The sequence below is a fragment of the Schistocerca americana genome, chromosome 11 (assembly GCF_021461395.2).
Source record: "Schistocerca americana isolate TAMUIC-IGC-003095 chromosome 11, iqSchAmer2.1, whole genome shotgun sequence".
In the NCBI taxonomy this organism is placed as follows: Eukaryota; Metazoa; Arthropoda; class Insecta; order Orthoptera; family Acrididae; genus Schistocerca; species Schistocerca americana.
The window spans coordinates 160,735,879-160,880,057 of NC_060129.1; the positions used below are offsets into that span (position 1 = coordinate 160,735,879).

Sequence of the window (144,179 nt, forward strand, 5' to 3'; positions counted from 1 at the left end):
GAGGCCCTAGCCACACGACATTTATATGGAATATTGTTATTCAGTATGTATAGCGAGCAAGCAGTAAAGCAAACGAAAGAAAAATTCGGAGTAGGAATTAAAATCGATGGAGAAGAAATAAAGACATTGAGGTTTGCCGATGACATTGTAGTTCTGTCAGAGACAGCATAGTAACAGGAAGAGCAGCTGAACGGAATGGACAGTGTCTTGAAAGGAGGATGTAAGATGAGCATCAACAAAAGCAAAACGAAGGTAATGGTATGTAGTCGAATTAAATCAGGTGATGCTGAGGGAATTAGATTAGGAAATGAGACACTTAAAGTAGTCCGCCGGCCGGTGTGGCCGTGTGGTTCTAGGCGCTTCAGTGTGGAATGACCACTACGGTCGCAGGTTCCAATCCTCCCTCGAGCATGGATGTGTGTGATGTCCTTATGTTAGTTAGGTTTAAGTACACTCCTGGAAATTCAAAATAAGAACACCGTGAATTCATTGTCCCAGGAAGGGGAAACTTTATTGACACATTCCTGGGGTCAGATACATCACATGATCACACTGACAGAACCACAGGCACATAGACACAGGCAACAGAGCATGCACAATGTCGGCACTAGTACAGTGTATATCCACCTTTCGCAGCAATGCAGGCTGCTATTCTCCCATGGAGACGATCGTAGAGGTGCTGGATGTAGTCCTGTGGAACGGCTTGCCATGCCATTTCCACCTGGTGCCTCAGTTGGACCAGCGTTCGTGCTGGATGTGCAGACCGCGTGAGACGACGCTTCATCCAGTCCCAAACATGCTCAATGGGGGAGAGATCCGGAGATCTTGCTGGCCAGGGTAGTTGACTTACACCTTCTAGAGCACGTTGGGTGGCACGGGATACATGCGGACGTGCATTGTCCTGTTGGAACAGCAAGTTCCCTTGCCGGTCTAGGAATGGTAGAACGATGGGTACGATGACGGTTTGGATGTACCGTGCACTATTCAGTGTCCCCTCGACGATCACCAGTGGTGTACGGCCAGTGTAGGAGATCGCTCCCCACACCATGATGCCGGGTGTTGGCCCTGTGTGCCTCGGTCGTATGCAGTCCTGATTGTGGAGCTCACCTGCACGGCGCCAAACACGCATACGATCATCATTGGCACCAAGGCAGAAGCGACTCTCATCGCTGAAGACGACACGTCTCCATTCGTCCCTCCATTCACGCCTGTCGCGACACCACTGGAGGCGGGCTGCACGATGTTGGGGCGTGAGCGGAAGACGGCCTAACGGTGTGCGGGACCGTAGCCCAGCTTCATGGAGACGGTTGCGAATGGTCCTCGCCGATACCCCAGGAGCAACAGTGTCCCTAATTTGCTGGGAAGTGGCGTTGCGGTCCCCTACGGCACTGCGTAGGATCCTGCGGTCTTGGCGTGTATCCGTGCGTCGCTGCGGTCCGGTCCTAGGTCGACGGGCACGTGCACCTTCCGCCAACCACTGGCGACAACATCGATGTACTGTGGAGACCTCACGCCCCACGTGTTGAGCAATTAGGCGGTACGCCACCCGGCCTCCCGCATGCCCACTATACGCCCTCGCTCAAAGTCCGTCAACTGCACATACGGTTCACGTCCACGCTGTCGCGGCATGCTACAAGTGTTAAAGACTGCGATGGAGCTCCGTATGCCACGGCAAACTGGCTGACACTGACGGCGGCGGTGCACAAATGCTGCGCAGCTAGCGCCATTCGACGGCCAACACCGCGGTTCCTGATGTGTCCGCTGTGCCGTGCGTGTGATCATTGCTTGTACAGCCCTCTCGCAGTGTCCGGAGCAAGTATGGTGGGTCTGACACACCGGTGTCAATGTGTTCTTCTTTCCATTTCCAGGAGTGTAGTTCTACGTTCGACTGATGACATCAGAAGATAAGTCCTATAGTGCTCAGAGCCATTTGAACCATTTAAAGTAGTCCATGAGTTTTTCTATTATGGAGGCAAAATAACTGATGATGGTCCAAGCAAAGAGGATATAAAATCTAGGAAAGCGTTTCTGAAGAAGAGAAATTTGTTAACATCGAGTATAGAATTAAGTGTCGTGAAGTCTTTTCTGCAAGTAGTTGTATGGAGTGTAGCTATGTATGGAAGTAAAACATGGACGAAAAATAGTTTGGACAAGCAGAGAACAGAAGCTTTCAAAATATGGTGCTACAGAAGAATGCTGAAGATTAGATGGATAGATCACGTAACTAATGAGGAGATACTGAATAGAATTGGGGAGAAGAGTAATTTGTTCCATAAGTTGACTAGCAGATGTGATCGGTTGGTAGGCCATGTTCTGAGCCATGAAGGGATCATGAATTTAGTATTTGAAGGCAGCGTGGAGGGTAATAATCGTAGAGGGAGACCATGAGGTAAATACACTAAGCTGATTCAGAAGGATGTGGGTTGCAGTAGGTACTGGGAGATGAAGAAGCTTGTACAGGACAGAGTAGCACGGAGAGCCACATCAACCCAGTCACTGGACTGAAGATCACAACAATAACAACAATACCGAATTTGTTAAACTATCTCAGGAGTGATATTAAATTCTAATTTTCGTTTTGGCTTCACCTTTGTTCAGAGTTTTAAGGTGATGGGGTGGTGGTAAGTTCCTTTGGGATCAAACTGTTGATGTCATCGGTCCCTAATTTTACACACTACTTAACCTAACTTACACTAACTTACGCTATGGACAACACACCCACCCATGCCCGAGGGAGGACTCGAACCTCCGACGGGGGGGGGGGGGGGGGGGGGGGAGCCGCGCGGACCGTGACTAGATGCCTGAGACCGCGCGGTGTAGCAGCCTCTCCAAGGTCCATACCTTATGTCACTTACAGAGTTCCTTGTCATATTGCATACCGTCAACAACTATTTTGTTAATTGCTGTTCTTCCTGGTGTAGCGATTTTAAAGGAAGGCAGTCAGTATACCGAAGCAGAAGTTGCCTTGCCATCTGGGCAAGCGAGAACATGGTTACTGTGCATCGAGTATACTTTTCACCTAAAACAAGTTAGCCATAACAAGCATTGCCTAAACTGGGGTTTAATGTCTTTTGCATCAGGGAGAGAGGGCCGTATCTAATGCAGTGGGCAGGCTGTAGAGCTGAACTTAACAACGACCTGCAATAAATCCCAGTGCCAACGGCCTCGCCGCAGTGGTAACACCGGTTACCGTCAGATCACTGAAGTTGAGCACTGCCCGGCTGGGCTAGCACTTGGATAGGTGACCATACGATCGGCTGATTGATGTTGCCAAGGGGGCTGCACTCAGGCCTTGTGAGGCAAAGTGAGGAGCTACTTGACTGAGAAGTAGCGGCTCCAGTCTCGTAAACTGACATACGGTCGGGAGAGCTGTGTGCTGACCACATGCCCCTCTATGTCCGTATTCAGTGAGGCATGTAGGCTTACGGTGACACGGCGGCCGGTCGTTACAGTTGGACCTTCATGGCCTGTTCGGACGGAGTACAGTTTTAGTTTATAAGAATCCCTATTGTGTGTCGAGGGAACATAGATGTGTGGAGAATACATACATACTTCATTAAATATTTTGTCGTCTTTTGACACAGCAGGATCAGGAAGAAAAGCTATTAACAAAATATTACTAGTTGTCTTCACTTTTCTGAGCGCCTGCAGCTTTGTGGAAATGTGTGTGAAATCTTATGGGACTTAACTGCTAAAGTCATCAGTCCCTAAGCTTGCACACTATGTAACCTATATTATCCTAAGGACAAAGACACACACACCCACACACACACACACACACACATCCATGCTCGAGGGAGGACTCGAACCTCAACTGGTACCAGCCGCACAGTCCATGACTGCAGCGCCTGAGACCGCTCGGCTAATCCCGCGCGGTGCCTGCAGCTTTGCTGTATAGTTAAATAATGAGGGCACACTGTCGGGTAAAATGTTATGGAGGTATGGTAGTCCTCAATGAGGATCTCTGGGCGGGGGAAACTCGGGAGGATGTCATCAACAGAAAAAAAAAACGAAACTGGCGTTCTAGAGGTCACAGAGGGGATTATGTTAGCCGTTTAAGTTGGTTAGAGAATTTAAAAAGAAAATGAACAGGTTCAGTTTATATGCAGTGGGAGTAGTGAAGTGTGGTAGGACGAAGGATAGGACTTCTGGGGAAGTCAATATAGGTTTACCAATACAAAGTCAAATGGGGTAATGTAGATGCAGGTCTAACAATGAAGAAGAAAACAGAAACGTGGCTAACGCACTGTAAACTGCGCAGAGAATGCATTATCATGGCGAAGATAAACAGGAAGCTAAAACCAACCAGAGCAGTACAAGTTTTATACGTCAACCAACTTCGCAAATTATACATAAAATGAAACAATTTAATATGAACAATAGAAATTATTCGTAAGTTAACGGAGAGCAAAATTTAATATTGGTAGAGGACTGGTATTCGAGTGTAGGAAAAGGAAGAGAAAAAAAATTCACAATGTGATCAAAAGTACCCGGACACCAGCAAAAACATACGTTTTGGTATTAGGTGCATTGTGCTGCAACGTACTACCAGGTCCTCCATACCAGCAACCACAGTAGTCATTAACCATCGTGAGAGAGCAGAATGGGGCGCTCTGCCGAACTCACAGACTACGAATGTGGTCAGGTGATTGGGGTGTCACTTGTGTCATACGTCTGTACGCTAGATTTCCCCATACCTAAACATCCCTAGGTCCACTGTTATGGATTTGATAGTGAAGTGGAAACGAAGAGGGAGACGTACAGCGGAAGAGCGTACAGGCCGACCTTTTGACTGACAGAGAGCGCCAACAGTTGAAGAGGGTCGTAATGGGTAATAGTCAGACATTCATCCAGACAGGAATTCCAAACTGCATCAAGATCGACTGAAAGTACTACGACAGGTATGTGAGAGGTGACTGAAACTTGGATTTTGTGGTCGAGCGGCTGGTCATAAGCCACACATCACGCCGGTAAATACCAAACGACGATTCGCTTCCTGTAAGGAGCGTAAACACTCGACGATTGAACAATGGAAAAACGCTGTGTGGAGTGACGAATCACAGTACACAGTTTGGCAATCCGATGGAAGGGTGTGGTATATCGAATGCGAAGTGAACGTCTTTTTCCAGCGTGTGTCGTGCCAACAGTAAAATTCAGAGGGCCAACAGTAAAACTTCTACACGTGTTAGTTGTAAATAAGCTGGAAAACAGTAACACTAGACAGAGCGGTGGACGAGTATACTCCCATATCTTGTTAAGCTGGTTTCTCAGACCCCAGCTTCCATACCTCAAATTGTTCAGTGGAGCAATCTCTATGTCCTGTCGAATTTTTGTTCGGCCTTACGGAAACACCCTGTATGTAATGTTAACAGTATCGGTCCTTTGACACGTCCTTCTGATGCGAATGAAATCACCTTTCCACTTGACGATGTAGTTCCTTTAAGAGCAGCGTGCTGAATTCTGGCTGCAGGGAAGGCTTGAGCCTGGTCCCCTGACCGGCGACGTCTTGTTTCCTCAGCAAACGGAGAGCCTGCACTGTCCCAAGTGACTTCCTGAAGTCAGTAAACTAGGAGGAATCAAGCTGGCCGCCGATGTCTACAGCGCTGTGACACTCAAGGAGAGTACGTGATACGCGAGCCTGTAACGTGTTCCATAACTCAACAGCTGCTTGACGTCAGCAACGATGGCCTCTAATTTAATTCTTGGAAAATGTCATGACTTGTGCTTTTTCACTTACTTCGTTGCTCCACTTGTTCTTGTTTTAAAGCTGTTCTTTTGGTTTTTTCCATTCGAATTTTCATTAGAACGGCAACAAGAAATGAACTCTCCTTTACTTCGTGTTATCTGGTCGCAAAACGGCACGCTCTCGTGAAGGCGAGCCCCGAGTTATCGCTGGCGACCCCTACGCTGTTGACCCGCGACGAGTCCAGGGAGCGCCTGAGTGTTTTCCTGGTGGACAGTCACTCATCAGTGCAGCTGGCCAGTGATTTCAAGCAAGCTGCGAAACCACAACTAAATAATTCGACTGTCATTCTACGACGAAAGGAGTTCCACCAAACCTTCAAAAATAATTGTATCTTAATGTCTGATGATGTGTTCATTGCACTGGTATGATTTCACGTTGTTACATTTCATCTCTCTCATTCTATTAAGTCCATTCATTTCAGATAATTTATTTTACTCAAATATGATCTATTATATTTATTTTTCTCATATTAATTGAAAATATATATGGGTTTTGGGAAGATCAGCTATTAACATTAACATATCTACAGCATTTATTGCAAAATTACAAAAAGTCTTAATTGCATCATATATCCTCTAGGAGCTGCATATTTTCATGGAGGGCCCCAGCGAACACGCAGAAGTGCCACAACTCGACGTGTCATGGACTCCACTATTGTCTGAAGTAGTGCTAGAGGGAACTGACCCCATGAATCCGGCAGAGCTGTCCATAAATCCGTAAGGGTACGAACGGGTGGAAAGTTTTTCTGAACAGCACACTGCAAGGCATCCCACATATGCTCAGTAATGTTCATGTCTTGGTAGTTTAGTGGCCAGCGGAAGTGTTTAAACTCAGAAGAGTGTTCCTGCAGCCACTCTGTAGCAATTCTGGACGTGTGGTGGTGTCGCATTGTCCTGCTAGAAATGCCCAAGTGCGTCAGAATGCACAATGGACAGAAATGAATGCAGGTGATCATTCAAGATGCTTACATACGTGTCACTTGTCAGAGTCGTATCTATACATATCAGGAGTCCCATATCACTCCAACAGCACACGCCCCACACCATTATAGAACAGTGAACAGACCTCCGCTGACATGCAGGCCGCATGGATTCATGAGGCGGCGTCTAGACGCTAGATACAATTTCAAACGTGACTCTTCCGACCAGTCAACATGTTTCCAGTCATCAACAGTCAATATCAGTGTTGACAGGCCCAGGCGAAATATCCTCAGACCACTGGAAGAATGTGAGAGTTCCTATTTCACATAATGCAGATGCTCACAAGTGAAATTTCTACAGACTCACTAATTTAGTGAGGTACAGTCGCCATATGTTCAGACGAACTATTTACGGAAGAATGGAAAAAGTGACAAAAAACCCATGTCGGGGGAGATAAGCATATGCTCCAAGGAAATGCAGGTATACACCAGGCTGCACTTACCCTGCAACTTTCTCTAGAACAGAAAGGCAAACATTTTTTATAGCGTTTGTAGATTTAGGGAAATTTTTTGACAATGTTGATTGAAATACCTCTTCGAGTTCTCAAAGACACTGAGATGAAATACACACTCTGTGATCCAACATATCCGGACGTCCCCAAAAACGTGCGTTTTTCATATTAAGTGCATTGTGCTGTCACCTACTGCCAGGTACTCCATACCTTCGACCTCAATAGTCATTAGACATCGTGAGAGAGCAGACTGGGGAGCTCCGTGGAACTTACGAACTTCGAATGTGGTCAGGTGATTGCGTGTCACTTGTGTCACACGTCTGTACTCGAGATTTCCACGCACCTAAACATCCCTAGGTCCACTGTTTCCCATGTGATACTGTAGCGGAAACGTGAAGGGACTCGTAGAGCACAAAAGCGTACAAGCCGACCTCGTCTGTTGAGTTACAAAGACTGATGACAGTTTAAGAGGGTCGTAATGTGTAATAGGCAGACATCTATCCAGACCATCACACAGGGATTCCAAACTGCATCAGGATCCACTTCAAGTACTATGACAGTTAGCCGGGAGGTGAGAAAACTTGGATTTCAGGGTCGAGCGGCTGCTCGTAAGACACACATCACGCCAGTAAATGACTAACGACGCCTAGCTTGGTTTAAGGAGCGTAAACATTGAATAGTGGGAAAACGCTGTGTGGAGTGACGAATCACCGTACACAATGTGAAGATCCGATGGCAGGGTGTGGGAATGGCGAATGCCCAGTGAACGACATCTGCCAGCATGTGTAGTGTGGTGGTGTTGCGGAGTGATGGTGTTTTTCTTGGAGGGGGCTTGCACCCCTAGTTGTTTTGCGTGGCACTATCACAGCACAGGACTAAATTGATGTTTTAAGCACCGTCTTGCTTCCCACTGTTGAAGACCAATTCGGGATGTTGATTGCATCCTTGAACAAGATCGAGTAGCCGTTCATAATTGACGGCCTGTGGCGGATTGGTTACACGACAAGAACCGGGATGAACTGGCTTGCACATAGCCCTGTCCTGAATCCTGTAGAACACCGTCGAGATGTTTTGGAACGCCGACTTCGTACGAGGCCTCAGCGATCGACATCGACCCCTCTCCTCGGTGCAGCACTCTGTGAAGGATGAACTGCTGTTCCCCAAGAAACCTTCTAGCACCTAACTGAAGGTATGCCCGCGAAAGTGTAAGCTGTCATCAAGGCTAAGGGGGGGCCAACACCAAAAGGAATTCCAGCATTACCGATGGAGGGCGCCGCGAACTTGTAAGTCATTATGAACCGGGTGTCTGGATAGTTTTGATCAGATACTGTACGTAGTGAAAGGTTATTCACATTAAGTACAGAAACAAGAAGGTGGTTATAAGTGTCGAGAATGGAGAGAGACAGGATTGAAAAGAATCGCCGCTTCTATTGAGTGTGTACGTGGAGCAAGCTTTGAAGTAAAATCAGGAGATATTTTGGAAGGTAATTAAAGTTCAGGGTAAAAAATTAAAAACATTTAAGTATGGTTACGACATCCTAATGTTATAAGGCTTGCGAAGGACTTGGAAGAGCACTTGGAATAAATGGATAGCGACTTGATGATATATTATAAGATGAACATCGAGATTAGTAATCAACGACAATAAAGTGTGGCAGAATTACATGAGGCAGTGCCATGGTAATTCGATTAGGAAATGAGACACTAAAAGTAGTAGATGTCTTATACTGTTTGGACAGCAAAATAACTGATGAAGACTGTAGTGCAGAGGATATTCAGTGTAGAGTGACAATAGCAAGGATAGCTATACTGAAGAAGAAGTGTTGGTTTAGGTGTAATATCAGTTTAAGTGTTAGGGAGTATGACATGTAGATATTTGTTTGGCAGTAAATCGTGGATGATTAGCAGATCAGACAAGAAGTGAATATAAGGTTTTACAGCATGGTTCTATTTTAAAAAATGTTGAAGTACGATGGACTGAATAACATATGAAGAAGATAGAAGAGACAGACAAAAATTTGTACCAAGGCTGGGATTTGAAATGAGGATCCTGCGCACATCGGAGAAGCAGTAACCACTGCGCCACGCTGGCACAATGGCTTTGCACAACTCCACAGACTATCCTAGAGCACCTCCCTCCCCAAACCAAATCCATATTCACACCTGAGGCCGTTTGGTAGGAATGGGAACTTTGATTGAACATTGAGGCATGCAAGGGTAGTGCACACTGTTCTGCAAACCCACTGTAGCAGGGTGCCGTACTAACCAGCACATCTGCCTAGTGTGCAGGCCAGGCAGGTTCAGATCACGGCCTTGGTATGAATTTTCATTTCTCGCTCCAGTCTACACACACACACAGACACACACACACACACACACACACAACACACACACACACACACACACACATATATATATATATATATATATATATATATATATATATATATATATATATATATTACACAGATGTTTCAGACTTGAAGAGATCTCTGGAACCATATACTTTCATTTGATTAGGTGACGAAGTACTTAACGGAATTGAGGGAAAGGAAATTTATGACGCAACTTGAGTAAAGGAAGAAGCTAGTTGATAGGAGACGTGTTGATACAATAATGAATTGTCGATTTCATTGTGGAAAGATACGTGGTCAATGGTGGTAAGAGTTGTGGAAGGAGACAGAGGCTTCAATAAGGTAAGTACGTTGAAATGGATATAGATTGCTGTAGTTATATAGAAATTAAAAGACTGACGACCTCATCAGAAACAATCAAGGGAAGTATGAGGTAGGACTACAACTTGAATAAAGGTGGCTGATTTGAGTGTATACCAAAGCGGACTGCCCAACGTGTCTTAACGTTCACCTCCATGTAATGCGACGTGGGGACAGTGATCGTAAGAAGCAAGACGAGTGTCACACCTCGTTAATGACAGCAGGCATCAAACCTATTATTAATTGCTGCTGTCACTGTGTGTCTGGCCACTTCGACAAGTTTGCGAGTGAACTTTGCGAATAGAACCGTATACAATGGCCATTTGGCGCTAGTAGACAGCAGCACACGAGACTGCAGGTCTTCAGCTGTGCCAGACAGCACAGGAACAGGGCAGTGGCCGGCTGGAGGTGTGCCGTTTGACCCGACGTATCACAGGTCTGCTCCCTCGTCAGATGACGCGAGGCCCTGAGTGCACCGAAGAAGCAACGAGGCGTTCTGCCCGGTACGTGTGGAGGCTGCAGTTCACGCTGGAAGCGGCTCAGTCAGCTTTTGCGGTGTTTCGTGTACCGTCACTCAGGCCCGTTCATTCAGGTTACCGTGAACGTGGACCACCGTGTGTACTTTGGTACAACCTCGGTGTCCAGGTGTTGCCGTTACTGAGCCGTGATTTCCCGCCTGCGATGGTCTTGGCAGGATAGTTTCCCTGTCGAAGTAACGCACTTTGCGGCGTCCAGGTTGGCCAGCGCCCTCTAATTAGGACGGCCGCGGCTCTGGAGGAGAGGCGGCAGCGACAGGGGGAAGGAGGCAGCGCGCGGGGCGCCGCGAGCAGCCGGCCGGCGCTCCGTGTACTGCGGGGACGCACCGTGCTGACACTCCGGCGCCTGGGTCTGGCGGCGAGCGCAACTGGAATGCAGAAGCAGTCACCGGCCAACACAGGCTCTGTTTGAGAGCTGGGTCTGTCTGGAATCCTGAGCAGAGCGCGGGAATTTACCCTGGCGTGCAAGTTAACGGCGATCTCCTGGACTAACTTTAAATGGTGAGCCATTTGTTGTAGAACTTTAGAATGTCGTTGCTCCGTGTAGCCTCTTTGATTTTCACTAGTCATTCCTTAAATCACTTGGACGTGGGTTCGGGATATTAGTCCATCTAACTGCCCTGGTTCCGTTGCCTTACGAGTGTGGCCGATAATTGACGATTCCTTCTTTTATTACGGTTGCTAATTCGTTAAGTGGTCAGTTTTACGAATCAAAGTTTATTGTCAGTATAAAACTTCAGCCACCAATTTAAGTCGGAATCGCCAACTTCCTTGTCGCTTTCAACTATAACAATTACAACTTTGCACCGTCAAACGACGCTTTGGTATTTAAGGTTGTATGCGGATTGTCGGATCATTATCATCTTGAACTGGTTGTGGTTTGTAAATTTATCAAGTGAAATTTGACGTCAGTCGAGATTGTGTAATCAACTATTGCTTTAACAGTAACTGCAATTGACACACTACAACGTTTAACATCTCCTCCTGCGTTTGGAGCTATCCAGTGCTCGGCTGTTAGTTTTAGTATTTTTGTGAACAGTGTATTAATACTGGGCCTGTGTGTTCTAGAAGCCGTTTTTGGCGTGCGCAGGTCCTCCTGCGTGTCGTTCTCACTTGAGCTCTCGAGCATGGAATTCACACGCGCGGCCATCGAGAATGTGCTGATTGATGTGTAAATCTTTCAGGCTATCATAACATCATATTCCAGAACGTTTCCCATAATAGTTAAATCACGTATTTATGAGACCTTGCTGTTTGAGTATTGTTCTTGAGTCCAAATACCTTTTACAAATTGTAATTTTTCATATTCACAGGTCACTAGTGAACTCAGATCTGTAGTTATGATACGGTTATATTTGTGTAAAGTAATTTTTTATGAATTTAAAGTTATGGCCATGTGGTTGTTTCTCTTTAAAATTATGTTCTGAATTATTCTCATTGTTTTATACAATTGAATAAACGCTGTAGATCATCCCAATTTGCAAATCCTAATTAAACACTGTGTTGTTAACAGTGCTCTGTTTTAATTATCGTTTTGAAAATAAATTCTTGTGTCCACAAATGAGATCAGCATTCCACTCCAGAAGCCCATGTGCCCTGCGTAGTGTTGTACCACCTTACCACTTACTTCTGCACTTCCTGCTGACCGTGCTGTAGACACTCCCGTTTGGATAGATGCGAACAGCCACATTCACAGGACTGAATGGACACGTCCCCCTCTTGACAAACGCTCAGGAACGCGATCACATCTTAATAGCCCCACTAAATAAATGGATCTTAGTCCCATAAAAATGCGAGTCTGTGAGTTCCTGGGACAGCGTGTGATCGCAGCCCATCACCGACAACTAGCTCTAGAGATGTAGTCATCATTTAGTGTATATCATACGAAATCCGTGAAATTCATTAGTCGCCGAATGGAGGCCACTGTCAAGGGCACACGCAATGTTGACGGTATTTGCATCCTCAGGGCGTGCCTCTCAGGGAATGGGCTGGAATGGGCTCTGATGTGAGCAGGTACCTGGCTAACACGGAGTCGTTTTGGAAGATGCCGCGAGGTCAGAATGAGCAGCAGAGCGGTTGCCATAGTTATCACGTGCCCTTGAGGTCAGTGCTGCGAGGCGTTGCGCAACAACGCTTCCAATGTCGGATGTCAGGAAAGTTTGACGACGCTTGAGGGGGAGGGGGGGGTGAGAGGGGGAGGGGTTGTGGAGCAGAGGGCAGACTGCGGATACAGTAGGTGGGAGGTGTCAGCCGAGTCCAGCAGTGGCCAAGATAAGGATAAAAGGCTGTCTTCGCGACAGCCCACTACACTGGCTGCAGTGGCACAGAGCAGAACTCACACATCTGGTAAGTCTCTACGTGTTTCTTCCAGCACTGCGGCGGAGTGCTCAGCGTATCACTTTCCTCAACTTGACGGTCTCCTGCTCTCAATGCTACCCCCCTCAAAAACGGTACCTACGACCTATAGCGCAATAGCTCTTGATATGCATTCCGTCATAGGTTCACGTCATCTACGCATTTCAGCAGCTACTGATTCTTACGGCGTAGTCTACGTAATGGCGTCACTAGCCGCACTAATTATTGGTATATGTTGTATGCCGTCGAAACAGATTCATGAAAGCATTGTACTTTCGATACAAACTTGTCAGATCGGACAATGGAAGTAGTAGAGATCTGCTGGAATACGGCTGTACAGGCCTAATTTACAGGGTGATTCACGAAGATATGAAAATACTTTAATATGTTACGCTACGTTTAAAACTAAAGAAAAAAGTTCATAGGTCCGCTAATGTTTAGTTACGGAGCTACGGGTAGTAAAAGATTTTGCCTGAAATTTAGCAACTTCGCTAATATGAAGCCATCGCAAATCTATAGATGGTTAAAGTAAAGCATGATTTAAATTTATTTTGTTGTTATTGGTCTGGCGAATCTAGCAAAACATGTCCCATATGCACAGTAGTTTTCCAGAACATCCAGAGAAGCAAAGGCATAATTTCGTAAAATTTTGAATTTATTAACTACCTGGTCTAATTTGTTCTTTAAATTCCAGACAACTGCACAAAGTTTTCAACGGAAGTGTAGAGAATTTAATTTTGGAAAATTTATGGTAAAAGCGTTATCTGAAACCGTATGAATGTGTCACATAATCTGGTGTTATGTATACCACAGCACACGTGAATTCGTTTTAAACCGAAAAAAAACAAAGCTCACTGTTAAGAAACTTGTACAAAGTACATACAATTTCGCAATACAATCACAATCACAGTAAATGTTCAAAAACGTCTCCACCTAGTTCAGTGCATTTAGCTGCACGTGTACAGATTTTGTTGCTCGTTTCAGTTTCACAGGGTTGTTCTTAATTTCTTCTATTGCATTCATAATGTGACCGAGTCGTGCCTCACGTGTATTGATTTTGTCATTATAATCATTATCTTTCACCCATCCCCATACACAAAATCCGTTGGTGTTATATCGGGAAATCTGGGTGGCCACAGACGTGTAGCACCACCACCAATCCATCTCTGGGAAAAATGTTCATTTAATTGTGCAGTAACTCCGTTGGCGAAATGTGGAGGCATGCCGTCATGTTGAAAATACATTTGAATTTGCGTAGCAAGCAGAGTATCTTCGAGTAAGTGGGGCATTTCTTCTTGAAGGAATTGTAAGTACGACCCGCCAGTTAGACGTCCTGGGAAAATGAATGGTCCAATAAAGTATTTATACCATCTCGAGTAAACTGTGCCTCATCAGAAAATAAAACGTATTTGTGTAACTGTCAATTAGTTTTTAACCAGTTGCACAACTCCAAGCGGAGGGCTGGATCTCCCGGATAACTGATGCACTTTTTGTTTATGGCAGAGACACACATTATTTTACTTCATTGTACACCATATCTTACATTGTGAAATGCCTAATAGTTGAGAGATACGCCGTGTACTGTACACAGGCTAAGTTGAACAGCATCCATAATATCCTCATAATCGTCTTCACGTATCGAGCTCTCGTACTGATTATGAAAGCTAGGTAGAGAACATGTCTCCCGTAACATCGAAATCCACTAATGATTCGTCCATTTGGAAGCCATCGAGTTGAATAACGTGCGCCATATTCGTTAATTTCAGCTGTATCATTGCCATAACATTTTCCATAAATAAACACCATAGTGGCGTATTCCTACGTCGTAAATTTGAAAGGCATTCCTATTTCATAAATAATCTACAAACTACAACAGTTACTATGTGGTTTTACTTAAATACACTGTTCTCATTGTGTTCTTTCACTGAACAGTACAGAAAACTAAGTCGTTTCAAGGTTAGGGAACGTCTGCAACAACTCACTAAAGGTAGCCAACAATGACACACACGTTTCTACATTCTTAATGAAAAATAAACAAATTTACTTGTGTTACAACCTTTCCTTCTCTGGACGATACACTGCAGGTACACGTCTGGGACATGTTTTATTATATTCAGCACACCAGTAATAACAAAATAAGTCGAAATCGTGTTTTACTTTAACCTCTTAAAGTTGTGCGATATCTTCATAATATCGAAGTTGCTAAATTTCTGGTAAAACCTTTTATTACCCGTAACTCCGTAACTGAACAATTGCGGACCTATGTTTATAAGACCTTTTTTTCTATATTGTTACATATAGAACGACATATTAAAATATTTACATATCTTCGTGAATCACCCTGTATGGAAGATGTATTTGTGATGTGGCCCAGCTTGAGACACTCAGTATTGATAACTGACCCAACATGCAAATTCTTGAGTTTTGTTTTCGAACGTCGGACGTCATTAAAGCTTGACAACGGTGCGGGAGGAGGCTTCATATCAAAGGCCCCGGGTATGTGCCACCAGTTTCTGACGTTGGACCTCTTCTCGCCAGGTTACCTGCTGCATCTGACGAAGGTTTTGCCCCCCGTAGATGCCTAATGGACTCGGGAGAGCGCACCAGACTTCTCTGCAAAGACGTTATGCACTTCAGTGAATGTGACACTCGCAATATTGAAGACATTCTGCTGTACAAAACGTAAAATGTGATTAAAAGTGTCTGGACACCTGGCTGAAAATAACATACAAGTTCGTGGCCTCTCCATCTGTAATGCTGGAATTCAATATGGTGCTGGCCCACCCTTAGCCTTGATGACAGCTAACCCTCCCGCAGACATACGTTGAATCAGGTGCTGGAAGGTTTCTTGGGAATGGCAGACAATTCTTCATGGAGTGATGCACTGAGGAGAGGTATCGATGTCGGTAGGTGAGGCCTGCCACGGCGTTCCAAAACATAGCTAAGGTGTTCTATAGGATTCAGGTCAGGAATCTGTGTAGGCCAGTTCGTTACAGGGATGTTATTGTCGTTTAATCTCTCCGCCACTGGCAGTGCATTATGAACAGGGGCTCGATCTTGCTGAAAGATGCAGTCGCCATTACCGAATTGCTCTTCAACAGCGAGAAGCAATGAGATGCTTAAAATATAAATATGGGCCTGTGCTGTGGTAGTGCCACGCAAAACAACAAGGGGTGCAGCCCCTCTATGAAAAACAAGACCACACCATAACACCACCGCCTCAGAATTTTACTGTCGGCACTACACACGCCGGCAGATGACGTTCACTAGGAATTTGCCACACCCAGACCCTGACATCTGATCTCCACATTATCTACTTTGAGTCGTCACTCCACACAACGTTTTTCCACTGTTCAATCTTCCAACGTTTACACACCTTACACCAAGCGAGGCGTCGTTAGACATTTACCGGTGTGATGTGTGGCTTATGAGCAGCCGCTCGACCACGAAACCCAAGTTTTCTCACCGCCCACCTAAGTCATAGTACTTGCAGTGGATCGTACTGCAGTTTGAAATTCCTGTATCAAGATCTGGGAAGATTTCTGTTTATTATACATTACGACCCTCTTCAACTCTACGCGCTCTCTGTCAGTCAACAGAAGAAATCGGCCTGTACGCTTTTGTGCTGTATCACATTGGAAACAGTGGACCTAGCGATATTTAGGATTGTGGACATCTTGCGTGCAGGCATATGACACATGTGACACCCAATGACCGGGCCACATTCGAAGTCTATGAGTTTCGCAGAGCGCCCATTCTGCTATCTCACGGTGACTAATGACTACAGAGGTCGGTCATATGGAGTTCCTGGCAGTAGGTAGCAGAACAATTTACATAATATGAAAAACATATGTTTATGGGGGTGTCCCGATACCTTTGTTCACGTAGTGTATGTCTATGATCTCCCATTAAATCACTGGACCCATTTCACCGAAACATGGCAAACAAACAAACTACATGACTGTACGAGCATCATCACTGCTTGTCTTGTAGCCTTCCAGCTCGACAGGAGTGGGAATAGAGACAATATCGTATTTTGTCAGCCCATGCCATATTGGCTGAGCCGTATAATAGGCAAGTTGTGTTTAAGTAGTAGTGGATGGCCTTAGGAACCTGCTTTACTGTGAAGCCTACTAACCGAGAGTACGAAATGGTTTGACAGTGGGTAGGCTGTACTGAACGATAGTGTGTTGGGTTCAAGTAGAACCGACCTGCTTTATCGATCTTCTTTGCATGACAACTTATTTGACAGGAGCAGTGATTGGTTTCAAGCCCCTGATGTGTAAGCTGCACTTCACAATACGTATGTGGTGGGAATATTATCAGCCTGCTTTGTCGACATGTTTAGTGGGGGCTACATTTGTGAGTGGGCATGGCTGAGGAATGTTGAAATAGATAGAGGAGGTGATAGACTGAGGTAGGGACCAGGAAATGATGGACAGGGTAAGTGGAGGCAGGGGGAGATGATAGGAGGTGATGGACCGAGAGAGGAGGGGCAATAGAAAACATAAAGGGAGATGGGTGTGGGAGGAAATGAACACTGATAGGCTGGGAGTAGAAGATGAATGAGGAGAGGGGACTACAGTAGATAGGTGGGAGAGATGGGCAGGAGGAGAGGAACAAAGATGGGGAAGAAGAGATGGTTATAAATGGCTCTAAGCAGTATGGGACTTAACATCTGAGGTCATCAGTCCCTTAGACATAGAACTACTTAAACCAAACTAACCTAAGGACATCATACACATCCATGACCAAGGCAGAATACGAACCTGCGACCGAAGCAGCCCTGTAGTTCCAGAATGGAGTGCCTAGAACTGCTCGGCCACAATGGTCAGCGAAGAAGAGATGGGTTTGGAGAAGAGGGAGATGAGGACAGAAAGGTAGAGAGGTGTAGGTGATGATGGAAAGAGAAATGGTGGCAGAAGGAGATGGATAAGAGAAAGAGGCCAGGAGGATATGGACAGGGAAGGATGGAAGATGCGAAGGGAGAGGGTGCAAGAGGAAATGGATATAGAGTGGGGGCAGATTTAAATGGAATAACAGACTGGGGGCAGGAAGAGATGGAGAGGGAGGGTGAGGAGAGGCTGTTGACAAAGTGGGGTGGAGGATATGTACAGTGAGAAAAGGGGAAGGAGAAAATGGAGAGAAGGGGTGGAGAATATGGACAGTGTGAGAGAGGGGAGGAGGAGATGTAGAGAGAGAAAATGGAGGAGATAATCAGAGATAGAGGGAGAATGAGATGGGGGGATGCAGGAGCCAAATGAATAGTGTAGATGAGTAGTGGTAAGATGGAAAATGATGAGAGCATAGGATTAGATGGACAGACAGAGGGGTGAAGTGGAGATGGGTGAAGACAGCGAGTAGGCAGAGATGTATACAATATATGAGCCATACAGGTTCGCAAGTGAAACTGTGGGGACAGTGACATACAACTGGTCATCTAAACTGTACACATATATTACAGACATTATAGTCAGTACGATTTAGGAGCATACGGGCTGTTCCAACTTTATAAAGTACCTTGAATTATTGGCACATGGACAGCACTGACTCGGAAAATATCTTTCTTATGGAACGCTAGTGGATTTTTGTTCACACAAAGTAATTACTGCTATCGACAGAGGACCTGCAGTTGATTTCATAATTCTAGGCCTACCGATAACTATTGAAACAGTTGCTTACAACCAGCTTCTAATAAAATTACAGTCCTATCTGCGACTGAATTCGTGATTTCACGCTATAAAGCTCTCATTATTCATCTCTTGATGCTCCATCTCTCTTTCCATTCCTCTTTATCCCAATCCATCACCATCTGCCCTTGTCTCTAGCATCCCCTTTTCCATGTATTTCAACTTCCCCCAGCCATGCTCACCCAGACATGTAGCCCCTATTAAACGTGACGACAAAACAAGCCGATAATACTCCCACAACACACCTATAATACTGGGTGGCTTGAAACCAATTAATTCTCTTGACATATATGTGGTTGTGCTCTGTATGGCGTCTGCAGGGTGAACCATCTAAAGCTTGGACTGCAAATATTATGGAAATGGAAAGTGCTATTGACGTGCAGTTTTCACAGAATGAATTCGAAGCCAGGGTCTCGTACTGCTATCCAATAAACAGATTGTAATAATACTTAGAAAGTGTATTTTCTGTACCTGCGAGTTTCCTAATGAAAAAATCTTATTGCCAGTAACAAACTAAAAATAGGGTAAACTAGAATTTCGGTACTGTTTGCTGCAGAAGTCTAGTGCAAGCCAGTTATGAAATACCACATTGTGAGAAGTTTCCACACTGACACTTCTTTGTGCCATTCGACCTGCGTAGTTGTTAGATCGATGTTGTTATGTTCGTTTACAGTGAGCTTGTGTGTTCCCAGAGAGCAGTGCTATCAGTTTTCTATGTGACAGTCTAAGCAGTAGCTCATGTGTATACAACGGGATTTATCAGTGCAGGAAAAGCTGACATGCTCATGGTGCATGGAGAGTGTAGGAAGAATGCAGTTTGTTCTTCTACAGTGCTTGCGGCAGGATCCCAATCTCGACCATCTTCTCAATCAGTTGTGTGAAAGTGATAGTGTAAGAACTAGGGAACGTAACAGAATGAAGCAAGTGATGACAGAAGAGCGGGAAATTAACGTTCTTCCTGTTGTTGCAGTTGATCAACACATTACCTCTTGTGCAATCGCATGTGTAAGTGACATGGGTCAGGCAAGTGTCCTACACATTCCCCATCAGCCTAAATTCCATCCCCATTACATCTACCGCAATGAAGAGCTCCATGGAATCAATTATAAGAATCGTGTTAACTTCTGTACATGGGAATTGCGACTAGTACTCCATATGTATTACGTACCTTGTTTAGTGGTGAAGCGAGGTAAACCACCAAAACGTGCGCTATTGGTGTGTTGACAATCCCCATTGGCTTCCTCAGGTGGAACATCAGCGCCCATGGAGTGTAAACAGTGCTGTGGGATAGTAAACCGTCAGATCATAGGCATGAGTTTCATAGATAGAACACTGAATGCGTACAACTATCACAGCCTCCTAACAAACCATCTCCCACAGATACTAGAAGGCTTTCCTCTGCACACAGAGAGGAACCTGTGTTACCAATATGACCGCTGTCCAGTACATAGTGCGTGGAGTATTACAGCATGTCTTCACAAATTGTTTCCAAAACGTTAGATTGGATGCAGAGGACCAGTACGTTAGGTGCCCCATATTCCAGATTTGATGCCTGTTGACTTTTTCTGTGGGGAAAGCTGAAAGACGCTGTCTGCAAGGACATACCAACTACACCCAATGATACATAACGACGCATAACTGCAGCCTGCTCGGAGATGTTCGACGAAACGCTAGCATGTGTGCAGCAGTCGCTCCATACCAGATAGGAAACGTGTTCTGCCACTGCTGGTGGTCATTTTGAACACAACCTGTGATGGACAGTTACCTCGTTACGGCCCAGAATGCACATAACTAGTGCATGCATTTGTGTTGTTCTTTGGTGTGTACTACTACAGGTATTGTACAAGTGACAGTGTGGCAACTTTCCAAAGTATTTATATTGTAAGCAGCTTGCACTAGAATCCTGCAACAAATCAACTAACATAATTTACGCTATTTTTAGTTTCTTAATGTCAATAAGAATTGTTCCATTCAAAAAGTGTACTTTTGCACAAAAAATACACTTTATAAATATTATTACAAACTGTTTATTGGCCAACAATAAACAGCCCCTGACTATCTGCACGTTCTGTGATAACTGCGCATCAACAGCACTTTCCATCTCCGCAATATTTTCGGTGCTAATTTTATTTTAGTCGCCCTGTTTGTATACTTTAAATTTTCTTTTACACACATATCTGCAGCCAAGCTGCTATCCTGGAAACTAGCATGAGTTTTTGCAGCGCCTATGTGACCAATCGGTACATCCGAACATTATGAAGCACCGAGAAGAAAACGATTTATTGACACATAATCAGCACGGACTCTGAAAATATCATTATTTTAAAACACAACTAACTCTTTTTACTCACGAAGTAATAAGTGCTATCGACAGGGGATTCCTATTTTTAGATATCCAGAAGGCTTTCGACACCGTTCCTCACAAGCTTCTTCCAACCAAACTGCGTGCCTATGGAATATCGCCTGAGTTGTGCAACTGGATTCGTGATTTCCTGTCAGAAGGGTCACAGTTCGTAGTAACAGACGGAAAGACATAGAGTAACAGAAGTAATATCCGGCGTCCAACAAGGAAGTTTTATAGGCTCTCTAATGTTCCTGATCTATATTAACGACATAGGGAAAAAACTGAGTAGCCGTCTTAGGATCTTTGCAGATGATGCTGTCATTCATCGTCTTGTAATGTCATCGGATGACCAAACCGAATTGTAAAATGATTTAGATAAGATATCTGTGTGGTGTTGAAAATGGGAATCGACACTGAATAAAAAAAACTGTGAAGTTATTCTCATGAGTACTAAAAGAAATCCGCTAAATTTCGATTACGCGATGACTCACACAAATCTGAAGGCTGCAAATTCAAGTAAATACTTAGGGATTACAGTTACAAATAACCTAAATTGGAACGAGCACATAGATAAGGTTGTGGGTAGAGCAAACCAGAGACTGCGATTCGTTGGCAGAACACTTAGAAGGCGCAACAGGTGTACTAAAGAGACTGCTTACACCACGCTTGTCCGCCCTATTCTGGAGTATTGCTGCGCGGTGTGGGATCCCCATCAGGTGGTACTGACAGATGACACCTGATAATTTCAAACAAGGGCTGCTCGTTTTATATTATCGCGAAATAGGGGAGATAGTGCCACAGAAATGATATGTGAATTGGAGTGGGAATCATTAAAACAAAAGTGTTTTTCGTCGCAATGGGATCTTCTTATGAAATTTCAATCATCAGCTTTTTCCTCCGATTACGAAAACATCCAGTTGGCTCCCACCTACATAGGGAGAAATGATCATCACTATAAAACAAGAGAAATTAGGGCTCACACAGAAAAATTTAAGTACTGGTTTTTCCTGCGCACCATTCGAGAGTGGAACGGTAGAGAGACATCTTGAAGGTGATTCATTGAACCCTCTGCCAGGCACTTTATTGTGAGTAGCTGAGTAATCACGTAGATGTAGATGTAGATGTAGAACCCTGCATAGCATATGGGGCTCTATCTAGAAAAATCCGTTGACAGGGTACGATTTCATTCCTCTGCTGAATGTACCCCACAGCCATTTGGGAAGCTTGAGAAAGGGGTCACATGTTGCCACTGGGCGCGTCCTGTGGAGCAGAGGACACTGAAGTGTCGCCCTCTTGTGACGCAGTCGCCATGCAGAGCAGACGCTCCTGTATTTTCAGCCTTCTGTTGTAGCTGACCGCACTTTGCGGACTGTTCCCTTCTCTGCTCTCTGGTACCAGAAACCAGCTTTCTCTAAACGTGCGCTACCTTCTTCTCTCTTTCCTGCACCAGTACTTCACTAACAGACTGATGAACGACCCTCAAGTCCAGCCTGGACAAGACCTCGTGTACCCCGTAATTTTCAAAATGTACCAGAATGTTGGTTTCTCTGCCAGTGCTCTTCCCTCGCATTCTTGACACAGTGCACTTCCACAAGTGGTGCGATTTGTACAATTATTGTGAACTGGTTTTGACTTTACCACTATACAGGAAACTGGTAACATTCTGTGTAATGATGTGTAAATGCTTTGTTGTACATAAAGACAGTGAGTGAGTAATGTATGAGGGAGTGCCTGATTTTCTCTTAATATATGCGAGATGACTCATGTAAGATTTTGACCTTGAAAATACACAATGCGATCAAAAGTATTCAGACACCTGGCTGAAAATAACTTACAAGTTCGTGGCCTCTCCATCACTAATGCTGGAATATAATATGGTGTTGGCTCACCCTTTGCCTTGATGACAGCTTCCATACTCGCAGGCATACGTTCAATCAGGTGGTGGAAGGTTTCCTGGGGAGTGGCAGCACATTCTTCATGGAGTGCTGCACTGAAGAGATATATCGATGTTCTTCGGTGATACCTGGCATGATGTCGGTGTTCCAAAGCATCCCAAAGGTGTTTCATAGGACTCATATCAGGACTCTGTGCAGTACAGTCCGTTACAGGGATATTATTGTCTTCTACAGACGCCTTAGACTCTGCATTATGAACAGGTGCTCGATCGTTTTAAAAGATGCAATAGCCATCCCGAATTGCTCTACAACAGTGAGAAGCAATAAGATGCTTAAAATATCAGTGTAGGCCTGTGCTGTGATAGTACCACGCAAAAAAACAAGGGGTGCAAGCTCCCTCCATGGAAAACACGACCACACCATAACACCACCGCCTCCGAATTTTACTGTTTGCAGTACACGCGCTGGCAGATAACGTTCACTGGACATTCTCGATAACCACACCTGCCACCGGCTGGCCACATTGTGTACCGTGATTCGTCACTCCACGCAACGTTTTTCCACTGTTCAGTCGTCCAATGTTTACGCTCCTTACAGCAAGCGCGGCTTTGTTTGGCATTTACCTGCGTGATGTGTGGCTTACGAGCAGCCGATCGACTGTGAAATCCAAGTTTTCTCACCTCCCGCCTAACTGTCATAGTAGTTACAGTGGATCCTGATGCAGTTCGGAATTCCTGTGTGTTCGTCTGGATAGATGTCTGCTTGTTACACATTACGACCTTCTCCAACTGTCGGCAGTCTCTGTCAGTCAACAGACGAGGTCGGCCTGTACGCTTTTGTGCTGTATTTGGTGCTTCACGTTTCCATCTCACCATTACATGTCAAATAGTGGACCTAGGGATGTGTAGGAGTGTGGAAATCTCGCATACACACGTATTATAAAAGTGACGTCTAATCGCCAGACGATGTTCAAAGTCCGTGAGTTTTTGTGAATTTTTTGATCAATTTCAGCCAAAAATAACAGAGTTGCTCTGTGATATCCGCTGAAGATTGTGAGTATAGTTCTCCAATTACGTGCAGTGTAGCCATTCCGATTTTCATCTGAAATCAGAAAGGATTTGAATTTACATTACTAACTTATTTTCTAAGAATATAAGCCTCAATGCAGGTGAAAATAATGAAAATTAAAAACTGTGCAGGCGTTGGAACAATTTACTGCGATTTTCACGTTTTTTTCTCCATTTAGGCGAAGAAAAATACCCGTGCAATCGTGACATCTCCTCATAAGTTGGTTCATATAATTAGTAATTTTATACACAATCATATTATCACATATAATAATGATCGATTCAATACTTTTTGAGTTAGACTGGACGCAAATGTCAAAATAGTCATTTGGAGATGAACGCGTTTGAGAAATCAATTCTTGGAAACTGGAAATTCAAGGAAGTCAACAATAATGTAAAACGCTTACCAATTGATCTGCGATTCCAGCACCATATAGTAACCATTCTTCTTCCTCACAGGCTTCATTTTGCGCCTGCAGCAGTGCTTTCCTAGCTTTCCGACTTTCCTTCGATTCAATGAACTAGGTCGATTCTGCCGGCATACGCGCTGGTTACCCATTTGTTCGGCATAACTGAAGCTTTACGTGTCTCCTAAAATTCCTGCCTCGTTCATGGCCATCAGAAGGGATGAATTTCCTTCATTGAATAAGCCAGCTGCTAAATACGGCGCCAAATCAACCACTTTTAGTCCGGAGTGCAAGTGTTTGGGAGCTAATCACCAAATAGTGGAATTAAAAGTTTCATTAGCATTTTGTGTGTGGCCACCTACACATTTCTCCAGTAATTCATCCCCTGATAAATCTTATATGGGAAGAATTTCCTTCTGTACGAATGCGAATTTCGCTTTGAAATTTTGACAGAGTACTCTTGGATAGTTAGCTTAACGATTTCTCGAACCTCCTAGTGTGGTTTCCGCATTAACCATCGTAATCCAAATTAGGTTATTATATTAATTTAGATTTTCTATCCAGTTTGTTGAAAGTAAATGAATTGTGGAGATATATTTACTCATAAATTTACAGATTCTCCAGCAGCATTGTCCTTACATCATGTTCTGCAGAAGCGTTAGTTGGTTCATCTGCATTTTTGTCGCAGTTCTCACTGCTGCCGACTATAGCGACTCTCATCCCAGTACAGGTAAAGATTTTACTTGTATAAATTGACGTAAGTCTGTATATGATAATGAATAACCAGTTTTAGTAGGTAATGAAAAACATATTCAATATTTTCATTAAGTATTTTATATATTTGTTTTTCAGGATTAGATCCCGAAGTCACAGTCTACCACTTTGGAACTGACAATATGAGTAAGTGTCATAATTTTCCATTATTTCCAGAAACTTTTCATGGTTCAAGAAAATCATGCAGTGCAAACTTATCTCATTGGTAGGCGTATTTGATGATTTAATAACTGATTTGGGTCATTTGATTATTATGCATAAAATCTCTAAGTTCACTGAGTTTCTATATTATTACTTTTGTTTTTATAGTCGGTATGAGTTGGAATACAGTTTACATATGTGTTACATACGTGTTGGTAGACCTTGAGAGTGGTAATCATGGCCTTTTTCTAAATTATTTTCATAAAGGTTTAGTGCTCCCGTCTAGATCAATATAACACATGAATAGACGAAGCTAAACAGAATCTATTTCACATAAGTAGTCGTGATATACAGGTATTTGACATGTCTTCCAGGATTACAGTAGTACATTGTACACCGCCTTCCATAAATTTATATTGACTACAGAAAAACCTTCTCACGTTCACAATATTTATATAACCAATCAGAAACAGGAATCTGATAATGGTAATCATCTCAGGAGGTATCCATCAGAAATTGTAATGCTTGTGCTGACTACGTTATATCCCTGTTTCTTATCTGTTTAAATTCATTGAGATATGGGTTCAAAATTATGGTACGTTTGCTTACAACGTGTCCTTTCATAAGTGGCAGAGTTTTTAAATTAATAGTGGATGTCATTATTGTGGTTCAGCTGAAGATTTGCTTTCATGTAAAACATAGTTCCATAGAACCTTCACATGGACACAAACAGTAAATTTTGAAGGAGTGTTAAGTATTCCCATCTATATAGATAACTTGTAGCACTTACTCCTTCAGTTTATTTTGAACAACATACTAGTTTCTCTTTTCTTGGAAATAATGGTTATTTTAGGAAGACAGGTATGACCTTAAGAGCCAGTTACATGGCACATACTGCAACTATACCAGTAGCATTATGATTCTCTTGTTAGTAACATTAGTAAATCAATAACAAACCATGTTCCTCTTCACAGTGTGAGATATGTCATGTTCCCTATTATGATTGCTATCTGAGTGAATGTCCATCAAATTATTGCTATTTGCTTTCTGTAACAATACGTTACAGAAAGTAACTACAAGTTGGTCTACATTTTCGAAGCAGTATGTAGTTCAAAAATGGTTCAAATGGCTCTGAGCACTAAGGGACTTAACATCTGTGGTCATCAGTCCCCTAGAACTTAGAACTACTTAAACCTGACTAGCCTAAGGACATCACACCCATCCATGCCCGAGGCAGGATTCGAACCTGCGACCGTAGCAGTGGTGCGGTTCCGGACTGAGCGCCTAGAACCGCGAGACCACCGCGGCCGGCAGTGTGTAGTTGATACGTACACTGTTTCAAGGAACCACATGGTAAACAAAATGTCATTCTAGAATGGGACGTAATTGATGTCTGTAGATCATAAATTTTAAGTAACCACGTTGGTGTCGTCTGTAAGCATTAATTTAATTTCACACATAATTAACGCCTGCTGTGTGCAGATTGTTACCAGAAACTTGAAGCGTAAGGGGACGCTAGGCTATACAAAAATGTAACTCCTTGTTCTGATGTCACAGAAACTTCCTGTGATGAGACAAGTTTTTAGCCGGTTAACTGATGAGTTACTGATTTTATAATTGCTAATAGCAGGCTGAACAGCACAAAGGCTTTAGTCAAATCACGCAAGCTATTTACAGAAGAACAATTTCTGTGTCAACGCTCTAAGGTATACAGAAATACAAAGATAGGAATATTCCTCTGAAAGCCAAATTATTTTTATTCCTAATTGCAAAGAATTCAATACATTTGATTGTATGAATTAATTATTTTAATAATTTGAGGTTCTCCACATTTGTAACATCCAATTAGAGTTCCCTGGAATTTTGTGTAGGGCACCTTTTTCTAAAGAGTTCATATGATGGTGTATTTCGTTTTGATAAGACAAATACTGTGGTGAAGTGTTGCATTAAAACATGAATGATATCTATGTATTCCATCTAGTTCCCCAGAGTAGGTTTTCAGCTGTTTACATGATGTACTGCCACATCATGTGATGTATATTTCTGGAAGGCAGGATGGTTTGGTTGAGTTACCCAGTGGTTACAGACAGGTGACTCATAACTTTCATGTAAAATATTGGGAGTTAGTTGTTGTAGGATATACACTGCAAGTCTAATGTCAGTGACATCTGAGCATCTCATGTACCTGTTCAGTTTGTGTCATTTACCTTCTGCCTAGTCTGATGCACTGTCGCAACTTCCACCCTGTGCCAACCTCTTACCTTCAGAGTAGAACTGGTTATCTCACGTTCCATGTTGAAAATTCGTACCAGGACGTAAAATCTTAGAAATATTTTCCTTATGTTTGGTTGTAGTAGACACCTTCGACGGAGGAAAGCCATCTTTCCCTCTGCATGTCTGCCTCTGAAATCCGCCTTACTTTGTCCTTCATCTGTAATTTTGCTTTCAAGGAAGCAAAATTCCTTCATCTATTTTGTGATCCCAGACTTTGACGTTAAATTTAACGCTAATCTCGTTTCTGGTATTCCTCATTACGTTAATCGTTCATTTGTTCACACTAAGTATATATTTGCATTCATTTGACTCCCCATTCCACACAACAGACCTAATAATTCTTCCTGATCTTCACTGACAGTAATGTTTTCAGCGAATTTTCCCCATGGCACTTATAACCATGACTGTTAATCCATCTCCTACGTTTGTCTTTTATTTAATTACGGTTTCCTAAATGTACAGATTAGACAGTGGCGGAGAAACACCGTTCCATTAAGTTACACCCTCATTAAGCACATCTCTTTTCTCATAGTCTTCCGTTCTTATAGCTTCTTTTGTGTTCCTATATATATCATTGTATACCCAAATTTCCCGGTATTTCTAGTCATTTCACGCTGTAGAACGCTTTTCCTAGGTAGAAGAATTCTATACAAGTATCTAGATTCTTATTAACTCTTGAATACATTACGAAGTGCAATGCAGCACATGTGTTTTGGGTTCTGTCGTGTTTCCTATGCACTTACGCTACATCTGTTCTCCAGAACAGAGCTTTCTTTGTGGACCAAAGTCTCCTCCAGCCACTCACCCTCCCACGGATGCAAGACTCTTAAGCTCAACATCGAGGTGATAGCATGCAGGAGGATGGCACCCTGTAATACTTGAGAATCGAGACAATTCTCTTGGCGGCCAGATCTGTCCTTTCATTCCTCACAATTCCGATGTGTTTTTGTACCCAGCAAAAAGACACCTAAATCCCCAGTCGTTGTAGATGGAGCAGAGACTAGCTTCCCTGCTGAGTACAAACGTCTCACAGGGTGAAGGGAACGTAGAAAATCGGATGAGACAAGAAATTTATCACTGGAAGAACGTCTCACCCACTCCAATGACCGCAAGATCGCATAAAATTCTGCATAAAAGACAGTAAACGCTTAAGGCAGTCTGATCTTGAGGACAAGATCTGTCAAAAAAACATAGCAACCAACAGGATCCCCCTGTAGCGATAAGTGCATAAAAACAGCTATATTGTTGTGGTGCCCAGGTAAAATGTCAGAAAATATGTCACTAAAAGCGGAAGCAGGAGTGTAATCTCTCTTGTAGCGCCCCAAATCTAAAATCACTCTGGGTCTCTCCAGTAACCATGGCAGCAGGCAGTTAAAACCCTGGATTTGGGGCAGTACTGGCTCCTCACTGAGGGACTCCAGCACATGGTGCACGTGGATCGCAAATGGCATTGTGGCTCTTCAACGGTAGGAAATAAGTGGGATGAGCAACGTTATAGAGTGTGGGTGAAGTTGGAGCTGTGAGGAACTTGCATGCCTGATGCAGTAGGTGGAACTGCTGGTGACACCCCCCCCCCCCCCCCAGCTTCTGCACATAGGCTGGGTATGGGACTTGTCCTATAGCGACCTGTGGCCAACTGCAGACCCTCAAGGTGGACAGTGTCAATTCAAATCAAAAGGCCTCGTCAATGCATAAACTATGCACCCATAGTCCAGTCATGAATGCATGAAAGCCGTATAAAACTTCAATGCTCAGATACACATTGCTGCGGCTCAATGCAAGTTCTTTAGCTGTCAGAATCTACATTCCTAAATCAATATCTAGGGTCCGGGGCCTCTCCCAGGAAAGCTGGTCCCCATGTGCCACAATGCATCCCTTGTGCATCAGCTCTCATCTGTGACTAGATTTTAGCTCACTTTCCTGATGAAAACCTCCAATAGAATCTTCTGAACCTCAAAGATCCATTGCTCATCTCATGACTTCCTATCATTCGAGCTTCTGAGCAGGCTGCCACAGCAGCAGCTTTTATCGAAGACCCAATTCTGGTATTTGCCACATAACCCAAATTGGAAGAACATTGGTTGTAGCACAAGTCAGAGACAGTCCTCAATGCCATTTCCACAAGGTGAATTGTGTTACTAGGTGTTAGTGTGCCCACAAAGCTGAAATTTGCCACACCTCCACTTCTATGTCTGTGGACTGGTGACTGGGCGACACCAAGGAATATTCTTCCCAACCATATTTTACAGAAGCGGCGCTGGTACCTATCTATACTCTTGCAGTCCACTCAGTTGCTGTCTATACAAGTCAAGTTGTAAAGCAAGCCAGTCACCTTCCAGACTAACACTGGGCCATCAGCTACAGTAATCGACTGGGCTACACAAGCCATTAAGTCTCCTCCAGGCACCCCTGCACAACAGAGTTATGTAGTTTTAGTAAAAACACCATTTCTGTTACAGGACATACCTGTTAGAGGACTTTTCCATAGCAAACGCTACTGTGGCGTTACAGTAACTCCAGCTTGGATTCTGATGGTTGTGGCCCCTCAGGTCTCTAACCTGTCCAGCATAGACTTATTCCATGCCTTGGGGCTTGAGTTCTGCGCCAATTCTCATGCAGTCCAAGCACTGGGCCTCTCCCTACACCACCTACATCTTGGTTAAATTAGGACCAGTGTTCTGCCAGTGAGCAACCTGGGGATCCAGTCGCATATATCCCTTACACCTACTGCAGCTCCAAACTCCAAAATTATTTAAGGTCCGTAGCGTCGAGTTTGCATACCAGGATAAGCCTCAACAGGACTTGCAACATCTTCAGGATGCGGGCGTCTTCATCCCAGTAACACACAGCCAAAGGGCCCTTCCTATTTGACTGTGGAGAAACCATCAGGCGCTGGCTGCATTGGTGGTGACTTCCAGGACACTGTGAATGCCCAATCTGTAGTCGTCAGATATACCACTCCCATGCTTCAGGACACTGTTTACATCTCGCTGGGTCTATGGTATTTGCCAAAAATGATCTTCATTATGCTTATTTGCCCAAAATGATCTTCATGATGCGTATCTACACCTCACACTGCGTAACGGCTCCCAGGAGACTGAAATCATAAACATCATAGCCACTCCTTTTGGATTGCTCCAATATACATAGCTTCCGTTTGGCATCGACAAAGTTACATCAATTTCTTGGAGGTACTATGTTGTTGGTGTGGTCTTCAGTCCTGAGACTGGTTTGATGCAGCTCTCCATGCTACTCTACCCTGTGCAAGCTTCTTCATCTCCCAGTACTTACTGCAACCTCCATCCTTCTGAATCTGCTTAGTGTATTCATCTGTTGGTCTCCCTCTACGATTTTTACCCTACACACTGCCCTCCAATGCTAAATTTATGATCCCCTGATGTCACAGAACTAGTCCTATCAACCGGTCCTTTCTTCTTGTCAAGTTGTGCCACAAACTTCTCTTCTCCCCAATTCTATTCTATACTTCCTCATTAGTTATGTGATCTACCAATCTTCAGCATTCTTCTGTAGCATTACATTTCGAAAACTTCTGTTCTCTTCTTGTCCAAACTATTTATCGTTCATGTTTCAATTCCATACATGGCTACACTCCATACAAATACTTTCAGAAACGACTTCCTGACGCTTATATCAATACTCGATGTTAACAAATTTCTCTTCTTCACAAACGCTTTCCTAGCCATTGCCAGTCTACATTTCATATCCTCCCTACTGAGACCATCATCAGTTATTTTGCTCACCAAATAGCAAAATCCTTTACTACTTTAAGTGTATCATTGCCTAATCTAATTTCCTCAGCATCACCCGACTTAATTCGACTACATTCCACTATACTCGTTTTGCTTTTGTTGTTTTTCATCTTATATCCTCCTTTCAAGACACTATCCATTCTGTTCAACTGCTCTTCCAAATCCTTTGCTGTCTCTGACAGAATTAGAATGTCATCGGTGAACCTCAAAGTTTCTATTTCTTCTCCATGTATTTTAATACCTACTTCGAATTTTTCTTTTGTTTCCTTTACTGCTTGCTCAATATACAGATTGAATAACATCGGGGAGAGGCTACAACCCTGTCTCACTCCCTTCCCACCAACTGATTCCCTTTCGTGCCCCTCAACTCTTATAACTGCCTTCCGGTTTCTGTACAAATTGTAAATAGCCTTTCACTCCCTGTATTTTACCCCTGCCACCTTTAGTATTTGATAGAGAGTATTCCAGTTAACATTGTCAAAAGGTTTCTCTAAGTCCACAAATTCTAGAAAAGTAGGTTTGCTTTTCTTCTAAGATAAGTCATGAGGTCAGTATTGCTTCATGTGTTCCAACATTTCTATGGAATCCAAACTCATCTTCCCCGAGGTCGGCTTCTACCAGTATTTCCATTCGCCTGTAAAGAATTCGTGTTAGTATTTTGCAGCTGTGACTTATTAAACTGATAGTTCGGTAATTTTCACATCTGTCAACAAGTGCATTCTTTGGGATTGGAATTACTATGTTCTTCTTTAAGTATGAGGGCATTTCGCCTGTCTCATACATCTTGCTCACCAGATGGTAGAGTTTTGTAAGGACTGGCTCTCCCAAGGCCGTCGGTAGTTCTAATGGAATGTTGGCTACTCCTGGGGCCTTGTTTCGACTCAGATCTTTCAGTGCTCTGTCAAACTCTTCACACAGTATCGTACCTCTCATTTCATCTTCATCTACATCCTCTTCCATTTCCATAATATTGTCCTCAAGTACATCGCCCTTGTATAGACCCTCTATATAGTCCTGCCACCTTTCTGCTTTCCCTTCTTTGCCTAGAACTGGATTTCCATCTGAGCTCTTGATATTCATACAAGTGGCTCTCTTTTCTCCAAAGGTCTCTTTAATTTTCCCGTAGGCAGTATCTATCTTAACCCTAGTGAGATAAGCCGCTACATCCTTACATTTGTCCTATAGCCATCCCTGCTTAGCAATTTTGCACTTCCTGTCGATCTCATTTTTGAGACCTTTGTATTCCTTTTTGCCTGCTTCATTTACTGCATTTTTATATTTTCTCCTTTCATCAATTAAATTCAATACGTCTTCTGTTACCCAAGGATTTCTACTAGCCCTCGTCTTTTTACCTACTTGATTCTCTGCTGGCTTCACTACTTCGTCCCTCAGAGCTACCCATTCTTCTTCTAATGTATTTCTTTCCCCCATTCCCGTCAATCCTTCCCTTATGCCGTCCCTGAAGCTCTGGAAAACCTCTGGTTTAGTCGGTTTATCCAGGTCCCATCTCCTTAAATTCCCACCTTTTTGCAGTTTCTTCAGTTTCAATCTACAGTTTATAACCTATGGATTGCGGTCAGAGTCCTTATCCGCTCCTGGAAATGTCTTACAATTTAAAACCTGGTTCCTAAATCTCTGTCTTGCCATTTTATAACCTATCTTATACCTCCTAGTATCTTCTGGATGATTCCATGTATATAACCTTCTTTTATGATTCTTGAACCAAGTGTTAGCTATGATTAAGTTATGGTCTGTGCAAAATTCTACCAGACAGCTTCCTCTTTCTTTTCTAATCCCCAATCCATATTCACCTACTATGTTTCCTTCTCTCCCTTTTCCTATTCTCGAATTCCAGTCACCCATGACTATTAAATATTCGTCTCCCTCCACTACCTGAATAATTTCTTTTATCCCATCAAACAGTTCATCTATCTCTCCATCATCTGCAGAGCTAGTGGGCATATAAACTTGTATTACTGTGGTAGTCATGGGCTGCATGTCTATCTTGGCCACAATAAGGCTTTCACTACGCTGTTTGTTGTAGCTTACGTGCACTCCTATTTCTTTATTCATTATTAAACCTACTCATGCATTACCCCTCTTTGATTTTGTATTTATAACCCTGTATTTACTTGACCGAAAGTCTTGATCCTCCTGCCACCGAACTTCACTAATTCCCACTATATCTAACTTTAACCTATCCATTTCCCTGTTTAAATTCTCTAATCTACCTGCCCATTTAAGGGATCTGACATTCCGCACTCCGATCTGTAGAACGCCAATTTTCTTTCTTCTGATACCGACATCCTGTTGAGTAATCCCTGATCGGAGATCCGAATGGGGGACTATTTTACCACTGGAATATTTTACCCAAGAGGACGCCATCATCGTTAACCATACAGTAAAGCTGCATGCCCTCGGGCAAAATTACGGCTGTAGTTTCCCTTGCTTTCAGCTGTCCACGGTAACAGCACAGCAAGGCCGTTTTGGTTAGTGTTACAAGGCCAGATCAGTCAGTCATCCAGATTATGGCCTCTGCAAGTACTGAAAAGGCAGCTGCCCCTCTTCAGGAACCACACATTTGTCTGGCCTCTCAACAGATACCCATCCATTGTGTTTGCACCTACGATATGGCCATCTGTATTGCTGAGTCATGCAAGCCTCCCCACCAACAGCAAGGTCCATGGTTCACGGGGGGGGGGGGGGGGGGGGCGATGAGCTACACTTAAAGACGTCTCAGGGACCATGAGCTACCTTGACAATTTTCTGGTTGTAGGAAACTATACAGCTGATGTTGTTCTTCTCCCCATTCACAGAAGCTTACCTTTGTTGTAAACTTGGCATATGTTGAAACTTCCTGGCAGATCAAAACTGTGTGCCCGACCGAGACTCGAACTCGGGACCTTTGCCTTTCGCGGGCAAGTGCTCTACCAACTGAGCTACCGAAGCACGACTCACGCCCGGTACTCACAGCTTTACTTCTGCCAGTACCTCGTCTCCTACCTTCCAAACTTTACAGAAGCTCTCCTGCGAACCTTGCAGAACTAGCACTCCTGAAAGAAAGGATATTGCGGAGACATGGCTTAGCCACAGCCTGGGGGATATTTCCAGAATGAGATTTTCACTCTGCAGCGGAGTGTGCGCTGATATGAAACTTCCTGGCAGATCAAAACTGTGTGCCCGACCGAGACTCGAACTCGGGACCTTTGCCTTTCGCGGGCAAGTGCTCTACCAACTGAGCTACCGAAGCACGACTCACGCCCAGTACTCACAGCTTTACTTCTGCCAGTACCTCGTCTCCTACCTTCCAAACTTTACAGAAGCTCTCCTGCGAACCTTGCAGAACTAGCACTCCTGAAAGAAAGGATATTGCGGAGACATGGCTTAGCCACAGCCTGGGGGATATTTCCAGAATGAGATTTTCACTCTGCAGCGGAGTGTGCGCTGATATGAAACTTCCTGGCAGATCAAAACTGTGTGCCCGACCGAGACTCGAACTCGGGATCTTTGCCTTTCGTGGGCAAGTGCTCTACCAACTGAGCTACCGAAGCACGACTCACGCCCGGTACTCACAGCTTTACTTCTGCCAGTACCTCGTCTCCTACCTTCCAAACTTTACAGAAGCTCTCCTGCGAACCTTGCAGAACTAGCACTCCTGAAAGAAAGGATATTGCGGAGACATGGCTTAGCCACAGCCTGGGGGATATTTCCAGAATGAGATTTTCACTCTGCAGCGGAGTGTGCGCTGATATGAAACTTCCTGGCAGATCAAAACTGTGTGCCCGACCGAGACTCGAACTCGGGATCTTTGCCTTTCGTGGGCAAGTGCTCTACCAACTGAGCTACCGAAGCACGACTCACAGCTGTGAGTACCGGGCGTGAGTCGTGCTTCGGTAGCTCAGTTGGTAGAGCACTTGCCCGTGAAAGGCAAAGGTCCCGAGTTCGAGTCTCGGTCAGGCACACAGTTTTGATCTGCCAGGAAGTTTCATATCAGCACACACTCCGCTACAGAGTGAAAATCTCATTTTGGCATATGTTATTTTTTCATCCACCAGATCGAATATTTAGGACACATCTTCAGGACATCAGGCGTATGGCTCACACTACATTGTGTGCCTACCATCCAAAAATTACTAGCCTCGATAGATGCATTCCAGCCGAAGTCAGCCAAACTGTTATAGACCATTCATGCCCCATGCTTCAGCGATGCTGGCACCACTCGCTCTGTAACAGAGTTCCCTGGAAGTGGCCATCCTAATGTAATAAGGTGTTCCAAAACCTGAAGAAGGCCCTCTTCGACCTACCTGTCTCATGGCATACAATCCAACGAAACCATTGGTATTAGTGGCCGATACTGACTGGCAGACTTTTGTCCCATATTGAGAATGGCGTGGAGCGACCCACTGCATTTGTATCCAAGATACTTACAGCAGGATAGTGGAACTACATAGAAAAGGAGGCTTTGGTCATCATCTTTGGCAGCAAACGCTTCCCTGCCTGCATCTATAGCCACCGTTTCACACTCATGACATATCATAAGCCTCTAATGCGTCTCTTCAAGTATTCAGCAACTTGCTACTGTGGGCCCCGTTTCTCTCAGGATATGCCTATTGTATCCAATATCACCCTAATGCCGCCCATGCCAATGCCGATATCCTATCGCGATTTCATGTTAGTCACAACCCAGAATTTCATGAGGATCCAGAAGTCTGTTTTCATGAGGACAGTGAGACTGCCATCATCAAAGACCCATCTTCCAAGTGATGCACGCTTTGTGGGATATCACACAGTGACAGGCCATGTCCTCCAGGAGGATTTGCATTATACAACAGAAAGACAGCCTGCAGACAAAGTAATGTCTCATGTACCCAGACCTCCAAGCCTTCTGAAGCATGCAGCAAAAAAATGGTTCAAATGGCTCTGAGCACTATGGGACTTAACATCTTAGGTCATCAGTCCCCTAGAACTTAGAGCTACTTAAACCTAACTAACCTAAAGACATCACACACATCCATGCCCGAGGCAGGAGTCGAACCTGCGACCGTAGCAGTCCCACAGTTCCGGACTGCAGCGCCTAGAACCGCACGGCCACCGCGGCCGGCACGCAGCAAAAGTCTTTATCCTTGCATCACATTGCGCTGATAAAGGTCGCGATGGGCCATGCTCAGGTCCTCATTCCCAGAACCCTATGGCATTGGGAAGTCATTTTGACTCTCCTAGCAATACATCCACTGGAAGGGTATGGAGACATTTAATGCGAGAATGGTGAAAGGGTGCCTCACATGTCAAAACAAGCAAGCTGTGCCCTCCTGTCAGTATTTTCCATGGCCTCCTATGGTGACTCATTGGTCCTGTCTTCATTTGGACTTTGCTGGCCCATTGCTTGGATCTGTGTGGCGTCTGATTTTGATTGTGAGCAGTGGGTTCTGCTTTGTGTTTTTCATGCCATTCACAACCTCAGCGAAGACGATCCAGATTGTTGCATGGTTGTTCGCCCTTAAAGGCGTCACACAAGCCTTTGTCACTGACAATGGCCCCAATTATCATCAACAGAATTCTGATTCTTGCTATTCAATTTAATTTCATCAGTCCACATGGTCATCCTCACAAATCACCATTTTCCCTAGAATCAGAACAGCCACATACCTTCTTGTATCAATGGATTGTGTAGGTTTTCTTTGCAGGATCCAGTGCAGCTGTGGACACCCTCCATTTATTCTCCATTTGATTTGGCAGGCAATGTTTGAATTCCAGTTGCTGCAAAGAGGCTGTTGCTGCTGGCATATGTATGATGTATGGGCCCATCATGGATACAAACCACTAATGGGTGCACTCCAGATGCCTGTAATGCGACTCTCTTTGCGCCATCTACCATTTCCCCCAACCCAAGACCTCCTGTGGCCAGCCACAATTCGTCACGTTCTCATCCCATATGAATAGAAGTGGATCCAGTCCCCCCCCCCCCCCCCCCCCCAGAATGGTGAATGCTCCAACACGGTCGAGGCCTCCAGGGACTGCTGTGGCCTAGATGCACTTTTGGGGGAGAATGGCGGGCAGTGGCAATATGAATTATGGTTGTACCATGTATGCCACAGAATGTAACACTCATGCAGTCCATAACAGCCACGCAAGATTTTCAGAAGGCGCACCAAGAACTACAGACCAATAGATATCTCGAAAGGCAAAAGTAAGAGGTCGCTGGCCTTATCGCAAACCGTGCCCGTATATGGTCACGAGTTAGAGTGGGACAGCACGGTTCTTCCTGAAGAATAACTATTTAAGGAAACCCAGGGATCACTGTGGACGGTTCCCATCGACGAGAGTTGGCCGATTCATGCTACTGTCTCTACGCTATCGATGACGACAACTTAGCGGCGAGAAGTAGGCTTCTGATTTGGAAAAGAGCTCTCACTGATTGTTGGTCATTTCAATGTTGAGTTCCGGCTCCAGGGATCTAGGTGGAGCCAAATCCACTGAATTGTATTTTGTTCGGAAACGCAGAGGAGGTATAGTCTGATTGTAATTATAAATTGTGACAGTTAATTTTCCTTTCGAACAGACAATAATGGAACTAAGAAATTTTTTTGCTTCAACTGGGATACTCAATAACGAAAAACAGATGGATTTTGCAGAAATTATGAGCTCCACAGTGAGAATAAACAGCTAAATGGTAGTTCTGTTGTATGAATGCATAAGGCCCACAGGAATTCCCCCACATAGATGCAGCACAGTCACAGGCCTGTCCTCAGAAACGTGCTTTATAATTGCACGGAAGTTACCCATGTACTTGTCATCTTGTTTATCAACTTCAGTAGGATCTAAGTCATTAAGGGGCCTTAATGCAATCTCCTGACATCCACAGATAATCACCACATCGATGAAAGGGTCTAGCCCTTTTCTGTTTCCTTCCCACCTGCTCCACCAAGCCTTAGTCCTGGCGATGTTTCATATCTTTTGCCTTGTTCATCATCATGTGAACAAAATTTTGACAATGGATTAGAGTAGCTATATAGTAAGTACTGCACGCCTGGATGTTGAAATATTGAAGATCATGCTTCCACACCAGAAACCTGGAGTTTTCCAGGGCTGTAACATTTTGATTACTACCTTTACCAGACTCGCCATAGCGAAAAACAAACAGTACTTACAGAAGACACCGTCCTCTTTGGCAGAGTATACTAAATAAAGTTGAATGTACGATACTGGCAAATTTGCAAAGTGAGGGGAAATATATAAATTGCATTAGGCACAGAAAAGTTTTGGAATTGTTGTAGCTTCATGTGGTAATCAATTTTTTTTTTATACTTAGCGAACAAATACTTATCTCATAGTTACAGCCCGATCGTGTATTGTCTCCACGCAGCCAAACATAACCATTTCCAGCCAATGATCGTCTCAGTTGGACCAGAGGACCCAGTCCACTCCATGTAATCACAGTCCACACCAGTATGAAGCTAGCACCAGCTTACGCTGTGTCTTGTTGACAACTTGCGCCATGACTTCGTCGGGGTCTGCACCATCCTCGAACTCTACAATCAGATCTTACCAACTTTAATCGGGACTCATCCAATCAGACCACCGTCTTCCAGTCGTCTAGGGTCCAACCAATGGGATCACGAGCACAGGAGAAGGGCTACAGGGGAAGTCCCGCCGTTATGCAAATGCACTCACGTTGTCCACCTGCTGTCATAGCCCATTTACGTAATTTCGCTGCACTGTCCTAACGGATACGTTTATCGTACGTATCACATTGATTTTTGCGGTTGTTTCGCGTAGTGTTCCTCGCCTCTCAGCACTGACAAACGCCGCTGCTCTCGGCCTCTAAATGAACGCCGTCGACCACTGCCTTGTTTGTGGTCAGCGGTACTCTTGACGCTGTGGATCTCCAAATGTTGAATTGTCTAACGATTTCCGAAATGGAATGTCCCATTTGTCTACCTCCTCCTTCTAATCAGCGTTCAAAGTTTATTAATACCCGTAGTGCGGCTATAATCAAGCTGGAAACCTTTTCATGTGAATCACCTGAATACAATCGACAGCTCGGCCAATAAACTGCCGCTTCATACCTTTTGTAGGCTGGACTACCGCCATATGTGAAAGTGCATACCGCTATCCCATGATTTTGCCACCTGCGTGTGGCTGTAGCAGCTGGCATCTCTCGTAGTTTGATTCTCGAACTTCAACCGTGGACTTCCTCTGGTATTTTTCTGATGATATATATATATATGTCCATTTCACCTAAACAGATAATCAACAAATCCCTTCTAGCCAGCATTATTTTATTGATTTCGTTGTTTGTTATCTTATTAGTCCCTCTGACTTTTCACGGTGTGCCTTTAACAACACATTTCAAAAGTATTCCGTTTTTCAGTTCCTTACATCACAGAGTCCAGATCACACATTTACAAGATGCAACACAACAAACGCGCTTTTGGAAGCATTTTACTGGCGTGTTAGCAGTCAGTTTTAGAGGCTAACATCTTTTTTCTATGTTTTGTTCGGATTCTTACTTTTTCCTCTCTTTTTACTCCTCCAGCGATTTTATTTCCTAAATCAGCAACAAAGTGTCGGAGTACGTGGCCATCCACGACAGGTACATGGACGCTGATTTGTCGCCGTTTTGTCACAAACCATTAGTAATACAGTTTCGTCATGACTTTGTCCACTTCATTGAAGGTGGAATCTAAGATGTGCTGGATCAAATGGTGTCGTTAAGGATATGTGGGTATTCACGTGACTTATTATTTTGACACAGGAAGAATGTCGTATTGTTGTACAGACTTGTGAAGAACAATATTTCTACTAGGAGTACTATGTGGGTCATTTTTGACCCACAATGGATTTTCGAGGCCGTTACCCGCCTCTCTAATCATCGCACGACGAAACGCTCCCGTGACTTTTCATCATTTATGGGGTTGTACAACTTACCAAAATTTCATCCCCCCTAGCTCACACACCTGGAAGTATGAAAAATTTATCTGTTATACCAGTAGTACGATGTGGGTCATTTTTGACCCATACCTATTTAACGCACAGTTTGATATGAGGTAACACCGGTTTGCTGTCACTAAATATGATCTGGGCACGCCTCGACGTTATTCACGAGCTGTTAGAGTATATTATACTTCGGGCCAAAAAGAACATTAAATACGAAGTATTCGGTTCTAGAATGATACATTATGTCAGCGAGGCTTTCCGTTTTCTATGGACTGGCGACATGCAGAACTACGCGGAGTAACATTGCAAAACTACAGAATAACATATGACATATTATACTTCATTACTTTCATCGTGGCAGCGACAGTATAACAGAGGTAGTGGCGGAGGACATACGTTGCCATATGTAATTTTATTTATGTTCGAAACAGGCTTATGTGTTTTGAAACTATTTTATTTGTCTTGACAGAGCTGCTGGTCTAAGACATTATTCATTTATTTGTGTGTATGAGTTTTGAAGACGGCTATATTATTATACCAGAAACCTTGGTCTAGATTTAAAATAAACAAAATTTAGAGCAACTGTGGGCTGTTTTTCATTCGAGACAACATATTATACAGTGCAGAATCCCACCGCCCCCCCCCCCCTACACTACTGTCTGGAGCACTGCTAACAGTTCTCTTACACTACAGCAGATGTCAGTCGCGTCGCCCTTATGGAACGTCACGACTGACAGCTTCTTCACCTAAATTAAACAGGCAGATGAGCGCTGAAGTGGAGACGACACACTGTATGCAACACACTCACAAGTCAGGCGACCATCTCCTCACAGATTACGATGGGAAAACGTAAAATATATCCGTATCCTGAGTAACATGCATGCTGGATGTCAGAAGACTGAGAATACTGAGAAGTAACTTCCAGAAACAGTGAAGTTTTATAATGACACTAAGGATGGAGTAGATGTTTTTGACCAAATCGCTAGATACTACAGTCTCAGAGTTGTTACCCAACGATGCCCTGTAAGTAAGTGTCTTTTCTTTGACCTCGCCATGATTAACGCTCGCACAATTTTTAAGTTACGTACCTCTACGATTAGATTACATCATGGTCAGACAGAGATTCCGAAATCAGATACTGGATTGTAAGGCGTACCCAGGAGCAGATATAGGCTGAAATTCAAGACTTTAGTCAGGAAGAATCAATACGCAAAGACGTGGGATACGGAAGTACTAAGGAATGACGAGATACGTTTGAAGTTCTCTAACGATATAGATACAGCAATAAGGAATAGCGCAGTAGGCAGTACAGTTGAAGAGGAATGGACATCTCTAAAAAGGGCCATCATAGAAGTGGGGAAGGAAAACATAGGTACAAAGAAGGTACCTGCGAGGAAACCATGGGTAACAGAAGATATACTTCAGTTGATTGATGAAAGGAAAATCAGGAATACAGAAATACAAGTAGCTGCGGAATGAAATAAATAGGAAGTGCAGGGAAGCTAAGACGAAATGGCTGCAGGAAAAATGTGAAGACATCGAAAAAGATATGATTGCCGGAAGGACAGACTCAGCACACAGGAAAGTCAAAACAACCTTTGGTGACATTAAAAGCAACGGTGGTAACATTAAGAGTGCAACGGGAATTCCACTGTTAAATGCAGAGGAGAGAGCAGATAGGTGGAAAGAATACATAGAGAGCCTCTATGAGGGTGAAGATTTGTCTGATGTGATAGAAGAAGAAACAGGAGTCGATTTAGAAGAGATAGGGGATCCAGTATTAGAATCGGAATTTAAAAGAGCTTCGGAGGACTTACAGTCAAATAAGACAGAAGGGATAGATAACATCCCATCAGAATTTCTAAAATCATTGGGGGAAGTGGCAACAAAACGACTATTCACGTTGGTGTTTAGAATATATGAGTCTGGTGATATACCATCTGACTTTCGGAAAAGCATCATCCACACAATTCCGAAGACGGCAAGAGCTGACAAGTGCGAGAATTATCGCACAATCAGCTTAACAGCTCATGCATCGAAGCTGATTACAAGAATAATATACAGAAGAATGGAAAAGAAAATGGAGAACGCGCTAGGTGACGATCAGTTTGGCTTTAGGAAAAGTAAAGGGACGAGAGAGGCAATTCTGACGTTACGGCTAATAATGGAAACAAGGCTAAAGAAAAATCAAGACACTGTCATAGGATTTGTCGACCTGGAAAAAGCGTTCGACAATATAAAATGGTGCAAGCTGTTAGAGATTCTGAAAAAAGTAGGGGTAAGCTATAGGGAGAGACGGGTCATATACAATATGTACAACAACCAAGAGGGAATAATAAGAGTGGACGATCAAGAACGAAGTGCTCGTATTAAGAAGGGTGTAAGAAAAGGCTGTAGCCTTTCGCCCCTACTCTTCAATCTGGTCATCGAGGAAGCAATGATGGAGATAAAAGAAAGGTTCAGGAGTGGAATTAAAATACAAGGTGAAACGATATCAATGATACTATTCGCTGATGACATTGCTGTCCTGAGTGAAAGTGAAGAAGTATTAAATGATCTGCTGAACGGAATGAACAGTCTAATGAGTACACAGTATGGTTTGAGAGTAAATCGGAGAAAGACGAAGGTAATGAGAAGTAGTAGAAATGAGAAAAGCGAGAAACTTAACATCAGAACTGATGGTCACGAAGTCAACGAAGTTCAGGAATTCTGCTACCTAGGCAGTAAAATAACCAATGACGGACAGAGCAAGGAGAACATCAAAAGCAGACTCGCTATGGCAAAAAAGGCATTTCTGGCCAAGAGAATTCTACTAATATCCAATACCGTCTTTAATTTGTGGAAGAAATGTCTGAGGATGTACGTCTGCAGTACAGCATTGTATGGTAGTGAAACATGGACTGTGGGAAAACCGGAACAGAATAGAATCGAAGCATTTGAGATGTGGTGCTATAGACGAATGTTGAAAATTAGGTGGACTGATAAGGTAAGGAATGAGGAGGTTCTACGCAGAATCGGAGAGGAAAGGAATATGTGGAAAACACTGATAAGGAGAAGGGACAGGATGATAGGACATCTGCTAAGACATGAGGGAATGACTTCCATGGTACTAGAGGGAGCTGTAGAGGGCAAAAACTGTAGAGGAAGACAGAGATTGGAATACGTCAAGCAAATAATTGAGGACGTAGGTTGCAAGTGCTTCTCTGAGATGAAGAGTTTAGCACAGGAAAGGTATTCGTGGCGGGCCGCATCAAACCAGTTAGTAGACTAATGACCAAAAAAAAAAAACCTCTAATAAGATTTCACGGCGGGACCTTATCCTCAGAGTAGCAGATGACCTCGCTGCCTCTTACACACTTCAGACAAAACTCAGTCTCCCCGTACAGGCACTCCATACTGGCATTGGCCAATAAGGAGTTCGAAGTTCTTCTCAAATTCAGGTTTCCTGCAGATAACAAAACTACAAAGGGAAATAAAACGTCAAGTGCAACAAGTATGTGTGCAAAAGATGCCGAACAAAAACTGTTGTCCCAGAGTAGGCAATTCTGTCACGTCCTTTTTCTTAAATATACTTAAATATTTGTAATTATAGTCTGAAGTAATTTGTTCTTATGTTTTTTTCCTTCATTGCAATAACTACAAAAAATGCAGAGCATTTTAGTCATCTACTGCTTTTTAGAATGTTTCACTAATATTTGGTGCTTATCTTATTCTTCTATAAAAGGAAAAATACTATTAATACTCACATAAACAATATGTTTTGATTCAGTTTCAATCTTTTTATAAAGAAAAACATTACAACATTGCTTTACCAAATTTACGAAATATTGTGGAATTTCTTCTGTAACATTTAAAATAAAATAAAAATGTTTACTTAGAGAAAATTCATATTTGACCGTGTACTATTCATTTTAGAGACGTATTGTCAACATGAAGACACTCATAATACCACCCAGATACGAACAAAATGGTGGTTTTCTACTGCGGGTAAAAATGACCCACATGGTATTACCAGGGGTATGGCGAAGTCTAGTTCATTTAGTGTTAGGAAGTGATGGTTGACGCAGATCCACTTGTGGCTCAAGCATGTTCTCACATGGAGGGTGCTGTGCAAGGGGAAGGGTCTACTCAGTGACGCTGTGTTTCAGAATCGCCCACAGCAGGACAGGTCCAGGAGGGGAAAGAGGCTGCAGCTGTGGACCTGGGCGCCCTGCTGGACGCTGGAGACAGCGCCATGGTGACTCTGGTGGCGGGCGACACCCGTCTGGCAGCGCACAGGGCCGTCCTGGCCGCCAGGAGTCCCGTGTTCGCCGCTGTTTTCAGCCACGGCACGCTGGAGGCCACAGTCCCAGACGTGGGGGGCCAGTTGCTGCGCCATATCGTGGCCTACATGTATACCCTGCAGGCCCCGCAGCTGGCCAGAATGGCCCCCCAGCTGCTGGTCGTGGCTGATAAGTACGGCTTGTCAGGCCTGAAGGCACAGTGCGAGCAGCAGTTGGCCTCACAGCTGTCTGTTGAGACTGCGGTGGCCACAGCTGTGCTCGCTATTCGGAACTCCTGTAGCAGCCTTAAGAAGGCCGCCGCCGCCTTCATAAAGACTCATATTTTACACGTGATGGCCACGAAGGGCTGGACAGATGCGCTACATTGTCAGCCTGAAGATCTGATTGAAGTGCTCAAGCTGCTGTCTGAGCCAGCAGCAGAAACCGGGTAAGCACAAGACAAGCTACATGCCTACGTTGTCCAGTCCTGTGTAGTTCTGTGTGTGTGCGTGTATTTCCAGCCCCTGAGTATCTTTACGTGTATGTGTGCTGCAAAATACACCATCACTGACAGACATTTTCTGATATCTCGCGATGCTTTCATTGATTTCTCATGTTAGATTAATGTTGTTGTTGTGGTCTTCAGTCCACAGACTGGTTCGAAGGAGCTCTCTATGCTACTCTATCGTGTGCAAGTTATTTCATCTCCCAGTACCTACTGCAACCAACATCTTACTGAACCAGCTTAATATATTCATGTCTGGGTCTCCCTCTACAGTTTTAACCCCCCCCCCCCCCCCCCACGCTGCCCTGCAATACTGAATCAGTGATCCCTTGATGCCTCAGAATATGTCCAACCAACGGATCCCTTCCTTTAGTCAAGTGCTACAAATTCCTCTTCCCCCCAATTCTATTCAATACATCCTCATTAGTTATGTGATCTACCAATCTAATCTCCAGCATTTTTCTGTAGCACCACATTTCGAAAGCTTCTATTCTTTTCTTGTCTAAACTATTTATCATCCATCTTTCACTTCCATACATGGCTACACTCCATACAAATACTTTCAGAAAAGGGTTCCTGACGCTTGAACCTATACTCGATGTTAACAAATATCTCTTCTTCAGAAACGCTATCCTTGCCACTGCTGGTCTACATTTTATATCCCCTCTACTTCGACTATCTTCAGTTACTTTGCTCCCCAAATAGCAAAACTCATCAACTACTTTAAGTTTGTCATTTCCTAATCTAATTCCCTCAGCATCACCTGATTTAATTCAACTAAATTCCATTATCCGCCTTTTGCTTTTGTTGATGTCCATCTTATATCCTCCTTTCAAGACACTGTCCATTTCTTTCAACTGCTCTTCCAGGTCATTTGCTGTCTGTGACAGAATTGCAGTGTTGTCGCCAAACCTCAGAGTCTTTATTTCATCTCCATGGATTTTAATTCCTACTCCTAATTTTTCTTTTTTTCCCTTTACTGCTTGCTCAATATATAGATTGAATAACATCAGGGATAGGCTACAGCTCTGTCTCAGTCCCTTCCCAAACACTGCTTCCCTGTCATGCCTGTCAATTGTTATAGCTGCCATCTAGTTTCTGTGCTAATTGTAAATAGCCTTTCGCTCCCTGTATTTGACCCCTGCCACCCTCAAAATTTGAAAAAGAGTATTCCTCTCAACATTCTCAAAAGCTTTCTCTATGTCCCCAAATCTTACAAACGTAGGTTTACCTACCGTTAATCTATCTTATAAGTCGTAGGGTCAGTATTGCCTCACGTCTTGCAACATTTCTATTGAATCCAAACTGGTCTTCCCGTGCTCGCTTTCTACCATTTCCATTCGTCTGTAAAGAATTCGTGTTTAATATTATGCAGCCTTGACTTGTTAAACTGTAATATTCACACCTGCTTGATTTAGAGAAGTACTAGATCCAACTGGGTTTATTAACGGATAGGTTAGGTTAAAAAAGTCATCTTAGAACTAAATTATTCGTTGATTTATAAGTGGTTTTAACATTATTTGCGGTCATTACTTGTACTGAACTGCATATGTGGAACAGCCTTATAGGTTCTGGTGTAAAGTATCTGAATAAGTGGTAAATTTGCCATTTCAGTGGTGGACACAGTGATGTGCTGCTCACAGCAGATGTACCGTGGACAACAAGATGTGTAGTACGAGCAGCCAGGGCAGCGAGCCTACAGGCTTTATTCTGTGTGCTGTGCAATTCACTATAAATCTCTTTACTCACTATTACATATATTGTTCTCTGCTGTCTCTGCTGGTGTTCACAATGAGATACTTACAAGTGACATATGCTGCATAAAGGAAAGATGACGTTGATCAACAAGCGTGTAGTCCGACATTAACACCAGGAACTCTGCAGCGCAGTTCAAAGAGATCAGAAAAGAATTTAAAACTTTCCATCTCTGATGTTGTCATGACATAAATATTAAACCTTGGAAAAAATAGGTGCTGTACAGAAAACGGTCAGACTGATCGCTATTTCCACATTACTACTGCAGTTTGATTTCTATGTTTCTCCTTCACTTTCTATGTTCATTTCTGAAATATACCTACGGTTACAGAACAAACTTTGTTTATTCTCCCCAAGTAGTACAGTGTTATAAGATACACGTCTTAAGATGTGTGCTAGGTTCCAAGAAGAAGGGTGCGGGGCTGAATAGAATCATGAGGAAGACTTCCGTTGCAGGAGGTGACACAAGTACGTCTGCAGGAAGCTGTAGGTACTTACTCCTCAAACAGCCTGCGGCCACTTCAGGAGACAACAGACCAGTCTCTACAACTCAGAAAGATCCACAAAATGCGCAGATCCACACAACGCTTCCCATTTCCTTTCGCATTTTGTTCAGTTGTTCCAAAGGATATATGCTGTAATTTGGACATTCCCATTCTCTAGCACATTAGGAGAGGTGGTTTTATTAGTCAAAACGCTGTATGTGCTTCTTGGTGGAACATCTGTCAGTTGTCTAGCAACCTGCCGGCCTTGCTTGTACTTCTCCATGCTGTTTCTAAAGGCTGCCCAAAGAACTTCACAGTGTTAGGACCTTCCCTAGCCCATACATTGCAGTTACAGATACATCTCCCACAATATGAGTATTCATAAGACCTTTTGTCTCATTATCATTTTTATATGCTATATCACTTAACAAATGCACCATTAAATCCTAACGCCCAATAGTTTTCAATTATATATATATATATATATATATATATATATATATATATATATATATATATATATGTGTGATATATATGTGTGTGTGTGTGTGTGTGTGTGTGTGTGTGTGTGTGTGTGTGTGTGTGAGTGTGTGTGTGTTCAGAAATTTCCGTTAGAGACTTATATGATTTGTAGAGGGGAGTGAGAACTGGAATCCATGTCCAGAAACATACCGTTTCCCTCCTATGACGGTCTCAGTTCAGATGTTTAACTCATCCAGTTCTGCTTGAGCAGCTGAGTTGGGCGTGATGCAGTACAGTTATTAGATAAAAATTCGAAAGAAACACAGCGAAAGATCCCTTTATCAGCTAAGCCTCTTGTTTGTATTATCACTTAAATATTGTGTGTTCACATTACCCCAAAACAAAAAATCTACCTAGCATACTGTACATGCAGAAGGTAATGTTTAAGTTTTAATGAAAACAAATGTGCGGAACTGATAAATGGATGCTTCGTTATGTTTACTTTCGGACTGTTACCTAATAACTGTACTACATCATGCCTAATTCACTTCCTGAAGCAGAATTGCATGATTTAAACATGTGAACTCAAACTGTCGTAGAATGCATACAGTACGTTTCCAGACGGGGTTCCTGTACAAAATATTACGTGCTCTCTCCCCTTTAAAAGTCCTAGTAGTTTGTAAAGAGAATTTCCAAACACGCTATGTATGCTTCCATCACTGATAGAGTTTCCACTTATCAATCTGTATCTTCTCCTCACTTGTAGCAACCACAGTTTACTTTAGTCACATGTAATGACTAATAATGATTTAATGCGTCTTTACACAACTTTACATTGTCTCCTGTGTTATGTAACCCATGTCTCCTTAATTTAAATCCAACTCTTTCCTTCGTTCTACAGCAAATCTCCTTATCACAGTCTCATAGAACTGTATATGTAGAATATAAGAATTAAACAGAATTTCTATTTTCATTCGAATAACAACTTACGATTACATATCTTGCATAAGTGTATGTATAGAGTACTTTGCCTTTTTTTATCTTAATGCTCAATGTTCGCTAGTTTATTGAGAATGCTCGTTGGCCAATGTGAAACAAATATATTTACTTGCCTATTTTGGTGACAGTTAAACGTATTAAGGGAGTAGCTGCTCAGTATCACACATTCTGTAACCCTTGCTTCTCTAAATTTCTTTTGGTGCACAGTTCAGAATCTACTCTTCTGTAGTTTACCAACTGTGCATCCTACAGCCAAGTCGCTAACAGCTACCGATACTATCTGATGATAATGGTACAAGTTGAACATGTAAAGATTATTTCCATTTTTATTTCTGTGGGAATGTTGTTTTTATGTATTTAAACTACGCTGATGACTAGTTGTCATATCAGTTCTACCTAAATGTTGACCTTAGCTTGTATCTTTTATTTGTACTTTAATTTATTCAGCCTGTTGTTTGCTAAGCGATGCTACTAGTGTGGGGGCTAAACCGATTAGCACAGGGGTAAGTGTCTCAGAGGACCCACTACTGATGTTGAAAGTGTGTGTTCTATTAGTTGTGTCTGGACAAATTCTCAGCAGCATTGTCTGCAGTAGGCTGCCCTCTGTCCTCTGCGTGCACTGCGTGACCACACCCTGTGTCTCTGCACAGCACTCCAGCCGCTGGAGACAGCGAGGTCACCCCCACCAGTGAGCTGCACATGGGCCACAAAAACTGCAGCAGGGCTCCTGTTCCAGATGCAAAGCACACAGCTACCTGCCCCACTCCCACATTTGATGATGCTTCCGTCTCTTTCCTGAGGTGAGTACTGTCGCTATACATGCACGATTTCCACATTCACTATACCACTTATGAGGGCGTTAGCCAAGTGATCTTATCCAAACACAGAATTTCACTTTATTGTATTTTTCGATAAAATACACTCCTGGAAATGGAAAAAAGAACACATTGACACCGGTGTGTCAGACCCACCATACTTGCTCCGGACACTGCGAGAGGGCTGTACAAGCAATGATCACACGCACGGCACAGCGGACACACCAGGAACCGCGGTGTTGGCCGTCGAATGGCGCTAGCTGTGCAGCATTTGTGCACCGCCGCCGTCAGTGTCAGCCAGTTTGCCGTGGCATACGGAGCTCCATCGCAGTCTTTAACACTGGTAGCATGCCGCAACAGCGTGGACGTGAACCGTATGTGCAGTTGACGGACTTTGAGCGAGGGCGTATAGTGGGCATGCGGGAGGCCGGGTGGACGTACCGCCGAATTGCTCAACACGTGGGGCGTGAGGTCTCCACAGTACATCGATGTTGTCGCCAGTGGTCGGCGGAAGGTGCACGTGCCCGTCGACCTGGGACCGGACCGCAGCGACGCACGGATGCACGCCAAGATCGTAGGATCCTACGCAGTGCCGTAGGGGACCGCACCGCCACTTCCCAGCAAATTAGGGACGCTGTTGCTCCTGGGGTATCGGCGAGGACCATTCGCAACCGTCTCCATGAAGCTGGGCTACGGTCCCGCACACCGTTAGGCCGTCTTCCGCTCACGCCCCAACATCGTGCAGCCCGCCTCCAGTGGTGTCGCGACAGGCGTGAATGGAGGGACGAATGGAGACGTGTCGTCTTCAGCGATGAGAGTCGCTTCTGCCTTGGTGCCAATGATGGTCGTATGCGTGTTTGGCGCCGTGCAGGTGAGCGCCACAATCAGGACTGCATACGACCGAGGCACGCAGGGCCAACACCCGGCATCATGGTGTGGGGAGCGATCTCCTACACTGGCCGTACACCACTGGTGATCGTCGAGGGGACACTGAATAGTGCACGGTACATCCAAACCGTCATCGAACCCATCGTTCTACCATTCCTAGACCGGCAAGGGAACTTGCTGTTCCAACAGGACAATGCACGTCCGCATGTATCCCGTGTCACCCAACGTGCTCTAGAGGGTGTAAGTCAACTACCCTGGCCAGCAAGATCTCCGGATCTGTCCCCCATTGAGCATGTTTGGGACTGGATGAAGCGTCGTCTCATGCGGTCTGCACGTCCAGCACGAACGCTGGTCCAACTGAGGCGCCAGGTGGAAATGGCATGGCAAGCCGTTCCACAGGACTACATACAGCATCTCTACGATCGTCTCCATGGGAGAATAGCAGCCTGTATTGCTGCGAAAGGTGGATATAGACTGTACTAGTGCCGACATTGTGCATGCTCTGTTGCCTGTGTCTATGTGCCTGTGGTTCTGTCAGTGTGATCATGTGATGTATCTGACCCCAGGAATGTGTCAATAAAGTTTCCCCTTCCTGGGACAATGAATTCACGGTGTTCTTATTTCAATTTCCAGGAGTGTATAAGTTATAATTGTCAAGGATCGGAATTTTATTTGTTAATTTTTGATGTTTGTGTAAGCATGTATCATAGTGTTTCTCGAGATATTTTTGTGGGAACAGAGTGTGAATTACAACCTGTTCAGACCACAATTGGTCCACTCATGCAGTTATTTGACAAAGGTACCATAAACAACTTTTACTCTCCAAATGTAGTGAATGAATAGGTGTGTCGGGTGAAAGCTATCATTTCAGTGGTGGTTTCCCATCTCCTAAAGTAAATTTGTATCAAATTGGTGTTACAGCTACATCTTTGCATTGTAACTAAAATATTACTTTAATGTGAATAAATAATTATGTACAAGTTCGTTATGGTCGTCAAAAGGAAATGATGATGGGTCATTATGAAGGAAAAGATGTAAAAATAATATCCATCAGGAGAATAAGGTTATGGAATGTTGTAGAGTGAAGTTTAATTTTTATGTGATTTCCTGCACTTTTTCTTCAAATTAGTTTTTGACGTTTCAGTATTTAGTAACAGCTGAAAACTTGCGCCATACTGGGTGTACAATACTTGTTTAACATTTGCAACAAGCAGCCTTAACTAGTAGGCCATCCTATCAAACGACCTCACTTATTTCCATGTTCATTTTGCAGACACTCTAATTACGTTTCACGGGATGAGCCGGAATAGCACCATTGAATGAATGGCGTCTGTAAGAGACGGAGGTTCAGTCTGCCACGAGAGCTGAATATGAGGTCGTCTAGCAGTAGTTGTTGGAAATCATTTGTTGGAACATCAGCCTCAACGAAACTGGGAGTCACACGTGCAGTCGTGTGGCGAGGCAGCCTAGTAGTAAAGGCGACTGCTTGTGATGAGCGAGAAATACGTATTCGACATCCAGTATGGGACAAATTTTCGGTGGTCACTACATAATGGTCAAGATGGCTGCTCATGTTAATCCGGCAATCCAGCTGCGCGTGTGGTCAGGTCGAGTCGTGTGTAGTGGCGTACGACGTCTTCTGTAAACAAATCCCTGCAATTGACAGTGTGTCACAGGTGTTGTGGGTACAGATCTTGACTCAGCATGGGGAAATTTCTGCGTAAATGGATCCTGATATCGACTTATATTAATGCAAATCGATTGTCGATGGTAGCAGATAATGGTAGATGACTTTACGAAAAACTGTGAGTGCACATTGCATTACATTTGTTACATATTTAAAGACCTGCTACCTGACATTTTAAAAAGCATGTCGTGCATTATGCAATTTTACATATAATACTGCATTGTTCTACATCACTAGTAAAATTAGTTTTGAACTATAAAAGGAGGGTAATAACAATGAATTACAAAGTAAATTAAATTAGTTGTAGGAAATAGAGTATTAATAAATGATATTAATTAGAACAGAAAATAGAAACATGGGAAAGGAATGATCTCCAAATATTATTTTACTGTTAAAACAAAATATAACATATAAATTATGATTTGTGTGGTTGCCATTCCATGTGGGAGGGCCTTGGCAGAAACCTTACTAAATGAAATACATCACGAGTGACTGCGAGTGTATTTGTTTATACTGTCTATGGAGCAGCGACACTAATTAGATCTTGTCTAGGGCATACTATTGCACTATTTGTGTTGCCATGGCTAGATGTAGTTACCCATATACATGTCGTATGTGTGCTGTTATCTTGTATGTCTCTGAGCATGATGTTTTTATCTTTAAGCAATGTCATAGGCTGGAGTGGAACCACAGTACCTAAAGATTCGCCTCACCATATAGCATATTCCTTAGATGTAATGAGTGTCTCAGTTCTTCAATTAGTCGTTTTCCTTCCCATTTTTAACTGTTGCATTGAAAATGCATATCAGGTAAATGAAAAAATCACATGCGATGCCTCCTTTCTTATAGTTATCTTTCTTTGTCTGTTTCAGGTACTGAACATCTTATGAGTCTTTGTCTGATGTTGTTGCTGTGCTTGTGTCATTTTCTGTTCCCGCATTTACGTCAATGTCTGTGGTGTGTCTGAGTTTGTGTCCTCCCAAGGATCGTGTTGTTGTGGTTGTTATGTGCTTGTCTGAGATCTGCCTTATGAGTTTCCTCGTCTGTAGATTTCGTGCAGTGTTCTTGAAACATTAACAGTTGCGTTGCTTAGAGCACACTATTTGTCTGGGTCTCGTAGCATTTCTTTGATGTCGTTATGCTCTGTTACAGATCTTACATGTGTGAGGGTGTTGAATGTAATGTCACATGTTCAGGAGACCCATATTCCCCACATGTGCGTGTAGTACTTTAGCTAAGGCCCACTCCGTTCAAGCCCAGTCGCAATGTGAACAACGGCACGGCTTGGATCCGTATGCTTCTGATGAAGCTGTACCTGTAAATTGTGGAAGAAGGAGAAAACACGATGGCCTTTGTCGGTCATCTCCCAGTCCATTTTTCAGGTCTCAAGGTGGCTGTTATTTAATTGACTCGTGTCTGCAAAGTTTTCCCCTGTTATTACTGGAATCTTGTAGTGTGTACCCCTCATGACCCAGCACACCGCCGCTCTGTGGTGGATAATGACGTCAATGCGGCAAGACCCCAGATCCACACACAAGGCTTCTACTGACGTGGTGCCAAAAGCACGCAGCATTCTGAGTAGCATGCTCCTCTGTCCTAGCCTCACTGTGCTTCCATAGGCCACTGGACACAGGCAGTGTGTTTATGCACCTGCTGCGAAGCATAGTAAGGCTCCCAAGAGAGCTGTATTACATGTTTGTAGTGAATGCACAGGACCATATAGTGATTTCATTGCTAATGCACTTACTGTTAAAGTCAAATACTATGTATTTTGCATGTGAACAATGCGTATACATGCCCTCAATTAGCAACAATGACAGTATTCAACATGCTTTCTTAATATAATTAAGGCGTAATAAAATAAGCTATTGTGTGACATACGAATTTCTTTATTATTCAAGGGGATATATGGGAGCGAAAGAAGAATTGTAAAGTTTATAGTTTGGTACAAAGTCCATACGTGAATTTAAGGAAACACAACGCCTGCTCCACAGAGATTCCAGTACTTCGTGCTTTGGTGAACCAGGACAGTAAGCCATGGGCATGCATAAACTGTAGATTCAATTTACATTTAGAAGCCTCGTACGCCATAGGTGGACAATACAATTCACACACAATGATACATAATCATGGAAGACAGGACACTTATTCTGAAGTTATATCACGAACTGGTAACTGACAAGCATTTGCCAAATGTCGTGCATAAAAGTAATGCAGGTGATGTAACACAAGAAGAGGTGCATGCTAACAGCCAACGAGAAGAAAGTATACAAAAAAATTATTAAAGAGACAGACCACAGCGGGAATCTGTAGAAATGCCAGGTACCTCTCTGCTTGAGGTGACAAGCAAACATGCATACCGCAAAACATACAACATCGTTATGCACAGTGTACATACTGTTGAGGAAAAAGTTTAAAATATATTGTATGTAGTATATTCAAAATTAGTGAATCTCAGTAAAGTACGTGACAGAAAAGGAATTATACCAATTTATAGAGTTACGAAAACCTGAGGGACGCAATCCTAATAAAATATCAAAAAGCGATGAGGGAACTACTGGAGAAGGAAATAAATGTTAGAACAGAACACAAACAAACTACGACAGTATTTAAAAGACTGGTCGAGAATTGTGTTAGTAAGGATAACAAGAAGAGAGCAGAACGTGTATCGAGAAAGACTTTTGTTATGCATGGTTCCAATAAGCACATCGATGTACAGGTAGAAGAAAGTTAAGACCTTCCTCGCTGACGGCTGTGCGAAGGCGTAAAACAACTTACATAAAAGATCACAAGTTATGAAAGACTAAGTGCCTACGAATGATAGCCTCAGAAACGGAGAGGCTTCGAACGTGCCAATGTCGTCGGCATCTAGAGAAAGTGGCTGGAGACCAGTAAAACCACGAGCAGACAGTGATGTGTTGAGCGCCCACATCCCATCTCAGAACACTGAGGTCAGAGTTTTGTACAGCAGGGCAGGTGGTGGTCTGGCGGCACAGTAGAATTCTGGTGCCAGCACAAGTGGTTCACAGCAAAAACCTGGCACACGTTGTTGAATGTGAATATGCATACTGCATGATCTGATACAAGTTTGCATGTGGACAGATTAAATCATCATTGTTGGATCTTGCCCACTCGTCTTGTATAGGGTGCCTAATGGATGCTGCATTCTCAGAATTCTACACAATAACTTAAGCTTAAAACGTTAGTAGCTTTATTTCTATAAAGCAGATTGACAATACTTAACTTTAATGTAAAAAGGTGTCACAAGCGATGGGCGACATGCAATATAAAGTAGTCTAGTGCAATATGCAATGTTCAAGCAAGTCTGTCTCTCAGTTTGTGGATCACAACTACCAGTTCTCGTAGCACTCTCTGCTAGTCCATGCTAATGCTGTCCACTAATGTCTGGCCGCAGCTGGCAGGAGCGGCGCCTATATTCATTTCCCGCAGGTGTCAATCCAGTCATGGTGCGGTCCTAATCAGTGCACCATTGGCCCATGTCGTTTCACTGCCTTCTCTGGTCTTGCGTTCTTCGTCTTGGTTAAAGGAGTCTTGTATTGAGTGCGACCATGGTGGCGGATGAATGAGTGTAGGCGCAACGATGGGCCGAAAGCTGTGGCTGCAGAGGACATCAAGCTTCCAGCCGTACCCCGCCATCCGGCCTGTGCTCTGGCAAAAATGGCCCCCTGGATACCACCAGAAGGGTATGCGTCCACCTCCTGGTGTAGAACATGTAGAAGGCGGCGACTGTTGTGTTGTGGGCGGATCCAGCTCTATAGGTAGGACGAGAGGGGACGGAGGAGGCGAAGGCTCCACCTCAATGGGGTCGTCCTGCAGTGTCTTGATGTGCTGTGGCCACTTTGCTCTCTGGACCCGTGAATCAGGGGGAAGAGACACTCAAAAATCGTTGTGTACAGGACAGTGGCGAAGTTGATTTTGATGGCGGCACTGCAAAGCATCTGGAACTTAAAAAAGATACATGCAAGCGCCAAGTCGATGGACCATCCCATCCTTGTCGCCCACTGTTTGGTCTTGCCCACTCGCCTCGTATAGGTTGCTGCCTTCTCGGAATTCTATATAACAATTCAAGTTAATAACTTTAATAGTTTCACTTCGTTAAAGCAGATTGACAATGCACAATTTTAATGTACAAAGGTGTCGCAAACGATGAGGGACACGCAATATAAATCAGAGTCTTGTGTAACATGCAGTGTTCAGGCAAGTCTGTCACAAAGTTTGTGGATCACAACTATCAGTTCTCGTAGCACTCTCTGCTATGCCATGCTAATTCTGTCCACAAATGTCCAGGCGAGGCTGTCAGGAGCGGCGCTTATATACACTTCTTGCAGGTATGGTGCGGCCCTAATCAGTGCACCATTGGCCCATGTCGTTTCACTGCCTTCTCTGGTCTTGAGTTCTTTTTCTTCGTTCTGGCGCTCGTGGTTATGCCAGAACCGTCACTACCACTGTAGTGGCAGCAGGCTCATCGAGACTGGACAGTGGATCACTGGAAACGTATGTTCTAGTAGGATGAATCATGTTCTTTTGGTTACATTATGCTGATGGCCATGTCCAGACATGCCATCGTCCAGGTGGACAGTTACCCAAAAGATGCACAGGTCCATATATGCTGCACAGTGAGAGCCGGAGTATGTGGTGGGTGCTATCACCTGGGCTTACATGACATCTGTCACCGATGCCACCATGACAGCTGAGGATTACCTGTACACTAATGCGGATAACCTGTACATTTTCATACTTTATGTCTTCCTCAACGACTATGACCCTGTCACGAAGACAGGATTGTGGTACAGTGACTGGAGGAGAATGATACTGAACTCCTCTTGTCTCGTCCACATAATTTGCAGCGTGTGAACCTGATGGAACACATTTAGCTAGCTCTCAGACGTCACCTCCACGAATACAAAGCAGTAGTCCATAATTTTCGAGAGCACAGTGTTGTGTAAATGTAGAGATAACACACACATAAATTTAATCAGAATTATGCACAGAAAGGCTAAATAAGGGTGACAGTTACACTGAATCTGATTCTTTGGCATTACACATTGCACACTACAAGCAAAGCAAAGTAGGTGCCAACAGAACAGTTAGTGGCCGAGGACGGAACGCAACAGCAGGCATAGTAAGGAATTACACAACATGTCCCCACTGTCCTCTTTCATCCCCCTCACCATAGAGGATTTCTCTGCATCTACTATCCAGCATGGTAGCCATCCATCTTGGGCAGCTGTCAGGTACCCTCTTGGTCCTAGCCCCCTAACAACACAGGGATCGCACTGCTGATGTCTGAGCTGCAAACTCCCCACATTTGCCAAGCACTACATGCCCATCTTCTTGGGGAATCAGGACTCCTGGTCACAGCCATCATGCCAGGTGGCCTTTGCTGTGGCTGGGCGGCGCCTGTGGAGAGACCCTCTGATCAGAGTGCGTGGCATCAGGGCGCACGACCTACAATAAAGTGCACCAAGTCATCTCTTGTTGGTGACTGGCGCCAGCAATCTCTAAGAAGGGCAGGGTAAACTACAATGTTGACAGATATGATCCTGAATTGTTCTCCTCCGTAGTTACACCATGAGAGGAAGAAAGGAGTATGGAAAAGAGAGAACATCGTTCGCCAAGTTATTTAGTCTGCAGCAGAATAGATGGGCACTGCTTTCTGGCTATAAAGCCTCTATTTTCTTTATCAAGAACCTGGAGGACGAGTTTGACGAAGTGGCTGTATTATCGAAAATGAGAAATGCGGCAGTCCTAAATTAGACAGTATCCTGAGCCCAGCCCTGGGCGTTGCTCGCCTGTGACCTGCTCAGTCATATTCCTCTTCCTGTCATCCCCCATCAACATGGTCCCCCACAACATGGTCGAGGGGATTATTTTCCACCAGGACCTTCTCTTGCAATCTGACGACAAGCACCACACCAATTTAGAACAGTGGGGTGTTCATGTCATTCGGCATATCTATACGGGACTGAAAAACAATATGGTTGCTACTGGTGCCTACATCTTGCCCTTTGAAGTTGGTTCATTTCCCAAAAAATCAAGGTGATGGTATATCGATGTGATGTAAAACCATACGTCCTACCCCCTATATGGTGCTTGAACTGCTGGTAATTTGGGAATATGTTTTCCCACAGCAATTCCAGCACCACATGTTGAGACTTGCAAACCGTTACAACATTCTCCTTTCAAGGCAACAATTTCTACCCATAATGAAATGGCAAACTTTTGCATGGTAAGAAAACACACTCATAACCAACTAACTGTATAAAACACGTAAGCACGTTGAGTAAAAGCCTTAAAAGGTACTGAATAGAAAAAACACACAACAGTTCTTGCTGGCTATAAACAATATAAAATAATCCACTACGGCATACATTAACAACCTTGCTTGATTATAGCCATATATACATAAACACAAATTTACGTAAGTTAGAGCTTCCAGATGAGCAGGAATTCCTTATGCAATTGACTCGTTCTTACTACGAGGAAAAAGGAATTTCTTCTTCTTTCTTGGAGTACCTTTTACATGTGAGTCTAGTAATACCAGTTATGGTAGGCGAGAGAATGGATCACTCTTAGTGCCTTGCATTTTAAACAGTACAACCATTGGTGCCTTAGACTTTCACAGACATAGCAGAGGCTAACAGTCGAATAAACCCGTAGGTGGCCGGCCGCGGTGGCCGAGCGGTTCTAGCCGCTTCAGTCCAGAACCGCGCGACTGCTACAGTCGCAGGTTTGAATCCTGCCTCGAGCATGGATGTGTGATGTCCTTAGGTTAGTTAGGTTTAAGTAGTTATATGTTCTAGGGGCCTGATGACCTGATGTTAAGTCTCATAGTGCTCAGAGCCATTTGAACCAAACCCGAAGGTAAGCTGGGAGAGGAAAGAAGCAATCCGAACCACAGATTTACTCTGACTCGCCCCCCTTTGGTCCTCAAAAGGGGACAAACGGACCACCCTTTCTAATATTACCACCTTCCCGCAGGTGGGCAGACGAGAATGAATGGCGGGAAACCCCCAAAATATACGGTTGATATAATTAACATGAATAAGTACATTGAATTCAATTAAACTTCAGAAAATCTGTAACAATCAATACTCAACTTCTGGTGCGTTACGACTCCCAGGCTGAACCAACGCAACACCTCTGCCGAGCCGCCCGCTGCCAGGCATTTCAACGGACGCAGGAAGGCGCGCCGATTTTCAGAACCTCCTCGCCGGTCGACAGCATACGGCCGAACTGCAAATTAGGCCCCTCGCAGACCCACGCTCAGGAAGACTCCTTTCGCGACGAGCAGTTAATGCCGCATACCATGGAGCCGCTGTTCGCGTCGCTTACGCTGATGCCGCGGTCTGCGCGCTGTACCTCTGGCACCAGCAGAGAAGTCGCTTCTTCATGCCGCAACTGCAAACTCTCCACAAGAGCCCACACAGCCAAATCATAAACCCACGCGAACAGCCCACTTTTCCCCTTTCCCTCTAGAGGGAGACACCGAAGCCTTCAATTGCGACAACAGCACCACCGTCAGAGAAAGGAGGCCGACTGCTTCACGCTACGTGCTGTGGCGCGCTTTTCAAAGCTAACTTTACTATGGCTCACCAGTGGTCCCAACACCACCAGTCCCTAGCAGTTCCAGGTCTGAGGACGAGGTGGAGATCGTAGAATCCCTCAAGGTCCTAGATCTTGCTGACGCTTCAGACGCAACAGTCCTGGATACCAGCACTCGTGGTGACACTGAGGCATAAACTTTCTCCTTGATCCCTTCATGCATTCCCAAATGACTGACTACCTATTGCTCCAGTGGAACTGCGGCGGTTTTTTCTCCCACCTCGCTGAATTATGACAACTTTTGAGCATTACATTTGCGTTTTGCATTGCTTTTCAGGAAACGTGGTTTCCTGTGATGTCGACCCCAGCCCTTTCTGCCTGACATGGGTACTACAAAAAATGTACTGACTGTGACAGACTGCAAGGTGGAGTCTGCATCTATCTATGTCTGTAGCGAACCTATGCTCTTTGAAACACTTTTGGGAGCTGTGAGGACAATGCAGGAAATTACCATCAGCAGTATATACGTCCCTCCAGACGATGAAGTTTTGCACCATGTATTAGCTGCCCTAATTTCTCAAGTCCCACCCCCACCCCCACTTTTCCTACTTCTGGGTGATTTTAATGCCCCTAACTTTGTTTGGGGTGGAACCAAGATTGCTGCTGTGGTAAGGTTTTCAATGATCTACTAACTCACCTCAGTTTTTGCCTCCTCATTACAGGTGCCCCCATTCACTTTAGTGTGGCATATGACACATACTGAGCCGTTGATCCCTTGGTTTGCAGTCCTGGTCTGCTCCTTTATATCCACTGGAGATCTCACGACGAATTGTGTGGTAGTGACCACTTTCCACTCTTTCTGTCCCTACCCCAGCATCGCCTGGACACTTGCCCATATGGGCTCTTACCAAGGCTGAATGGGATGCTTTCAAGTGCACTACAACTGTAGAATCTCCTTTTTATAGGACCACCATTACTACCATTGTTGCCCAAGCTGAATCTTGAATCTCTAGTTCCTCAGGTTGCCCCAGTGGAAATCAGTGCCTTGGTGGTCACTCAAAATCGCTGTGGCCATTAGAGACTGTAGGTGGGCCCTTCAACATCATAAGCACCATGGATTTCTAGAGCACGTCATTGCCTTCAAACAGCATCGTGTCCAGGTATGTCAGCTCATTGCATGATGGTAGTATTGGGGACGATACAACTCCACCATTGGCACAAGAACCTCTCCTTCCCAGGTCTGGACCAAGTTCAGATGCCTTTACGGATATGAGACTCATGCAGGTATACATGGAATTTCGAGATGGAGCTGTATATGCCGATCCACACATAATTGGAGAATGTCTCGTGGATCATTATCTTCGCACCTCAGCATCTGAGAATTAAACAGTGATGAAACGACAATTCCTATCTCTCGCTCCACACCAATCCGAGACATATGGTGCTCCCTTCAGTGAGTGGGAATTGCTCAGTGCCCTTGCCAATTCTCCTGACTCAACCCCTGGGGCAGACCACATCAATTCCCAAAAGCTTAAACGTCTGTCAGTGGATTATCAGTGCCACATCCTTGTCATCATCAACTGAATCTTGAGCGATGGCGACTCCCCATCGCAGTACCAGGAGAGTATGATCATCCCAGTGCTAAAGCCTGGTAAGAACTTGCTAGATTTGGACTATTATCGTCCTATCAGCCTCACCAACGTTCTGGGCAAGCTGCTTGAATGTATGGTGAGCTGGCCGTTGTGTTGGCTCCTCAAGTCTCAGGGCGGTTTTTGGCGAGTTCGCTCTACCACTGACAACTTACTCTACCCGGAGACTGCGATCTGAATGGTCTTTTCCCGGCGTCAGCACCTCATTTCCACCTTTTTTGGTCTGACGAAAGCCTACAATATCACTTGGCGACACCACATCTTCTTTACTCTGCATGAGTGGTGTCTTTGGGGCCCGCTCCCGATTTTTATACGGAACTTTTTGTCGCTACGCATTTCAGAGCTCGAGCTGGTGCCTCACACTGTTCGCCTCACATCCAAGGGAATGGGGTCTCTCACGGCTCTGTCCTGAGCGTTCCAATCTTTTTAATCATCGTTAATGGTCCTCAATATCTCCTTACCTATATTCTGATGATTTTTGTATTTCCCTTTGCTCCTCTTCTGTTGGTGTGGCTGAACGTCGACTGCTGGAAGTTATACAAAAGGTGCAGCAGTGGGTCCTCACTCACAGGTTTCAGTGTTCAGCTGCCAAGACTTGTCATGCCCTTCTGTTTTTGTTGTACTGCCATCTCCATCTGTAACTTTACCTTGATGACCAACTACTTAATGTAGTGGAGACATTCTGCTTTTTGGGACTGGTCTTTGATACTTGCTTAACTTGGCTTCCCCATCTTCGTCAGCTTAAGGAAATGTGCTGGCAGCATGTTAATGTTATTCAGTGCCTGCACCACAACGAATGGGGTGCTAATCGCCCTACACTGCTGCAGCTGTGCAAAGCACTTTGCAGCCCCTTCTTTCCTATAGATGCCTGGTGTGTGGTTCTGCTTTGCCATCAGCATTCCAGCTGCTGGACTCTATACACCACTGTGCGACAGGAGCTTCCCAAACCAGCGTCCTTGTAAAGGCTGGTGTTTCTCCATTGCGAATTAGGTGACAGCAGTTGCTTGCAAATTATACTTCCCATATTCATTATTCGCCTTACCATTCAAATTATGATCTCCTTTCCCTAATATGGCTAACCATCCCTGACAAGCCGGCCGCGGTGGTCTAGCGGTTCTGGCGCTGTAGTCCGGAACCGCGGGACTGCTACGGTCGCAGGTTCGAATCCTGCCTCGGGCATGGGTGTGTGTGATGTCCTTAGGTTAGTTAGGTTTAAGTAGTTCTACGTTCTAAGGGACTTATGACCTAAGATGTTGAGTCCCATAGTGCTCAGAGCCATTTGAACCATCCCTGACAACAGCAGCGCACATTGTGGATGCCAATTGCAATTTGTGTTTGCTTCTTACTGATCTCGACACTTTCCTTCTATCACTTTTCTATGTACAAAATTGTTAAGGCTTTCGTGGCCACTTGTTGACAAACTGCCTATTGGCTTCTGTCTCGGGTTCTTCGGCCGACGTTCATCTAATGATTTTTCTGGAGTTTCGCCAGCACGAGTGGCTGGCATTGTCAAAGCTTCACCCTCCATTGCCGGTGGTGAACTGGAGGCGAGCTCGCGGCCGCAGACTATATGTAAACACGGCGTAAAGACGATTTTCAAACCGACAAGGAAGATCAAAGAGTGTCTTAGATCGGCGAAGGAGAAAAGAGACCCACTTGCAATGTCGGGAATATACCGTATTCCATGCACATGCGGAAAAGTTTATGTCGGAATGACTGGACGATCAATTAACACCAGGATCAAAGAGCATAAGCGACATTGCAGGTTGGGGCAGGTGGAGAAATCGGCTGTGGCAGAGCATGCACTGAATGAGACCGACCACGCAATAAAATTCTCCGACACGCAAGTTCTGGCTGTAGAGAAGCACTATCACACGCACTTGTTCAGAGTAGCTGTAGAAATACAAAAACACGCTAATAGTTTCAACAAGAAAGAGGAAAGCCTTAAGGTAAACGGATCCTGGCTGCCCATACTGCAGCGAACGACCGTCGCAGGTAGCAAGAGGAGAACCGCACCGGAAATGACCGCGGAGAAGCCCTCGGACGTTGGCGCGCCAGGTACATATAGTCTGCGGCCAGAGCTCGGCCCCAGTTCACCACCGGCAATGGAGGGTGAAGCTTTGACAATGCCAGCCACTCGTGCTGGCGAAACGTCAGAAAAATCATTAGATGAACGTCGGCCGAAGAACCCGAGACAGAAGCCAATAGGCAGTTTGTCAACAAGTGACCACCAAAGCCTTAACAATTTTGTATTATGCATCTACGGGGAGGAGATTTGCAGATTGTACCGACGCCTTGAGTACGACGGAAGAAGAAAGCGCGACTGATGTCCTCTCTCGCCTTTCTGTCACGGTGCCGAGATGAATGTGCTACACCGAAGTTCTTGAGATGCAAGCGCCTATTCACCACCGCCCAAGCACATCGTATCTACGACAGAATGGAACGAGCTCTTCTTCGTGAGCGAATACATACAACACGGAGAGACTTGGCAAGAACGGATCGGGAACTTCTGAGCATTTTCTATCAACTAAGTAGCAGAATGCATCGAGACGACTGGGACAAGATCGACAGCATCACTCACAGGAGCATGCAGAACGAACTCGAGCGCTGCACTGAGCGGCAAAAGAAAAAGTTTGAAAGATGCCGGAAGAAGACCGACAAGGCGATTCCTGACATGTCACACACAGTGGTCAACCTCACTGAACGACAATTGACCGAAGAGGAAGTGTCTGTTCTTCAAAAAGGAGGGAATTTCGCTATCATCCCGAGAACTATACCTATGGAGGACATCATTGCCTACACCGAAGCAGCCATTCGGACCCTTCCTTGTGAAAGGGCAGAGGAAATACGCACTGTAACAGCCAGGATACTGCGCCGAGCAAAACCACCAGCTTGCAACATGAAGAAAGAAGAGGTACAAGCCATTAAGAATCTCAACGCCGACAAGAGTGTATTGGTACTGCTTGCCGATAAGGGGAATGCGACCGTCGTAATGAAGACCGAAAATTATGAGCAAAAGATCCGAGACCTATTAGATCCGACGACGTACCGAAAACTAAGCGCAGATCCAACGCAGCGTATCACTCGGAATACGAATCGATTAATCAAGGCGTCTTCTCTGCCGGCGGACATACAGAGAAACCTGCGCAACACAGAAGCCCTACCGCCTCGGCTGTATGGATTACCCAAGATCCATAAGAACAACGTTCCACTGAGACCGATCGTTAGCGCTCCTGGCTCACCAACGTATAAACTGGCGAAACACTTGGCCTCTCTGCTCCAGCCACACGTGGGGAAGACCGACACATACATTAAGGACTCAGGACATTTCATTGAGAAGCTGAAGGAACTGAAACTTGCACCAAACGACATAATGGTCAGCTTCGATGTTGTTTCGTTATTTACGAAAGTACTACTCAGTGACGCTCTGGAGCACATCGGTTCCATGTTCCCGCAAGACATCAAAAAGCTCTTCCATGCATGTCTCACCACGAGCGATTTCACGTGGAATGGCGATTTCTACGAACAGCTGGAAGGTGTCGCCATGGGTAGTCCTCTCAGTCCAGTGGTGGCCAACTTCTTCATGGAACAATTCGAAGCACAGGCACTGGACTCGGCGACTTGCAAACCTAAGGTGTGGTACAGGTACGTCGATGATACTTTCGTGGTGTGGAAACCACTCGGTGAATTCCTAAGACACTTGAACAGCCTCCGTGCCAACATAACATTTACCATGGAAGTAGAAAAGGACAAGAAACTGCCATTTCTAGATGTGCTGGTCACAAGGGACGGCGAAAACCTGGGACACAGCGTGTATCGGAAACCGACACACACGGACCGATACCTGCTCAATCTGTCAAACCACCACCCCAGCCAGAGAAGAGGCATGATTAGTACGCTCGTAACGAGAACAGGACGAATATGTGAACCTCAACACCTCAAACGAGAAATGCAACACCTGGAAACTGCTCTGCGGAGCAATGGGTACTCCACAAATTACATTAGCAGTGTAACAGAGCCAAACACTCGGCGAAGTAAGGAACCAGAAAAAGAAATGTCGGGCACGGCCTTTCTGCCATACATTCCCAGAGTGACGGACAGAATCGGCCGTATATTGCGCAAACACGGCGTAAAGACGATTTTCAAACCGACAAGGAAGATCAAAGAGTGTCTTAGATCGGCGAAGGAGAAAAGAGACCCACTTGCAATGTCGGGAATATACCGTATACCATGCACATGCGGAAAAGTTTATGTCGGAATGACTGGACGATCAATTAACACCAGGATCAAAGAGCATAAGCGACATTGCAGGTTGGGGCAGGTGGAGAAATCGACCATGGCAGAGCATGCACTGAATGAGACCGACCACGTAATAAAATTCGCCGGCACGCAAGTTCTGGCTGTAGAGAAGCACTATCACACGCGCTTGTTTAGAGAAGCTGTAGAAATACAAAAACACGCTGATAGTTTCAACAAGAAAGAGGAAAGCCTTAAGGTAAACGGATCCTGGCTGCCCGTACTGCAGCGAACGACCGTCACAGGTAGCAAGAGGAGAACCGCACCGGAAATGACGGCGGAGAAGCCCTGGGACGTTGGCGCACCATGTACATATAGTCTGCGGCCGCGAGCTCGGCTCCAGTTCACCACCGGCAATGGAGGGTGAAGCTTTGACAATGCCAGCCACTCGTGCTGGCGGAACGTCAGAAAAATCACTTTTCTATGTGTTCACTTTGTGGTCCATACCACAGCCACTGGTTCGTCTGGACCTATCGCAAAGCCCAAAAGGCTCAGTTCTACCTGTGGCCTCCACTGGCAGTTTTTCTCTATTGTTGGTGAGTTTCAGGACTCAGAAACAGTCTACACAGATGGCTCAATGGCTCTTGTTGGCTTCACTTACGCTCACGTTGGAGATGCTGAACAGAGCTCCTAGCTGGATTGCGTCAGTGTTTTCACTGCACAGTTGGTAGCTATCTCGCGCACTCTTCAGCATATCCATTCCTGCACAGGTGAGTCCTTCGTCATCTCTAGTGACTCTTTAAGTAGCGTACAAGCTCTCTATCAGTGGTTCCCTCACCACCCTTTGCTGTTAACTATCCAGCAGTCTATTTGTGCCCTCGGCGACAGCGGACATTCGGTGACCTACATTAGGACCCCAGGACATGCTGGGATCCTGGGCAATGAACTTGCTGGCAGGCTGACCAAACATGCTACCAGTAAACCAACTCTGGAAATCTTCGCACTGGAGACTGATCTCCAGTTGGTCTTATGCTGTAAAGTTTTCAGGATCTGGGATGCTTAATGACACACGGTCAGTACACCAAATAAACTATGTGTTGTCAAGGAGAATACAAATCTGTGATAATTATCCATGCAAGCCACTCGCAGGGAGTCTGTTGTCCTTTGCTAACCCCACATCAGCCGCACCTGGCTGACACACACACACCTCCTCCGTCGCTAGGACGTACCTCAGTGTTGCTGTAGGTCCCACTTGACTGTCGTCCTCATCTTACTGGACTGCTCTAGTTTAGTTGCTCTGCAGTGGACTTTTAACCTACCCATCACACTGTTAACGGTGTTGGGAGTCAATGTCTTAACAGTTGACATCGTTTTACGTTTTATTTGTGAGGGGAATTTTTATCACACAATCTAATGGTGAGCATCTGGCTTTTTCTATCTTTATTTTAACTCTTCCTCACTCTTTCTTTGCTGTTTTTTAGCCTTGGTGTTCGTATTTTCCCTGTCCAAGTTCGTCTAGCCATGTCTTTAAGGCTGGAGGTTTTAGTGTGTTGCCGAGTGGCTCGCTCATCCTTTATTCCTGTTGTGATCACCCAGTCCTGGCCATCTGCTGCATTGTTCTGATACCATCCACTGTTTTTTCTTTTAGTTTACGTTTTCCACTTTTGTTAGCCTTTTTTGTTTTCTTCTTCAGTGTGGTTTCCAGTCAGTCTTTCGCCTTGTACTTTCCCGAAATCGTTTTGGTAATGTTTTTAACCTGAGAGCTGTTTGAATGTTGGGTAATGGACAGATGACAGCGTAATTTGATCCCTTTACTCACCACACCAACCAACCAATTAAAACTGCTTCTCATAAAGAATCGAGCTCAATGCAGTTTTCGTAGTACTATAGCTAGGAACATGTCAGATCTATTGCCAGAATGTACAGATATATTTTATATCAGACCTCAGCTTGTAAATCACATCCAGCGAGAATGATAGTTGGGTTTGACAATGCATATGACTGAGTGAAAAACAATTTTTAATATGACTGTGAGCAAAATGCGATTTAACGGATGAGTGACTAACATGATATACAGTGTTATAATTAACGAGGCATCCACAGTCATCGTTAGTCAGCATCTTATGACAACACTATACCCAGATTAGTATGGGATGGCTGCTGCCAGCAACATCACATGCTTCTGATTTTAAATCACATCTCGTAATATGACAAGGACTTCAGGTTTCCAAGATGAAGAAGATATGTAAGGAAAATGCTCATAAATCAGTTTGCAGTTCAACAGGAACTAAAATTTGCAGAAAACTGCACACGTTTGAACAGCGAGACCAGTAATTGACTACGAAACAGTTCCAGCTCATAAAACTAGCCTAAATATCATATCCATAAATGCTTGCGGATCTTATGTATTTTCCCACAATTTACAATATGGTTTGAGTTAGTTAGGAACATAACCGTATGTCAGTGCTTCAAAGGCTAGACGGCTGTGACACAAAAATTACTTATAAGATACAAGTGGTAACTTTCATGAAGACTTATACCATTGGTAAAAGCATTTAGCAGTAGTATTTCCACTGTTCACAACATTTCCAAACAGAACACAGGCAGTGGTGTATTCCTTCATGTGTAATGACAGCACCTTCAAGACCATCTTTAGTGTCACAATGCTACAGGACTTGCAGATGTTGGATCTCAAGCCACGGAACTGAACGTCACGAAAGACAAGAAATTACTGCTATGTCCAAATGCATTCTCATTCCATATGAAGCATCTAGCAGATACACTTCGATCAATGTAGATCTAATAAATCACAAGCTAGATTCTGTTTCCGAGTATTAGTTGGACACAGTTTTTTTTCAGGGAATAATCTAAATAATCCCTTGCTGACCACAAAACTCAGAACCAGCAGGTAGGAGGTAATTTGTGATAATGTTCCCATCACAGATAAATTATACAGTTTCCTATCCCTCCAAGTTTACTTTGCCTGCAATTCTGAATAGTAGACAAACGATGAATGGAGCTGCATGGTGGAAAAAACATGTTCACCAACAGAGCAACTTACAAACACACGGAATTCAAGTGCATTCCTAAACCGAAATATACTGATCACCAATGCACTAAATCACTATTTTAAAGAAAAGAAATCCTATTAACTGTCTCTCAAAGTGAAAGATTAAAAAATCTGTTAAAGTCCTTGTTCATGCTAAGCAGGAAATCTAACTTGCGGTTGTGATGTGAAACAAAATTTAAACTGTCACTAATGTTCATTACATTACTTTGCAAATTCAACTTTTCTGAGTGGTTTTCCAGGGTATCATTTCACTTCAGTGCATGTTCCTTGTTTTCAGTGTGATTGGCTTCTTCTTTCTTAGTGCATTAGATTAATTTCACTTCAATTATTGTTTATGGCACATACTGTCTCTCAAATGGTTCAAATGGCTCTGAGCACTATGGGACTTAACTTCTAAGGTCATCAGTTCCCTAGAACTTAGAACTACTTAGACCGATCTAACCTAAGGACATCACACATATCCATGCCCATGGCAGGATTCGAACCTGCGAACGTAGCGGTCGCGCGGTTCCAGTCTGTAGCGCCTAGAACCGCTCGGCCACCCTGGCCGGGGGCCTCTCAAAACATCTTATTATAAGTGAATTATATTTTTATAGTAGGTTTGTGTTCCTGCTACTTTCATGAGGTGAAACATTATTTTTCATCACTAGAGAGGAAAAATTGTGCGCCAAAATTATAAATGAAAAACACTGTTTTGAGAATCATTCAGCTAAAAGTCCGTTAAGTATAACAAATATTTTATAAAGTCATTCTTACATTTCAGAGTGAATCATAAGTTACCCCATTTCCTGTTAGTATTTTACGTACAGTAATCCATATGCAGAGAGCGAACTTTTAATTTATGGGAGCACAATCAGTCCCATGGTTTGAGATCCTACATCTGCATGTACTGTAGCATTGTGACACTAAAGGCAGTCTTGAAGATGCTGTCATTACATAGAAAGTGACACACCACTGGCTGTGTTCTGTTAGGAAATTTATGGGAGCACAGTCAGTCCCATGGTTTGAGATCCTACATCTGCATGTACTGTAGCACTGTGACACTAAAGGCAGTCTTGAAGATGCTGTCATTACATAGAAAGTGACACACCACTGGCTGTGTTCTGTTAGGAAATTTTTTGGGCAGTGGAAGGACTGCTGCTAAATACTGAAAGAATTGGGAGTGACTCATTATTACTAACAAAGTTTATATGTATGTAATATTTGTCAAAAATATGGGAGAAAATGCTAGGAAAGCTTATGGCGTGTAGTTTTCATTTTCATGCATGCAATTTTGGGCATGGTTTGCAGGTCTCCACCAAATCCATTGTACATCAGTGCTAGAAACACCACTCAATAAATTGCCTGCTACACCACACCCCATCAGAGATCACTCGTGTACAGAAGGTGGCTATCATCGGTTCACAGTTGAGGCACGCCCATGCTGGGTGGTACCAATACCAGCCCCAATAACCACACATATGAACGGCAAAGACTCATCGCTCTGTAGAAATTGTGTGTGGCTGCTTCAGCAACAGATTTAGAGTACAGAGTAGCGGATCATTTTTTAACAGCGATAAACTTTGTGGCCCAGAAGCCCACATACGACTGATCTAACAGAATATAGACTTGCAGCATCTTGTCCACCCAGAAAATCTGTTGGGTTGGAGGAGAGGGGATCATGCACTGGGTGTACTCATGAGCCAACGAGCTGTAATTAAAGTGGGGATTCCACAAAATATACAGTCGTAATGAGAAACCGTAGTAGATCAAGTGTCTTAAATTGTCACTGATTCTGGTCAGGTTATAAATGATTACCATTAAAGTACCAGTAATGATAGTTTAACGCCTGTTTGTGAAGCAGCTTCCATAGCTCCGTATTAAATTGCCCAAACAGCTCAGAGACTGGCTCTCATCTGTAGGAGTTTTTTGAATCTGGAGATGTGACTTTGACTCTGTCAGTGATCTGTGCATTTAAAAACTAAGTAGCACTACTTCAAACATTCAGTGTCACACCGTGGGTACACCTTCACCAGACTACACACACACACACGCACAAAACACACACGCACAAAACACACATACACTCAAACATATGTGCCAGGCAAACATAAATACACTGCCTTCACCGGGACCACACCAAGTGAAACACTGTGGGAGTCAAAAGGGCTTCAGAGCTGTTGGTTCCTGTACAGTCATTCAGGATTCACGTTTGTTTCTCTCTATATAGAAAAGAACCATTATTATCTCATGCAGTTATCATAACTATAAAATGAGTTTTGAGTATGTCAGCTGTATGATTTTCAATAGAATCAGCAACATTTGCAAATCTGTCTGCCCAAAATATTTCTAGAAAAAGGAATTATATATTTTATCGATCAGCGGATATTGGATTCATTAATTTAATACGTCATTTACCATTACTTCTTAATTGACTTTAGTTTCAGAAAATGTTACTAAATTCTTCTCCTGAACACATGTCGCACAGTGTGTTGTATCAGCATGTAGGTATTTTCGTTTAGAACCATCCTAGCGAGATTGTCGCATGTAAATTACATACTGCAGCACTTTCCACGAAACAAGATTTACTTTCCAACGTTGTCATATCGAGACAAGTACATTAAACTTTAATTTACTCTCATGATCTCGCTGTCGCCTTAAGGCGCATCACGGCCAGAGGAATATAAGACGAAAGTTTCTCTTTCTCTCTCTATCTCTCTCTCTCTCTCTCTCTCTCTCTCTCTCTCTCTCTCTCTCTCTTTGTCTCCCTCCCTCCCTCTCTCTCTCTCTCTCTCTCTCTCTCTCTCTCTTTCTCTATGTGTATGTTTCTGTGCGCGTGTGTGTGTGTGTGTGTGTGTGTGTGTGTGTGTGTGTGTGTGTGTGTGTTTGTTTGTTTGTTTGTTTGTGTTAGTTCTTGTGTGTATGTTCATCTGTCAATGAGTGTGATTGTGTGTAGGGGTAGAGGAGTCCAGTTTGGTATCATTGCTGTACCCTAAACGTCACTACTAAATGGTTTCCTGGTTAACAGTAGCTTTCTCTGTTTGACGAGTTTGTGTCAAGAAACTTGTTGATAATTGGGTTTACTTTTGCTCCTGTAATAACAGAAACTTATCTTTAAATAGCAGGAGACGTCATTAGCATTATTTGTCACATTTGCAAGTGTCAGAGAGGACTGCTGCACACAGAGATGTAGTAATGGCTGAACGAAGTGGAAGGAAACAACTTCTATAACGACAGAATTCTAAGGTCAAAAAACTAACGATCACGAATTAAAGTGACCAAATGTGATAACTTTGTATCTTGAGAGTTGGAGTGTAGGAATTTTTTGTGGAGAGTGCATGAAGAATTTGAGAGAATGACGTAACTGTGCATCTGTACGTTAATATAAAACAACTTTCTCAGTGTTCTGTATCACAGATGGGAGATTTATCAGTTGTCAGAGAGATGAGTTTTAGAATTGGTTACAGTTGTACCACTCCGATACGCTTCTTCATCGGAAGTGTGTGTCTGAAGGAAAGTATGAGAGTTTCTGTGTTTTGTGTAGGGCCCTCTCTGCAGCGGAGAAAGGCAGGAGGCTGATCAAGGCAGCTAACGATGGGACAGTGCAAGAGCTGCAAATGCTGCTGGCAGCTGGGGCTGATGTGGGTGCGACGGATGGGAACAAGAACACTGCGCTGCACTGGGCAGCCTGGGAGGGTCACGTGGAAGCGGCGAGCTGTCTGGTGGGGGCTGGCGCGGAGGTGGGGGCCGGGAACTGGGTCCAGAACACGCCGCTGCACTGGGCTGCATGGGGCGGCCGGCCGGCCGTGGTGCGGCTGCTGGCGGCGTTCTCTGCAGACCCCAATGCCAGGAACGTGGACGGGGACACGCCGCTGCACTTCGCGGCTGAGCATGGCCGCACGGAGGAGGCGACTGCACTACTCGATGCAGGGGCTGACAGCGGGGCCAGGAATCACAAGGGGAAAACCCCAGTGGACCGCGCCAGGCAGTTCAACCACCAACACTGGATAGACAGGATAACACGAGACTGGCACTACAATACACGCCTCTGAAGTAAATAGAACACTGCTCTAGTAAAATCACCACAGTAGCGACAATCTGAGATTCATATACACTAATGTGTGTAGCAAGAAGCGAGTTTCCTTCCATGAAAACTCAACAATAATTGAAACGTATATCATTAATAATAAACATGTTTTTAACTAAATTCATTATTGTAAAGTAATTGGTAAAAATATGCTATTACACATAACACCACAGCCAGTGTGGTAGTAAGGCGCTGTACTGTTGCGGTAAGTTGCTGGACTACAGTAACAATAAATCTTCAATTTAATCAACAACAATTTATTTATTCAGCCAACTGCACAGTTTGCAAACACTGCCAGTGAGTGTCCGTCAAGTATGACTTTAAGTAAACAGTTATGATGAAAGTCCAAAGACAGTCATCTGAACAGAAAAAGAGCACGTTGTATTGAGCAGGAACATCAGTCATCCCCAAGGAAACCATAGAGGCTTAGTTTGTGTCTCAGAATACTGTGATACAGTATCACATTAGCTGTGGAAAAAATAACAATGATTACTAAAACAAACCATTCCTCTTACAATACCATAAAGATATTACAGCACTTCTTAAAAACATCAAGAATTTTCTTACTTGCCAAGGACAAGCATTTACAAGAGAAACACACTCACTAATTATGTCCATGTCTTGCGGAGATGCAAATGTGTTCACAATGCAACAATTTCCAAAATTTATGATAAGGCATACACCCACAGAAATTTTCATTGAAGGAGTCCACATACATGAAAATAAATCATCTTTGGTAAAACAATTACTGACTGGTTCTTCCGTGTAGTATGCTGCACAAAGTGGAAACCGTAAGATAACGACAACTTAAAGAAATAAAAGGTAAAATATTATTAATCTGGCCTTAAGAGTCAATGTAACAATCTATCAAACAATGCTCAGAGCTGTATCTCATCTAGAGTAATTTAAGATTATGTTTACATGTTATTCTAAGCCAATTACATACATGAAAAACAGTTTTGCATCACCCCAGTTCCCAGAACTCCTGAAAATAGATGTTGACTTTGGCTACTGTATCACGGAAACAGTCCATTTTACTGTTCAGAGTTGTCTATACCCACCCAAAGATGTAAATAACCATGTATGAGCAGCGCCTATTAGACGGAGGGAGTCCGACAGCTGATCAGTTCCAGTCATTCCACCAGGAAGGAGGTGCATGGCTAGTGTTGTCTGTAGTTCAACCCTGCCTAGACGGTCAGTACTACGGTCTGATTGCGTTCGCATTGTTTGTGTCAGGAAGGGCTCTCAAGAAGGGAAGTGTCCTGGCGTCTCAGAGTGAATCAAAGTGATGTTGTTCAGACATGGAGGAGATAAAGAGTGAGAGGAACTGTCGATGACATCCCTCGCTCAGGCTGCCCAAGGGCCAGTAATGCAGTGGATGATCGCTTCCCACGGATTATGGCTCGGAGTAACCCTGACAGCAACGCCATCATGTTGCATAATGTTTTTTGTGCAGCCACAGGACATCGTGTTACAACATAAACTGTGTGGAATAGGCTGCATGATGCACAACCTCACTCCAGATGTCGATGGTGAGATCCATCTTTGCAACCACAACACCATGCAGTGTGGTACAGGTGGGCCCAACAATATGTGAATGCATCCCTCAGGACTGGCATCAAGTTCTCTTCACCGATAACAGTCGTATATGCCTTCAGTCAGACAACTGTCAGAGATGTGTTTGGAGGTGACCCAGTCAGGATGAACGCATTAGATACACTGCCCAGCGAGTGCAGCAAGATGGAAGTTCCCTGCTCTTTTGGGGTGGCATTATGTGGGGCCGACATACGCCACTGGTGGTCATGGAAGGGGCCATTATGGCAGCACGATACGTGAATTCCATCCTCCGAACAATAGTGCAACTATATTGGCAGCGTATTAGCGAGGCATTCGTCTTCATGGACCATATTTTGCGCTCCCATCGTGCACATCTTGTAACGATTTCCTTCAGCATAACGACATCGCTTGACTAGAGTGGCCAGCATGTTCTCCAGATATGAACCCAATCGCTCATGCCTGGGATAGGTAGTGCGGTTTATGGACGACGTGACCCTTGAACCACTCTGAGGCATCTACGCCGAATCGCCATTGAGGAGTGGGACAATCTGGAGCAACAGTGCCTTGATGAACTTGTGGGTAGTGTGCCACGACGAATACAGGCACGCATCAATGCAAGAGGACGTGCTACTGGGGATGAGAGGTACCGGTGTGTACAGCAATCTGGATCACCATCTCTGAACGTCTCGTTCTATGGTGGTTCAACATGCAGTGTGTAGTTTTTATGGGCAATAAAAAGGGAGGAAATGATGTTTATGTTGAGCTCTATTCCAGATTCTGTACATATTGCGAAACTCTCCGAACCGAGTTGATGCAAAACTTTTCTTGATGTGTGCATTTTAGCTGGTCAAGAGGCATCAGATAAGGCGCTCTTGCTTAACTTCTCTCTGTAAATAAATGAATGTATGAAAAGGAACTTCATATATGTCGGTCAAATGTGACCATACATATAATTTGGCATAAACTTCTACCTATTGTGTGAAACTAGTAGATAAAAAGAAGACGAAAATGAACTTAAGTAACCAATTGCTCTAACTGGAACGACTTAGCAGAAGTCTTGTTGGGCAGAGTAGTGCCCAACAGCCAACAGCGTTCCACAGGTTACAAACAGAGTAAAGTTAACACTACGCTGGATACCTGTAGGAGGCTCACGAGGAAGAGTAAATAAGCTTACCTTGCAATTAATACACACTGGCCTACGGTTACTATTAAAGGAAACGTAATATATCCAAATACCTCAATAAACGATACGAACGAAGAATGAGTGACGATGGATAAACAGTGTTACGTGGATTAGTACAATTTTGAACTTAGCCAGACTCCCCTTTAAGACAAGTAATGACCTTGGTCACAAAACCTGGCTTAGGCCTGTACTATTCGTATTTTTATTTAATAATGGACATTTATACTAGATCTTAAGTCACTGGCAAGAATAGTAGGAATTAGTACACAACAACAAAAATAAATAACAAGCAGCCAAATCAGTATTTTTCTCAGAAGAGTCCATCAGTTGAGTCACACTAAAACAGAGCATAGGTCTGTAAGAGAAGCGCGGAATACTAACACAAATCAATCACAACTAACGAAATCTGCAGTTAACACCGAAGATCAGTTACTCTCACAGCCCATGAATTGACCACACAGAAATGTATCTGAAGTTCCACCACTGCACGCAATATATAACTGCCCAACTCCGTACAAATTGACCAGGTAAAGGTGCCAGCAAAATCATAGAGGAGAACATTAACTGAACAAAGATAGAGGTGGAACCAGAATGCGATGGATTACTGCGATGTGAAACCAGTACTTGGTGAGACATATCAAGTGTCACAGTTAATTACAAGAATCGCAGTATCGGGCAGTCCAAACCATTTTCCTTCCGCCTAAGGCCTGAGTTATTAATCACGCAGCTCCATTGGTCATCTACAATCCAAGACTCTGCAAAGTCCAACAACCGCAAACACAGCAATAATAGGTCCCTGTCAGCGCCTATGACTCTGACCACGAAATTCTCCATCGGCCATGTAAAATTGTCCTTCATGTGCCCAAAATACCCTGTGCTCGGGCATCTACAGCTGACCAGCGGAGCTAGGAACTCTTAGCTTCGCTGGAACCAAAGAGTGCGCGTGAGCTACTGATACACACTGGTACCAAGGAAACAGAACACGTGTGTGGCAGATCCATATTACTGGCATATGAACTCTAGGGTTAGAATGCATTTTCACTTCAAATCTAAGACTGCTTCTGTGTGTGTAGACGATGCATTAATTGGCGACCTCTGTTATAATATGACATTAATAGCAATATTCACAACACTTAGTTCTGATCCCAGACTAAATTTACTCATGTGTCAGCAGTAGAGATGGTTTGAAAGCTAGTGTGTTCGTAGCATGGCGTTAGTACCAATATTTGCACCATATCGTTTGCGCATGATATGACACAATATAATAGGATTACGTTTATTTACAATGAATTGTAGAAAACCGTTAGTAACACATGTCCCAACAGAGCTGTAAAACTGTAGTTCCACAACACATTACGATGTGTGGGGTAAAATAGACCTTCACGGTGACATTGCAGGGTGCTGCAGCATATTTTCCCTTTTTCAATTTTTGCCTTCCATCCGTCGTCTGTGCATCTCCCTGCACCAGGCGTCTCAGCGGCAGAGCGCCTGCAGGTGCCGAAACTCTGGCAGGGCGGGTGCCCTAGTCAGCAGTGTGATGAATTGCAGAAAATGTACGGCTTGTTCAATATGCAGATTGAATAACATTTGGGATAGGCTACAACCCTGTCTCACTCCCTTCTCAACCACTGCGAGGGCTTTGTGTGTATCTTGGCTACAATAATGAATTCAATATGCTTTTCGTAGTTGCTTACCCGCACTCCTTTTTTTTAAATCATCGTTAATCCTATTCCTGCATTACCTCTATAACCCTGTATTCACCTTACCAGAAGTTTTGTTTCTCCTGCCAAAGAACGTCGCTAATTCCCACTATATCCAGCTTTAACCTGTCCATTTCCCTTTCTAAATTTTCTAATCTACCAGCCCGATTAATGGATCTGACATTCCACGCACCGATCTGCAGAACGCCAGTTTTCTGTCTCCTGATAAATATGTCCTCCTAAGTAGTTCCTGTCTAGAGATCCGAACGGGGGACTTTTTTACCTACAGAATATTTTACCCAAGAGGGCGCCATAATCATTTAACCATACAGTAAAGCGGTGCCCTCGGAAAAATTACGGCTGTAGTTTCCCCTTGCTTCCAGCCGTTCGCAGTGCCAGAGCAACAAGGCCGTTGTGGTTAATGTTACAAGGCCAGGTCAGTCAATCATCCAGACTGTTGCCCGTGCAACTACTGAAAAAGCTGCTGCCCGTCTTCAGGAACCACACGATTGTCTGGCCTCTCAACAGATACCCCTCCATCGTGGTGGCAACTACGGTACTGCTATCTGTATCGCTGAGGCAAGCAAACCTCCGCGCCAACGGCAAGGTCTATGGTCCATGGATGGGAAATGGAATATATTACACATCGAAAATGAAATTGATAGCATCTTCATTGCATCATGCACTCATTTCATCATCCAAATAAAGTTGTCAAAAGGGTAGACGTTCCCATGCAGACAAAAGTGAAACTGCGACCTATGAACACAAGACAGTCAAACAAATTTCACAAAGATAGACATGAAATGGAACCCACCCTAGGCAGAATGGTGCAACTGAGGTGGTAATTCAAATAACACAAGTACAGGGAATAATTTACTACTTTTTCTATAATTCAAGTAAATAATTGTGATTAAGTTAGTGATCGTCAGCTGAGTTGCTGATATCCATATTGATGGAAGCTAAACAGCTTCTTTGACTCTCCGTGAATGATAAAGCATAATATGTCTATCAAACGTTTGTAAAAGTTAAGCTATCAGTACCTATAGATAATGAGGAATTCATACTTCAGCTGCACAGCTATTGACCTTCACTTGGGGAGTATCAACAACATATACATCTACACGGATTCTCTGCAAATGACATTTAAGTGCCTGGCAGAGGGTTCATCGAGCCACCTTCACAATTCTCTATTATTCCAATCTCGTATAACGTGTAACGAACGAGCAACTGTATCTCTCTGTACGAGCTCTAAGTACCCTTATTTTTTCGTGATCATCGTTTCTCCCTATGTAGGTCTGTATCAACAAAATAATTTCGCATTCGGAGGAAAAGTTGGTGATTGAAATTTCGTTAGAATATTCCGTCGCATAGAAAAATGCCCTTGTTTCAATGATGTCCAGCCCAAATCCTGCATCATTTCAGTGACACTCTCTCCCATATCTCGAGATAATATAAAACGTGCTGTCCTTCTTTCAATTGTTTCGATGTACTCCATCAATCCTATCTGGTAAGGATCCAACACCGTGCAGCAGTGTTCTAAAAGGGGACGGACAAGCGTAGTGTAGGCCGTCTCCTTAGTAGGTCTGTTACATTTTCTAAGTGTCCTGCCAATAAAACGCAGTCTTCAGTTAGCCTTCCCCACAATATTTTCTGTATGTTCCTTCCAATTTCAGTTTTTCGTAATTGTAATTCCTAGATATTTAGCTGAATTTACGGCCTTTAGATTTCACTGATTTATCGTGTAACCAAAGTTTAACGGATTTCTTTTAGCACTCATGTGGATAACTTCCCACTTTTCTTTATTTAGGGTCAACTGCCAATTTTCGAAGCATTCAGATATTTCTTCTAAAGTGTTTTGCGATTTGTGTTGATCTTCTGATGACTTTATTAGTCGATAAACGACATCGTCGTCTGCAAACAATCTAGTATGCCTGCTCAGATTATTTCCCAAATGTCTATATAGATAAGGAACAGCAAAGGGTCTATAACACTACCTTGGGGAACGCCAGATATCACTTCTGTTTTACTCGATGACTTTCCGTCAGTTACTACGAACGGTGACCTCTTTGACAAAAAATCACAAATCCAGTCACATAACTGAGACGATATTCCCTAAGCACGCAATTTCACTACGAGCCGCTTGTGTGGTACAGTGTCAAAAGCCTTCCGGAAATCCAGAAATAGGGAATCAATCTCAAATCCCTTGTGAATAGCACTCACCTCTTCATGCCAATAAAGAGCTAGTTGTGTTTCACAAGAACGATGTTTTGTAAATCATTGTTGACTGTGTGTCAATAGACTCTTTGCTTCGAGGTAATTCATAATGTTCGAATACAATACATGTTCCAAAATCCTGCTGCATATTCAATCCTCAGTGCGATTTCATTTAAAACCTACACATGAGTTGTTTTAGCGTAGACGAGTTAGAATTTTTTTTTTTTTTTTTGGCCGCCAGCATAGCCGAATAGTTATCGTCATTGCCTTCAGTGTGGGAGGACGGGAGTTCGAATTCTGGAACCACCTCATCTTTTCTATGCGGCCAGGAAGTCTGGAGAAGGTTCCACCCAGCCCTGTGGGGCCAGTGGAGTAGCTGCTCGAATGAAGAACTGGTGATACCATCAGGATACATCTGTGGCAGTAGCAGGTGGAATTATTGGCTGTATGGCGATGACAAGGACCACGGTCATAGACAGCTCATCAGTCTGATTTGTAGGCATAAGTTGCCCAGACTGAACAGACCTAAGGCTTAACCTCTTAATGGTTTACGTTCTACATCCAATATTTTGTATCTACAGTGTACAGGTCACTAGGACAGAATGTACACTTTTACACGATTTAACACTATGAGGTAACAAAAGTCTTGAGATACCTGCTAATACCGTGTCAAACCACCATTTGCTCGCCGGCGCGTAGCAACTCGACGTCGCATTGACTCAACAAGTCGCTGGAAGGCCCCTGCCGAAATACTGAACCATGCTCCCTCTACAGCTGTCACTAACTTGTAAGGAGTGGGTCAGAACTCTCCACTACAAGAAACAATATATCCAACTCAACGCTATTCTTCCCATTGTGTAAGCACTCAGATATCGGTAGTAACAATATGAGGACGAAAGATGGGAGCGCATTGTTGTGGGACGAGGTGCGTCTGCAGGAGTGGAAGCAGTGGTGTCGGTCGAGAGCTCGGAGACAGAAGGCGTGTCACGGTGCCCTCACGGCTGTGACGGCGGATCTCACCAAACTCGAGGCCTGATGTCATTTATACAGCCAGGAGAGATTTAGATGGCTTAACTATGCTTGGAGATGGAATTCCAAGTAAAATTCGCAAGCCTAGCGCAAAAGCAATTACAAGGTTAGACTCGTGATTGTTAGTCCGAGTTTGCAATAATCCCATGTTTCGCTTGTCAGTGAAAGAAGGCTCCTTATCTTCCAAATAATAAAAAATATTCTCCACATATAAATAATATGCTGTGGTTACTAAATGTTAACGCAATTATGAAACTGAAATAATTAGTTAATCTGGCACTCAGCCATTATTGACACATACGTCATTTGTCATTGTCACTATTAATACTTGTTCATGATGATTCTGAAGTTTACAATAGAGTTAATTGATAAAATCTGTTCTCACAAGTTATTTAGTAGTCAACAGGGCCCGAGCAAACTACTTTTTATTAAATTTACTCTTAGTAACAATAAGCTTTAGCCGCTGCTGCTGCATACTGCTGAGAATTGCTGTAAACGACATGGAAAAAGACAGTCATCTAAAGAGGTGAGTGCAGAACTTAGGGCCAAAACAGAGACACTGACTCACCACAACATGTCATGTACTCTAATCCAGTGAGTTCCGTTGCACAAGTCAGATTCTGTATTACCTGTAAATTCTGGTTCAAAAACGCAGTCAGATAATTTGGGTACTGTTTCAGGTTCATTTGTTCCTGTAGTTTTTCATATTAAAATACGCATACAGATAGCTTATCCAAATGTTAGTTTTAAGGTTTTATGTAACGATCTGCTGAGGGCTGATATGACAGTGAATATGACACTCATACAACACGCACACAGCGTAATGAAGGTTAGATTCCGCTTACTGATAGCCCACGTTGCTTACCGAGTCCAGTTTCACAGATGAACATAGGCAATTTTGGCTATAGCCACGTTACATATATTAGTTGAATATACGTTACAAACTTCAGAAATGTTGCCATTGGAAGATTTTATGACAAAGTGACGTCTCGATTATGTTCCATATTTTTTTCCATTCATGTCGGCCGATCTGGGAGGGCAGTTAATCGCGCGAACTGTGCAGAAAATTCTTAAAACCAGTCGTGAACTTTTGTGGCCCGGTGACATGGGACACCGTCATCCATAAAAATTCCGTTGTTGTTAGGCAACATGAAGTTCGTGAATGGCTGCAAATGGTCTCCAAACAGCACAACATAGCAGTTTCCAGGCAACGATCGGCTCAGTTGGACGAGAGGAGCCAATACGCTCTATGCAAACACAGCCCACAACATTGTGGAGCCGTCCCCGACTTGGACAGCGGCTTGCTGTCAACCTGGGCCCATAATTACGTAGGGTTCGCTCTTAGCAACTGAAATCTGGACTCATGTGATCAATTCGCGGATTTCCAGAAGTCTAATGTCAATATTCCAACAGAGGTGGTGCAGGCGATATCGAGTTGTTTACAGAGGTACCTGCGTCGGTCGTCTACTGGTACAGCCCATTAACGCTAAATTCTGCTCCCCTGTCCTAACAGATACGTTCATCGTACGTCTCACAATGACTTCTGCAGTCGTTTAACGCAGGTTAGCTTGGCTGATAATACTGACAACTCTAGGCTGCTGCTGACAAACGCTGTTGTTCTCGGTCGTTAAGTGAAGGCCGCGACCACTGCGTTGTCCGCGGTGAGAGATAATGCCTAAAATTTGGTATTCTCGGCCCAGTCTTGACGATTTGGATTTCGCCATATTGAATCACCTAACGATTTCCGAAATATAATGTCCCATGACTCTAGCTGCAACTACTATTCCGCATTCAAAGTCTGTTAATTAACGCCGTGGGGCCAATCACGACAAGAACCTTTCCACATGAATCACCTGAGTATAAAAGACAGCTCTGACAATGCGCTGTCCTGTCATACACTGTGTGATCATATGTGTCCGGACACCCCCAAAACCAATCGTTTTTCATATTAGGCGCATTGTGCTGCCACCTACTGCCAGGTACTCCATATCAGCGACCTCAGTAGCAACCAGACATCGTGAGAGAGCAGAATGGGGCGCCCCGCGAAACTCACAGACTTCGAACGTGGTCAGGTGATTGGCTGTCACTTGTGTCATACGTCTGTAAGCGGGAGTTCCACACTCCCAATTATCCCTAGGTCCACTTTTTCCGATGTGATAGTCCGATGGCAGGGTGTGGGTATGGCGGATGCCCCAGTGAACATCTGCATAATCTGTAGTGCCAACAGTAAAATTTGGAGGTGGTGCTGATATGGTGTGGTCGTGTATTTCATGGATGGCGTTTGCACACCTTCTTATTTTGCGTGGCACTACCATAGCACTTTTCCAGATTGGTGTTTTAAGTACCTTCTTGTTTCCCACTGTTAAAGAGAAATTCGGGGATGGCGATTGCACCTTTCAACACGATTGAGCACCTGTTCCTAACGCACGGCCTGTGTCGGAGTGATTACACCACGAAACATCCCCGTAATTGAGTGGCCTGCACAGAGTCCTGACCTGAACCCTATAGAACACCATTGGGATGGTTTGGAAAGCCGACTTCGTGCCAGGCCTCACCCACCGACCTCTGCCCAGTGCAGCACTCCATGAAGAATAGGCTACCATTCCCGAAGTAACCTTCCAGCACCTGATTGAACAGTGGAAGGTGTCATCAAGGCTAAGGTTGGGGCAATACCATATTGAATTCCAGCATTACCGATGGAAGGATCCACTAACTTTTAAGTCATTTTCAGCTAGGTGTCCGGATACTTTTGATCACATAGTGTACTTTGTGTACGCGATACTACCGCCACCTAATATATGCATATCGCTATCCCATGACACTTGTCGCCTCAGTGTATTCTCATTGAATGATTATCAACGAAGTAAGACCTCATACATGGCAACCAGAACGGATTTCCATCACGCATTTCTCCCAGAATACCCCGACAGCAATGGATTAACGGCCGCACGATGTCGTACAATGGGAAGCATATACTGCCATGTAGTTCAACATTTTTTAGAGTGCGGATATTGCTGGAGAAATGTTGATAATCCCAAAAGCACAATGTATAGTAAAACACCATACAAGTACTGATTCAATTTATAGCCTTTTGTACCTGCTGCATTGAGTATGTCATTCAAGGACAATATGTAATTATATTTCTAAAAGCGATGCTACAGGAGATCGTTTTATTCGTCACAATATGCCTGCTATGATAAATAGCTATCGTCAGATTATCTGCAAATACTTGGTACATAGTTTTGGTACAATGCTCCTAGAATTGGCTGTCACTTGTGTCATATGTCTGTAAGCGGGAGTTCCACACACCCAATTATCCCTAGGTCCACTTTTTCCGATGTGATAGTCCGATGGCAGGGTGTGGGTATGGCGGATGCCCCAGTGAACATCTGCATCATCTGTAGTGCCAACAGTAAAATTTGGAGGTGGTGCTGATATGGTGTGGTCGTGTATTTCATGGATGGCATTTGACAGTGTTGACTGGAATACTCTCTTTCAAATTCTAAAGGTGGCAGGGGTAAAATACAGGGAGCGAAAGGCTATTTACAATTTGTACAGAAACCAGATGGCAGTTATAAGAGTCGAGGGACATGAAAGGGAAGCAGTGGTTGGGAAAGGAGTGAGACAGGGTTGTAGCCTCTCCCCGATGTTGTTCAACCTGTATATTGAGCAAGCAGTAAAGGAAACAAAAGAAAAATTAGGAGTAGGTATTAAAATTCATGGAGAAGAAATAAAAACTTTGAGGTTCGCCGATGACATTGTAATTCTGTCAGAGACAGCAAAGGACTTGGAAGAGCAGTTGAATGGAATGGACAGTGTCTTGAAAGGAGGATATAAGATGAACATCAACAAAAGCAAAACAAGGATAATGGAATGTAGTCGAATTAAGTCAGGTGATGCTGAGAGAATTAGATTAGGAAATGAGGCACTTAAAGTAGTAAAGGAGTTTTGCTATTTGGGGAGCAAAATAACTGCTGATGGTCGAAGTAGAGAGGATATAAAATGTAGGCTGGCAATGGCAAGGAAAGCGTTTCTGAAGAAGAGAAATTTGTTAACATCCAGTATTGATTTAAGTGTCAGGAAGTCATTTCTGAAAGTATTCGTATGGAGTGTAGCCATGTATGGAAGTGAAACATGGACGATAAATAGTTTGGACAAGAAGAGAATAGAAGCTTTCGAAATGTGGTGCTACAGAAGAATGCTGAAGATTAGATGGGTAGATCACATAACTAATGAGGAAGTATTGAATAGGATTGGGGAGAAGAGAAGTTTGTGGCACCACTTGACCAGAAGAAGGGATCGGTTGGTAGGACATGTTCTGAGGCATCAAGGGATCACCAATTTAGTATTGGAGGGCAGCGTGGAGGGTAAAAATCGTAGAGGGAGACCAAGAGATGAATACACTAAGCAGATTCAGAAGGATGTAGGTTGCAGTAGGTACTGGGAGATGAAAAAGCTTGCACAGGATAGAGTAGCATGGAGAGCTGCATCAAACCAGTCTCAGGACTGAAGACCACAACAACAACAACAGCTCCTAGAATTACAGGTAAATATTAACTAGAATACATTATTATAATTATTTTTGCATACGTCAGAGAGGTTTGACAACCATAAATTATCGTATTTCTATCACTGTCTCTTGGTTTTAATTATATTCCATTAGTGCTCTTGGAGTAATACCGGTCGGTTGTACTAGATGTGAATTATTATCTGACGCAATTTTCCAATTGTCTTCCACTTCTGAGTAACAATTATCTGACAGCATATTTAGCAGACGTATCAGCGTTATTGTATGGTTACTATCAGTTTATCATGCTGTAACTGCAGTAGCCTTTACTACCGGTATCATGAGTGGACAGCAAAAAGAAAATAGTCCCACTATCGTATTCCAGAGATCTCTGCACTGATAAAGAAAGCAGCCACATGAAGTGTAGCACAATTTACCTTCAATACCGGTTTTTATATTTATCCAAATTGGGTTTACGGAAAATTTGTGTTGTGAGGTTCTCAACGGCATAGCTATGAGCGCCCAATCTTTTCGCTGTTTGGTCGCGCTATTTCCCGGATGATGATGAAATGATGAGGACAACACAAACAACCAGTACCGGGCCTAAGAAAATCCCCGACCTGGCTGGGAATCGAACCCAAGACTCCGTGATCCAAGGACAGCAACGTTAACACCAAGAACTGCGGATTTTTTTACAAATAGTGCCATCGAACTTCCCTAAAACTCGTTTCCTGCCTACCGACACGTCTGCCTGATAATGACTCCAACCAGTGGTTCACTGCCCTAGGATACGAGTAAGTTGCAGTTCAAATAGTTTAAATGGCTCTAAGCACTATGGGACTTAACATCTGAGGTCATCAGTCCCCTAGACTTAGAACTACTTGAATCTAACTAACCTAAGGACGTCACACATATCCATGCCTGAGGCAGGATTCGAACCTGCGACCATAGCAGCAGTGCCTAGAACCGCTTGGCCACATCGGCGGGCTAGGTTGCAATAGTCTGTTGTATGCGAATTATTATTGATATGCACAACACTTTGAAGGAACCTTCCAAACAAACGTAATCGACCCACGCCGCATGGTGTGTATACAATGACGAAGTTGATAACATATAGTGTGACATTAATTTGCAGCCCAAAGTAGTGTCACAGTTTTGATGACTAAAAATTTGAAAGGTGGGAAGTGAAAATACATCCAAAATTCCAAGGAAGTGGCTGTACCAGTTATTTGTACAAAACATTGTGACACACAAGGCAGAAGAATGGACACTGACAATGTGAATAAAAGAAAGGGTCCACTCAGTACAAATGATATGTTTGATGAGGTGTTGTTGTAGACAGAAAAAGAGAACAGACCATGTGATGAGGATATCAGACAAGTTATGGAAAGAGATTCAGTATGTATACTGATGCACCCATACTCTTGGGATAGCATCTATGATTAGTAATCAAACTGTCGTCGGTCCCTGGTTAGAAACACGCCATCATTCTAGTTTTGATTAATGATCAGCATTGGCGGCCAAAGACTTCTGGCATAAGAAGTCAACCTCATTCTGCCAACGGCCTTGTCAAAGAGGGCGCAGGAGTGGACAGAGGTTCATGGTACTCTCTTGTCCTTGATGTGGGAAACTGCCCCTAAAGGCGGAACAATCAGCAATGATCAACGGCATGAGGATGCAGAAGGTATAGAACTTGTGAACTGTAATTGATAAAGTGTCGTGATGATCTCTCCATTGGCAAAATAATTCATAATAGTCCCCCATTTGGATCTCTAGGACGGGGGTGTGGGGAATATACTGAATAAGTGACTGTTATGGGGCCCTCTGTAGTGGAGGGTTGCTGCCGAATATGCTGAATAGGTGGTGCCAGAATAGTCCATGGTAAAGAGGGTTGTTGGCCAGGGCCATCGTCAGAGGGGTCGGGCCACGTTCTTTAACGTGGGAATCACTAGTAACCGAGAGCCTTTTGGCCACGATGTTACCCTGTCAACTGCATGGCAACTACCCTTAGAACTGTCATGTTTCTACCAAATCCCTAGCTCACATGAGTTAGGTCGTAACGGGCGAGACTGGCAGATCGTCAGTGCAGTAGAGGATCGCGTCGGCGACCTCGGCGGTAACTCGTCACGCGCTGCAAGAGGAGTCTTGCTAACACGAGTAGCGTGGTGGTAAAATACCATGCGAACAAGCGGTAAACGCTGGGATAGCCGTCTGAGGTGTCAGTTCACGTGGTGGCGTGAACTAGTATCCGAACCCTGTGTGGTAACGGCGATGTCCCTTGGCAGACCACACGGGGTTTACTCACAAAACTGCCGGAAGCTACCCAATCCCGTGCCTCAAAAGGTAGAACCCACGGGCAACGGGCGCTCTCTGGTATGTAGGAGTGGTGTGGTAGAGTTTCGCGATCGCGAAGCGACCTCGGACAGTAACTCGTCAATGTGACAAGAGAAATCTTGTTGAAACGAGTACCCTTTAAAGGGTAGCTGCTGGGGTAGTCGTCTGAGGTGTCGGTTCACGCGTGAACTAGTATCCGAGTTCTCCTACGGGAGATACGATGAGCCCCTTGGCAGACCGCACGGCAGTTACCCGTAAAACTGCTTGTTTTCTACCTCATCCCTGGGTATCGCGTTTATCCAGGGCAACGGGCGACTCAGGCAGTATGAGATGTGCGGTAGAGGACCCGAACTAAAATGTCCTCGGCGGTTACTCGTCTAACGTGGCGGGACTAATACGCCAACACGAGTAGTAAGTAAGTAGTAAGTAAGGGAGGGGAGGCGGACTGCCAAGGGGGAGGTGACTATGAGGGAAATACTGAATAAGCAAGTAAACGATAACGTTCCACGAGGCTGGGAAAGGAATGTCAGGAGCTTTATTGTGGTAGAATGCTAGAAAATCAGAAAAGGGAAATATAAAGTCTCAATCTAGATATAGATGGTATCAGTGAAGTTAAATGGAAAGAAGACCAGGATTTCTGGTCAGATGGGTATAGAGCAATATCACCAGCAGCAAATGATATAACGGGAGTAGGATCTGTTATGAGTAGGAAGGTATGGGAAAGAGTGTGTTACAATCAACATATCAGTGATAGGGCTGTTCTTATCAGAATCGATAGCGAACGAATATTGACAACGATAGTTGAGGTATACATGCCGACATCGCAAGTTGAAGATGAAGATAGAGTAAGATATGAAGATTCTGAAAGTGTAATGCAGTATATACACGGAGATGAAAATATAATAGTCATTGGGGACTGGAATTCAGTTGTAGGGGAAGGAGTAGAAGAAAAGGTTAAAGGAGAATAGGGACTTGGGACAAATAATGAGGGGGTGGGAAGACAAACTGACTTCTGTATTAAATTTCAGCTAGTAATAGCGAATACTATGTCCAATAACCACAGGAGGAGGCAGTGTACTTGGAAAAGAATGTGTGATACAGGAATATTTCAGCTAGATTGCATCATAGACAGAGACTCCGAAGTCAGATACTGGATTGTAAGGCGTACCCAGGCCCAGATATAGACTAGATCACAGTATACTAGTGATTAAGAGGAAGCTGAAGTTCAAGAGATTAGTAAGGAAGAACCAATACACCAAGAAGTGGGATACGGAAGTACTAAGGGATGACGAAACACTCTTGAAGTTCTTTAAGACTACAGACACAGCAATAAGGAATAGCTCAGTAGGCAGTACAGTTGAACACGGATGCACGTCTCTAAAACGGATAAGCACAGAAGTTGGAATGAAAAATGTAGATTCAAAGAAGGTAAGTGCGAAGAAACCATGGGTAACAGAAAAAATACTTCATGAAAGAAGGAAGTACAAAAATGTTCAGAAAAATTCAAGAATACAGAAATACAAGTTGCTGAGGAATGAAATAAACAGAAAGTCCAGGAAAGTTAAGACGAAATGGATGCATGAAAAATGCGAAGAAATCGAAAAAGAAATGGTTGTTGGAAGGACTAACTCAGAATGTAGGAACATCAAAACAACTTTCGGTGACCTTAAAAGCAAGGGTGATAGCATAAAGAGTGCAATGAGAATTATTATTATTTTGAGCTTTTCCTCATTACAGAGGCTTATCTCCAACATAATAATTTATTTGGAAATTACAATACAAACAATAAACGTTCTTAAACTATAATCTCAAAATATTTCTCCAGGTGTTTCGATCTTGTGTGTCCTCTTCCTCTGCGCCCATTCTCCTCATTGTGTGCTGTACATTTTGGAGCCAGGTTGTCATAGGTCGTCCTCTTCTTCTTCTCCCCTCCGGTTCCCACTCCAGTATCAATTTTGGTATTCTGGTTTTCTCCATTCGTCGTATATGCCCGTACCACTGTAATTTCTTCCTATCCATTACATCATATATTCTTTCTTTTATTTCCATTCTCCTTATTACTTCGGTGTTCTTTATCTTTTCTTTCCTGGAGATTCTTGCCGATCTTCTCCAAAAGTCCATCTCTAGAGCTTGTAATTTTTTAATGTGCTTCATGTTAATTGTCCAGGTCTCCGTTCCATACAGAACCACACTCTCTAACATGGATTTGTATATTAGTTTTTTAGTTCTGCTCATTACATTCCTGCTCCATAAGACTGAGTTAAGCATCCCAATGACCCTCCGTCCGCTACTAATTCTTTTATTGATTTCTGACTCTGATTTTCCCTCGATTTCTAAAATGGATCCTAAATAACAGAAAGTGTTTATCTTTTTGATTTTCTTTCCTTCAATGTATAGCTCATCTGAATCATTAGTCAAGTATTCTGTTTTTTCGTAATTAATCTTCAAACCCCAAGTTTTGTATGCTACTGCTAGTTGATTGCACATATAGTTAGCATCCTCCCCATCTTGTGCTACGACTACTTGATCATCAGCAAATAATAAATGATGTAGGTAAACTCCATCTCTTATTTCTAATCCCATACTATTACATTTACGAGACCATGTTCTAAGGTTAATATCTATATAGATTTTAAATAATGATGGTGACATGGGACAGCCTTGTAAAAGGCCTTTGCTTGTTCTAAATTTCTGTGAAAGTTTATTACCAACTTTCACTTGGCAAATGTTATCTTTATACATCTGTTGTATTATTTTAATCAAGGGAGGGTTTATGTTTGCCATATGTAGTGCTCTCCAAAGTAATTTTCTTGGAACAGTATCATATGCTTTTTCTAGATCTATGAAAATTAATCCTATATTTTTTGATTTTTCCCTATGTTTCTCCAAAATCTGTCGTAATGTGAAAATATGGTCTACACATGATCTCCCAGCCGTGAATCCACATTGTTCTTCTTGGGTTCTAAAATTTTTTTCCAGTTTGTTTTTAATTACTTTCGCAAAAATTCTCATTAATGTGTTTGTAACACAAATTCCTCGATAGTTTGAACAAATTTTGCGATCCCCTTTCTTAAATATTGTATTAATGTAACCTAGCTTTATCTCGTTAGGTATTGAATCTCCATGTATCATTTTGTTGAAGAGCTGTGTTATCAGTTTCACAATTTTGTCACCACCATATTTCAGACACTCCAGATTGATATTGCCTGGTCCTGGTGATTTACCATTCTTTCCTGTTCTCAACGCCTGAAGTACTTCACTTTCTAAAATCTGGATCTCATCATCTTCATGTCCTTTATCTTCCCCTGTTCCTTCTCCTAGATATTCTTCTCTGTCCTCATTTAATAATTTTTGGAAATACTCTTCCCATTCCTTTTGTGTTATCAGTTGGAGATTAGTTTTGCTTTTTGTATCCTGTCGAAGCCCTTTCAATACTGACCACGCTTCTTTTGCTCTCCCAAATCCTAATTTGCTATTCTCCTTGGCACATGTTCTTTCCCATGCTTCATTTTTTGCCATCCTTATTTTTTTCATCACTTCATTCTTCTTTTCCTTGTATATTGATCTTGTTTCTTCTGATTTATCATTCAACCACTGAAGGAACGCATTTCGTTTTTCTCTAACTAGGACCTCTAGTTCCTCTGACCACCACTCTGCTGCACGGTTGTGGTTGCTATCTTTTTTACCCAACACCTCCGTTGCTATGATTTTCACATTAGCTTTTATATAGTCATATATTTCCTCTGTACTTCCTTCAAATGATTCAACCAGTTTCCTTTCCATCCTGGCCTCAAAGAGTGTTCTGATACTTTCGTCTTGTAGGCTGTCAATATTAAAAGGTAAATTTTCATCTTTCTCAATGTGGTTTGTTTTATTTATGTTACTTGTGTCACTCCTTGCATTCTTCCATGGCCAGAAAGACTTCATTTTAACTAGATAGTGGTCTGATCCACACTGGGCTCCCCTATAAGATCTGACATCTACTGCTTTGAAACTACTTGTTTGCCTAATGATAATATAATCTATTATAGAACGAAGGTCTTTGGTGTTCTGTTGCCAAGTATATTTATGAATGTCCTTATGTTTGAAAAATGTGTTGGTAATTTTTAGATCAAATTGTTCACAAATTGCAATCAATCGTTCCCCATTGTCATTATATTCGTCCTCTCCATGTTTTCCTACTATTCTACAAGATTCTCTAATTCCTACCCTTCCATTCAGATCTTCCATGATAATCAGTTCCTTTCTTCTTGGGATTTTTTCAATAGTCTCCCTGAGGGTGTCCCAAAATGTATCTTTCTCCTTATCTTTTGTGTCGTTCGTGGGTGCATATACGCCAATAATCATAACTTCCCTAGCAAATAATGTCATTTCAACAGTTATAATACATTGATTGATGAATGTCCAATTTGTGATTCTTTCTTTCCATGATTTCTTTATCATAATGGAGACTCCTGCTTTGGCTCTTACTGCTTTTGATACCCCACTCCAGATATGTAAATAATTATCCAGTTCTTCTTCTCCTTGGCCTTCCTTCTTTGTTTCAGAGAGTACGACAACATCCATGCTGAACATGTCAAGTTCTGCAAGTAGTAAATTTATTTTAGTGGAAACATTTGCACATTCCAGCATCCAAACATAATTTTCCGTTTCTCATCGCCAGTTCGTCGTCCAAAGTTCCAATTTTTCCGAGGCATATTATTAGGTTTTTTAGCATTTTTATGTTTTTATGTGAGTGAGGAGCTGGCCCACTGCACAACCCCCAACCCGGAGGACCAGGTAATTTTTACTCAAGGTTTTCTTCCTTTAGCCTTTGATAAGCCAATATCATACTACAAGGCAGCAGTTGCTAGTTTTGGTCCACCCCGGGTATTTTATTTCCCCGGTACCCACCATATCTGGTGAGCATTCCCCTATCCGCCACCTGGGGAGGCGCCCGATGGGAGACCAGCAAACTCCACACGGGGCAATGAGAATCCCCTATCTCTTCTAAATCGACTCCTGATTCTTCTTCTATCACATCAGACGAATCTTTCCCCTCTGCATTTAACAGTGTAATGAGAATTCCACTGTTAAATGCAGAGGGGAAAGATTCGTCTGATGTGATAGAAGAAGAATCAGGAGTCGATTTAGAAGAGATAGGGGATCCAGTACCAGAAAAAGAATTTAAGAGAGCTAAGGTAGAAAGGGTAGATAACATTCCATAAGAATTTCTAAAATCACCATCAACAAAACGACTCTTGACGTTGGTGTGCAGAATGTATGAGTGTGGGGACATGCCATCTGGCTTTCGGAAAAACATCATACACATCATTTCGAAGACAGCAAGAGCTGACAAGTGTGAGAATTATCGTACGATCAGCCTAACAGCTCATGCATCCAAGTTGCTAACAAGGATAGTACATAGAAGAATGGAAAAGAAAATTGAGCATGTGCTAAATGACGATCTATTTGGCCTTGTAAAAGGTAAAGGTAAATGACAGGTAATTCTGACATTGCGATTGGTTCTGGAAGGAAGATTAAAGGAATATCAAGACACATTCATGGGATTTGTCGACCTATAAAAAGCGTTCGACAATGTAAAATGGTGCAAGATGTGGGAAATTCTGAGAAAAATTGGGGTAAGGTATAGGGAGAGACGGGTAATATACAATATATAAAAGAGCCAAGAGGGAAAAATTAGAGTGGACGAACAAGAACGAAGCGTTCTAACCGAAACGGATGTAAGACAGGGATGTAGACTTGCCCCACGACTGTTCAATCTGTACATCGAAGAAGCAATGATGAAAATAAAAGAAGGGTTGAGGAGTGGTATTAAAATACGGTGTGAAAGGGTATCGACGACATGAATCGCTGACGACACTGCTACCCTCAGTGAAATTGAAGAAGAATTACAAGGTATGCTGAATGCAATGAACAATCTGATGAGTACAGAATATAGACTGAGAGTAAATCGAAGAAAGACGAAAGTAATGACAAACAGCAGAAAAGGGAACAGCGTGAAACTTAACATCAGGAGTGATGAAGCTGATGAAGTTAAGGAAATCTGTTAGCTAGGCAGCAAAATAACCAATGATGGCTCTAGCAAGGAGGACATCAAAAGCAGACCAGCACTGGCAAAAGGGGCATTCCTGGCTAAGAGAAGTCTACTGGTATCAAGCATATGCCTTCATTTGAGGAAGAAATTTTTGAGAATGTATGTCTGAAGCACAGCACTGTATGGTACTGAAAGATTGACTTTGGGAAAACCGGAACAGAAGAGAATCGAAGCATTTCAGATGTGGTGCTACAGACGAATGTTGAAAATTAGGTAGACTGATAGGGTAAGAAAAGAGGAGGTTCTGCGCAAAATCGGAGAGGAAAGGAATAGGTAGAAAACACTGACAAAAAGAGAGGACGGGATTATAGGACATCCGTTAAGACATGAAGGAATGACTTCCATGGTACTGTGAAGAGCAAAAACTGTAGAGGAAGCCAGAGACTGGAATACGCCCAGACGTAGGTTGCAAGTGCTACTCTGAGATAAAACGGTTGCAGAGGAGAGGAATTCGTGGCGGCCGCATCAAAGCAGTCAGAAGACTGATGCCCCCCCCCCTATAAAAAGTTTCCTGATTATATGAAAGAAACAACTGAAGCAATAGGACCACTTTAGACATGTGGATGGTAACCTGTGGCATGGTGGCTGTATTAAGCTTCCCGTAACTGTGCTTATTTAGGCCTGTGCGTTTCACAAATACAGTCTCTCGTCTAGGGCGACGAACATTAATTCGGTCAAGAAAAGATGTAGAAAAATCAACTGAAGCATTCGTGTCACAAAACTGTATAATATTGAGTGTTGATCTGCTGTAGGTTTGTTTCACATGTCGGATTTAGATTCACTAAGTAACTGAAGTAAGCACTTTGGAAAACATATGTTTCATGTGTTGGCATAAAGTCACAAAAACTGTCACCAAGCTTGTAACACGCAATGCACAGTACTTGCTACAAATGTCAACTTTAGTTTAAAGCAATCAGTCCTTACGCTCTAACCCACCATTCAACTGAAGACTATCTTCATAGTGCCCTACATGGCGATTGGAAAGGCTAGATAATGGACGAGAATAAGAAGGAGAATACCGTTCAGTAATAATGGTCATGCAGCAGGATGACTTTCCGTATCATCTAATAGTGTCAGTTACAGTGCAGAGGCTATAGTTTTTATTTACAAAATTCAATTTTCATAACAATTTTCTGTGCTTGAGTCTCTTTATTTGGCAGGAATAGCTCATCATACTCTGCATTTTATTCAGTTTTGGAAGGTGCAAGTGTAGTAAAACACTTCGAGAATGTAATTAAATACGCAAATAGATCGGATATTCCTATCGGGTGCGCAGTACCACCACAAACCTCACCATAAATCACCACATGTAGCTAGACTGCTATAGATCGCAATCCCAATCTAGCAATAAATATAGTCAGTCCAGCCATATGTGACAAAACAACAGTTTCTTTTGACGACGCATTAAACGAGGGTCATTCAATAATTATAGAGACAAATTGGTCTGGAGAAAATAACGTTTATTTTTTCGCAACAATACTTTTTCTACTTTTCAAACATAATTCCCTTGAAAATCTAAGCACATGTGCCATTGGGCTACAAGCTTTTTCATGCCGGCTCCCAAGAACTATTTACCTACATGTTTCAACCAATCTCCCAAAAACTTTTTCATGTCCTCGTTGTCCTCGAACATCTTCCCATGTAATGCCTGATTCAGTGCACCCAACAAATGGAAATCACTAATCACTAGGTCCTAAATCAGAACTGTAAGGGGGGTGAGGCTGTACTTCCCAGCCTATTTTGTCGATGGTTTCATGTGTTAGTTGAGCAATATGAGGACGTGCGTTGTCTTACTGGAGAATCACACCTCTCCTTTGAGATCCACGACCTCTCTCTCTCATGGCTGGCTTCACCTCATTTAAAAGCAAATCCGAGTAGTATTAGCTGTTGATTGTACGCTAATCGTTGAGATAATCACAAAAAACTGGACCTTCAGCATCCCAAAACTCCGTCAACACGACTTTTCCTGCTGATGCTTTGGTTTTTAATTTTTTCTTGACAGGTGAGTTGATGTTCTTCCAATCGGTGCTTTGTCTTTTTGATTCTGGCTCACAACAGTGAACCCAAGTTTCATCACAAGTTAAAACTTTGTTGAGGAAGTGCTCACCTTCTCTTTCATAACGTTCCTTTAGCTCTGTCCACACTCTCAACCTTGTTTTCTTGTGTAGCCGCGTCAACTCCTCTGGGGCCCATCTTGCACATGTTTTACGGTACTTCAGCTTGTTACCGATAATGTTATGAACTGTACCAGTAGTAACTGGAACCTTATCGACTATAGTTTCCACAGTCACACGGCGGTCGGCACGAGTAATGTCTTCGATTCGACTTTCAAGTGAGGGAGTTGAAACAGTGTTCGTCAGTCACTGAGTAGTGACCATTTTTTAACTTCTCTGTCTGAGAAAGTATCAAGGGCGGGTATTAATTTCGAATATGGTCCTTGTATCATTTTCTAGACTTACTCCAGATGCAACCAAAAAGTTATAGAGAAAACCTAAGTTCACTAGTACATAAGTTTCCAAGTCATACTCTCATTGCTGAAGTAGATGTTAATTGTGCAACAGTCAATTGGCAAAATGACAGTTCTGTAAGAGGTGGGCGAGACAAGACGTTTGGTGAAACATTTCTAAATGTTACCGTATTCAGCAGCCACTGATGAAGTGAAAGCACTTCTCAACCATCGGTATTACGGCAAGAGGTACAAATCTGACTTTGGAGATGAATATGAATGAGCGACTGCAACATGATGCATTTGTTGAACGTTGTGCTGCACAGTTGTTTTATATTTGGAATGGGAGAATAACAACCGATAAATCATCACACTGTACCACATTGCCAACAAACATCCACAAAGTCAGAGCAATCACATACAAAATGATCCTCCAATTTCTCGAAATATCCCACAGAATTTTAAAAAGATCGTTAGACATTTTGTACGCAAATACTCCTTTAGAGGTATTTCTTCCTATTGAATTAGTTCGATCAACCATTTCAAATTAGTTACATAATTAATTTTTATGTAAAGGGGCCAAGAAACAAGAGCACTAATAAATGCCTACAAACTAATAATTTGAAAGCAAAATTTAATAATTTCATTGCCTACAAAACTGAATAAAATGATGATGCATGTGGCCAGGCCAGGAGACCCACTTGTGCAGAGTACAGCGACTTGTTGCAAGGTATTTCAGCTGAAGCCACTTTGGCGACTGCGTGTCAATGTGGATGAAATGATGGTGAAGTCAACACAACAACCAATCTCTGAGTGGAGAAAATATCAGCTACGCTGCACTGACCACATTTTTTACCACATTCCTCACATTCCTTACTACACCTAGGCCTACAAAGGAAAAGAAGCCAATGGTATCGCCACTGTTACCTTAAACTTAATAAGAAGCATCCCCCCCCCCCCCCCCCCAAAACCAAATAATATCCACCACTTCATGTGTAGGCCCCAATCAGTAAGACACCATTAACATCTACCACCTCTTTTTTTTAGTCATCTCTGTCGCACCAACACATCCTCACAAAGACATCACCTTGAACATCACTGGGAGATGTATTTATAGGTCACTGATGCTTATCTCTTCACAAGTGTGTATAAATAACTGCTGTGGGAATCTCTGTACAATGGAGGAAAGAAAGGTATGTCAGATGCTTGTAGTATGGGTGATCCAGCTACAAGGGTTGTTGCAGGAAGTGCTCTGAAGAAATTTCGATTTATATCGTTGGTACTTACGGTTGTTCAAAACTTCACACTGTTGGTCGTTAAGGTATTTCCAGATACTGAGAGATCATTTTTCACCACCACCTGACAGGTAGTGGACAGTGTGTCCACGAATCCAAATTACTGAGTAGATCTTAGTCCACAAATAATAGTCCGTGCCAGGGATGAGAATCATTTGTGCTGTAATGATGTCAGGATTCATGCATGAGATGATATCAACATCTGGTGGACCAAAGGCTAAACATCACTCGCCTCGCTTAGATGGCCATCGTTGTACTCCACATGTGGTACATAATGGCGATGCTACCAGATGTATCTGGTAGAGACGTGTCTTTCATACTTGCTTTCCACTGACAGTCATGTATCAGGTGGACTGAACATCTGACATGAGCATAGGGGTCTGCACTTCCCTCCACACTGAATTCCACCAGAAGAGGTCATATGTTTTCTCAGGTATATTTGGTGAAAGGTGCGATTGCAGCAACGCATACACTACACTAGGCTGTGGAGGGGGAAGCAGGATCTGGATGTAGCTGTATTCAAGAAAGAAATAGCATAAGTAGGAAAAAGGTGCTGCGACATCTGTCAGTGGCTCTGTAGCAATGAGAGAGATTGGGGTAAGGGTCCTCTCAATAGGCTGGTGAGGCAAGTCAGAATACGTAGCCGCATCTTGACATGCAAGATTGTTCTTTGATCTAGGAGCTGACAGATATTGAGGCCTCCTTTGCCCTTCACAAGTATGAGGAACTCATAGCTGACCTTAAACAACATGCCTCGACTCACCATTGATGGCAGAATTGGAAAGTCTGGGCCATGTGCAGGATTTGTAATGTGACATAAATGTTTGCATAGCACGTCCTTTGCAGCAAGCCCACAGTTCAGAGTTGATGGTCAAAGAGCTCTGGCCGGATCTAACATAATACATGCCTACTGTTAAGGTCCATAGATCAATACCTAGATATGTTGTCATGCCACAGACCTGCACGGGTGTGACACAATCAGTAGGCAGCCCATGTACTATAGGTAGTGCACGAGATTTGGTGAATGTAATGACGCTACTGAAGGAGTATGATACCTCCCCACCCACCCCATTGCTGCTTCAACAACGTTGCTGTTGCGTAGGTGGACGACCAGGCCACCCCCCTAGGCCATGGAACGAGAAGTGTCGGTGCCAAGAGTCAATGAAGTGTCGGCAGACGCAGCAAAGTAACAGATCTATGGTGCCAACGTACAGGACTGGGGAAACAGGGCATCCATTCCATACCAGTCCTTGGACCAGGATAGATGGTATAATACGACCGACGACCATAGTACATAATCCAAGATGTCGTATCCCAGAGCTGTCTGGGAATTCCATGTTCTGGATCTTCACTGCCAGATAAGAGTGATTAACCCCATCAAAGTCCTCGCTGGAGTAAAATGAGGCCGAGAGTACCATCACGCACCATGTCTGCATAAATGCAGTCCTGTCACAGTATCGACTTAAAGAAGTCCAGAAGTTGTAATTACCTCATGATGATGCCTAGTTGTGGTGTACCACTAAGCAGGTAACACTTTTCAAATTGGCTGCCAAAAGCCAGTGAAGAGTTCATGGAAGACAGAGCCAATAGTCACTGACGCTAGATCCTCTGTTTGGTTTATCAACAGAATCAAGCAACCCTAAAAGGAAGCCAGGAGGATGCAGGATGTCCACTAGGCTCCCATTAGCTGTTGACATACAAGAAAATGTAGTTGAGACACATTCAAGTTCCAGTGGCCTCGCCAATGCCATACCATCTGGCACTGAAAGGTGAAAGTACCTATACAGGCTGCATGATAGGAAAAGCCAATGAGCCATGTTTAAGTGACTTCTTTGCCCCAAACATTGGAGCATGTGAGATAGTTACGATCTATGTGGCTGGAGGAGTGGCTGATATGGTGTGTGAAACCCTCCCTATCGACATGTACATTTTCACACACATCAGTGAATTGTGGGGTGATTCCGATGGTGGAGAGGGCTACACATAGAGTGTAGTGTGGCAGTTGGCCCTTAGCTACCTGGATGTAGTTAAAATCACCACCGAAAATGAAATCCTGACACCCATCAAGAGTGGCATGAAGGCATCCTGAAATAAGGAGACCATTCTCCATGATGGCCTAATCCGGAGGGTGTGTAGATGTTTATGGATTTGGTGCTATGAAGAGTGTACGCAATGATGCTCCTGCCAAGGAGAATAGTGATGTCTTTGGCACTTAAGCCATCAATAGAAGAACCCCATGCCACTGCCAGTGCCAGATGTGTGGGTGATGTGTGTGTCGTATTCGAAACGCTCTATAAAATCCCTGACATATACCTCCTGAGGGATGGCTATGTCTATATCTGCTGTGTTCAGTGTATTATGTAACCTCGTCAGTTTATGCTCCACATGGATGTTATTGACGTTGAGCATGGCCTGTCGGTACTGCTGAGTTCCCATGTCTACCTGGAATGTGATAATGCACTCTGTCAGTAGCTGTCTTGGGTGTACCAGCTGTGGCATCCACAGTGTGGTCAGTAACTCTGTCGTTGCTCTGCCCAGTACCTCCTTCAGGACATTATCTTTTGTGGTACAAGGTGGTAGTATGGTGTCATCCTATACCTTATATGCCCAGAAGCTCATTAGTACAGATATTCTGTCGTTTGGTGGGTCGTCTACTGCACACACAAGTGGAGTTGGTGTCACAAGAGGGAAGTCATGTGGGATGAGCCACTGTGTTACTATTACATGAAGCATTTGTGGGCCAAGGTGACAGGAATTTGTGTCATCGAACATTTTATTGCCATCATACAGCCATTTGTTGAAGGTAATCATCTAAGTGTCACGTTTCCACTTCTGGCGCTTCCATGGCAACCTTTGTTTCGAACATGCAGCTCAGATTTAAAATGGTAGCAATTGTTTGTTGACTCATTGCCCAATGGAAGGAAGGCAGAAGTCGCTACAACACTAGGTGCTCTTTCTGTATTGTTGCCATCAGTACTAGGCAGGAGAGTTCTCCCCTCATTGAAAACTCAGGTAACAGTGATGTTACAAGTGCCGGATCAGTCACTGTGATGGCAGTCTTTGTTTGTAGTGGATCACGTAAGTTGTGCTGAAGATCGTGTGGTGACCACGGCATAGGTCACGGGATGGACAGTGGACGTCGCAATGGGGGCAGAGTCGTTGAGTGGTGTCTCTCTAAGCTGGCGTCAGAGACAGTTATGGCGGAATGTCCTTCCTAGTTACAGCCTATCATATGTGATGATGACCCTCCGTCGTCCTATAACCAGGTATAATGGCACATGTTTCACTAATTCAGTTTTCAGTTAATGGACACTACAGAGAGAAGTATAGGTATCAAAGGTTTTCCATTTGTCGACCTGGTGATTGAGTACATTGGCATATGACTTGGAAACCAACATGATGATGTCTGGTGGGACCTCAAATGGAAGGTCAAAGACACTGATCGAATGGAGGCCTCTACATGTCCGTCAGGTTGAGGTGTTGCACGTGCTGATTCTCAATATCGGTACACAATTATGATACCTACAACGTTTCCGATAATGGGAAAGTGAATGCCAGTCACGTCCCGTGGGTCCAGGCAAACATCATCCCGAGCAAAGTTCTCGATTCAAAAGGTCGTAATTATGCATATTCAACTTGAAATGTTATTTTGATCGCTACCCAGTGTTATGTGTGCGCCATGGCTCGCCCATAAGAGGGACGCAGTACTCGAAACCGCGGCAAGAGGTAAACAAGGAAATGGCGCGTGTGCACTCCAGAACAGGCGGGGCGCGAGCAGACGTCCGCATCACACGGCTGCGCGAGCCGAACTCAGCGATAGAGGCGGGGTACCAAACTGAATGACCTTCAGAAACAAACCAGAGTGCACATTTCTACGACTTTTTTACATGCAATCTTTTTCACACACATGGCTGAGCGTTTTTAGTTTTAACCTAGGCCTTTACTTGGGAACCCGGGATGTGGGAGGCATTAAAGATGGAAGTATTCTCCTTGCCACCAAGAGTGAGTATCTGCTTTCTAATTTTCTTATCTAACAAGCCCTAGAAATAGAAAAAACTAGCTCTTATTGAATATATAAGTCTTAACACAGGAAAGAAATGTTTACATACAGGTACTGTAGACTGAGGTGAACTAAGTGAACTAAGGGAACAGTTTCTCTCTTCTATCCTACACAGTTGGCACAGTTCGGAAATGGAGCCTGAACTTAAGTAACAGAACTTCTGACCGTGTCCTCCTCTAGCATTTCGTTTTCCTCAACAGTATTTGTCGATACCAGTATTATTTTCCGAATTTAGGACAGATCAGTATTATCTCAGTTGGTTTTCTGAAAACTTTCAGATAATTTTATATACAGTATGTTATATTTCGAGCTAAAATTTACGAAAAGTAACTATTTTCATACGATATTTTAGTTTCGATGTTATAACCGATACGTACTACTTCTGGATATATAGTTAAAATAATTTTTTTGCAAACACTTCAAATTGATAATTATTGGCACACTTAAAATTTCTATACTTAATTACATAGCCCTGTACTTTTTACTGTATTTGTTTCTCGATTCATTTATGAAATAATAATACAAATTAATAATGTAAATAAAACTACAAGGGATTCATTTGTTAAGAAAAGTAGTAAAACATTTGAAATATTGTTATTTCCTCAGGGTAAGAGAGTCGTAAGCATGCCTATGACGTGATGGGAGGTATTTTTGTGCGAACAATTTAATTTCGGCTTTGTTAAGGTGAAAACTCAAAATACTGTATGATATACTTAAATGTGAGAAAATACATCTACATACAAAAATTTTTCCAACAACAATATTCAAATTTATTTGGTTTAAACCAACCGAGAGGATCTGATCTGACATTTACATCTTAAAGAATCAGACCCCAAGACAAGAAGAACTGGAGCCAACTCAACATGGCACGCTAAGCATACTAGAAAGATTATTGTAAACTACGCACGTCTCAACTCCTGATAAAAAACTTTGCTTAATGTGGATAATAAATGGAAAGGGAAAGGAGGGGTGAGATTGCAAACTGACGGAATGGTTTCAGTCTTCCAGTCAGATGCCGTCCGCACAGTCCACCATTAGGATGTCAGGACTAAGGACACCTAGGTCCTGGGAGTCGGCTGCGCTCAGTATCGAGGGAGGGGAAATTCGTTCTCACGGATTCTAATTTCCAATATGCAGGGGAAGGCAGAAGAAATGAACTACATGTTAGTAAGAGAAAGGACACTTCTAACAGATCCTTTCTCAGAATAGTTCATTTTAACTAGTTCTTTCATGAACTACGGATCCCTAAACATACCTATTCATCGATGTCAGTGCCGTCAACTTCTGCGTTTAAAACAAAGTATCAGGCGAAGCGACTGTATTTCTATGTATTGATACTGCAATGAATCAGAATTAAGTTCTTAAAAATTCAATCAAGTTCCTGAATTTATTGATTTGCCAGGCCTTTCGCTGCACGGTTTAAATATGAAAATTTTCTTGGCTGTCATTCCTCTTCGAAACATAAAGAAACTACGATTTTGCTGCGGCACCACGTTTTCTGCAAAAAACGATGATAATATCATTGAAGCCACTATGTTAAATGGGAGCATGGCAGGAAAAGATATACTGCTACGACGCATCCCAATGGTCCCAGCAGATATGCCGTTCAAGCTGAAAGGTTTGCTGTTCCCGATGCGTCTCACATTTTCAGAGACCACCAACAAAGCACAGCGATGTTCGCTACAAGTCTGAGTACTAAATTTTGGCGAATCCATGCTTCTCAAATGCTGCAGGTGGCCTTATGAGACGTTGGAATGTGTTCTGATTTATTCGTGTGTGCACCAGACAGAAAAGGAGAAAAAATTCAGTGACCAAAATATTTGACTGCACAGAATTTAAACAGAAATACTTCCTCTGTTTTGAGCGGCATGAATCACTTGCCCAGTACTCGGTATAACTCGAAAATCCAGTCTTAAGTAATTAACGTGGCTGAAATAAAAGTACTGCGTTGGTCTGTGTATATCAAACGATAAATATGAAAAGAAGACGATTGTCTGTGATCAGTACTTTTAAAGGAGTACGTGTGTGTTCACAGGAAGACATATGAGAAGAACATTTAATGACCAAGCCTGGTAAGTTATGTCTGGATATAAATACGAAGCTACATAACCACCGGAACGTTTTTCGCGTTGTTACAAGTGTGTGAAAGGAAAAGCCAACGGGCAATACGCAAAGAACGTACTGGAGTACCAAAGAAATTGATATAGTCCTGCGTAATCTAATACAGAGACATATAAACTGGCAGAACACGACGATGTGGTCGGCAACGCCTACAAAGGCAACAAGTGTCTGGCACACTTGATAAATCGGTTACTACTGCTACAATGGCAGGTTATCAAGAGGTAAATCAGTCTGAACGTGGTGTTATTGTCGGCTCAGGAGCGACAGGACACAACATCTCCGAAGTAGCGATGAAGTGGGGACTTTCCCGTACAACCATTTCGTTGAAAGTGACAGAAGTGCAACGCTTCCGCAAATTGCTATATATTTTAATGCTGGGCCATCAACAAGAATCAGGATGCAAACCATTGAAGGAAACATCATCGATATCGGCTTTCGGAGCCGAAGGCCCACTCGTGTACCCTTGATGGCTGCATGACCCAAATCTTCATGCCTCGCCTGGACCTGTCAACACTGACGTTGGACTGTTGATGACTGGAAACATATTGCCGGGCCGGGTGAGTCGTTTCAAATTGTATCGAGTGGATGGAGGAGTACGAGTATGGAAACAACCTCATCAATCTGTGGATACTGCATGTCGGCAGGAGACTGGTCAACCTGGTGAAGGCTCTGTAATGGTGTGGGGCGTATGCTGTTGGAGTGATATGGGTCCCCTGATACGTCCAGATACGATTCCGACAGATGACGTAAACATAAGCATCCTGCCTGATCACCTGCATCCATTCGTGTCCACTGTGCATTCCGACGGACTTGGGCAATTCCAGCAGGGCAATGCACCACGCCACACGTCCAGAATTGCTACAGAGTGGCTCCAGGAGCAGTCTTCAGAATTTAAACACTTCCACTGGTCACCAGACTCAACAGACATGAACATTACTGAGCATATCTGGGATGCCTTGTAATGTGCTTTTCAAAAGAGATCTCGAACCCCTTCGTACTCTTACGGGCTTATGGACAGCCCTGCAGGATTCATGGTGTCAGTACCCTCCAGCACTACTTCACACATTAGTTGAGGCCGTGCCACGTCGTCTTGTCTTGCGGCACTCCTGCATGATCGGGAGGGGGGGGGGGCGCTATACGAAATTCCTTTGGTTCTTCAGTATATATAACATGCAAATGCTTAGTGTGTGTAGTTAGTTATACGTCCAAATCATATAACTTCCTACAGCCGGCCGGAGTGGCCGTGAAGTTCTAGGCTCTATAGTCTGGAACCGAGCGATCGCTACGGTCGCAGGTTCGAATCCTGCCTCGGGCATGGATGTGTGTGATGTCCTTAGGTTAGTTAGGTTTAATTAGTTCTAAGTTCTAGGCGACCTATGACGTCAGAAGTTAAATCGCATAGTGCTCAGAGCCATTTAACTGCCTACATATAGACAGACACACATGGTGCAAGGTGTATAAGTACAGATAGTTCTATCGGTGAGTGAGAACAGTCTACTAAACAATACTATATCAGTACTTACACCATTTGCAGACTTATAATTATAGCTGTTACAGAGCGTATGTTTTTATACCTGTTAGCATATGCAAGTACGGATGGCACAAGCAAGTCATTAAAAATGTACCTTCCTGTGGTCAGTAGGTCAGGTGCTGAAGTGTGGATGCATAGAGGCGAAAAGAAAGTTTGTAGCGACAGTGGTAGTCCACTTTGAGGTATAACTACGATGGTGCAGTACGTAAAATATATAAAAATCTAGACATGGTTCCTAAATACTTAAATGCCTATACAAGTAAAGTTAATCTTATTAATCTTTAAATTCTGTGTCATAAATCTTTAACATTGTGTCAGAAAAATCTGGTAACAAACAGAGTTAATATGTATACAGCAGAGACATCCGTCGTTATTCAGGAATGAGACCAGATATTATAGATAAATCCTAGAGAATTAATAAAATGCATATAACAGTATAGTGTTCACTGACGAATGAAAGGCGTAGACTGATGCAATCGCCTGATCTGTGCTGACCCCCTCCCCCCCCCCCCCCCCCCCCCCAGGTGCAGAAACCCCAAAGGAGGAACGTAAGAGAAGAATAGAGAGTGCATTTGGAGCATCGAGGAACACGATCTGTAGTCTCCAGACAGACTTGCATAGAGAGCAAAACAACTCTCCAACCTTTATTCAACGGCTCAGCTCCAGAAACCGGTGTTCCTCCAGCAGCAGTGCGTGTCTACGGCCAATCACGCACTGAAGACAGTTGACAGTGATCAAGGACAGCGACAGCTCATACATAAAGCACGCCAGTGGCGAGACGCAATCAATACCTTCACTGCACGATAACAACGGGGAAGTCATTGATGATAGTGCCACTAAAGCAGAGTTATTAAACACGGTTTTCTGAAACTTCACCAAAGAAGACGAAGTAAATATTCCTGAATTCCAATAAATAACAACTGCCAAGATGATAAACATAGAAGTAGACATCCAGGTTGTAGCAAAGCAGCTTAAATTAATTAATAAATGCAAGGCTTCCGGTCCAGATTGTATAGCTGTCAGGTTCCCATCAGATTATGCTCATGCTATTCCTCCATATTTAGGAAATATATACAGCCTCTCTTTCGCAGGGAGTTCCGTACCGAAAAGCTGGAAAATTGCTCAGGTCACACCAATACCCCAAAACGGAAGTAGGAGTAATCCGCTGAATTACAGGCCCATATCACTAACGTGGATTTCCAGTAGGGTTTTGGAACATATATGTGTTCGAACATTATGAATTACCTCAAAGAAAAGGATTTATTGACACATAATCACCTTGGATTCTGACAATATTGTTCTTATGAAACACAAATAGCTCTTTATACTCATGAAGTAATGAGTAATGGGGGCAAGTGACAGGGGATGTCAAATTGATTCTATACTTTTAGATTTCCAGAAGACTTTCGGTAGCATTCCTCGTAAGTGTCTTCTAACCAAACTACATGCTTATGGAATATCTCCTGAGTTGTGCTACTGGTTTCTTGATTTCCTGTCAGAAAGGTAACAGTTCGTAGTAATAGACTGAAAGTCATCGAGTAAAACAGAAGTTATACCTGGCGTTCCCCAAGGAAGTGTCATAGGCCCTCTATTGTTTCTGATCTATATTAACGATTTAGGAGACAGTCCGAGTAGCCGTCTTTAGATTATTTGCAGATGATACTGTCATTTACCGTCTTGTAAAGTTATCAGATGACTAAAGCGAATTGCAAAATGATTTAGATAAGATAGCTGTATGGTATGAAAAGTGACAATTGACCCTGAATAAAGAAGAGTGAAGTTATTTGCGTGAGTGCTAAAAGAAATCCGCTAAATTTCGATTACGCGATAAGTGACACAAAACTCAAGTAAGTAAATTCAACTAAATACTTGGTGATTAAAATTACAAATAACCTGAATTGGAACGATGATATAGATAATGTTGTGAGTAGAGCAAACCAAAGACTGCCATTCATTGGCAGAACACTTAGAAGTTGCAACAGGTCTACTAAAGAGACTGCTTACACCACGATTTTCCCCCCTGTTCTGGAGTATTGCTGTGTTGTGTGGGTTGGACATCAGGTGGAACTGACGGATAACATCGAAAAAGTTCATAGAAGGTCAGCTTGGTTTGTATTATCGAGAAATAGGGGAGATAGTGTCACAGACATGATACGTGAATTGGAGTGGCAATCATTAAATCAAAGGCGTTGTTTGTAGCGACGGGATCTTCTCATGAAATTTCAGTCACCAGTTTTCTCCCCCGATTGCTAAAACATTCTGTTGGCGCCCACCTACATAGGGAGAAATTAACATCAAGATAAAATAAGATAAATCATGGCTTGCACATAGAAATTTAAGTGCTCGTTTTTCCCCCGCGCCTTTCGAGAGTGGAACGGGAGAGAGACAGCTTGAAGGTGGTTCATTGAATCCTCTGCCAGGCAGTTTGTTGTGAGTAGCATAGTAATCACGCAAATTTTGATGTAGACATGGACCTTGCAGCAGCAAGAATTAACGACCAGCCCCATGCATCCTTCCATCGCCCATTTGTTCTAGGTTCCAGGCATCGCCATTGCAAGCCAGGTGGCTCCCTCCAAAAGGACCCACAGGTAGTGACACGATCTGCCTCCCTCACCCCTTGCGTTTCTTACGAACTACACCCTGGCTGTCAATTCTGTGAGCCTGTTTCAAAGGTATCTGTATGCGATAGCTCTGTAGTTAACAAAGGAACACTATCCATGGAAGTAAGACAGACAATGGTTGCGTCAAGGCTGCTCCTGCGACCACTGGGTAGTTGTGATAACCTGTTTTTCCAGCAGACTTATGCTCTCCTGTCCTGCACTCACAACCCTACGTTCGTTTTTCATTTATAGTTGTGTCTTGCCTTCCAAAGTTGAAGAAAGTGTATTTCCCTAAGGTGAGTGATGTAAGAGCAAGACACTGGCGTATGTTTATGATTATATGGTTTATTAACGAAAGGCAAAACCTACGTTACTAGCATTTGTAGACTTAGAGAAAGCTCTTGACTATGTTGGCTGGCATACTCTCCTTCAAATTCTGAACCTGGCAGCGGTCAAATACAGGGAGCGAAAGGCTATTTACAATTTGTACAGAAACCCGATGCCAGTTATAGGACTCCACGGCATAAAAGGGAAACAGTGGTGACGAGGGGAGCGAGACAGGGTTGTAGCCTATCCCCGATGTCATTCAATCTATATATTAAGCAAGCAGTAAAGAAAACAAAAGAAAAATTCGGAGTAGGAATGAAAATCCATGGAGAAGAAATAAAAACTTTGAGGTTTACCGATCACATTCTAATTCTCTCAGAGACAGCAAAGGACCTGAAAGAGCAGTTGAATGGAATTGACAGTGTCTTGAAGGAGGATATAAGATGAACCTCAAGAAAATCAAACCGAGGATGATGGAATGTAGTCGAATAAATCGAGTGATGCTGAGGGAATTAGATTAGGGAATGAGACACTTAAAGTAGTAAATTAGTTTGCAACCTGGGGAGCAAAATAACTGATGATGGTCGAGAGGATATAAAATGTACACTGGCGGTGGAGAGGAAAGCGTTTCTGAAGAAGAGAAATTTGTTAACATCGAGTACAGATTTGAGTGTCAGGGAGTCGTTTCTGAAAGTATTTGTATGGAGTGTAGCCATGTATGGAGGTGAAACATGGTAATAAATATTTTAGACAAGAAGAGAATAGAAGGTGTCGAAATGTGCTGCTACAGAAGAATGCTGAAGATAAGATAGATAGATCACGTGACTAATGAGGAGGTACTGAATAAAATTGTTGAGAAGAGAAATTTGTGACACAACTTGACTAGAATAAGGGATCGGTTGGTAGGACATGTTCTCAGTCATCAAGGCATCACTAATATAGTAGTTTGCGGTAGGTAGTTGGAGATGAAGAAACTTGCTCAGGATAGAGTATTATGGAGAGCTGCATCAAAGCAGTCTCCGGACTGGAGACCACAACAACAGCAGCAACATGTTTATGATGGAAATCAGGAATTTACGTTATTCATACCGGATGACAATTTTTGATCTACATCAAAAGAAGCCGGCCGCGGTGGTCTCGCGGTTCTAGGCGCTCACTCCGGAACCGCGCAACTGCTACGGTCGCATGTTCGAATCCTGCATCGGACATGGATGTGTGTGATTTCCTTAGGTTAGTTAGGTTTAAGTAGTTCTAAGCTCTAGGGGACTGATGACCACAGATGTTAAGTCCCATAGTGCTCAGAGCCATTTGAACCATGAAAAGAAATCGTCATAGCTTCTGAATGGTTTGCGTTATGACGTTCAAACTGTACGGTTAGCCGCGGGGCATGATTGTAATTGGTACGTGTATGCGCGCTCTCCTTTTTGTTGTCGTCTATTTGCGCGAGAAAACGTCACGGTACAGCGTACCTGAACATAGAGCGCTTGTGAAGGCCTGCTGTGCTAGCAATAACAGCCCAACTGCGGCTCAGAGGAAGTGTTTCGACCGAGTTCAGGCTAAAGACAACCGGTCCAAGTGTGCTAACGATCGAGAATATGATTCGCAAGTTTGAGAGACGGGTAGCGTTCGTGCTGACTGAGTTCGCAATGTCGGTCGTCGAAAAAGGATGAAAACGCCTGAAGACACCAAGAAGACGCTTGCATTGTTTCAAACTAGCCCCAGGAAATCGGTGAAACGAGCTGCATAACAGCTTTGAATCTACTGGGACACACTGAAAGAAATTGTTGTTGAAGACCCGCATTTCTTCCCATATAAAATTCAGACCTATCAGCCATTTTTAACTCCCAGGGCCATTGAACAGCCGTTATTTTTCGCCAACACTATTGTCTACAGAATTGAACAGTGCTTTGATGTGAATACAGTTTGGTTTAGCGGCTAAGCCCACTTCCAGTTGGGTGGATTCGTCAATAAGCGTAATTGGCGCATCTGGGGGACTGAGAGTCTACATTTGGCGGTCGAAAAGTCTCTTCACTCTCAACAGGAGACTGTGTGGTTTGCAATTTCCATTCACCGAATAATCGGTGGATATTCCTTTGGTGACTACGGAATGGTACGTGAAGGTGTTGAAAAATGATTTCATCCCCATTATCGAAAGTGCCAGTGATTACGACGAGATGTGATTTGTGCAAGAATGGGCTCGACCCATATCGAAGCAGTAGAGCGTTTGATGTCCTCGAGAAGCACTTTGGAGACTGCATTCTGGCTCTGGGGCACTCAGATTCAACTGGCATGGGCCTCGATTGGATTCACTTTCAGAAAAAACAGCTGTGCCATGCTTACTTGTACATGTAAAACCACTCTCACTTTCTACCTATTCGTTGAATAGATTAAGAATAATTGTTTATAGCACACTTCCTTGCTGGACTCATTTCTGAACATGTGTAGAACCTGTGTAGTGCGCACACCAATAAAAGTCCTTTCTTTTCGTATACAGCTTCCACAGAACATATCAGTGTCTGCGCATATTCCTACATTCTTCTATAACTCAAAGTTTATTTAGCCATTTTACATTATGAAACGTTTTCTGTATACCTAAATAAGCTGTGTATTTACATTTCAAAATTAAGTTTAAAGATATTATTCCTTCTTCGATACTTCGGGTTTTTCTAAATCCAAACTGACTCTGATAATCTTATGTCAACTGTTCGAAGATTCGAAGACAATGGACGCTTTTATTTTATGAGGCACTTACAACTAAGCTAAGACTTCGGCAATTTTAGTATTTTAAGACATTCCTCCTTTTAGGATTAATTTTATGTTTCTCTAGAATCTAAGGATAGTTTTCCCTCTTCATATATCTTGCACTTAGGAGTATATAACACACTTCTGATTTCGATTCCTCCGGGTTCGAGAAATTCAGCAGGAATGTTGTGTTTCCCTTGTGCTTTCTTGTTTCTCAGGATTCTCAGAGCTAGTTGATACAAAACTGCAATAAATAATAATCATTTAACATGTCATTTAAAGGATCAACCTGATCGTCTAATGTAGTAACTGGAACTATGACTATCTTCAGCACTAATTATACCGTGTAATAAAGAACTTATATCAAGAAAGATTAGTTATCAATACCACCTGGAACAATGTGGTAGCATGACATCAGTTATGAAATGATGGCAAATATGTTAGTTGAAAAGGTGGCATATTCTCCATAACTGGCCCTGACATATCGCCCTGCAGTAATAGCTTCCAACCATAGTACCAGAGCTAGGACTTGCAAACACATACACACACACCAAATCATCATCTTTACCGATTAACTGAACTTTACAAAGAAGAATATTTTCTTTGGTAATTTTTGTTTCCCAAATGATGAAACATAAATTATACTCAGATTTTGTAGACGCTTTATTAAACCTCAGACTAATGAGTCAATGACACAATTTGTACTTCTTATTTGTAATAACCATTTTTCATAGACTGATGTAGCCTTTCTCATTGCATTTACTGCTCCTCAAAAACAAAAGTTAACTAACGGTCTGCTCTGACGGTATACACTTGTTAGAAAACATGTTTCCTCTACACCACTTCTCTCTCTCATGACAGTTGCTTCACCCTCTCGCTCCAGCCTTACTTAAAATGGATGAAGCTAAAATCCGCGCACTGTACTTACTGCTTCTAAAGCACATGACTGCGGGAAACCTTACTTCTTAACTGTTAGAAATCGAACGATTTCAACTTGCCAATGCTTTTTGGATGAAGTGAGAAATGAAGGAATTTCTGGTCTATCGCAAGAACCTTTATGAGATATTTAAGCATACATGATTTATATGTCTCGATTTATCTATCATAGGTGCATGGTAAAAAGTACGAACTATTCTGTACAGCAGGAGGATTATGTGTGGAAGATGAGGTTCATACATTCATTTGACTAGCTCTATCCTCACCACATTGTGTCATTCGTTAATGCTATTTTTGAAAGTAAAAGTTAATTAATGGTAACCTATGTAATAACTATTATACTTTTATGAAGCAGTAAGAATAAGAGCGACGTTTTTTTTAAATAATTTAGTATTGTGATCGAAACACAGATAGACACATTTGTCTTTATCCCTCACGAAATTTAATTTTATGCATTGTGGGTGGGGGTATGGGGTGTAACAATGCCACTACTGTACACGACGTTGTGTGTTGTGATATTGGACTATGTCAGAAGTTGCCATCCAGCTATGCCCGCCACCTTGATGTAATGTTCCTAGAAAGTCATTCCAGACTATGATAGCAGTTAGTTGATCCGCTGTGGGTATCAGTTCCTGCAGAGAAACATGTTAGATTGGCGGTTAAGGACAGTGTGATACAGATTTCAGGCGTAAAATATCATATTTTTCTTAAATAACTTTAGAAATCGGAACTTTGTGTTGAATAAATTACGAATTCAGTACGTTCTGACGCTCTTAGTAATCTGATAGATCTCCATTTTGATATTCTGAGCAAATAATTGTAGAAAGAGACTAACGATAAGAGGTCTCTATTCCTTCTGGGGCTTTTTGTACTAGCAAATAGGAAAGTTTTAAGGGGAGATTTTGGTCCGAAAAATCGATTTTTCAAAAATATCATTCTGTTGATCTACACACTTTAATCTATGTTGTGTGCGAATTTTATCGTGATAGCAGTTTTAGAAATGCCTTTATACTGTTAAACTGATTAAATCTGCACTGCAGGCCACTCCCACCTCTCCCGACAATTGGGGAATTGGTGGCTTCAGCGCAATTTTTGTCAGTGTTGAAGCTATTTTCTTTCAATATCTTTGGCTGACATCTATATCTTTGCCTGAAAACTTGGTTTTATGTGGTTTATTTACGTTTTGACAATACTAACACATATTTGTAGGTGGAAAGTGGAATTCGCAAACCTATATGTGGAAGTCTAGATTTATGCATAATGGGTGGTGGAAAAATTGTGTTTAGCTGATGGAAGTTTCATGGAAATCGGTTCACCAACAAAAAAGAATAAGTAGCTAGAAATGAAGAATATAAGCTCTCAGCTTATCCACTGACCAAGCACCAATGCACAAATCTGTGTAAGTTAAATAACAGAAATGAGACGTATTTACATAAACACTCATAACCAGAACATGTTATGAATGCATTTAAACCCACATTCAGGTTTGTTGTAAAACCTTCTTTATTTAGGAAGTGTCTTCATGGAGAGACACAAAATGAAAATGAAAGCCTCAGTTATTTAATTTGGATTAGATGCTCAAAAGGGACATTCTGTGCACTTGAAGTACTCAAAATAGGTGTCTATTATGCAGTTATATGTCACAATAACGGAAATAATGGCAGAATTGAAGTTCTGAAGAGTGTTGGTATATATCTTGATGTGTTTACAAGAAAAGCATTTTACACCATCGAGAAAGCTAACAGATCAGTGTCTTAGCTGCAAATGCAGGCCAGGGAGATTCGAAGAGGAGAGAAGAGAAACCTGAAGGATGAGGAATATCAGTATGGAGGATTTTAAAATTGAGGTAAGATTATTGCATGTTTAAATATGAGAAGATAAACGTTGAACATCATTTCCTCTGTTTCACAATTTTTACTTTATTAGAAACCTTTTATCAAAAAGTATATGCTCTAATGCTTTGAAATTTTTGTGAAGTGTTGGCCACGTACTGCTGTCTCCTCGGAACTAAAAAATTCGAGATCCTTCAAATACATTCGTAATTTTAGATGATTATATGTAGAAAAAGTTAATTTTGGATGTGCAAGATTAAAAACTTTCTTAATGACACAGTTTGTGCCATAGATTAATAACTGCGGTTCAATGGTCTTATAACCTTCTTAGAACACTACAATAAAAGTTTCAGATTAATTGCATGGTTAGAATATAAGTTATGGCTTTTTATAAGAAAACAATAAAAATTAAAAATTCAAATTAATTGCAAATTATTAATCCTGCTTATTTCAATATATTTTTCTGTTAAAACGCTGCTCATTTGCTTTATACACGGAAAATTTTAGATTTCTACATTAATAAATGTGGGTGTAATGATTTTTTAAATAAACATTTTCTGTTACATACCTACCGAAACAGTTTTTTTAATGATTTGCATCTATTCGCTTGTGGCATCAGTCTGACACAGAAAGTATATCATATTGTTGCAAATGGCGTGTGATTGGAAACAGATCCCAACTGGAGGTTTATACAGATTTGATTGTGGCTCATACAAGTGTAGAGGGTACTGAATGAGGGCAAAGGACTGCTCAGTGACACCGTGTTCCAGAAGCCCTAACAGTGGGACGAGTTCATGAGGCTGAGGAGGCCACGGCCGTGGATCTGGGTGCCCTGCTGGACGCCAGAGACGGCGCTGTGGTGACTCTGCTGGCCGGGGACAATACACAGCTAGTGGTACACAGGGCTATCTTGGCCGCCAGGAGCGCTGTGTTTGCGGGCATGCTCCGTCGTCTCACCTTAGAGGCCAGCAGCAGCCAGCTCGCACTCTCCGACATAGAGGGCCCTGTGCTGCGCCAGGTGCTGGCACACCTCTACACCCTCCAGCCCCCACAGCTGCCCAGCATGGCGCCGCAGCTGCTGGTCGCCGCTGATCAATACGGCTTGTCAGTACTGAAGGTGCAGTGCGAGCAACAGGTGGCCGCGCAGCTGTCTGTCGAGACTGCATCAGCCACAGGTGTTCTCGCGATTAGGCACTCCGCTAACATGCTGAAGCAGGCTGCCGTCGCCTTCATAAAGGCCCACTTGCTCAGTGTGATGGCGACGCAGGGCTGGGATGAGGCTGTAGTCAACGACCCACAAACTTTTATGGAGTTGGTTCACCTGATTGCAGAGACACCGACAGACACCAGGTAAGCATGAGACAAGCTGCTCATCTATGTTACACAGCTCTACGTGTGCGTACTGACAAGCCTAAAATGTCCACCACTAAGTGTAATTAGATGTGCCTGCATCGTAAAATACACTACTATTGATATTGAAACGTCCCCTTAGAAAAATTATACATGACTGTGCTTAAACTGACACACAATATTTTTTTAGCGCAACGCAATCTGACTTTCAAAAATCCCTACAAAAGAATGGCCCTGACTAACATTAACCTATACCTTTCACAAATCACTTACCTCACAAAAATATTCGTTACTCGAACTACTGCAATACAGCGAGCGCCACTACTGCCAGCTAAATAAAAGATTCAAACTACTGAAGGCACTAACTACTGATACGCATAGTTAGCAAATGAAAGATCTTGATAGAGAACAAACAATGTATTTACCTCAATAGTGTTCAAAAGTCATAATGTATATAGCAGTTCATTATATCCAGTATTACAAATTTCAAAACTCCGCCATCTCTCTCCCCACATCCACCACTGCTGGCGGCTCACCTCCAACTGCGCAACGCTACGCGCTGTTAACAGCCAACTGCCCAACAGTACAATGGCAGACAACAATGCAAACTAGCCACAGACTGCACACAGCACAGCCAGTGATTTTCATACAGAGCGCTACGTGGCGTTACCAATATAAAAACCTAAACAGCCTACTTACAATATCCAGTTTCTTGTATACGCTATGTGATGAAAAGTATCTATACACCTGGCTGAAAATGACAAACAAGTTCGTGGCGCCCTCTATCGGTAATGCAGGAATTCAATATGGTGTTGGCCCATCCTCAGCCTTCATAACAGCTGCTGGAAGGTTTCTTTGGGCCCATTTTTCACGGAGTTCACGGCGTTCCAAAACAACCCAAAGGTGTTCTATAGCATTCAGGTCAGGACCCTGTGCAAGCCAGTCGATTACAAAGACGTTATTCTCGTCTAACCAGTCTGACACAGCTCGTGTATTGTGAGCAGGTGCTCGATCGTGTTGAAAGATACAATCGCCATCCCTGAATTGCCCTTCAACAGTGGCAAAGGTTCTTAAAACATGAATATGGGAGTGTGGTGTGATATTGCCACACAAAAGAACAAGGGGTGCAAGAACCCTCCACGAAAAACACGACGACACCATAACACCACCGCCTCCGAATTCTACTGTTGGCGCAACACACACTGGCAGATGACGTTCACCAGCCATACCCTGCCATCGGGTCGCCACATTGTGTGCCGTGATTCGTCAGACCACACAACGTTTTTTCCACCGTTCAATAGTCCAACGTTTATGCTCCTTACACTAAGCGAGGCGTGGTTCGGCATTAACCAGCGTGATGTGTGGCTTATGAGTAGTTGCTCGACCATGAAATACAAGTTTTCAAACCTCCCACATAACTGTCATAGTACTTGCAATGGATCCTGATGCAGTTTGGAATTCCTGTGTGATGGTCTGGATAGATGTCTGCCTATTACACATTACCATCCTCTTCAACTGTCGGCAGTCTCTGTCTGTCAAGAGACGAGGTTGGCCTGAACGTTTTGTGCTTTATATGTCCCTTCACGTTTCCACTTCACTATCGCATCGGAAATAGTGGACCTAGTTATGTTTAGGCTTGTGGAAATCTCTGGTACAGACGTATGACCATATTCGAAGTCCGTGAGTTCCGCATAGCACCCCATTCTACTATCTCACGATGTCTAATGACAACTGAGGTCGCTTATATAGAGTACTTGGCAGCATAGTGCACCTGATATGAAAAACTCATGGTTTTGGAGGGTGTCTGGATACTTTTGATCACATCATGTAAGTAATGTATTTACAGCTGCAAGTAGGATGAGACTCCAGCTGTACAGTTCTCTGACGACATATTAGAATTTGTGTTGCAGTGGAGCTCGAGCTTAGGCTTGCCACTTTATGGGACAGCTTGCCTCAACCACTTCAGCTATCCAAGCACGCTTCCAGACCTCCAAACTTCACCATGTGTCCACATCCTGCATTTGCACAAATGCTTTGATTCTCACTCAGAAAGAAACTTACTTATTATTGTCATGGTCTTTCCTAGACATGTAAAAATTTTCCAGTGTCTTTATTTGTTATGGAATATCCTCCATACATGCATGCATATCTGTGGGAACACACACTGCTATGACCGACAGCTGTATGAAATACAAGAAATGCATTTGCAACTGCTAATACAATGACACGCCAAGTACACAATATAGGGTGACTCACTGGAAACTTGCAAATGATGTAAAAATAGAAAGCACAATTGATGTGCAGTTTCACAAAATTGATTAATAGTGAGGGACTCGTGTTATTCACTTATCAATAGATTGTAATAATACATAGAATGGGTTTTCTTGGTGAAAACATTCAATTCCTTAAATGGAACAATGCCAGTGATACTAATCAACAAAATATATCAATAGATTGTAATAATACATAGAATGGGTTTTCTTGGTGAAAACATTCAATTCCTTAAAAGGAACAATGCCAGTGATACTAATCAACAAAAAGTAAGGTAAATTAGAATGTCGATGCTGTTTGGTGTAGGATTCTATGTGACTCAATTACGACATATCGTATTTTGAAAAGTCCCCACGCCAAAACTTATAGCTGTGGTCATCATCATCATCATCATCATCATCTTTGGGTTGTCTGCCTTGCAGCGGGTTTTAACTGCCTAGCCCTCCATGCTTCTCTGTCTGCTGCGTTTCTCTTCATTCTTTGGTACCCACCTTGTGGCCCGCAGACATCATTCGGCATCTGAAACCTTCTTCTGCCCTTCCTTGTCTTTCCCAGAAGGAAACGTTCAGTTGTCTCTACTAGAAGGCAATCTCTTTTTAGATTGTGGCCTATCCAGTTTAGTTTCCTGTCCTCCATCGCTAGAAGCATCCTCCGTTCTTCTCCAACTCTCCTCAGTACATCTGAGTAATTCCTAACTTTATCAGTCCAGCTGATCTTCGTTCCACGCCATATCCACATTTCACAAGCTTTAATTCTCTTCTCATTCTGCTTTATCAAAGTCCACGTTTCTGCTCCATACAAGGCCATGCTCCATATTAAGCACTTAACCAGTCGCTTCCTTAATTCCTTGTTTAAACAACTAGTTAAGAGTCTTCTCTGCTTTTGAAATGCGTGTTCCGCCCGAGCCATTCTCACTTTGATATCTTGTTGTCAGTCCGTATCTTCTTTAATCCAAGTTCTCAAATACTTGAATGCTCTTACCTGTTCTATGATTTCTGACTCCAAGTTAATTTTTACTTTTCTTTTCTTTAGGCTTATGGCAATGCTTTTGGTTTTCTTTTTATTAATTGTCATATCATATACTACAAAGACTTCATTCAAGTCATTTAGCACTTGAGTCAGCTTCTCTTGATTTTTTGTGAGGATCGCCATGTCATCTGCAAATCTTATACATTCAATATTTTGTCGACCTATCCTGACGCCTCTTGTCGGCTTTCCAGTGCTTCCTTCTGACAGATGTTAAATAAGATCGGCAAGAGACAACAGCCCTGTCTAACAACTCTCCCAATCCTGTTGTCTCCAGACATCTCATTACCTGTGATTCTTGAGTTTCTCCCGGCGTATTTGATAGTCAAAATATCCACGGGTGTGCTGCCGGTCTACAGTGTCCAACGGGCACAATATTTCGGCGATCATACATGTCGCCATCATCAGGTGAACTGACGGACTGAGCTCCTGTGAACGTGCCGGCACGGAGATCCGTACGCTATGGCTGCTCAGAGGGAACTGGGTTCGGTCGCGGCGGCGGCCGATTTAAATACCCTCCGCCCGCGGCGCGCTCCCTCCGCCGTCCGCGCCCCGCGCCACGGTCGCGCGGTGGAACAGATTGCGACGGCGTCTGAGATGACGTCGGAGTGATGGCTCTGTCCGCCGTGGTCGTCACAACTATACGTTTGCTCGATTTACTCTTGATTAACCCGATCGCTGGTTCCCAAGCCTTGCTAAGATTATAGCCACAGTCACGGTTTATGAGGTCGTCATTGGTGCGAATTTCGATGGCCTCTCTAACAACGCTGTCCCAATATCTCGACGTCTGTACCAGAATCCTCGTGCGGTCATATTCCATGGCGTGATTTTCCGACAAACAATGTTCAGCGACCGCCGACTTGCTCGGATACATCAGACGAGTGTGCCTCTGGTGTTCACGGCATCGATCCTCGACGGTACGCATCGTCTGACCAATATACGACTTGCCACATTGGCACGGAATCTGGTACACGCCGGCCTTCCTCAAACCGAGGTCATCTTTGGCACTCCCCACCAGTGCACGAGTTTTATTTGGAGGACAAAACACAGTTCCGACCCGGTGTTTCTTCAGAATGCGAGCGATTTTGACTATCTCATTACCTATTCGTACCCAAGCTTTCTTATCCAGGTACAGATTTGCCATCAGTCTTCTCACATTCCACTTTATTCCCTTCTTTTTCTAAAGACCTAACAGCTTATCGAACTGCTCTCTATCAAATGTCTTTTCAAGGTTTATGAAGACAGCATACACTTCTATGCTCTTTTCTATGTATCTTTTGCTGATGGTTCTTAGAACCCCAATGGCATCTCGTGTTCACCTTTCCCCTTACGAAACCATAGTGTTCTTCACCAAGTGTTTCTTGCAGTGTTCCATATAGCCTCCTTTTTAGAATCCGAAGAACTACTTTTGCTACCTTCGGTATGAGGCTGATTGTCCCGTGGTCTTTACACTTTTTAGGATAATTAGTCTTTGGGATTGGGACTATTATACTTACGAGAAAGTCTTCTGCCCATTCACATTTGTCGTAGATGTAGTTGCAGAGAGAGGTCAACTCATTTTTGCCTGTTTCTTTTAAACTCTTTAAGATTTCCGCCGGAACGTCATCTACACCGCATGCTGTGTTGCTTTCAAGTTCTCCCAGTGACTTATTTGGCTCTGAACGTAGGATAAAATGTCTTTTTTAATTTCATTTACTCATTCTTCCTTCTCAATCTACAGATCAGAGTGTCTGTGGTAGCACACAATAAAGAAAAGCAGAAGTGCATACAATAGTTATGTGGATTCTGGCCAGCAACGAGGCAGTTGACCATCACAGGTTGGGTTCAAAAGCAGCACCAGCAACGGCAAAACACACTTCCGGTCTGGTTTCAACGACCTTTCCATACATGCTAGCATTTCAGCGGAGATGTCCAAGAAGGCTGCAGTAATACGTCGCTGCATATCATCGACTGTAGTCTGTATGTCCCCGTAGACAGAGACTTTCTGCTTTCCACACAGAAAAATGTCTACAGGCGTAAAATCTTGGGAGTGGGACAGCCAAGGTACAGGTCCTCAGCATCCAATCCGGCAATTTGGAAAGAATTCGTGAAGATATACTGCAGTACTTCGTGCGCTATTGGTTGAACAGTCATCATGTTGGTACCACAGGTTCCTCCTAGTCTGCAGAGGAAGAGCAGAGCATCCATGGATGATGGCAGCTGTGATACTTGTTCGCATTCAGATTGGCGTATATGAAAAACGGACCTGTGAACTGGCAGTTCACTATCCCACTGTATGTTTACGTTCCATGGATGCTGACACTCCATCTGACGAAGCCGACAGCGATTGTCAACAGACCACAGGGTATGTGTCGATGATTTACTTGGCCATGTTTATTAACTGTGGCTTCATCACTGAACAAGATACATGATACACCTGGAGTATTCTGTCTTAAGGCCCATGTATAGAAGGTAACACGTTTGTCATAATAATTTCCATGCAGTTCTTGATGGAGAGAGAGATGTGATGGTAATGGAACATATGTCGAGGAACAATACGTACGACAATTGCCTGACCCATGCCACGTCCTCATGCGATTACACGGCAGCTAATCTGGAACATCAGGAAGCACATTAAATTGCCCCTCTTCTGTCGTCACTTTTTTCTTTCTGTTACGTTGTCTATGTGTTACATTACCTCTTTCAGTTAATGAACTTGGAGGTTGATAAATAATTGCTAAGATGCAAATTAAATTCCTTTCGAACAGGCCACGAAAGCCCAACGGTACCGACCGGCCGCCGTGTCATCCTCATCCCACAGGCGTTACTGAATGCGGATATGGAGAGGTATGTGGTCAGCACACCACTCTCCCCGGCCGTATGTCAGTTTCCGAGACCGGAGTCGCTACTTATCAATCAAGTAGCTCCTCAGTTTGTCTCACAAGGGTTGAGTGCACCCCGCTTGCCAACAGCTTTAGGCAGACTGCATGGTCACCCATCCAAGTGCTAGCCCAGCCCGATAGCATTTATCTTCGGTGATCTGACCAGAACCGGTTTTACCACTGCGGCAAGGCCATTGGCCCTAATTGCTGAGGTGGCTGATGTTTATTGGGATATCTCTCCACATACACTGTACGAGAGAGAAATGCATTCTTCCTACACTCTCCATACGTCATACAGATGCCGGCATTATCTGCATTGGTAAATCCCGTTATTCACTCGCGACCTACTGCTTGGATTCTCAGACACTACCTGAACAGCAAGTCGAAATGCACTCAAGGTACACACAAGCACTCAGTAAGCAAACTTAACAACATTGTACCTAGCAACGAAGCAGGTTGAATATCACAAATAAATGTCAGTGTCGAAACTTTTCAGAATATTGTATCTCGAAAACGACTCGCACCATAATCCTCAACAAACACCAGTGACATCTGATTTGTTCTACTTCTAATTTGTTAATGTCAATAGGCGTTGATCTACACTCCTGGAAATTGAAATAAGAACACCGTGAATTCATTGTCCCAGGAAAGGGATACTTTATTGACACATTCCTGGGGTCAGATACATCACATGATCACACTGACAGAACCACAGGCACATAGACACAGGCAACAGAGCATGCACAATGTCGGCACTAGTACAGTGTATATCCACCTTTCGCAGCAATGCAGGCTGCTATTCTCCCATGGAGACGGTCGTAGAGATGCTGGATGTAGTCCTGTGGAACGGCTTGCCATGCCATTTCCACCTGGCGCCTCAGTTGGACCAGCGTTCGTGCTGGACGTGCAGACCGCGTGAGACGACGATTCATCCAGTCCCAAACATGCTCAATGGGGGACAGATCCGGAGATCTTGCTGGCCAGGGTAGTTGACTTACACCTTCTAGAGCACGTTGGGTGGCACGGGATACATGTGGACGTGCATTGTCCTGTTGGAACAGCAAGTTCCCTTGCCGGTCTAGGAAGCAGCAGTGTCTCTAATTTGCTGGGAAGTGGCGGTGCGGTCCCCTACGGCACTGCGTAGGATCCTACGGTCTTGGCGTGCATCCGTGCGTCGCTGCGGTCCGGTCCCAGGTCGACGGGCACGTGCACCTTCCGCCGACCACTGGCGACAACATCGATGTACTGTGGAGACCTCACGCCCCACGTGTTGAGCATTTCGGCGGTACGTCCACCCGGCCTCCCGCATGCCCACTATGCGCCCTCGCTCAAAGTCCGTCAACTGCACATACGGTTCACGTCAACGCTGTCGCGGCATGCTACCAGTGTTAAAGACTGCGATGGAGCTCCGTATGCCACGTCAAACTGGCTGGCACTGACGGCGGCGGTGCACAAATGCTGCGCAGCTAGCGCCATTCGACGGCCAACACCGCGGTTCCTGGTGTGTCCGCTGTGCCGTGCGTGTGATCATTGCTTGTACAGCCCTCTCGCAGTGTCCGGAGCAAGTATGGTGGGTCTGACACACCGGTGTCAACGTGTTCTTTTTTCCATTTCCAGGAGTGTATTTCGAAAAGTGTAATTTTTCACTAATAATACACTTCCTAGTTACTAATACAATCTTTTGTATAGCTAACAATACGAGCCCCGCAGTTCCAATCCACTGTATGAGAGCAGCACATGAATAGCACTTCCAATATCCGCCATTCTTTTCAGTCATAGTAAAACTTCTTCCAGACTGAGACTCGAACCCGGAACCTGGAAGTATGCTCGAATAGCAGAGGTCGTTAAGGCGACTGCTCGCATGAAGTGGGATATCCATGTTGGGATCCCAGTCTGGCACAAATATTCATACGTCACCAATAAATTACAGAGCTGGAATGTGATCGTATTCTCAACTTGAACACATTTCGTCTGTTGCTTCAGACATGAATCCTTGTCTGAAGGACATGCTATAGAAGGTTTTTAAACACAGGCACTGTGAGTAGTATTTACATGCCCAGGCAAAGGCCGCAACAACAATAAGTGTGTTTCTTCCTGTGTGAGTGTTGCAGTGACTGTTCTACAGCAAGACATGGAAACTCACGGTGATGTGTCGAGTTTTGGGTCGGGCACTGAAGCACGCTCGCATAGACAAAGTGGTTACGGCGACCACTCATGTACAGTGGGAAATTCTGATTCCTGTCCAGGTCTGGTATCAAGTTTCATACGTCAACAGTAAACTGTGCAGTTGGAGTGACGTATTCGCCATTGTGAATAAGTTTCCTGTACTTTACACAGCTGTAGATCACAGCAGCATCTGTTTTTTCAGACATGCATGCATGTCTGAAGGACATTGCATAGTAGGCTCTTAAACACAGACACTGAAACTAGCAATAGCATTTTCTGGTGGCTCACGTTGCTTTCGTAAAATTCTCGTAAGAGTTTCATCAAATCACCGTACTAAACTCAGTATGTCAGCACGTAAGTTAGCCTCCAAAAATCCTGCAATAGCCAAGACGTTCATAGCTTTGTGAATTATTTTGGTCTTATTTGCAGTCGTCATTTGTATTAAATTGCATGTGTACAGCAAGCTGTTATTTACGTTAGCCTATCAAGTGGTTGAAGAAAGATGAACATTAGCTGTGGCCGCAGCAGGTTCCGTTCTAGTGACGGACACAATGATGGGCTGCTCAGATCAGAGACAGACACAGTGACATGTGCTGCTGGCAGCTAGGGCAAGCACGATCTGTTCTTTGAGCTGTACATGCTACCCTAAACCTCTTTATTCAAAGTAACCTTATGAAGCAAGTGTCGATCAAACATGTGCCCCACTCTCCTCCAAGGTCACGGAACGGGGGCCTACCGTTGTTGGTTGGTTGTTTGGGGAAGGAGACCAGACAGTGTGGTCATCGGTCTCACCGGATTAGGGAAGGATGGGGAAGGAAGTCAGCCGTGCCCTTTCAGAGGAACCATCCCGGCATTTGCCTGGAGTGATTTAGGGAAATCACGGAAAACCTAAATCAGGATGGCCGGACGCGGGATTGAACCGTCGTCCTCCCGAATGCGAGTCCAGTGTCGAACCACTGCGCCACCTCGCTCGGTCGGGGCCTACCGTGACCGGTTCAAGTTTTCTGGCGTCGCGATGGCATCGGCCTCTGAGTTAGGTGTAGCTTCCACTGTGTGGAGTGTTGGTGTTTGATTACACCACTTGGTATCCTGTGAGGCTTTCGACTGAAATTCTCTTTGCCTCTGAGCGTTATTCAGCATATTTGCGTTACATTTCTGGCGGCATTCCGCTGTCTGTGGGTTATTTGGTTGTCTGCTATTGTTTTGCGTTTGCCAACGATCGGCTGACTGTTGCCGGTGCCTTGTGTCTGTACATACTGTACAGGCTGGCCTTACGCTACGCGCCTGTTGTAGTTGTTTTTGCTAAAGTTTTGCCCATTTCTCTTATATGCGCCTTTACATTTACGACTTTCTCCATTGCCGTTGTGATTATCGTTACCATTATCCGTAAATCTCTGTGACGCTATCGGGTTATTAACAGGCTTAGGTTGTACTGGTATCTCTTCGTTTATCAAATCTATTGAGTCCAGTAGAGATAGAAAGTATTCGGTGTCGATTTACGGGATGTTAATGAGTTTTTCCCTAACGTGGGCAGGAAGACGGCTCTTTAAATTTTTTTGAAAATTTAGCTGGATCGTCCAGACCTAGTTTTATTCAAATATTTTTCAAAATATCCTTGTAAGCTTCCATACTTGCTATTGAACGGAGCTGGGTTAAATACTTCACGTTGAGCCTCTCTTGTACGGCCTCAGACGAATACTTACTCAGAAATGCCGTCTCATTCCGTTCATAATATTGGCAACGTTCCGATATGTCCGTAGCTTACAGTAGAACGTCACCCTGTGTGTATCCAAGAAGAAATCTAATTTTCTGGGCTTCGGTCCAGGTACGAGGTAAAACATGTCGAAATGCTCTGATAAAGACCACAGGGTCTGTTCTTTTCCATTCAGAAGCAAATATCGGGAATGTCGATGCGTAAGTAATCATTCATCTGCAAGTAATGTTGACAAACAGGCCGCGCTGTCAGTGACAGTCGTGTTTATGGTCGCTTGTGGCGTATCCATGGCAACTGCGCCTGCTCGACAGGTGCAACTGCCGGCAAGTTGCAAGTTGCATTGTGCAACCTTCGCTATTTCCCTTCTAAGGGCTAATCCTGAATTGTTGGTAACCAGTGAAGGCATCTAAGAGCATAGCTTTGTTTTCTGTCATATGCTGTTTTGGAATGTCCGTAGTTTTAGCAACACTGCCTCGCAACCTTTCCTCTGCTTCCTATAACCCTAGTCTGTTTTAGCAAGAAGTTGGCTTTACGTCTCTTTTAGAGCTCTAAAGAGCCCTGCAGGATTTACATAAGGGCCACGCGGGGTAGCCGTGCGGTCTAAAGCGTCTTGTCACGGTCCGCGCGGCTCCCCCCGTCAGTGGTTCGAATCTTCCCTCGGGCATCGGCGAGTGTGCTGTCCGTAGCGTAAGTAAGTTAGTTAAGTGTATAAGCTTACGGAGCGATGACCTAAGCAGTTGGGTCCCATAAGATCTTACCACAAATGTACAAATTTTACAGTACCTACATAGATTTTGCATTCTGACACTACCTTTCCAGCAAGGGTGCTGCCCTTCTCCAGCATCCCGGCTTCAGCTTTTTCAGTTACTTCCTTTACATCTACACATAGCATACCTCTCTGTTTTTGGCAAATTCTGACTCTAAAATGATCTACTCTTAGACTCAAGTTTTGTATTTCTGTAGTTAGGTTTTTGCATACGTCTTGCAGCTCGTTGACTACGTTCGTGACATTTTTTACCGACGCATCCACATGGGATTGCGTGTCCTGAACTTGACTAAATGCTTTACTGAGGTTTTGCAACTCACCTGCAAGTTGTTCCCGATTACAATTTGCGGATCTTACCTTTTCCGTTAACATATTTATATTGCGGGACATGTCGGTAATTATTTCTTGTTTTAGTTGTTTACCGTGCTCTGTGAACTTACCGGATAATTCGTCAGATAATTCAGTGCGTACATTTTTGCCCACCTCTCTCAACTGTTGACTAATACTATTCTTGGAATCGTTAAACGCCTGGTTTTGCTGTGCAAACTGTTGTGTTATTAGCTGCATTAGCTGTGTCAGAGTGTGTGTTTCACTGGTATTTGCATTGCTTTTGTGAACTGTTTCCTGTGCTTGCGTCCGCGACGTCGTGAGCAGATAATCAAAGAAATTTTCGCTATTGCGCACGTCAGATTCTCTACTTTAGAAAATGTTTCCCGGTGAGACCTCAGAAATTGGCTCATAGAGCGTCATATGAGCGGCCTCGTGACTAGTTATATTACCAGTATCACAATTTTTTAATAATGGGACGCCAACCTCGTCGTTTTGGTAGTCATTGGCCAGTTCACGAGTTGGTGCGTGACCTTCAAATGTTGACAAGCTCGAATTTCCGCCATCTTGGCATATTGCATTTTGTAATGAATTTTCAACAATGGCCATTTCCTTTGACTCCACTCTGAACAGTTTCTATTAAAATTATGAAAGGAAAATAATTTTAAACATGAAATTTTGTTTGAATCGTATCCTTCAATTAAATGTTGACTTTACACATATCTTCGTCTTTTCTATAGAAATCCACTTTCCGTAAAGGATATTAATTGGAAGGAACAAGGATCTACTGTGAGAGAGACGGCGCCAAGCAGGGCCATATAAGTATACAGCGTAGCAACTTCCTACTTTAACCGCTGAAATTCGCATTCCCAGCACATCTCGTTCGTAGGCAGAATTTCATTTTAATTTGCTCCTTCAAGTTGTTAATAGTTTCAACCTCACGGACGTGTAAAAATCCAACAAAGGCCTCATTAGTTCTTTGTAACGATAAAATCGATTTTTTTGTTTTTTTTTTACAATCGTATTGACTTACTAGGATCACGTTAACAACTTCAGTTCCTCTTCTTCCATTGTTGTTGTATCCTATTTTTCCAGGATTCCCTCATTTCATCCCCATGAAGTCTCTTCTTTTCTTCTGTCCATGCTGTTCACGATTTTTTATTTCTTCTCCTTTGAAAGCCTTCCAAATTTAGTATTTTGTTTTTAAAATGGTTTCTTTCTGCTATTTCTGATTCTTTTATGTTGTTTCTTTCAAGATTTTTTCTTACTTCTGTAATCCATGCTATTGTCGATTTCTTCTTCCAGAAATATAGCAGTATTTGTTTTGTTGGTCTATTTCCATTCTTTCGGTGGAGATGTCCAAAAAAGGTTAATCTTCGTTAGGCCATTACTGCAGATATTTTCTCTATATTTTTGTAGATCTCCTCATTACTTCTTATTTTCCAACCATCTGCGGTTTTCATTGTACCCATTATTTTTCTAATAATCCTTCTTTCCAGTACCTCTAGTTTGTCCATCTTGTAGTTCATCGTTAGGCATTCAGATCCATATAAACATTCTGGTTGTACCACTGTGGTGTAGTGTTTTAGTTTTATTTTTCTAGATATACATTTCTTGTTGTAAATATTTTTGGTCAAACCATATGCTCTTTCCATTTTGTTAATTCTTACATCTATTCCAGATTATTCTAGTCCAATCTGTTGTATAGTTTCTCCAAGGTATTTAAATTTATTTACTCGTTCTATTTTACCTATTTGTGTTTCTATGTATTTTGATGCATTTTTTTGTATTTGTCATGAATTTTGTTTTTTCAGCTGAAATGGATCATTTACCTAAAAAAATTTTTTTCTTCAAGAATTGAAAGGTCTGTTCACATTCCTCTCGGCGCCGTCGTGTCACGGTTGCCATTGAATAGTGGCAGGGGGACTAGAAATGTGATATATATTGGAAATCTGAATAAATATTTGCTGTTTAAATAATTAAAAAGTAAATTTTGAAAGAATGATTGAAAAAAAATGGAAGGTACACATATCCTATGTGAACTTTAACTGGCTCTAATAGAAACAGACCTTCAATATTCAATACATGTATTCAGCATTCAGCATTCGTAAATTTACATACATCCTTTTCTTGTTACCGCTATTGTGCATGAATATTTGTATGACAAAACTGGTTCGGATCGAACCTCCTCTGCTGAAGCGAATTCTTCTTGTTATCTTCGATCCTCTTGATGCAGAATTCCCGGCGCGTCACGGAAAAGCCACAGCGACCTCTGACTGTGTTCCCTGTATGCTTCAATTTATCTGTCAGGCAGCGAATTATTAGTTATGGAACAGTGACTCGTAACAGCACACTTGTTTCAATCCGTGTCTTCGCTCTTCTTGGGATTCACAGAATGAATAGCGTTCAGTTTCGAATTGGAATGTCGACACTTTTTATTTCACAGATAAGAGAGACATCAGTAACTACCGACCTATATCACTGCTGATATCATTTTCCAAAATGTTTGAGAATGAGATGTATTCTAAAAGAGTATTACATCTTGGCAACAATAATGTCCTCAGAAAATCAAAATTTGGGTTTCAGAACGGTTGCTTTACTGAGAATGCTGTTTACATGTTCACACACCAGATATTACAAGCATTACATAACAAAATAGTACTGGTAGGTATTTTCTGTGACCTATCCAAAGCATTTGATTGTGCAAATCATAGTATACTCCTTGATAAATTGAAGTTTTTTGGGATTGATGGTATAGCCAACCAATGGATCATGTCATATCTGACCAAAAGAATGCGAAAATTTGTACTTATTAGTAATTCAACAAACAGAATCCAGGGACATAATTCTGGCAGGGGAGAAATCACGTATGGGTTTCCCCTAGGTTCAATCTTACGTCCACTAGCGTTTCTCACATATATAAATGATCTACAGTCTAATGTACAACAAGCAGAACTAGTTCTTTTTTCAGGTAACACCAATATGGTAATCACTCCCAGTATACGTGCAGAAATTGGGAAAACGGTGAACAAAGTTCTCAAAAGCATCATTGACTGGTTTTCTGCGAATGGTCCCACCGTGAATTTCACAAAGCCACATATTATTCAGTTCTATACCTCCAGGGGTACTGCACCAGTGATAAGTGTAACATGTTGTGATGAAATAATTCATATAGTGGGAAATTAAAAATTCTGTGGTGCCCATATTGATGAGAATTTAAATTGGAAAAAACACAAATTTCGGAACCCCTAAAACAATTTAGTTTAGCCACGTTTTAACTTAGTCATAGCAAATTTTGAAGAGATAGAAATCAGTAAGTTTACATATTTTGCTTATTTACATTCAATAATGTCATATCGAATAATGATCTGAGGTTACTGCCCAGAAACGTGCTGCGAGAACAATATGTGGTGCTTACCCGTGATCACCTTGTAGACATCTGTTTGAGGAGTAGGGTATTCTGACCATTGCTTCGCAGTATATTTACTCCCTTATGAATTTTTTTGTAAATAATCCACTACAGTTCAAAAGCTACGATGAGGTACATAATTACAATACTAGCAGAAAAATGACATTTATTAATCAACATTAAGGTTGTCTTTAGCACAGAAGGAGGTGTACAAAGCTGCAAAAAAATTTTTGGCAGCTTACCCAGTGATATAAAACGTCTAACAGATGGCAAGGTGAAATGTGAAAATAAACTGAAAAAGTCTCTCCTTGACAACTCCTATTCTGTAGAAGAATTTCTATGTTTGTAATGTGTAAAAGATGGTGGGATAACTCAATCTGTATATATTACTTACATTTTGGAGAAAAAATAAGTGTATGGTGATGTTTAGAGTACAAGTAGAAGTACAAATTAATTTGCGATATGAATGCACCGATAATCTTAGGAACCGACATCCCTCGAACTAACAACACTGCACAACATCATATCACCGGTATAATTTCCCCTTTGTAATTTGTATCCCATTTCTTCGTGTTCTAGGTTTATTTTCGTATCATTCTTACACACAACAGGGACGAAACAACCGAAAAAGATTTTTAGCACACGTCTCTCCAGATTCTTCCCCCAACAGTCGGATTCGTGACTGCTAAGGGGAGAATGTCAAAAATTTTAGAAAATTGATTTTTTAAAGATATGCGTATTTTGTACCGCATATCTTCCTGAATAGTACGATGTATAAAAAATATACATTTTAGTGATTACAAGCCAAACCCCTTTGCACAGCTTGAATCCTACACAAAGTCACCAGGGCAACAAATACAGAGCAAAGGGTGCTGCAACAAATGTGACACCAATGGCTCAGGACTTTAATGGAAGCCACCAAACCTATATCAGGGACCTTGCAAATGAAAACTTATTGAAGAAATGTGTTCATGGTGGCACCCAAAAACCAAATGAAAGTTTTAACCAATGTGTATGGGAAATATTGCCTAAAACCATTTGTGTTGGACAAAATGCAGTTGCTATTTGTGTTTATGACGCGGTTTCATGTTTTAATGATTGTGTGCAAAGCAAGAAATATGTTTTAGAGAAAATGGGAATAAAGACCGGAGTGAACTGCATCAAAGCTTTGTATGCGATAGAGAGTGTGTAGTGAAAGGAGATAAATTATTTTTGGAGGTGATAAAATCAGGAATGTGAAAAGAAAGAAAACCGACTAAGAAAATGGAAAAGAACTTGCTTATAGTGCTGGACAGTTCTAAAGGAATGATACACACAAGCAGAAACTTTAATGGCCATTTTCCGCAAAACAGACATTTCTTAACTTAGGTGCATGTAACATTCATAATAAGTATCCTATTACTTTCAAACTTGGTATGCTCATTAAACACGAACTCCTTAATGCAAATCTCTATAATTTTGCAAGTCGATTAAAAACTGTGCTAAAAATTGAGGTAATATAACTATAAAACTTGAGTTTTCTCTAAAGATGAAGTTAAAAATGCTACAGCACATTCATTTTTTCATAAATTAAATAAATTCTAGAGTTTCATGTACCTGTAAGCATGGTTTGTATGCCGTGCAAGATTCATCGAAAGATCTCTCTTACTTATGAAGAAAGGTGTACCTATAGCGACAGCTGCAGCCGATAGGAAGAGGAAAAATTATGAAATTTCACATGTAAAAAAAATTTTTTCTTTATGTTTTTGCAGTTCCACTGCTATGAGTGTGAATACTGAATCCTTCCTGAACATTCTGACGAAGTTTTATGATTTTATTTGTAAAAGTATAGACTGTGGAAACTAAAATGTCCTCTGGTGTCTCTCCTGTTCCAAGTCGGCCGGCTTGACATCCTACCCCCCATAACACACGAGCTAGGAACACCATCCCATAACGACAGCACTACATTAAGTGCATTGGAGGGATACTGTCATTCAAATATCTTTGTGATTTATATTGTTATGTATTGAAACTATGTTGACTAATAGTTGTCATAAGCATACTTGTTGAGCTTAGTATGAGCCTTTCATTTGTGCTTTATTTTGCACCAAATACTGTGTAGTATGCTAGCCTATAAGTATGAGAAAATTAGGAGATGCAATGTGTGAAGTGGTTAGCTGAACGCCTTAGTTGTCCCACTACTGTCTTTGGTAGTGTGTGTTCCATTATCTGTGTGGGGACAGTACCTCAGCAGTACTGTCTGTGGTAATCTGACCACTGGCTTCGATGTGAAAACCCTTCTCGAAGCAGTGTTCCTTCTGCGCAGCACGCCAGGCGCTGGAGAGAGCAGGACCGGCCCCCCCTCGCAGCCGCACAGTGGCCACAGCGACGACGGCCGGAGCCCAGCCACAGCTGTGCCCCCCACCACTCCCCAGGCCACTCCACAGCCTGACGACGCTGCCGTCTATCACCTGCGGTGAGTTCTGTCACAATAACAGCGTTACGCGTTGGGCAGTTAGCCCAGTGTTAAAGTGAAGAAATCGAATGTTGCTACTTTATGTTTTGACGAAGCAGATGTTATAGTTCTGGTATTAAGTTATTTCTTTTATAAATTATGCTGTTTGACGAGGCAAGGATCTACAGGTCTGCATCGTGACGTATTTTCAGTTCCTAACACAACTGAGCCACTTAATGCAGTTACTTGTGTAAGATACTTCCCCAAAGATAGCGACTGTGTTGGTGAGTTAGAGGCAATTTGTGTTTTCGGCGATGATTTGCTATATTATGAATTAATTCTGCAGAGACTGGATCTTGTTTGTTTCTTCTGACTTGCAACCACGTTCAGTATTATTCAGTATTGGGCTGCCTCACCAAATAACCAGGAATCTCTGAAACTCCCACCGTCACTTGCATTTCCGCGATTACTCTCCCAACACTATAATGAGATATTCTCTCAAGGGTCTGTGGGAACCCCACCACTGGGGGAGGAGAATCAGTTGAGATCCATGTCTTACCCTACTACGAGAGATGTACGTGAGAACCTCTAGTGGCAGTTTTTGGAAATCATTCGTGACAACATCAGCCTCTACTAAACTGTCGATATCTTGCTGATTAACGCAGGCATGTTGGATCAATAAAAATCAGATCAATTGTAAGGCGTGGGGATCGTTGAGTGGAGATGGACACAGCAGCCATATCTCGCCAGCTGTAAAACCCTCTGTGGCTCAGGGAGTTTTACAGCTGACATTGCAAAAGTTTTCTTTTTATTCACTGCAGACCAGCTTCAGCGTAAATTCGTCATCACGTCACTTTTCTTCTTTGAAATTATTGATCTATAGTGGTAGTCACAGAAATTTGACTGTCGCTTCGTGAAACAATGATAGTCTGATACTGAACTGATATTGTTTCAAAATGCATTTCAGTGGCTAGCTGAATTCTACAGCCCAAAACGTGGCAATTCAGAGTATTCATTATGCTTTTACAATTAATCAGAGTAGAATCCAACAAGTTATTGGACAATAGAGGAGTCTGTACCTATTCAAGGGGAAATAAGGAAGGTTACCCAGTATTTTAACGTTGAAAATGGGATAAGTAATGTTTCAGGTGACTTAAGAAAACATATCTCTCCCAGTTATTCAAGGATTTCGTGCTTTAATTACCTTTTATGGTCAGCCACAGATGTACAATATCATTAGATTTAATGTCTGTGCCAAATTGAGCAAATACTTATAAGAATACTTATCCCAATCTGAACGCCTTTCGCAGCACAAGCAGTCAACAAAAGTTCATCCATGGGTCTGATAATGTTGAACGATACAGAGAAGGTATGGTGAAATTATGTAAATAAGATAGCCTGACGGGTATTTACCTAATTTCTCGTACACAAATAGCATCAGCCATTCAACATAAGAAGACAACCGACGATAAGGAAGTGTAGCAGGAAAGACTAAAGATAGAGAGCACAGGGAAGAATACTTTGTGGATAATCCAGAAACTCATTATGCAGCATAATTAATAACGCTGAATGCAATTTCAGGGATAGCCTTTAAATTACGTTGCACATACTGGACACGAAATTAGTACAAGCTCAGTAGAAAAGCAGCAGACAACAAAGTAGAAAATAAATTATTGTGGTTGACTTAGAAACAAGACATGGAAGGGAAGAATGTTTCAGCATAAAAAGACTGACATAAAAAGTTGAGAAAGCTGGCTAAAAATCGAGAGGGAAACAACAGCAGGCGGAAATAAAACATAAAGAGCAGGAAATGAAACATATTAACAAAATACTTGATAATGGAGTGAAAAGTTTGTTGACAGAGAGTTAAGAAAACCAGGCTGGGGAACAGATCGAGCGTAACATGGTACTGATGTGAATAACAATGTACAGGGCGAAGACAGTGAAGGCTTCCTTTTTTCTTGGGCATCAGACAGTTGTGGTGACTAATAAAAGGTCCTACATAAAAAAATACAGTCTTTCGAAGACTAAAAGCGACAACTACTTTAAACAAAAATAGTTTACAATCATAAATACACTGATAGAAAAGAATCACAAAACCAAAAACTTGTCAATACAGAGTAGTGAAACATCAAGGATACATTTGCCAGGGTAACATATTTAACTGATTATCATTGCAAGATCGCAGGTCAATGTAGGTGTGAGATGAGCCACTGGAAACGTGAAATGGTCATACACTGTGAGAAGGTCGAATTAAAACATGCAGACATGCATGAATTGTGTTGCACAAGTATCGGACGAGAGTTTGTGGAATGGAGTTCGATGTCAGATGCACTTGGTTGGTCAGTACAGGGACTGTAATGCTGTTTGTGAATGATGCTGGAGTTACTGTATGATGATGTCCCATATCTGCTCGCCTGGGAACGGACCTGATGATTGAGCATGCCAAGAGACATGTCAACACTCTATAGAGCATGTTGGGCTACAACAGCGGTAAGTGAGCTAGCGTTATCCTGTTGGAAAACTCCCCCTGGAATGCTGTTCATTAATGGCACCAGAATGGATCGAATCAGCAGATTGAAACAGATATTTACACTAAAGGTGTGTGGGATAACAACGAGAGTGTTCCTGCTGTCATATAAAATCGCACCCCAGACCATGACTCCAGGTTTAGGTCCAATGTGTTAACACACAGACAGGTTGGTTGTAGGCCCCCAACTGGCCTCCTTCTAAATCAAAACATGGTCATTACCGGCAGCGAGGCTGAACCAGCTTTCATCAGAAAATACAACAGAGTTCGACCATTCCCTTCAGTTTGCCACCACTGAAGTGCCAAACGGTGCGGTGTGGGATCAGTGGAACACACGCTACAGAGCATCTGGCTCGGAGCTGTCCGTGAAGTAACCGATTTGTAATACTTGATTATGTTACTTGGTGCCAACTGCTGCTCAAACTGCTGCTGGAGATGTATTACAGTGCGCCAGAGCCATACGGTGAACACGATGGTCTTCCATCTCAGTAGTGTCACGTGGCTGTCTGGAACCCAGTCTTCTTGCAACGGAATATTCTTGGAATCACCGCAGCCAGCAGGCCTGCATAGTGGCTACATGCCTGTCAAATATTTATGCATCACGGTTGGAACATCCAGCTTCTCATAGCCCCTATTACAGATTTCGTTTAATCTCTGTGAGATGTTCATAACGGCGTCTTTGTCGTGTCGAAGGAAATTTTGACTAACATCAGCTTCCTGCATCTAATCTCAAAGGTAACTAACGCTCACGCTCGTTACAGCGTGTAATTACAACAAGCTTGATTTGCTTCCTCATAATGGTACTACTAGCGCCACTCTTAAGCGACGCGACTGCCACAGAGTCATCATCATTCAGATGTAGAAACACACGTACCAACTTTCGTTTCTGTCACACTACTTCTTCGTGCTGCAATATTTTTCCGTCAATGTATATACCACTGCAAAGGGAAAAGACGTTTTTTAACATTGTCACCAAGAATCTCAAAAAGCTCTTCAAAAACTTACTTCACATTTTTGCAAGATAGTCAAATAAATGCTGCGACAGTGTTTCTGTTATATACCAATGGTTTAGGAGTGCGCCATTGATTAGTAATGAAAACATTCGAACACAGACGCTGCTTAACCTCTGAAAAAAACTAAGAGCAGTGGCAGCAGAAGTCATCCAGTATAAGAAGTCGCCATCTTTCTGACAAAGGCCAAAGAATGTGTGTGTGTGTGTGTGTGTGTGTGTGTGTGTGTGTGTGTGTGTGTGTGTGTGTGTGTGTTTGGGGCTACAGGTGCTCATCGCCGAGGTTATCAGCTTCCTGACAACCAATAATAGAAGGGTCTAAGAGGGAGGAGGAAAGGATAGAGCTTCAAGGAACTCTACTGCCCTTCAGGTAGTAAACTGCCCCTAGAAAGCTGGAGAATCAAAAGTGATCAATGACATGAGGATGCAGAAGGCAATGGAATCTAATAAATTAAAACCACGTAACTTGCATCCACAGGAAATATAACAGTAACAGGAAAACGGTTATGATGCCATCTGCATTGTGGAAAGATTCCAGACAAGTTACCCTTTTGGATCTCTGCAAATTGACTGCCAAGGGGGAAGTGACTATGAAATAGAGACGGAATAAGTTATTGTGGGATAAGATTCTATGACTTGGAGCTTTGAATTCAGAAGTTTGATTGTAATTGGAAAGCTAGAGTCTAAAAACGGAAGTGCAAAAGCCCAGTCTAGATACATTGGGGGTCACTGATGTGAACTAGGAAAAGGCTAAGCATTTATCTTAAGACACATTGAGGTATATCATCAGCAGCAGGAAATGGTATGTTGGGAGCAGGGTTCGTTATGAATAGGAAAATAGGGGAGAGAGCGGACTACTGTGAACTTCTCAACGACAGAGTTTCTCTCACCAGATTCGACATCAAACGAATGCAGACAGCGACAGTTCAGGTACACATGCCAATGACACAAGTAAAAAGGAGAAAAGAAAGTATGAAATTAAAATGCGGTTGCATGGGAAGGAGAAGCAGAAAGGGTCATCAGCTATATGGGATTGGCATTGGGATGACAGAGATGAAAGTCTAATTGAGTTGTGCAACCAATGTGAGATGGTATTTACGAATACTCTGTTCAGGAATCGTGTGACGAAAAAATATACTTGGAAGAGACCCAGAGACACTGAAAGAGTCCTGCTGGATTACATCATGGTCAGAGATTTCGAAATCAGATATTGGACTGTAAGGTGTACTCAGATGTAAATACAGATCTAATAATTATGAAGAGTAGAGTGAAGTTCAAGAGAATCGTCCAGAAGAATCAGTGTAGAAGGATGTATCATCATGCAGTACTGAGAAATGATGAGATGTATTTGAAGCTTACCAATGATGTGGATATGGCGGTAAGGAACAACACAGTAGGCTGTTCAGTTGAAGACGAGTGTACATCTCTAGAATGTAAAATCACCGACGGTGGACAGACAACACAGATAAAGGGAAGCTAACTTCGAAGAAACCTTTAGTAACAGAAGAAATACTGCAACTGATCGACGAAAGAAGAAAATATAGAAATGTTCAGAGAAAGACAGGAATACAGCTACATTCACTGATGTGGCAAGAGTTGTGGGATACCTCCTAATATCGTGTCAGACCTTCTTGTGCCCAGCCTAGTACGACAACTCGACGTGGCGGGGACCCGAGAAGTCGTTGAAGTCCCTTGTAAAAATATTTTGCTGTGCTGTCCCTGGAGCCACCCACTACTGCGAATGTGTTGCTGGTGGAGGATTTTGTACAGGAACTGACCTGTCGATTATGTCCCATAAATCTTCTATGGGATTCATGTTGCGCGATCCAGATGGCCAAATCATTTACACCAGTTGTCCACAATGTTCCTCAAATCAGTTGCGGACAGTTGTGGCTCATTATATCGTTGTTTGAGAAAATGGAGTCCATTATGGAGCCAACACCACAGTGCCTTGTTGTCAACTAGGGTCCACAGCTTTGTGGGGTCTACGTCACACTCGAACACCACCATCAGTTTTCACCAATGGAATTCGAGACTTATCTGACCAGACCAAGCTTTTCCAGCCGTCTCAGATCCTACCATTTTGGTCACGAGACCAGGAAAGGAGCTGCAGGTGTTACCATACTGTTAGTAAAGGTACTAGCATTGGACATCTGTTACCACAGCCCATTAATCCCAAATTTAGCCGCACTGTCCTCACATATACGTTAGTCGTACATTCTATATCGATTTCTGCATTTATTTCACGCAGTGTTGCTTGTCTATTAGCACTGACCACTATGGTAGACGAAAATGTTCTTCGTTTTTTTTCCAACTTAACGGAACTGCACACTCAATTCGACTACTGGTTTAATGTGCTCAGCATAGTTTGTGACCGCCTGTGGCTGATACTACCCTGACAACAACAGGGCAAGCTGCGAATGAAGTCATCACTCTCATGTGGAGGCAATAACATCATTCTTCCTGCAGAGCAACTCACAACATTTATGGAATTGTTTGTGGATGCTTATGTGATGCAACCCGTCTCCCTAGTGTATATGCAACATGCTCAATGGGATTCAAATTGGGATCTCCCATGTGTGCAATATCTTCTATTTCCAAGAAAACGTCAATCACCCGATCTGTATGAGGCATATCCCTATGAGGCCACAGCACCTCGCAACAATGGCATATGAGTTCCCCAGATCTCGTTACGATACCTGACAGTACTTAACCCTTGCCAATTCACCCATACAGTGTCATGAAGAGGTGTTCAAGTTGTCAACGTAATCGCTGCCCACACCATTAAAGATCCTTCTGGATAACAGGCTTGTTAATGTTTGGGCTCCAAAATCCTGTTCCACGTTCCCTCCATATGCAAATCTGTCGATAATCACTCTCCAGTCCATACTGGGACTCACCTGTGAAAATAACATTGGCCCATGGTTCGGCCATCCAGTTGGCGTGTTGATGACTTTACGTATTACTCTCTGTGGAGATGTGTCAGGGGTTCATATACAACAGGTCTCTGACTATATAGGCTACTCTGCTGAGGCCTTCTGTATAACGTTGGCTTCGATACAACACATCCAGTGCATGCTGCGAGGTGTGATGCCAGTTGCCATGCAGTAGTAAGGCAGTACCGTGATGCCCTTTAGCCAGAAACTGTATCTCGGAGACGAGGGCAGGAACCAACACGTGTGTTGGATCCTGCCCTCGTCTTCGAGATACAGTTTCTGTGTCTACAAACTATCGCCACATCTGAGAAACAACAGTAAGATCCACATTGAGCCACCAGGCCACTTCAGTTTGTGATTGTGCTCCTTCCATTCATCCTATGGCCCTCCACTGCAGAGAGCCTGGCATGCGTCTTCTCTGTACCATACTCCACCGTCTGTGACTGTGCCTACAGAGATTGTGGATGTGGGACTGACTACCCAGAAAACACTACCCCATTTCATAGGTGCACTGACTTCATTGTGAGCTTGGTTGTCTGTAGACTGGAATGCTGTCTTCCGTGTAGAACACGATGGTGCTGACATCTGTAGATAGTATGCATGATCACATCGTGAATTAGACACAGGACAGGGAAATCGCAGTTTGTTGCTTTAATTTTGGAGATCAGTGTATTGTGGTAACCTTCTTGGGGACATGAGTTCTTGGAACTCATCACAGTTCTGCTTCTGCGATAGTGTTTCGTCCTCAGACATGCGTCTTTGAAGAAATTTGTTAGTATTGTCCTTTTGTTGCAGAAATCTATCTGGAGACATGAAGGGCGAGATGCTGATTGCGGCAGCTAAGGAGGGGTCAGTGAGCAAAGTGCGAACGTTACTGGCAATGGGGGCGGACGTGGAGGCGAAGGACGAGAACAAGCTGACAGCATTGCACTGGGCAGCAGTCATGGGGCACGGGGAGGTGGCGGCCCGTCTGCTGGAGGTAGGAGCAGCCGTTAACGCCAGGGACCGCTGGTAGAACACGCCTCTCCATCTGGCTGCATGGAAAGGTCATGCAGCTGTGGTGCGGCTGCTGGCAGCTTCTTCTGCCGACCACAACGCCATGGATCAAAGTGGGAGCACGCCACTGCACGATGCAGCACGGCGTGGCCGTGCAGAGGCGGCGGCTGCACTGTTAGAGGCAGGGGCCAACAGGGAAGACAGGAATTATGGTGGGGACACGCCGCTGGACCTAGCCGAGCGGAACAACCACCAGTCGCTCATAGACATCCTAAGATCAAGCTGAGTGTAATGCAGACGACTACAGAGTAAAATAAATAAAGCTTTCTGTGTAACCTCTGCTACTTTTAAAATAAACAATTCAGAAAAGTTAATCCTGCAGTCTTGCTTTGCGCCCATATTTACGTAGTACATACAACGGATCCATTACCGTTACAACTAGAGTGAGAACTGTAGGTAGAAGGAGGGTGGAATGTGTGTCCTTATAGGACAACTATCCACGGATTTCCGCCCAATAATATCAAAACAGCAGACTTTGTACACAATTTATTAAATTGCCAACGCTAAACTCTTTTAAGTAATAACATATTCATGTAACTTACAGAGCTTAACAAATAGTTAAAACAAACAGCTTTAAAAACAATAACGGCGTCTTGCCACCATAAAATCAAACAACCTTTTACAATAGTGCCTTTGGAGTTTACCCAAGAGACAACATCCACTAATATGTTAACTTGGCATTACAATTTAAAATCATTTATATAAAAAAAACCTTGAGAAAGATAATGGCACTTGGCACTATAAAATCGAAGAAGCGCAACACACAACCAATAAATATAACAACAAAATAATAATTTGATACAACCAAAGGGCAAGGCCAATCCCCAATGCAATCACAAACGAGCGAGCTCTCAACACTTCAAAGCCTTCCCACTAGAAACAGTCCCCGAAATAAACCACTGAGAGCTCCCTGACATGCCTCCCACAACTGCCCACTACTTATGCACCTTGGTTATGTTCTGTAACACACGACAGATAACATCAACACAAGATAAAATTAAAAAATCAAATAACAATATAACATCCCGACAGCACATGATAACCACGGCGCCGTTAACTCGGGCGCTCTTAACAAGTGCCGGAAGCCAACACACACAAATATTAATAAGCAATTCTCGCTTCTTAAAACAAAACAATAAAAGCCAAGCGCATATGAATAGTAAAACCACAGTCTTAGAAGTGCCTTAATGATACCAAACACGACTATTCCACCAAGTTAATAATAACACAGTGAGAAAAAAATACAAAACATATCACTAAATTCTGTTACACAAACCAAATTGACGAGATCATGTTGTTCAGGTCGCAGAAGACCACATATACCAAGCACCAGTAAATCAGTATGCATATACTTTCCAAAAACGCCTGTCTTAGGCAGACTTTACCTAAAACATCAAATGCCAAATATTCATGAACACAACTCCGGGTAGGTAACAGTAACCACCTACGTGAATTACTTCAAAAAAGGAACAAACAGATACCACCAAAGGTAACGCTGAGCAGATTGGGTGGGCAACGACCCACTCAGCAGGATAACCAAAAGGTACTCCAGTTGAGCAAACAAATTAGTACCAACAAATATCGTTACGTGCCACATACACACACACAGCACAAACTTCCAGCAACGCCGTCCCACATCAGAATGAAGTTCAGAAACCGGTTCTGGAGCTTCCAGCGGAAAATTTGACTAACCAACCGAGCTCACATCCCAACCTAGCAGACGACTCCAAAATTCAGCAGCTAGTTGTCTCCGGGCCAGAGTATCACAGGACCCCACCCGACCTCCACATCAGACAGGCAGGCTGAACAAGTACGCCAACTCAGATTAATCACCACCGCATGGCCAGAACAGCGGCGAGTCGCCTCCGCCCCAGACCACCTTGCTCATATTGCGAAGCACAACAACCTTAGCGCTAGTCACCAGCAGGTCAGGCATAGCGAACTTCACGTTCCGTGCAGTACCCGGAAACCGACTACCCTCTCGCTTTCCGCCGGCCACTGCAATTACACGCCAGTGATGTAACAGCAAATCACCACCGCAGCGCCACTCGCACCAGAACAGTGAACTATAATCCATTATAGCGGCAGGCGCCATATCAGAGGGAATCTCCTTTTGCTGAAAATTCAAAAGAAATTGAATAATTCTCGATTACTAATAAACACCAGTTTTCTCACAATATTTATTATTAAATACTTGTTCGGTAAATGTTTGGTGCTATTGGAACTTGTATAAAACTCCAGACTCCTGACACATAACTTCTGTACTTAAAACACGTCTTCATTTTAGATCTTCGACCGAATTTACTTCTGTATCTAATGTGCTGACGATCCCGCATCTTTGGTGTGTAGTTTCAAAGTGGTATTATCACCAGTACTTACAGCACATTAGTTTCGATTACATGCTGAATTTTGTTGTATCCTGCCTATTTGCCGAATATGGTGTGTCTAGGAAATCCGCTTCTCGGATTGGTAAACAACAACTCAAGCAAAACGTATAAAAGACTTTTATTACAAAATGAGTAAATGACAGTACCTAAGTTTGACAACAACACAGAAGTGTCGCAAGCAAAGGGTGACATTCAAATAACAATCTCGTCAGCATATACAATTCCTAAGTCGGTGGTCTTAATGTACCAAATCTCGATGCTGCTATAGAAGTGGCCGCTACCAGTCAGCAGCGGCGCTTGTGTTCTCTTCGGCGAGAGGCCGCTGCTGTCGGTCGGTCAGCGTGCTATTGGCTGACGTCCTCTTCACAGCCCTCTCTGCTCTAACGTTCCCGACTGGCGTGCCGGCACTTGGCTTTCTGCCGGAACTTTCCTCCCCTCCCAAACCGACGGACTGCCGTCTGGAGGGGATGGGAGGCAGGGTCGTGGTCGCTGCGAAGGACCGGAAGCTGTGGCTGCAGGGGATGTCAGGCTTCCAGTGGTACTCCGCCATCCGGCCTTCACTCTGGCGGAAACGTCCCCCAGAAAACGACCAGAAGGGTATGCATCCACCTCTGGAAGCCAATAACCAGATGTAGGAGGCGTCAGATGCTGCGGTGTGGGTGGTTCCAGCGCCATCGGTAGGACTAGAGGAGGTGACGGCACCGTCTCCATCGTTGTGTCCCAAGATGTTGTGATGACACCCACTGATGGCTGCTGTGGCCGCAATGTCCACGGGATACGTGAATCTTGAGGAAGAGGCACAGAAGAGTCACTGTGCACTAACAGTGGCGAATTTGATTGCTGTGCAGCTGGTCGCGGTGGAGGTTCGAGTCCTCCCGCAGGCATGGGTGTGTGTGTTTGTCCTTAGGATAATTTAGGTTAAGTAGTGTGTAAGCTTAGGGACTGATGACCTTAGCAGTTAAGTCCCATAAAATTTCACACACATTTTTTTTTAAATTTGATTGTGAAGTGGGCCCTGCAATCCGTCTCAGCCTGAAATCAGATACATGCAAGCGCCAAGTCGACGAACGATCTCGTCTCGCACCCATCCTCTGTGTCCTTACTTGGGCGCCGGATGTTGAGGAGGGTGGAGTAGTGTCCGCCAGCGATGTTCCATCTCGTGGACGTGAACGATAGGAGACGAGAAACAGTTGCATTGCTCGATGCCTAATGTGTGCCTTGCGATGTTCAGCCATCTGCTGGTTGAAAGTTCTGACAAAACATCCCACCTTCCAGTTTGACTGTGGATGGAACAGTGCACTAGTTAGTTGCTGTATGCCATTGCGTACACAGAATGTTCTAAATTCATTTGACATGAAATCAGGGCTGTTGTCCAACCCTAAGACAGCAGGCAAGCATTCGAGACAAAACATAGACTTTGTGGGATCTTTCTGAAACACTCATTGGTTAGTTGTGGTATACGCTAATAGCAAGTTTCCTTTTGCTGTGCCAATGAACTCGACAACATCAAGTAGCACAATTCAGGTGTTGTCCTCTTAGGAAAATATTGTGTGGAGTGACAAATCATGGTACACAACGTGGTGATTCGATGGCAGGGTGTGTATTGGGCGAATGCCCAGTGAACGTCATGTGTAAGTGTGTGTGGTGCCAACAGTAAAATTCTGAGGCGGTGGTGTAATGGTGTGGTCGTGTTTTTCATGGAGGGGCTTGCCCTCCTTACTGTTTTGCGTGGCCCTATCACAGCACAGGCCTACATTGATGTTTTAAGCACCTTCTTGCTTCCCACTGATGAAGAGCAATTCAGGGATGGCGATTGCATCCTTCAACATGATCGAGCACCTCTTCATAAAGCACGGCCTTTGGCGGAGTGGTTACACGACAGTAACGTCCCTGTAATGCAGAGAGTCCTGACCTTAATCCTATAGAACACCTTTGAGATGTTTTGGAACGCCGACTTCGTGCCAGGTCTCACTGATCGACATCGATACCTCTCCTCAGTGTAACACTCCGTGAAGAATGGGCTGCCATTCCACAAGGAACCTTCCATCATCTGATCGAACCTATGCCTGCGAGAGTGGAAGCTGTCATCAGGGCTAAGGGTGGGCCAACACCATACTGTATTCCAGCATTATCGATGGTAGGCGTCAGGATTTTGTAAGTCATTTTCATCCACGTTTGCGGATACTGTCGATCACGTAGTGTATGTTCTCACAATCGCATGATTGTAGCACAGTGAACGCTACAGTTCGTGTACGTGAGTGATACTTTGCAGGCAAAGTACATTTTCCGAGAACATGAACGTCTTGTCCATTATAGGCCATCAGGTGCGTGCTAGTTTTAGACAGGCATGGGGAGCCAAAAAGTTCATATGTGTTACGATTCAGGTACGTTACAGAGGCACCATGTCCAACTGAAATTTCACACGTTTTTCACTAATATGCAAATTAACAAAACGTTTGTGGTTGCTAGTTATGCTAATACCTGCAGCAGGCTTTGAGTACACTGCATTGATTACATGGGTCTTATGACTAGAATTTTGTGAGTGAACAGAAATCTTATGGTTGTTCCGTTGCAAACATACTGACTGTTTGTGACCTTTCTTTCTGCAGGCATACCACTGTACTCGTCTAGAAGGGCAATCTTGGCGTTTGTGCTGTGAATAGCACAAAGGGCATGACTCAACTCTCATTACCTTACAGAGAGCTGCTTACACTGAGTAGAGAACTGTTTACGAGGCGTGGCGTGCGCAGGCAGCCGCCGCCTGACAGGCCGCTCGTGAGCAAGACACTCAGCCCGACAAACCGGTGGCCGCTCAGATTTATCAGCCGACATGGCACCTGAACTGCACTGATCTAGTATTTGCACTACTTGCTGAAATGGTGGATCGGCCAGTTTCAAAA

The 144,179-nt window shown here is 43.3% G+C and overlaps 2 protein-coding genes across 3 annotated transcripts; both read left to right on the forward strand.

The window, feature by feature from the left end:
- The first annotated feature begins 12,750 nt into the window (after positions 1-12,750).
- LOC124554096 (ankyrin-3-like) lies at positions 12,751-72,779 on the forward strand. The gene is made up of 6 exons (XM_047128160.1): positions 12,751-12,773; positions 24,801-24,915; positions 25,038-25,085; positions 44,230-44,791; positions 49,200-49,349; positions 71,984-72,779. The coding sequence occupies exons 2-6, from the start codon at positions 24,828-24,830 to the stop codon at positions 72,489-72,491; spliced, it is 1,356 nt and encodes a 451-aa protein (XP_046984116.1). The 5' UTR covers positions 12,751-12,773; positions 24,801-24,827; the 3' UTR covers positions 72,492-72,779.
- Positions 72,780-113,943: 41,164 nt separating this feature from the next.
- On the forward strand, positions 113,944-139,206 carry LOC124554099 (speckle-type POZ protein-like). 2 transcript variants are annotated; one of them, XM_047128164.1, is made up of 3 exons: positions 113,944-114,387; positions 131,233-131,382; positions 138,632-139,206. In XM_047128164.1, the coding sequence occupies exons 1-3, from the start codon at positions 113,978-113,980 to the stop codon at positions 138,849-138,851; spliced, it is 780 nt and encodes a 259-aa protein (XP_046984120.1). In that variant the 5' UTR covers positions 113,944-113,977; the 3' UTR covers positions 138,852-139,206. The 2 variants fall into 2 exon arrangements, with proteins under 2 accessions (XP_046984120.1, XP_046984121.1); XM_047128165.1 differs by lacking the exon at positions 131,233-131,382.
- The last annotated feature ends 4,973 nt before the right edge of the window (positions 139,207-144,179 follow it).

What these genes read in the sequence shown, in the direction of transcription:
- LOC124554096 (XM_047128160.1), top strand. Translation starts at nt 24,828, where the DNA reads ATGTTCTGCAGAAGCGTTAGTTGGTTCATCTGCATTTTTGTCGCAGTT. An exon ending in CGACTCTCATCCCAGTACAG is followed by an intron (nt 24,916 to 25,037) that starts GTAAAGATTTTA and finishes TTTGTTTTTCAG; the next exon opens with GATTAGATCCCGAAGTCACA. An exon ending in GAGCCAGCAGCAGAAACCGG is followed by an intron (nt 44,792 to 49,199) that starts GTAAGCACAAGA and finishes GTCTCTGCACAG; the next exon opens with CACTCCAGCCGCTGGAGACA.
- LOC124554099 (XM_047128164.1), top strand. Translation starts at nt 113,978, where the DNA reads ATGCTCCGTCGTCTCACCTTAGAGGCCAGCAGCAGCCAGCTCGCACTC. An exon ending in GAGACACCGACAGACACCAG is followed by an intron (nt 114,388 to 131,232) that starts GTAAGCATGAGA and finishes CCTTCTGCGCAG; the next exon opens with CACGCCAGGCGCTGGAGAGA. An exon ending in GCTGCCGTCTATCACCTGCG is followed by an intron (nt 131,383 to 138,631) that starts GTGAGTTCTGTC and finishes CTTTTGTTGCAG; the next exon opens with AAATCTATCTGGAGACATGA.